We start from the raw sequence: 144,179 nt of genomic DNA, 5'->3' as shown, positions 1-144,179 counted from the left end.
GCCCACTCCAAATTTCAAAAGACCCATGAAAATAGGAAGATGACAACAGAATCCAGGAGATGCATAGGTTAAGGCAGCTTGTGTGTCATTTGTATTTGAAAGAAAGGAAGAAAAAGAGAACTTCCAATTAGGCTCCCCAAATTCAATAAACAAGGACATGGTAGGTGATGTAAATGGCATAGGCAAGCCTGGTGCAAGAGGTGGGTACAATTAGGTACTGGGGAAGGCATTCTCAGTAAAACGTCATTTCTTTTTTTTTTTTAATATTTATTTATTTATGAGAGAGAGAGAGAGAGGCAGAGACACAGGCAGAGGGAGAAGCAGGCTCCATGCCAGGAGCCTGACGTGGGACTCGATCCCGGGACTCCAGGATCGCGCCCTGGGCCAAAGGCAGGCGTTAAACCGCTGAGCCACCCAGGGATCCCTAAAACGTCATTTCTGTCTGCAGCAACAATTGTGGCTGGTAGTAATCCATTGTGGGTAGATATTTGGAGTTTTAAAGAGAATCTGAAATTTCAATTTTCATAGGAAATACAACTCTTTTTTTCAAAAAATTATTAATTTGAGAGAGAGAGAGAGTAGGTGAGGGAAGGGGCAGAAGTAAAAGGAAAGAGGATCTCAGGCAGATTCCCTACTGAATGCAGAGCCCAATGTGAGGCTCCATCCCAGGACCCTGAGATCATGACCTGAGCCAAAATCAAGAGTCAGAGTCAAACACTCAACCAGCTGAACCACCTAGGTACCCTGGAAATCTAACTTTTAAACACCTTAAAGGTTGTGTGTGTTTGTGCATGCATTCGTGTATAAATATTAATAAATGCAATGGGGGGCCATCATTATGTGATCTCTACTTGAAAGCAGCCTTGGGCACAGGTTTAAGAAGTTAGCTTTCGACACAAGCATTACAAAAAATAAAGGTAAGGCATGAGTGGTGAATAAAAGAAAAATAAAGGTGGGGGAAGAAATGCAACCAACATTGTTTTTGTAATCCCAGAGTCTCCTGAGACCACTAGACTTTAAGGACCAGTAAGGTGACAGGTGGCAGGGCCCACCACCATAATCGTACAACTCCAGCCAGGCCTCCCCTTTTCTGGTTCTTTCTGGGAGCTGTTAGAGAAAGATCCCAGGTAGGGGAACACATCAACCCCTGTTTCCCTCACTCCAGCCTAACTCATGTCTGTACAGAAAAGCCACCTAAGGGAGATACTTGGCCATTTCCCTTGCTTTGGAAGCTTTACCAGAGATACCTTGCCACCTCCACCAGTTAGCTCTCTGCGAATAGCAGAAAAGTGGAAAATATCCTATTTCCTACTCTGTATCTTACATTATCACAGGCCTGACCTATCAAAATGGCCCATTTGGGTTTTGCCATCACCTTACTCTCTCCTGAGGGTCAGGTTCAGCTATGCTATTACACTGACATTGCAGAAAGTCCCAGCTGAGCCCAACCAGAGCTGCATCTATTGGCACATGAAATATTTGCTTTGCACAAAAGGGGGAAGGGAGCTGGTCCTTGGGTACGTGGGAGGGATGGAGAGAGGAGGAGTCTCCATCCGACCCTCACAGGGTAGGAAGTGTTAGCAATGACATCTGTTAGCACATACTAAGCGTGAAACACACTCGGCATTTTGCATCTATTTTCTTGCTCAATCCTCATATCAACTCAACTGATACCGTAATCTTTATTACTCAGATGAGACTCGGGGAGCTTGATGAATTCAGATAATTTATGTGCTGGAGGTGGAGCTGGGATCCTGGCTAGACACCACCATATGCTGCGCCTCCAGAAGAAAAAGGTCAAGGATTGATTTACCTTGAGCAGGTGAGACATCAGACTAGATCCTCATAAATTTTTAGTAATCATATTGCAAGAGGAATACTAACATGTCATAGGGTCTACAGAGAAGAGAAACCAAGAGACTCTAAGTTTTCTGAGGACTGGCCAAAGTAAATGAAGACTTTAAACCTGAGAGTCAGGGGTCACCTGGGTGGCTCAGTGGTTGAGCGTCTGCCTTCGGCTCAGAGTGTGATCCCAGGGTCCTGGGATCAAGTCCCGCATCTGGCTCCTCGCAGGGAGTCTGCTTCTCTCTCTGCCTCTGTCTGTGCCTCTCTCTGTGTGTCTCTCATGAATAAATAAATAAAATCATTTTTTAAAAATAAAAAATAAAAATAAATAAACCTGAGAGTCAGAAGACTTAATAGAAAAAAGAAGACTGATATTTTTCTCCAAGCACTTGCAGGGGGGGTTGCATTGCCAACATGGTTGTAGAGTACACATGAATGGTGGTTAGAGGGAAACCTTGTAGTTTTGTCTTTTTCTTTAATGAAGGGAGTTTCCTGCAAGAGCAGTGAGTCCCACATCCTAAATTACATCCTAAAATACATTCAAGAGAGTCTGGTGAATTACTTTTCAGGAAGGTTTTGAAACAATTTCTTAAAATGGGGTCCCCGGGCCAGCATTGTCACCACCATCACCTGCGACTTAGTTAGAAATGTGGATTCTCAGGCCCCTCCCCAGATCTGCTGAATCTGAAATTCTGGGGTTGGACCCAGCTGTCTGCATTTTAGTGCATTTTTATTGAAACTGATTTGTACTGAGTTTTGAGAACTGCCACAGCAGTGTGTCTATCCTGCCCTCCCTCCAGATGCTACATTTCTCATCTCATCAATGTTTATCACAGCTCGGAAACATGATAAGTACACCCTTCTTCATCGTTTGATAAACAAATGACTTATCCCTGAAGGAGAACAATTCTGGAGATACGATTCCCAAGTGTGGTCCCTAAAGTACAACCATCAAGATGGAATCCTTGATAAAAAAGCAAATTTAGGGGCACCTGGGTGGCTCAGTGGTTGAGCCTTGGGCTCAACCTTGGGCTCAGGTTGTGATCCCGGGGTCCTGGGATCGTGTCCCATATCGGGCTCCCCACAGGGAACCTGCTTCTCCCTCTGCCTCTCTCTGTGTGTCTCTCATGAATAGATAAAAATATCTTTTAAAAAATGCAAATTTATAGGTCCCCACCCTATCCTACTACTAAACATACACCTATGGCATCCAAATCTCTGGAACAGCCCCAGGAACATGTATTTTAATTACTTAAATAATTATACATATGCCACCCTTATTAAAAATTGGCATCCTTCTGGAGTAGGCAATAAATGCACCCATACGCCAAATATTCAAAACGTACAAATGGAGATTCAAAGACTGCCTTTCTAGTACCCTATACACACCCACCAGGTCTCCTTCCACAACACAATCATGGGAAGTGGGGCTTGTTTTGTTTGTTTTTCATGAATCCTTTCAGGGATTTTATACTTAATACAAGCACTCACATACACATATACACATCCACACACTAAAAAAAAAAAATCATATTTCTTCTTCAGTCCCTTGCTTTATTCTCTCGACCATTTATCTAGAATCTACAATTACACAAATTCACCAAGTGATGCTGTTTACTCCTGGTGGGAATATATGTTGGTGCAACCACTATGGAAAACATATGGCAGATCCTGCAAACATTCAATGCAGAACTACCATAAGATCCAGTAATTCTACTTCTGGGTATATATTTAAAGGAAACAAAAACAACAATTCAAAAAGACATCAGTGGCCCAGCCCCATGTCCCACATCAGTTATAATAGCTAAGACATGGAAGCAACCCAAGCACAAGCACACTTTCCGGAATTAATTTCTTGGATTTTTGGACAGAATGTGAAAACTATGTTCCTGTGAGTTGTATATACTTCAGACACTTCTGAGTTAATTACTTCATCCCATATCTGGGACCTCACAAGTCGTGAAGCAATAGGATATGAATGAATGACATAGTTTTTAATTTATGTTTATTCTAAGATTTCTTTTTTTTAAATTTTTATTTATTTATGATAGTCACAGAGAGAGAAAGAGAGAGAGGCAGAGACACAGGCAGAGGGAGAAGCAGGCTCCATGCACCGGGAGCCCGATGTGGGATTCGATCCCGGGTCTCCAGGATCATGCCCTGGGCCAAAGGCAGGCGCCAAACCGCTGCGCCACCCAGGGATCCCTCTAAGATTTCTTTTTTTAAAAGATTTTACTTATTTATTCATGAGAGACACACAAAGAGAGGCAGAGACACAGGTAGAGGGAGAAGCGGGCTCCCTGCGGGAAGCCTGATGCGGGACTCAATCCCAGGACCCCTGGATTTTGCCCTGAGTTAAAGGCAGACGCTTAGCCACTGAGCCACCCAGGTGCCCCTTAATCTGAGATTCTTATTCTGCATCTCTGACATGTATCTCCCTTGAGTGGAGTAAAATCCACTACTGGAAAGAGACTGGGTCTTTGCTCTCTGTTCATACATATCCGACACTTCGGGGAGTTGCGCCTGGCACATGGTTGACATTCATTATATAACTGTCAGGGGAATGAGTTAGTGTTCAGTTTATGTGGCTGGACGTAAGCAGGACTGCCTGAGTTGTATGGGCCTTTTGGTCTAGCATCATCCCAAGTACTAAAGTTCAGGGCTTGTGCATGAAATAGAAAATTTAAGCCTCTGTGCCTTGCTTCACACCTTCTCTCTTTCTAGGTGTGAAGAGCCCTAGTGCAGTGTCGTTGATAGGAGTTGAGGCCAAGAAGTCCACAAATGCATGTTGATGGGCTACTTCTAGTCCAAAGGTAGGCTGCTTGTTTGATAAAGGAGCTGTCGCAGCCAAACAGGGCAAGCAAGCAAACAAAATCCATAAAACCAGCAAACAAAACCATCCTCCGGCCAACCAGTCCCTCAGGGCAAACACCAGCTCCAATTCCTGCAGGACTTCCTGGCTTCACAGCTTGGATCCACAGCTCCCTGATCTCCAGAATGATGATTAAAATAAGACAAACATCTAATATTTCTAAATGAAGGCAGGTGATTTTTTTTTACTATTAATTCGAATCAAAAAAAGAAAGCAAATGGAACTTATGAAAAATATTTTTTCCCTGTGATTTAGCCTCCCTAAAAGGCAGAGATTGAACTGAAAAGATCCTCTGTGATGCTTGAGAATACCAACAAGGTCCTCCCAGGGCTTTTTAAAGACGGAAAAACAAGCCGTGGTTATTAAAGAGTAGAGCCTCGAGCTGTAGCCTAAGACAAGGGTGTGTTAGGAATAGAAGTAAATGACCCTGGAACTGTTGGAATCTGGAAGACAAGGAGGTATATAAATAGCTGAATCAAAGGATGCCTATTCTAAGTTGTCCTTTTTGCTGGGCATTCCGAGGGAGAGCTGCGCCTGGGGCAGCCCCACTGGATCTGAGGGCGGGAACCAAGAGTGGACGAAGCAGGCACCATGCTCTCCGCTGTCTGATTTTCTGCTTTGAGGGCATCTTGCATCCATTCTAGTGCCTCTGCCTGCAGGGATGGACTAGAGATGGAATGCAGACAGAGTATCCCTGAGGGGCGGGAGGACCCAGAGGCTTAGAGACAATGTGGACACAAAAGGACTCCGATGGATAAAACCAAGTAAACCTCTGTGAAAATCAAAGTTCCAAGACTAAGAGTTGAAATGATAGTGTGTGTTAAAAAAAAAAAAAAAAAAAAAAAATTCTCCAGGGCGTCTGTGTGGCTCAGCTGGTTGAGCATCTGATTCCTTTTTTGTTTTGTCTTGCTTTTAAGCTTTTATTTATTGACTTGAGAGAGAGACAGTGAGCAAGAGCAAGAGCACAAGCAGGGCGAGGGGCAGAGGGAGAGCTGGATATTTGGGGCGTGTGTGTGGTTCAGTGGATTAAACATGTGCCTTTGGCTCAAGTCATGATCTCAGGGTCCTAGGATCGAGTCCCGCATCAGGCACTCTGCTCAGAACAGTCTGCTTGAGATTCTCTCTCCCTCTCCCTCTGCCCTTCCCCCAGCTCATGCATGTGGGCACTCTCTCTCAAATAAATAAATCTTAAAAAAAAAAAAACTCTAAAAATATTCCATGGATGACTTTTATGCCTCCACAATGTCTCTTTTATGGAGTGGAAAAGTATTGACTTTCTTTTGATGGATTCCTCAAATTCTGCCTCTGTGCCTCAAAGTTAACTTTCTGACATTCCATTCCATTCCATTCCATTCCATTCCATTCCATTCCATTCCATTCCATTCCATTCCATTCCATTCAACAGATATTCAGTCATCACCTAGTATAGCCAAGACACCTTAAAGATGCATAAATGAACAAGATGAGAGACATAAGTATTAGTGATATAAAGGGTCTCAGAAGTCATTCATTAATTCATTCACGTAAATACTGAATCACCACTATGCACCTAGTCTTGTGTCCCCTAGAACACTTAGCAGTAAGCCACAACAGGCCAATCTCTGGTTCCCATGATCTGAGAGTACATTCTAGCATCACCTGATGAGCTGGTAAGATGTCTGTCCCAAGGTGCTGTACCACCCTAAAAATTTCGATTCAGTCAGCTTTCATGGCAATGAAAAGGTATTGCCATCATGGCAATGTGGGTATTTCTGATGTACGCTCTGGCTTGAGACCAGTAATGGAGTACTGTAGCACCACTTTGTCATTAGGTTGAGGACACCAGGGATCAGAAAGAAGTCATGGTGATCCCAAGGTGATCCCATGATATGCCGGGGCATGCTGGGAAATTGAATGTCATACTACACTACACCATGACCTGGTAAGTAATAAATAAGATACGTACAAAATGACCATTAAAACAGGTAAAACATGACGAGGACTCTAAGAAAGGTACAAGTTCATAAGGCTATGGAGGGAGAGCCCACTTCTAGGGAGGTGTTCAAAGATGCTAGATCAAAGGACCTTGGAGCGACAAGGATTATGTAAGTGTTTAAATATTAAAGTGTGGGGTTTCCAACTTTGTTCTTCTTTCTTAAGACTGCTTTGACTAGTTAGGGTCCCTAATGATTCTTTATGAGTTTTATGATGGACTCTTCCATTTACAGGAACTGCATCCAATCTATAGGTTGCTTTGGAGCACACTGCCATCTGGACAGGATGAAGTGTTGCAACCCATCAACAGGGATATTTTCCAATTATTCAGGTCTTACTTCATGCCAACAATCCTTTTAATTATTTTCAGTGTGTATGTCTTACCCCATTGGTTACATTCATTTCTAAGCATTTTACTCTTTTTGATGCTATTGTAAATAGAATTGTTTTTTTCTTAATTTCTTTTTGGGATAGTTTGTTGCTAGTTCATTGCTGGATAATTCCTGCCGATTTTTGCATGTTAATCGTATATCCTGCAACCTTGCTCTATTCCTTTACTAGCACTAATGGATTTTTTTAAGAAATAGACTCTCTAGGATTTTCTGTGTATAAGATCATGTCATCTGTGAATAGTTTTACTTTTTCTCCCAATTCAGGTGCTTTTATTTCTTTTTCAACCTGAATTGCTCTGACTAGACCATCTACTATTATGTTCAATGAAGTGGCAAGAGTGGGTGTCCTTGTCTTATTTCTGATCTTAGAGGAAAAGCTTTCAGTCCTTCACCATTAAGTATGATGCTAAATGTGGTTTTTTTTTTTCATAAATTCCTTTACCAGGTGGAGGAAATGTTCTTCTATTCTTATTTCTGAGTGGAAACATGGAAAGATGTTGGATTTTGTCAATGGCATTTCTTCATTAGCTGAGAAAACCATTTGGCTTCTTCCTCTTTTCTATTAATGTACATATTGTATTGGCTGATTTTGATATGTTAAGCCATCTTTGCATTCCTGGAATCAATCCCACTTGGTCACAGTATATAATCCTTTTAATAGGTTGCTGGATTTGGAGGGATTCTTTCTTAAGTAATTAAATTAATCTAGTACATAAAGGGGCTCCTAGTTGGATTCCTGGGGCTGGAAGGCGCACCATGTAAGGAGAAGGATGGCAATCCTATGTGGGTGTAGGAATAGCAAGCAGAGATATTAAAAAGGAATACACAGACTTTCCTCTTGTTGGCTTAAAGAAGTCTCAGGAAAAATTCTGGAAAGCCCTTAAGTTGCTGCAAAGGAAGAACGGTTGATAATAAAAACCCTGACACATGGTGAAGTTTCAAAATCCCAGGTGAGGACCCTGGTTCATACACTCATGGTGTGGATACCCTGAACAGGAACTGGGCAGTAGATTATAATGAAGTGAAAATAAGCAGAATAATTTCCATGGCTCTAATGATAATTTTGTGATCAACTCCTATTACTTATTGATGCCTAACAAACCACTCTGAAATGTAGTGGCTTAATTAAAGGCAATCGTGTTATTATCTCTGGCAGTTTCTGAGGGTTAGGAATTTAGAGGGAGTTCAGACAGGCAGTCTGGGGTTGAGGTCTTTCATTTCAGTCAAACAGGCATCTGGATATCTCTTGTTCTCTCTCTCTCTCCTCATCTAGTCTCAGGGCTAGTCTATGTGCTTTTTCCACACTGGCCACCTTGGGTGTCATCAGAATGGGAAGACTTTGTACATGACTTACCTCTAGCTTGACTGCCTCAGGGCCCCAGGCTAAGGGCTTGTATCTCTTATGCCCAGCCAACCAGAGCCATCTAGCCTCACTTTTCCCACACCCTATGGGGTGACCCAGCACTAAGGCTGGCCAGATTCAAGAAAGATGTGGGATGTAGCTCCCACCTCGCTATGCCAGGTGAGTCAAGAAAGAGGTGGGATGGGATGCCTGGGTGGCTCAGCAATTGAGCATCTGCCTTCAGCTCAGGGCATAATCCTGAAGACCCAGGATCGAGTCCCACATCAGGTTCCCTGCATGGAGCCTGCTTCTCCCTCTGCCTGTGTCTCTGCCTCTCTCTCTGTGTCTCTCATGAATAAATACATAAAATATTTTTTTTAGAGGTGGGATGTAGCTCCAACTCGCCATGGCAGGCAAGTCAAGAAAGAGGTGGAATGTGCTCCCACCTTGCCACACCAGGTGAGTCAAACACTTGCAGAGAGGTTTTCAGCCTGCCACAATTTCCTTTATTGATTAATTGTATTGTATTTCATTGATAAGAAAAATGGAATCCCCCGATACTGCAGCACACACTTTGTCATCTGGCCCACAGAGCTCACAGCAAAGCAAACGTGTTCAGTCGGTGGCAAGAAGAATGTTCGAGAGCAAGTGATCAGCTTCTCCAGTCCTGCCTTGGCCATGCATATCTAAATTGAGAGTTTCACAAAATATCACGACTCTCGATACCAAAATATAAAAGCCATCTTCCAGAGAACCAAGTTTCATTTTTCTTTGTGTGAAGTGTAAGGAAATATCATCAAATGCCATAAAATCAAGGCCCTCACATACCTGTGGGAGACACTTACTGTTTCCATTTGCATGAACCATTTCCCCTACGCCACAGAGCACAGAGCAAACAGCTGGTGAGCCCTTACGCGAACTTGGTGGTACAGGAATGATGGTGTGTGTGTGTGCAAGGGAAGCCTCGCTTATAAATAAAAGGTTGCTCATTTATTTATGATGCAAAATCCATTGTGCATTCAGCAGAAAGAAGCACCCATGACTTATTCAGAACACCTTGCCTCCAACTGCAGCTTTTTTGCACATGAAGCATGTCTGCTTTGACTACTTTAAAACATGTCATTTGCTTTTTGATTGTGGTGGATGTTCTCTCTCAAAGTGGGTGGCATTGTGGTAACCTGTACCTTTGATAGAAGACTTCTAGTTGATGATACCATGTTTACCTGAGCCCTCTGTCACCCAGGATTTAGGGTAGGTGGATCTTGGGGTTCCCTTCATTCACTGCTATACCCAGTACCACTCCTCCATCACCACCCCCACTGCCTGCCAGCAGGTGGAATTACTACATCACAAAGTCATTAACTCTGCTCCAGGAGCAAACGTCTTCTCAGGCATCACTGACTTTTTTTTTTTTTTAAGATTTTATTTATTTGAGAGAGAGAGAGTGAGAGAGAGCATGAGCAGGAGAAAGGGAGAGGAAGAAGCAGACTCCCCGCTGAGCAGGGAGGCTGATCCCAAGCTCATTCCCAGGACCCCAGGATCATGACCACAGTTGAAGGCAGACGCTTAACCGACTCAGCCACCCAGGTGTCCCTCACTGACTTCTCCTAACTCTAGTGAGGACATGATTGGGGTGATGATGTTATTTCTCGGATGTGTTTTAGGCCCTATAAACTGACATTCATTCCCATGAATTCTGGATCCATCACACCACATGGCCAGATTGGCCCATCTGGTTTCTACCGCTGCGTGCAAACTGTAAACACTGTAAAAAGAGATGTCCACAGCCCTCGATGCAGGTCCCCCAGGGGGCTCATTGGCCTGCCGAGCCGTGTGCAACAGCCCCTCTGCTGCCACACACGGCGAGGTTGTGACCAAGGGAAGATCGGTGGTGTCACCAGGAATCCCTTCTCCTCCGGCCAGCCATCCGTGGCTTCCTTGGTGCAGATAGTGTGAAGGTCCTTTCATTTAAGGACCTGGGTGGCCGGCTGGCAAAGATTCTGAGCCAACACAGCTTTGAGGCACTTGAGTAGGGCCAGGTAGCAAAGGGCAGCCCTTGGGTTCCTTACCCACCCTGTTCTGGTTTGAGGCGTGCCAGGTGTAGTCTCCTTAAACGTGCATGGCTCCCATCTCCCTTTGGGTGAACCTACTGAGTGGAGAATGGTCGACTAATAGCCATGATCTGCCACCCTTTTGGATGCACAGCAGCATGCACGCTGGGGCCGTGCTCTCTCCAGGCTGCCTGTGGCAGATGACTGGGTATAATGACCAGAGAGGAAGGTGGCTGGAGGAGGGTCATTTTGTCCTGAAGTGGAGTTCCCTGATGGCCAGTCTCTGTCTAGGGCTTTCCATCAGAGAGACTTTCTTTCTTTCTTTCTTTCTTTCTTTCTTTCTTTCTTTCTTTCTTTCTTTTTTAAGATTTTATTTATTTATTCATGAGAGACACAGGCAGAGGGAGAAGCAGGCTCCCTGCGGGGAACCTGATGTGGGACTTAACCCCAGGACCCTGGGATCACGACCTGAGTCAAGAGCAGACGCTCAAACACTGAGCCACCCAGGTGCCCCTAGAGAGGCTTTCTTGGGGTACAATGCAGTGTGAGGCTCTTCCTACCAAGTCTTCTTTGACAAAGGTCTCCCCTTCCCTGAAAGATGAATAGGCATTCCCCCCAACCCCCACCCCGTACCTTCCCTCCCAGAAAATCTCTCCACTGTTCCCTTTAGGATCTGTTTTCCAAAGAACCTGAACTGACAGACTGGGTTTCCAAATTTCCTCTTCCTCCTTGCTCTCATCCTTCATTCTCCTCCAGGCTCCTGGCCACACATCCTACATCTGCCCACACAACTGCCCTATTTTCTTATTTTCTTTTCTGGTGACAGATCAGAAAGAAATACATATCCCACCTAGCTAAGCCTAAATCATTAACACATGCAAAACAGCCGGTTTGTTTTCTGGGTCTCTACTCCATGCAAAGGAGGTCTTGGGACTCCTTCCTCCACCCCCTCATAGGACAGAGGGACCCTTCTAATGAAGCAAAGAAAACAGTAAAGATCCAGTTGAACTTTGCAAAAATAGGTGAACCCCTCATGTGCTGCTGCATCTAAATATCAGCTGATCATATTTTATTCATCTTTATATTAACGATTACCAGTACGTGGAGTAGTTCTAACACTGTAGTCTGTAGTGAATGAAGACCCCATGAAATTTATGTCTGCTCTTCCCCTCTTGCCACAGACACACACAGACACACACACACACACACACACACACGTGCGCTCCTCTTTACATAACCCCTCAGGCACCTCCTGGTATCCAGTGGCTTCCAGCTTCCTTCTGGCATTTTCTAAGACCTTGACGACTATGCACAAATCATAACTCTCACCACCCGAGTGTTTTCTTGGTTCTCATCTAAAATCCACATTAAAATCCTTATTCTATGAGTGCCCATTAGTTCCAGTTGCCAAAAATCTGATTAAACTCAAAGTGGGAAAAGAATTTTTCAAAAGCAATCAGGATGCCACCTTTAACTAGCTGAAGATTTGGGGTAAGCTGTTTCATTTCTCTCGGCTTCAGATTTCTCACCTGCTACCTAGTTTATAATGTCTAGTGTAAATTGGAAGCATTTTCTGAGAAATGAATTCATACAACAATATGAATGGTTGAAATTTTGCTTTACATTTTCTGTGATATATATATACACACATATATATTTATTAAAACATGGAAATACAGAAAATTTGTATATTTATATATATTTTCCTTTTTTTCTTTTTAAAGTAGGCTCCACAACCACCATGGAGCCTAATCCAGAGCTTGAATTTACAACCCTGAGATCAAAAATTGAGCTGAAATCAAGAGTCAGAAGCTTAACCAACTATCAAGAGTAAATAATTATATATATTTTAGGATTTATTTATTTATTTTAGAGAGAATGTGCAGTGAAGCTGGGAGTGGGGAGCACAGAGAGAGAGAGAGAGAGAGAGAGAAAGAGAGAGAGAGAGAATCTCAAGCAGACTTCCTGCTCAGTAGGGAGCCCGATGCAGGGCTTACTTCCATGACCCTGAGATCATGATCTGAGCCTAAATCAAGAGTCAGATGCTTAATCGACTGAGCCACACAGGGGGTCCCTATTTATATATATTTTAAAAGATACCTGCTAAATCCTATAAGTCAGTTGCAATCAGCCCTTCTGTTGATGGGAGTGATGGGTGTCAACTGGTGTTGAGGCCGTACTGGAAGGATTGAAAAAGTTATTTTCCTGGCACCAAAGTATATCCATCGCTGCCTCACCACACACATTCATGCACACTACCCTTCCCAATCACCCACATGTACATCTCTTGAGACTCCCGTCCTCACTTGCTCTGGAATGGGCAATGGTCTTGTTGACACACTTGAGTAAGTTTGCTAACTCCTTAGATGTCAGTCCTTTGGTTGTCCATCAAGGTTCACAAAGGATGTCTTGACAATGAAAGACAGAAATGCTAGCATGTAAGGGGGTTGAAATACAGGGCTACACCTTGGTTATTTATGCTTAACAATTCCAGAGTTCTAAGAGAAAGGAAAGCTGGCATAAACCTCCATATTTCTTTTCCCCACCAGTGGGAGGAGACCCTGAAATCCACACACCTTGGAGAAACAGATCTTGCCCCCTCCCCATCAGCTATAAGTACTATAATTTACTAGGATGACAGATAGCCTGAGACACTTTAAATGTTCCTCAATAAAATGTGCTGGAGGAAGACTGCCACCACCCCACCCCCCATTCTGAGAGACTGCATGAAGAAGGCAGAGCCTATTTCTCTCTTGTCCAAACTTTTTGACAGGATCCTTATTCTTCAGGTTCTTTTTAATCTCAGAGTATAGGCAATACATGTCAGACCATTCCCCTAAATATTCCTGAGGGCCCCTTGGAGTAACAGAGGTGGCAGTCTCAGGACAGGCAATGAAATGTGAGAAGCTTATTGCATCCCACTGATCAAGAGAACATATAATATGGATAATATTTTGAGGTATTGACCAAAGGTTTTCCCTCACTTTTCTTTACTCTGTGATACTTCTTATAATCTGAACAGATAGAACATTCCACTTTCATGTCTTAGGAAGGGAATATTTCAGCAGCTATGTCAAGAGGAAAAAAATGGAGTCATCTTCAGACCAAAATTGATTTTGAAACTCCTGGCAGGAACAGTGGTCTTCAGAAGAAAAAAAAAGGAATTTTAAGTCACAAGGACCTCAAAATAATGAGTTTCAGAGACGTGCATGGTATAGCAAATGTCCTCATAAACATCTCTGAAGGGAAAGACTAGATGAAGAGTCAGTTATCCTGCACATACACTGGGCAGATTCCACAGGCTAGGAGGAGAGAGGGAACTAGAGGTGAGGAAGAAGTTATAGACCAATTAGGAGTTGACCTGCCTCACTCCTTACCCACCTGATCTTCAGGCTAAATCAGTGTGACAACACCTTCAGGTGTGCTGGGAGAAGGCAGTGCTGTTTTGACTCCCTTCCCTATGGAGCTTGGGGAGATAACAACCCTGTTCTCTGGCACCTAGCACAGCAATGGGGCAATCTGTAGTGTGTGTCCCAAGTACTTAGAGTCCTTGAGGCTTAAGAATGGCACCAGAGAATGGCTGGATGTTTGCCTTGAATCCTCTAGTGAACCACAGCAAATTCTGAAGAGGATCCACATGGGTGTGGTAAGAAGAGGCCTTTTAGCTGGGACAAGAAGGATGAAGCAATAAGTTAAATATTCAAGTAACTGCAGGAATGGTGAGAACAAGTTCAGCTCAATGAATCCCGGAACTTATGGACAACCTTGGGCCAGATGTTCCACCCCCAAAACCCCCATTCACGCGCACACTGCCACACACACTCACAGGCATGCACACACACCTACCTTGCCATTTGGCAAGAAACTGAGTTACAACCACACAGGGCCTACTGGAGCCCTAAAATCAACACATTCAAAAACTTACTTCTTGCATTCTACACATCATTTCAGCATTCTGGGACTTCAGAAGTGTATAAAATATTTAGTTTCTACACCCCATGGCATAGGATGCTCAAAGAGAAAGCAGGATTAGCCACTGAAAATAAAGTCACATTTCTGGCAGAGGTGAGTCTGTGGCCTGAAATTAGTATTCATTCCTTGAGAATCTCAAAGGTGTGGTGGGACTCAGGAGGCAGAATGGGAGGCACTGACGCTTTGCTCTGGCTTCCCTAGCTTGAGGGCCTTCTCATGCCAGTCTGATGTACGGTATGCTTCAGTTCTCCTGGTGGGGCATCTGCAGTAACTCTCTGGTAGTTTAACCTCAGAGCAAGAAAGAAGAATCATCTTGGTAGGTGGCTCAGAATAGAAGCAGAAGCTCTGGGAACTAAATTAGATCTCTTACCCCTAGACTCTTGATCTTGCCACTTTGGCCAATGCTCACCCTCATGTAGTTTGTATATCGGCTTTTCCAGAAAGACTTGTCTTCTGGCCCAGATGGTGTTATTCCAAGTGCCCAGCCTCTAGCTATTAAGCTACCAGCTACCCTGGTTAATAAGTCCCTAGCTCCCCAAGGCTGATGGAATACCGCCAACTCTGTTTTGATGGAAACCATATGTTTGTAACTTCATGTCAGTGTCAGATGGCAAGACATGGAGTAGAAGCTATGGTTTCTTGTTCCAAAGAGTGTTTGCTTGCCTTAGGCTCATAAAGATTGGTCTTACCGGCTGCTGGGATAACTCAGAATTCCCAACTCCATACAAAAACCCTTTTGCTAGACTTGCATTTGCTTTTGGTACTTCCAGACAGGGAGTCAGAACAGTCAGCTCAAAACTGAAGCAGTTCACGCATCATGTCACCCACCCCGACATTGCTGCCTACAGGAAAACAGTTCCCCTAGAAGGCAGTGAGGAGAGATCCGGGCTTTGTTCATTACGATGGTGGAAAATACTAGTCACAAAACTCCAAAGCCACCCCAAGTGCCTGTGGTTGATTATAAACAAAGGGGAGGGCCTGAAATGGGCAGAGGCTAGGGTCAGGACCACCATCTTGGGCCTGAGCATAGGAGGCCATAAAGACTCTTATTGTTTACACTAGGCCTCTCTGATGCCCAGTCAGGAAGCCCTCTTCACCAACAGTCGCCTCTGCCAGCCCTGGGGGACCTGGGGAATACATTCACCCGGCCTTTGGTCTGTGTTTAGACTCATGCCACACCGAATTTCATCTGGGAGGAAAAGCTGTTTCAGATGACCGTGAATAGAAGCTTTCATCAGCTGTCACTTCCCATTACAGCCAGCATGACATGGAAGTGTACCGGGAGCTGCTAGAGACCTGGAGCAGGAGCAGCTCTTTCTATCACAAACATTGATTGACTTCATTTATCCTTTGAAAAAAGTTAATTAGTCCATTTGGCTTTTTCTTCCCTCTCTCGCTTAGGTTCTTCTGACTCTTTGGGGCAGAAAAACTTGGTACTTTAGGCTGGCTCTGGGCAGAACTAAGATGCCAACCCGTAGCTGATCTAGATGATTTCTAGGGCTCCATTCCATGTTCTTTCCCTGGGAGCAATCAGTTGTGTCCCACCATCCTCATAGGGGCTTGGCCTCAAAGAAACAGTATGAATTTTCTGTTTGGAGACATGGGATAATGCTTTGGTGGCATGTGTTCTATCTTATATGTGTTGTTAGAAGTAGTCATTTGGCCTTACTTCAGTGGCATTTGATAAAACGGCTCTCTTGAAAGAGAGAGAGAGAGAAAGAAAGAAAGAAGAAAGAAAGAAAGAAAGAAAGAAAGAAAGAAAGAAAGAAAGAAAGAAAGAAAGAAAAGAAGGAGGGAAGAAGGAAGGGAAGGAAGGAAGAAAAGAAGAGAAAGAAGAAGAAGGAGAAGGAGAAGGAGAAGAAGAAGAAACAAAGAAAGAAAGGCCATGTTTGTAGTGTTTGCCAATTTCCACAGTGTAATACTCCTATCGTGGTTGATTTCAAGCTACCAGCATGACATCACTGAATGCAGAGTCCATGAAGGTGGGAAGAGCTGCAAAGAATGACTTTCAGTGAGCCAACAGGAATCAGCTCCAGCACAGCGTATGAGCCTGTTGGTTGGTTATACAAAATTCTGTGATGGGTACAGGCAAAAGAGCTTCTTTTTGGCCTGTATTCTTCAAGCCACCACAGCTAAAAAAAAAGCTCGTAATCCAAGTGATGAAAGGGGCAGAAATGGGTTTTACTCTAGCCTGAGACCAAACAATAAGAGGAACCATTAATTGGCCATTCACAACATTGACCTAGGCAATGGGGGTAGGCCAAGCTCTCCTATCTCTACCCTCAAACTCCTGCTTAGGTTTGGTCACACCACGAAGATACACAGAATTGGGAATCAACCTTTATTTATCCAGCCTTGAAAAAAAATCAACAGATTGTATTGTGCTGGGCAGGCAGGAGAATGAATCCAACTGCCTTTGAAGAAAAACAATCCTCACTAGTAACTTTCTACATAAGCTCATGTGGCCAAAGTAAACTCACATGAAGCACCTGAACATCCCTTCTCACTGCTGATTAGCTTAAGGATTAGTGCTTGATTCAAAGCAACTGTATAAGGGGCAGGGCCAATGGAACTCAGTTGCCTCTGGGGTGATCCGAGACAAACACCGCCCAGCGGGGGGCACTTAATACAGCATGATGGCAAAATGACCCAATTGGGCCCTTTTGGGGAGAACATACACATGTAAAGTAAACACCAAAGATCTGAATCATTTGCCCTCAGTCATTCCTCTGTGAAGTGTGAGAAGCTGCTCTTCTGGTTCTTTGTGAAATGTAGTCAGGGCCACAGCTGGGCTCTCCTTCCCCCATGTCCTTCATCATAGTTACCGTGTCTGTCTCCCAGAGTGCAGCCAGTCCTGTGCTTAAGGAAACTGCCATCTAGGAATATAAGTTTATATATAACTAGTATGTAAGTTGGCAACATAGAACTCATCTCCAAAGTGTCTGCTGAAGGCTGTGGAAACAGGAGAGAAGAGCTCAAAATGTGGAATGATTGGGGGATGAGATTATAGAAGACACAGCACTGCAACCTGACCTAGAAGATTCACAGAAGATGCAGAGAAGTTAGGAGGTGGGGAACACCGGAGAACATTCTGAAAAGCACGAGCCACTGGATAGAGTCAGGCATTCATGGACAGTAAGACGAGGTGCAGGGAAAGAAGAAAGGAATCATAAAAAGTAATATAAAAAAATAATAACCCCGACTGGATCATGGGAAGACAAATAATGAGCTAATGAAAATTTCTGAGCAGGAGAGAGTCCCCCTAAGAATGTCTGGAAGATGACTGTGGTGATAGTGTGAAGCCAGGAACATAAAAGAAACAAGATCCTATTTCACCCAGAAACAATCTGACGCTGAAACTTGTTCTGATCAGGATGCCGTGTGTATTAAAAGATGATTACAGATATGATATCTGGCATCGATGAAAAGGATCTGAGAGATGTGGAATGCGAGGTCTGAAGGTAAGTTAACCCAGCCTGGACATCTTGCCAGGGCTTGGGTAATTGCCATGGGGGAAGAGTAGTCCCTCCAGCAGTATGAATGAGGTATGGGTAATCAGGAAGTGGAGATAATAGGATTCACTCATTAAATTGTTCTTTTGAGTTTTCTTTATAAAAGCACAGTCTCCAGAGGAAACAATATCACTTCTATTATAAACCTACTCTCCCAAGAACACGATTTCGAAGAAATGCAATAGATTCATCACAGGCTTGCTGTAAAAAGTAATATAAAACCATCTAGCACGGTAACTATAGGGACTGCTTAGAAATGCTTTCCAAATATGACTCATTTGACTTTGAAACTCCCGAGTACAAAGTCCTCTGTGATGAGGTACCTGTCATATACCAGAGGTGGTGGAGCAGTGGGCTATGAGTGCAGGCTCTGGAGCCGGATTGTCTAGTTTGCTATCACTTGAGTCCTTTGGAAGCCTAAACAAGTATTGAGCTGCACAATGACTCAGTTTCCTCTTCTGTAATTGACTGTTGAGGTGCTCAGAATACTAAGTGGATCCCCATGTGAAGTTAGAATGGAACCTAACACATAATAATCACTTAATAAATATTAGCCAGTGATACCTATCAACTTCTCTTTACTGAATATTTACCTTTGTTGTTTATTCAGATGGACATTTGTTAATGTCCTGTAACATCTAGAATGGAGGCAGGGCATGTTCACACCTCCAGATTCTACCTGTAGCAGTACATCCCCTATGCTTGTAAGATAAATTGTCTTAATGATGCCCATGTTAGTCTGTGGAAAATAAGGGCTTTTAGTTGTTCTCTGTCAGAGTCATCCTTGGATGTTTTTCTGGAACCTTTAGACTCCCATAAGGTCTTATGAATTTTTTAAGACCACCAAGCATGCCCTTTCTTCCCTTATACTGTGCAAGGTCAAATTTCTCCCTCTAGGGGATGGGAAGAGGGAATGGGAATGCATTTGGAAGCACATTATTTAACAAGAGCATAAAGAATTTCTGAGTCTTTACTTCTTTCCTCCAAGAACATGTCTCCTTTATTGTCTAGATGGGCCTTTAAAAGCAATGAGATCCATTCTTTCCTTCCTTCCTTCCTTCCTTCCTTCCTTCCTTCCTTCCTCCCTCCCTCCGTTCCTTCCTTCCTTCCTTCCTTCCTTCCTTCCTTCCTTCCTTCCTCCTTCCTTTTCTTCTTCTCCTTCTTCCTCTCCTTCTCCTCTTCCTCCTCCTCCTTCTTTTACATTTTTAGGTCACCTCCAACATCTATAATAGGGTCTTCAACAAAACTTTAAAGATGCTTCATTTTGTGGTGGCGTGCATTACTGAGCATGAGAAACAAGAGTAGATTTACAGAGATCAGAGTTCCCAGCTCCATGGCTACCTTCTGGCCCAATGATAAGAAATTATGGAAGAAATTTGGGTCACTTTTTTCATCCCCGATTCACAGTACTTTCTATTCTGGAGCTGATTTTACTCCAGGATAATATATTTGCCTTTACCCACCCCCTTCTCTTTTAAACCAATGTGCATATGCAATTCATGAGAAGACTTCATTTTATCTACTGTTCCTTACTCAAAATTTGCTCTCTCACTTGTCCTCAAAACCTCCCAACTTAGCCCAGCTTTCTTCAAAAATGCCTACCATTCTCCCATTTTAATAAAATAAATCATGGGGATATAATGCACAGCATGGTGACTATAGTTAACAATAGTGTATAGATCCTGAAAGTTCTTATCACAGGAAAGGAAAACAAATTGTAACTATGTAGCTTGATGAGTGTTAACTAGATTTACTGTGGTGATTTCTTCACAGCATACACACTTATTGAATCATTATGTTGTACACCTTAAACTAATACAAAGGTATGTGTCCATTATGTATCACTAAAATTGGGGGAAAAAATAAACACTTTTCTCCAATTATAGGGAGAATGAGCATAGGAGTATTGTCTTCCAGAAATTTCCCATAGTCCAAAGCAAGTATTTTGGAGAAAACAATAACTAATCCTTTTTTTTTCATATGGTTTCCTAAATATGTTTTTCAAAAAGACCAAATCAATAGGTGTGCCATGGTTAATTCACAAGGGTGGGAGGCAGGCTTGCATATGTGGAATGCAAAATGGAACAGGAGCAAAAACAATGGGTTATAGGGTTCTCCCCACCCCTAACCCCTGCCCCATGCAGATAGGATTTCTGAAGATTATAGAACTTAGGGACACTCCTCATATTTTCTCTGACTTCATTTGGCAATTTTTCCTGGCAATGCGTAGTAATGTGGACTATTGTGAAGGCCAACTCTCAGCAGGTTGTTAGGACACCGCTGGAAATTTGCTCTGGTCATTCACACCTCTCCCACTGCCCCTCTCCTAGGTTAGAATGCCTTTCTGAGTTCCATTACCTTCTGAAACTCTAGCAGGGGCAGGATGATCCTCAGAAGCATGGGATCCATGGAGATAAGCCAAACAGTTTGATGAAGATGTGGAGTTGAGAGAAAGGAGAGGATCTTCACCAAATCAGATTGAAGTTTTTCTGGATTGAGACAGACAGGAAAGAGAGAGAGGAGTCTTGAATTTTCTTCTCAGTTGTTCCTCTCATTGAGGAATAAATTCAAGTTCACCTGTTTCTCTCACTGCAACAGGTCTGAACAGTCCATGTGTTTTTCTACTTTTTTGCACATATTTTGTACAGTATTATCTTGCTCCTGGAAGATCATTTTTGTATCAATAAAATTCATGAGCCAAAACAGAAACAAAAACAACACCAAAAGAGAAGTTACTAGACAAGCATCCCAGGATTCCACAGCATATCCAAAGAGATGCTCAGGAAAGGAGAGACCCCTTTGCTAGGGGGAGAAGACCAGGTGAGGACCACCAGGGACATTTCCCCCCAAGAGCAGAGGTGTGTTGGGAACTGAATCAAAATTGAAGCAGTGTTGAGCAATGTTGAGCAGTGTTCCCTTTCCCTGATGCAGGGCACATGCAGTATGTGCAAATTGAAATAGCGTATGCAGCCATGACTGCTATAGTTTCACATTATTTGAAAAAAAAATGAATTGAAAAGCCAAACGTCTAAAAATCTCAGGAAAAATCGAGTAATGAACCACATCACTTTGAATGACCAAATTTATCATCAGCCTACCAGCAAGCACCCCTGTTTCATCTGCAAACAGACATTCTGGGCACTTTCTATCCATGTCCTTTGTGCTATGCTGTCATTTCTGTGCCTGGAAACTTCTGAAGGTATACTGGTAAGTAATGTGCCTCCGTTTTAGCATGCATTGTAAGTATAACCCCAAATCCTTTTTAATCTTATGACAACATCATCTGAACATTCATTAAGTGGTAGTACTAACGCTATACCAAAAATCACACTTGAAAATCAGTATGTTTGGTGTGGCATTTAAATGGTACACATTGCTATGAAAAAGGCCACATAGGTCCTATGATAGGTCATGCTGTTATTTAGAAAAAAATCCCTACCGAATATTTGATAGTGCTAGAGTAGGACGGGAAGCATGAGATCAAACTGTTTTCAGTGATTGTAGATTTGTTCAGTCCAAGGATATATTCCCCCTGCCTTATAGATATTTTTAAAGCATTCGGGTCTTCCAAGAATGCATCCATTGCACCAAACTTGGCATCCTTGGCCACTGATGAGACTCTAATTTTCTCATGTTGTGATTGCTCACCATGAGGGACATGTATCTAGGTTCTGAGACCTTCTCCCAGTCCTTGTCTCTTCTTTGCCCATGCAATGCCCCACAATGACCACCAGCCCAGATAACAGGGGAATATCAATTGCTGGAGGGGATGGAGGGTAATAGGAGTTGGGTAAACCTCTCCCATGTGTCCTTTGGTGGCTAAGAGCATTGACATGAACCATTTCAGAAACCCATGAGCTGGGGTGTCTGGGTGGCTCAGTGGTTGGGTGTCTGTCTTCGGCTCAGGTTGTGATCCTAGGGTCCCTAGGATTGAGTCGCGCATCAGACTCCCTGTCTGCTTCTCCCTCTGCCTATGTCTATGCCTCCCTCTCTCATGAATAAATAAATAAAGTCCCATGAGCTGTCATTAATAGCACCTTTCATTTCACTGATGATATAAAGGAATCAGCCCAGTCTCTCCCTTCGGAGACACTGTGATTGGGCTAATTGAAGTGAGAATTTATAGTTCAACATTAAGAAAATCTTGGACCTAAATGAATAATGAGAATGTAGATCAAGGTACCACACCAGAGAAATGTAGGTTCTGATATGTGGGAAAGCAAACGGCAGAAATCAGATATTGTGTCATCTCCCGAAAGGCTTGCTGGTGGTTGATAGTTTTCTGCGGCACAATAGCTTGGCACTAAAGGCTTACAGAAGGCACTGTGGGCGGGCACATTTCCTAGAATTGGGGCATGGCCTCCAGGAACTGTGTCTGGGATGATAGTGGTCACAACTGAAGAGTAATATCCTTTAGGATAGGCATCTGTTAGGGTGTCATGAGTAGAGTGTAGACTAAAGCCAGAAATAAACCACAGGGGACCCATAGAAGAACTAGCACACATCCACAAGGGTCCAAACTTTGGAGTATTAATGATCATTCTAGAGGTCAGTAAAGTGTTAAAAATAAGGCCAGCCACCCATCTATCTACCAGGGATTACTACTACAACTGGTTGCAACACTTGGCGTAGATAGATTGGTAAGAAACTATCTATGCCAATATAGATATATATTGCAATTTCCTAATTTACTCAGTTGGGCAGTATACTTAGTTCTTCCATGGATGAGTCTTTGCAGAGAGACCTTAGTATTCCATCTGCCAGGAACTTCTGGGATTATTTGAGTGATGTCCTTTGGCTGGAAAGATTATCCTTCTGGAATAAGCCAGGAGTTAAGGAGTAGAGCCCTACTGATAAAATCAATCCACATGTCACAACCCTGAGCTTCTCATCTCTTCCCGAGTCTCTTTGGACAATGCTCTGTTCACACTGCCTCATCTTCATTTGTTCTTGACTTTCTCTCACGTGACTCATGTCACCCCCTCCATCAGAGTGAGTTTGGCATGCGGTAACTTCCTTCAATCTTTAAGCCTTCTGACTGCTCTAACTAGCACTTTATTTGTACTAGGTCTGGCTCTGTGAATTGAACCAAACCTCTCTCTGTTCCCAAGCCACATGTGGTTTGCATTAATATCAGGAAGAATGTCTCATGCCAACCCCTGAGCTGAACCCAGTATGCTATACAATGCAATGGTATTCATTTCTTCCCTCCAACTCTGAAGCTCCAGTTTTTGCAGGTGAATGCCCTGATGCTTTCTGGATTCAGTCCCAAGATAAGTCAGAAGGAACCTAGAACTGAGCAGATGGCTTAAATAACTTGTGGGCTACAGACATTGTGTCTAGGAGCATAGCATGCCAGGAAAAGGGGCAAGGAGCTACATGGTGATTAGCAAGAAAGTCAGGCCAAATTGGCATTACTTGGACAACTTATAGAGCCCACAAAGGCAGGTGGTGACTGAAGGGTGGAACTGTTAGTGGTAACCAGCAACTTCTAGTGGAAGTATTGGGTTCTGCCCTCCCCACCCTCCCTAATCTAAACAAATATTTCTAACTGCTACTGGATGCAGTTCGAAGTTGCAAAACTACAGTTAAAAGCTCCTGTTTTGTCATGGAGGGCCCATCTAAGATCTCTCTTTACTTCTGAACAGTTAATAGAGTAAGAGAGGCTGAAAGGGTCTCTTCCCCCGTTCTCTTAGAAGGTCAGAAAATCAGGATGTGACTACTGGAGAAAAAGTGGGGGAAGCTTTGTATAGGTCTTAACAAAGACCTTTGGGGATGGTTAACCCCAAAGATCTCTTTGAATTCCAAGACTAAAGTGAATTGAATATTAACAAAGATTTTCTGCACTGCAGTTGACATCTTATTGACAGTTTCTGTGCATTTGTTTATGGCCCTGGCCAATCATATTGAATTCTTGGATTTGGGTCCAGGGGGTTGGGAAAAAGATCAGATTGCTCTTCTGTCTTCAAAATTCTAGGTTGTTGGAAAACTTAAAAAATCAACACATCTTCTGTTTTTCATGAAAAAGGTAGTAGAGGTGTGGATATAATTAAGATTGAAGCAGAACCTTCTTTAGTGGCAATAATTGGAAACACTAAGTTCACTGAGTTTTTTTTTTTTCATCACTTTCAAATACTCTTTCTTTAGAGCACAGGTGCACACACACAAAAACACTGTGATTTTCCAAATTCTTTAACATCAACCCACTTTCCCTTCAGAGTGGCCCACAGGAACAAGGAGGAGGAAATGATATACCTTCCAAGGCTGGAATGGAAGTTGAAATCTCAGAACACTCCATAAGTCTGTGGGGAAGAGGCTCCTTTATGCCTGTTGTCAACACTTAGCCTCCCATCCCTAGGCCAGGGTGAATAGCACCTTGCCTCCACGCCTCTGGGACCTGAAGCATGACTCCATTCTGCCATAAAAGTCCCTGCGGGCCAACTGGAACCAATTTTATTTTTCAAAAAAATATTTTATTTATCTATTCATGAAAGACACACAGAGAGAGGCAGAGACATAGGCAGAGGGAGAAGCAGGCTCCCTGCAGGGAGCCCGATGCGGGACTTGCCACCCAGTGCCCTGGAACGAACTTTCATTTCTCTGTTGAAAGGGGGTAAGGGTGTTCATCCATTCTTTTTATTTTTAGACAGTGAAGTAGAGACAAAGGTAAGCAAAGAGGTTGAGACAATGACCACCATCAGCTTCAACCTGAAAATATGATAGAAACCCAGATCCATTTTTGCTTCAAGGCTATAGCGAAGCCCACTGAAACTGCCATGCCTTGCCAAGAGAGCGATGACAAAATGACTTTTCTTAATTGCTCTCAGATGTAATGAAGCAGAAAAGGGAAGGCAGGTCTTTCGATTCTTAGCCTCATCAGTAGCTAATGAATGAAGCATTCCATCCCTGGCTACCATGGTTTTTAACCAGCCCTAGGTGCAGGATTTATTGGGGCAGATGGTCATGACATGGGATGCCACTATGAAAAGTTCCCTCCCTTGGAGTTGGAGAGCTGTGTACCCACTGGGGCAACCCAGTGCTGCGGAACAGATGTATTTCCTGCCCTAGTTCCTTCGCTTGGGCCCTGTAACTGAAGAGGTCCCTCATGACAAATTCCTCCAACACTTTTAAAACCACATTTCCCACAGAGGTCTTTCTGAGGTGAAGTAAAAGTTAACGGGAAGCACAGTGAGGGGCCAGGGTCAGGTTGCATTTGGGAAGTTTATTATGATTCACACAACACTATGGGCCTGGCAGATAAATCCACTCTGCTGTGACATGGTAAATGTAGAGGTAAGCAAGTTTGTCCATTCCTTCCATGGCTTGTCCCTGGAGCAGACACAGAATTCCTCCCAGCCCACACAAGGAAGGCTGTGTTGGTGGGAAAAAAATTCTTCCCAAGCCTCATCCAGAGGGTAACTTCTTGGAAATCCTAATATTAGGATCAATGTATATAGCTAGTATATAACAAGTACCTATGCACACCAAGCACTACTCTAAGAACCTGATGTACATAGCTTTGTTGGATACTTAAAACAGTTCTACAGGCTTGAAGCCATTGCTACTCTTATTGTACAAGTGAAAATGAAGCAAAACACCATTATCCGGCTCTGTGATCTCAGTGAACTCCGCTGTCTTCTGGGTACCAGTATTTCAGGTATAGGACTGCGAAGCTGAAGTGTGGTAAAAGTTAATCACACTATAAAAAAAGTAAGCTGTCATTGGAGATCCCTGTAATCCTGTCCATTTTTCCTTTATAAGCCTCTTTCTGCATTTTATCCCTTTATATACCCTGAGCTCTAGAGCAGGGATGACTAAGAGATTTCATCGCACACCTCAACTTTCAGCAATTGGTAGTAGCTTCCCAAAGCATGTGGTTGCGGAGGCTTTTCTGGGCAAATCAAAGTTCAATATGTCAAAGTATTATGATCAATTATTGATGTCTTCTGTGGGCATGGAGGGAGCATATGAGGCAGATGATGCAGGTAATCTGCATGCCTATAGTGGTGCCATTTTACCTCTGTTGATACTTCACTAGTGACCTGAGACAATAAACTCACTCATTATCTTATGTATTCTGAGAAGCTTCACTGGGGTGGCATTATGCCGTCTCTTGCCCTCACATCAACAAAAGTAAGCCCATCCAGGGGTGTCAGGGTGGCTCAGCAGTTAAGCCTCCAAGGCTTGACTTCAGCTCAGGTCACGATCTCAGGGTCATGAGATCAAGCCCCAAGTCGGGCTCCACACTCAGAAGGGAATCTGCTTGAGATCCTTTCCCCCACCCCATCCCTCTCTCCTGCTCTCTTTCTCTCTCTAAAATAAATAAATAAATATTTAAAAAGAAAATCTTCCCATCCATGCTCTGAAGGTAGACTTAAATACTACTGTACTGAGGAATGGGTTGTAAGCTGGGGATTCAAAGAAGAGTTTCAACAGATATTGACCACCCCCCAGTTGGAAGTATCTAACCGAAATCCCAATGTAAAACCGATGTAGCTCTGTACTGTTGTATCTCAGGTTTGAGAATATCTTTCTTTCACCGGGGGGGGGGGGTGGGATGGCAAGAGGTGGGGTGGAGGTAAGCATGGAGTGTAAAGCAGGCTGAGGAGGAGAGAAGATGTTATTAGGGCTTCAGGAACTGCTCTGCCAACTTAGCCCAGGAGTTAAAGAAGAACCTAGTGTCCTGAGTGGGAGTAGGGATGGCGAGGAAGGGGAGGAAGAAGACTGCCCAAGTGTATGGGCAGTGACCAGAGTGGCAGCTCCGCAGGAAACTTGAGGTAGGGATATATAAGTTCTGAGCTTTTCTCTCCCAGAGAAAATGAGAAATGTTATCGTAAAAAGGAGGGTGAGTGTAGAACTAAGTAGATCAGTGCTGGGACAGGATGAGGAAGGAGGGCACCCAAAGGGATCTGAAAGAAGATGAGAAAAAGGCAACAGGTACTTCAGGGTCATGTGTGTGTGTACGTGTGTGTGTCTGTGTGTGTGTGTGATTTTGCTACTGTTTTTATTTGAATGCTGCAGCTTTGGCAAGGCTGGGTTGGCTGTCACTGGAGAGGAGAGAAGACAGGAGGAAAGGAAAGGTCGCAGAGTAAGCAAAGGGAATCCTGTAGGCAAGTGACAGGAGGAGGATTAAGAGTCAAGCCTTCTAAGCAACACTCATGTGGAGACTGGGTGTCTGATAAAAGCAGGTCAGGGAGGAGGGGAAAATAATATGATAGGGACCTTCTCAGTAATCAATAAATTATATCCAAAAGTCATAGTTCTGTAATTCATCTTTTTAGAAGCAAGGGATTTGATGATAACTTCATATCAGCAAAGAAAGTATTCTTATTCTTCAAGAGACTATGCAAGAGAACAGATTAAAAAATAAACAAGTTGAGTGCTATAAATTCAAGTTATTCTATTCAGTCAGAGGAAAGGGAGAGCCTTGTGTATGTGTTTTTAAAGATTTTATTTATTTGTTCATGAGAGACACAGGCAGAGGGAGAAGCAGGCTCCCTGCAGGGAGTCTGATGTGGAACTCAATCCCAGGACCCCTGGATCACACCCTGAGCCCAAGACAGATGCTCAACCACTGAGCCATCCAGGTGCCCCTGAAAACCTTGTTTATGCAGGAATTAAAAGCCACCTTATGTTGGTTGAAGAAGCCTTTCTATAAATGGATACCTACTTAGCGAATGTAGCTGGTAAGTCTGGGTCTCCTACGGACAAAAACACAGATTCAGTTATAAATGGCTGTATGCTTAGAAGTCAAAAGCAAGACATGACGAATGGAGGAAGAGGTTACCCACAGATGCAAACTTAGGGGTGAAGGAGCTCCCTGGACATTTAAATACAAGAACTGAAGGAAACCTTAACACCAACTTTAGTTCCTTCATTCATCAGGCGAGGAAACATATGGCAGGCAGATTCTGAGGTGTCCCCCAAGATCCCCACTTCTTTGTGTACATGCCTCTGGGTAATCCCCTCCCCTTGAGTGTGGTCAGGATTTGCTTCTAGCCAACAAAATAGGACAAAAGTTATGGATCTCGTTCCTGTGATTATGTTACATGATATAAGATTTCACCTTGCTAGCTGACTCACTCTCGAGACTCTCCTTGCTGGCTTGATGAAGTAAGCAGACCTGTTGCGGAGATATACATGGCAAGAAACTGTGGTGGCCTCTAAGAACTGAGTGGCTTCCAGCTGACAATAAGCAAGAATTGAGTCCTTGGTTCTCCTAAGAAGAATTCTGACAGCAACTTGTATGAGTTTGGAAACAGATTCTTTCTCAGACTAGCCTCCAGATAAGAAGGCAGCCTGCCTGATTGCAATTTTGTGAGACCCCAATCAGAAGACCCAACTAAGCTGTGCCTGGACTTCTGACCTGCAGAAACTATGAGATAATAAGCTTGTCACAATTTATTCTGCAGCAATAGATAACACACAACACACACACACATACACACACCACGTGCATGTGCACACACACACACAACCCAAAAAGAATAAATTATCAGTCTATGGTGAATTCAGTGTAACTCGGTAAACATTTATTTTAAGTCCTCTGAATTTATGGTGCTGCTTGGAATTGAATTATGCCTCCCCAACGAGATTTGTTGAAATCTTAATCCCAGTTACCTGTGAATATGGTTCTATTTGGTCTTTGAGAATATAATCAAGTTAAGATGAGGTCATCCTATTTTTAAATGACTAAAGTTTTAAATAGAACTACCAAATGATAACAGCAGTTCCAATGCTGGGTATTTATCTGAAGAAAATGAAACACAATAAGCACATCTCCATGTTCATTGCAACATTGTTTACAATAGCCAAGATATGGAAACAACCTGAGTGTCCATCAATAGATGAATGGATAAAACAAATGTGGAATATATACACAATGTAATGCTATTCAGCCATAAAACAGAATGAAAGCAAGACGCCTGGGTAGCTCAGAGGTTGAGTGTCTGCCTTTGGCTCAGGGCATGATCCCAGGATCCTGGGATCGAGTTCCGCATAGGACTCCCTGTGGGGAACTTGCTTCTCCCTCTGCCTGTGTCTCTGCCTCTGTTTCTGTGTCTCTCATGAATAAATACATATTAAAAAAAAAAAAGAATGAAATCTTGCCACTTCTGACCATAAGGATGGACCTAGAGGGTATTATCAAATAAGTTAGATAGGGAAAGACAGACACCATATAATTTCACCTATATTTGGAATACAAACAAACAAAAAATAAGCTCATAAATACAGAGACTAGTTTGGTGGTTGCCAAGGGTGGGAGCGGGGTGTGGGGAATAAGTGATGTGGGTGAAGGTGGTCAAAATCTACAAACTTCTGGTTATAAAATCAATTAGTTATGGGGATGTAATATACAGTATGGTGGCTATAACTGTATTATATATTTAAAAGTTTGCTGGGAGAGTATATCTTGAAAATTCTTATCATAAGAAACATTGTAACTATGTATGATGAAGGTTGTTAACTAGATTAACTATTAATAGATGAATGTGAACTGATTGTGGTGATCATTTCACAATGTATACAATGATTGAATAATTGTATTGTATACCTGAAACTAATATAATGCTACATGTCAATTATACTTCAATGAAAAGGAGAAAAGCTGAGGGCATACTAGATTAGGGAGGGCCCTGAATCTAATGACTGCTGTTTTTATAAGGACAAGACAATTTATAAGGACAGAGGGGATACAGACACAGAGAGAGGGAAGATGGCTATATGAAGACAGAAGCAGAAATTTCAGTTATACACCAAGGAATGACAAGGATTCTGGAAACCACCAGAAGCTAAGAGAGGCATGGAACAGATTCTCCTTCAAGAGTCTACAGAAGGAAACAATTCTGCCAACATGTTGATTTCAGACTTCTGGCCTCCTTAACTGTAAGAGAATAAATTTTTGTTGTTTTAAGCCACTCAGTTTCTGGTATTTTGTTAGACTCAAATTCTCAAGCTTCCTAAATCTGAGTTCTTTAAAGTAATGAGATCCCAGAACAGAGTTGGAGATATATAAGACCAAAGGAGAGTAGTGGAGAAATAAAGTGTATGTGTGTATGTACACATGTTCCTTAAATCACATGTGATCATAATGAGCAGATGGAAGGTAGGATTTAACACTAGATGTTACATGGAAGAAACATAATTCTTTCGTTTTTGTTATGAAACTATAAAGACTAGACAACGTGACAATTCCACTTTTCTTGGACACCTCACATACGAATAAAACTCATCATGTTAAATAACCCACTCCAAAAGCCAACAGAGACCAGATGGCATCCTAAAAAAAATAGTAAGTTAATCCAAAGGAAGCTATAAATACATAAAGAAAGGAACAAAGAAGAGATGAGTCAGATAGTAAACAAATATGAAGAGGATAGATTTAAACCTAACTATATCAATAATCACATTAAATGTAAATGGTCTAAGTACCTCAATTAAGTTGCAGAGACTGTCATATGGCTAAAAAAGGAAAACCTAACTATGTGATGCCTACAAGACAAATCTTTCAAATATTTTGGCACAAATGGATTAAAAAGAAAAAGATGGGGAAAAAAGACTTGTCATGCTTACGCTAGTCAAAATAAAGCCTGAATGACCATTAATTCTAGACAAAGTATATTTCCAAGAAAAGAATATTACCAGGGATAAAGAAGCCTACTTCATAATGTAAAGAGGTCAATTCATTAAAGGTACATAATAATCCTAAATGTGTGTATACTCAATAACAGAACTTCAAAATGTGTAAAGAAAAATCTGATAGAATTATGAGAAGAAATAGAAAACTTTCTGGAATGTTGGGTATATTTGTTATTTTGAATATGGTGATAGTTTCATGGGTTTTTACAAATCAAAATATATCAGGCCATGTACTTTAAGTATGTATAGCTTATTATGTTCAATTGTATTTCAGTAGAGCTGTTAAAAAGTATTTTTGAAATCTGAAAGAATAAGATGAGCAAAAAATAGATAAACTAACATTAAGGTTTGCTTTATAAAAACCCCCAAGCCTTCTCATGTCCTACTTTTGGATCAAAAGATAGCTAGACATAGTTGATTTTAAGCAAGGAGAAGAATATATACAAGTTTAAAGTTTTGATAATTTTCATTTTGAAGAACATAAGACTAACTTTACTGTTGAAATAATTTCACCCCATAAGTAATATTGGGATCCTGAAGCATTATGTTCTATAAATAGGCATAAATAGATGAGAGTGACTAACCTGTGTTGTGTGAAATGGGTGCCTCTTTTTAAGTAAAATAAAAGCACAAACAAACTGTATTTTTTTAAACAGAAATAACACCGAAGGGAGAATGTCTAACAGAAGGTTATGTGAAGACAGATGTTTTAAACTCTTTAAACTTTTATCACAGAAAACAAACATATTTGTGGTTACATAAGAGGAGACAGAAAACCTGGTGTCATGATGCAATTTAATAAATACATTTAAAATAGGATTTTCCAATTTTAAGTTTAAAATTGTAATTTGTTTACAAATTTTTTTGTCTATATTTTCCCTGGTAGTTTTGTCACAGTGAATTTACATTTAATACATGAAACAGTTTCCAGTTTAAATTACTAGAGAAGCAAAGTCACAGAATTAAGAAAATTCTCAGAGAAGCATTTTGAATAAAAGAACTTTGCAACTTTTGTAAGAAATAATCAAGAATGATGTACATAAAACAGGAGAAGAAATGATATTTCTTCAGAGAAAGAAACTGGTGAGTTCTCTCAGATGGGGTAAAATTTGCTATACTAAAAAAAAAAGAAAAAATCAAAGACTTGAAGCACATAAAAGCTACCTTTTTGATGACTTAGTCATAGAAAAATATTTTAAAGGAGCTTTGAAAGGAGCTTTTTTTTTAAATGTTAATAATCATCAAATATGGTCAAACAACTTGGAACTTCAAATAGAGTGCCTCCTTAATATAGCATATGCATAAATATAATTACTACTTCAACAAATATGAGAAAACAAATTGCATCAAATCACCATCCACCACCACAAAGGATCTTTCAGTTCCCTTACCACTACAGGGGGAAGAAAATAAACAAAAATGTACAATTGGCTTAACTGAACCAAACCATTAAGGGAAACTATTAATTTGCTTGTTTTTTATGAACCTTAATATATTTGCAAAAATCCCTGGGAAGCACGCATTTGCCTTTGGAAAGCAACAACTTTTAATTTAAGAAAAGGCAGGAAAGCTAAAACTGTTTAACCAACTTGATAGATATATAAAATGCTAATCGCCCTAGTCTATAAAGCTGGGAGACTTGTAAAATTTTATTTCACAGCATAGAAGTACTACTTCATGGTAAATATCTTCATCTTAGGAAACCACTGCCAAAGACCATTTTCATCATGTCAAAGTTGTGCAACTATAAGCATAAATTAGTTCCGTGACCTCAAAACATCCTAATAAACAGAGCGTCCTTGTTTGATTAACCTAGTTTTGAAAGATTTTATTTATTTATTGGAGAGAGAGAGCAAGCACGAGCAGGAGGAGGGGCAATGGGAGAAACAGACTCCCCATTGTGGGTGGAGCCCAAAGCAGGGCTGTATCCCAGGACCCTGAGATCATAACCTGAGCTGAAATCAAGAGTCCCACACTTAACAGACTGAGTAACACAGATGCCCCGATTAACCTAGTTTTTATAGCTAGCGTTGAACAGAACCCTTTTCAGGGTACGAATCACCTCCCATCAAGCTTTTGTCCCTAAAGCTTATCACTTGAAAAATCAACACATGCTTAACTTCAGTATCACCATCTTTCTTCCTCTGCTAACAAAAATATAAAATCTGCATTTAAGTTGTTTCTAGACTAGATGATTGTGGAAGTGGGATGTGGCATAGATGATTTAATCTACCTTGATCCAGTGCCCATGAAATGATTTTTTAAATAAAGAAAATCCTCAGCCCTGCTGTTGCCAAGGCATTACTAAGGAAGTGTCGCTGAATTTAGGTGGTTTAGGAGTGTACAGTGATTAAGATGGAAATATGTCACCTTTTAAGGACACTGACTACAAAAGAAAAAAAATAAGGGCACTTGGGTGGCTCAGGGGGTTAGGTGTCTGCCTTCAGCTCGGGTCATGATCCTTGGATCCTGCTCATTGGGGACTCTACTTCTCCCTCTCCCTGTGCCCCTAATCCTCTGTTTGTGTTCTCTCTCTCTCTCTCTCTCTCTCAAATAAATAAATAAAATCTTTAAAGTGTAGTCTGTGCTATTAAAAGACTAACCCTCAAGTGTTCTACACGTGAAATGTGTCATCGCTACAATTCCCCAAGCAAACAGTTTGATGAAACTTGCATTTATGTTTGCTCACAGCTGGTAGGGACCTTCAAAACCATTTAATTTACTCCCTGATGAGCAAAAGGAAACTCTAAGGGCCCCTAAGGATTTATGTAAAGTCACAGGAGAGTGCCAGACAGAGCAAAACTCCTAGCCTGTCAGGAGTTCCTGCTTACAGAACCTCACAACTTTGCAGTGGGGAAACCCATGGGTCACTCCACCAAGCAACCCCAAGTATTTATCTTCTTTTTTACAAAAATATTTTAAGTAAGTTCTACCCCTACGGTAGGGCTCAAACTCACAACTCTGAGATCAAGAGTGGCATGCTCTCCTGACTGAGCCAGTCAGGTGACCCAGGTGCTCACTTTCTGGTGGATAACTTGATGGGGAAGCCTCCCTGGTGTCCTTCCTGCCCATGACTTATTTCTGCAAAATATGGGGTGTAACTATGGAATGACAAACATGAACTCCATCATGGAGTTTAAATGATTCCTTGCTCCTTTGTTTTCTCTTTTTTTCCCCCCTCCTTCTTCCTTTTGATTTCTACTTAGTTATTAGACAGATTTAAGATTTGGAACCTCTAGGTGTGTATCTGAGCAGTCTCTAATTCAAGGGAAAATAATATTAAAGTGTAACACAGTGATCCCAAGTTGCATAATCTCAGTGCAGAGGCCTGGAAGTGCAGAGGGAGATAGAACGCATGTGTATATAAACACATTTATGTAAACTATAGCCATTTTCTAGAACCCACAGAGTGACTCCATAAATCTTCTAAATAAAAGCTGAAACCCATATCCTATTTACTATGTACTAAGCACTGATACAAGAACTTCTCATAATATTTCAATCCTCCTAACAACTTTATGCTGTGTTACTATCATCATCCCTTCTTTACAGGTTGGAAAACTGAGGGTCAGAGAGATTAAGTATGCTTCCCAGAGTCACACAGCTAAAAACCCACACATTTAGAATTCAAATCAAACATTGCACTCTTTTTTTTTTTTAAGATTTATTTATTTATTTGAGAGTGAGAGAGATCACAGAGGGAGAGGGAGAAGCAGACTCCCTGCTGAACAGAGAGCCCTACATGGGGCTGGATCCCACAGCCCTGAGATCATGACCTGAGCCGAAGGCAATGCTTAACTGACTGAGCCGCCCAGATGCCTTCAAACACCCACACTCTTTTTTTTTTTTTTTAATATTTTTAATTTTGTTTTTCAAATTATTTATTTATGATAGTCACAGAGAGGGAGAGAGAGAGAGAGGCAGAGACACAGGCAGAGGGAGAAGCAGGCTCCATGCACCGGGAGCCCGACGTGGGATTTGATCCAGGGTCTCCAGGATTGCGCCCTGGGCCAAAGGCAGGCGCCAAACCACTACGCCACCCAGGGATCCCCAAACACCCACACTCTTAACTAAAAATCTACACTAACTCTCAGCAATAAAGATTCATGTTAGAAAAAAATGGGTTCAGAAGGGCCTAAGAAGGCTGCAAGGTGATTTTTTTTCCCATTATATTGACATGTCTAGTGTCCCTGGTCCCCGTGGGTTCAGGCCGGTGCTGATCAATTTTATCTAGCACTACCACTTACAATTAAAATGCGTCATTACTGTTCCTTTCAAGTGTTGGTGAGAGAATGCTCTTTCATTGCACTGGCTTATCATTGTTTCTGACATTGGATCCATAGGCATCTCTGTAAGTTAGAGCTACAGGCAGGTGCCAATGGTGAGAATGAAGAAGAGGATCAGGACAATATAACTGAGAAGTTGAGGGAGGGTGGAATTTGGGATGCGCTACCCAGAAGGGGATAAAAGGGGAAAAAATCACATCCAGCTGATGTGGCAAGTTTATCTTCCCCAAGAATCACACAGGTAGAGGTGGAGACCAGTGTCATGGGGCCTGAAACTCAGATTATTTTAGGTGTTCCTTCAAGCAAGGAATACAAAACTGGAGATCTAAAATTTGCTAAAGACTCTTTAAAGATCTTACCACGAGTGAAGAATCCAGAGTTTGAGCTTATTTCCTTCACAGGAAGGAAGTTTACCTCCTCAAGAATAAAGGCAGGAGAGGACAGAAAACACTACTGTCTGTGTGCGCAGGTAGACGGAGCTTTCTTCAAGAACACCATTCAAGAGAATCAACAGCCACCCAGGGAATATCTGTTAAATTTGGAGGAGCTACAGCCACATTAGCTACCCTTCAAACTCCTATGAGAAACACATTCCATTTGAGAGAGAAAACCTCATTTGTCTTGGAAAATGTATGAAAAAGAAAATCTGCCATAGTCATGGAAACATGTTCTTTCGAATTAGGCTTCCCTTGGCTTTAGCATAGGGCAACAATAACATCACTAAGATAATAAAATAAATAGAGAGTACTAAAGGCACAGGTCAGGTGTTCAGGCAAACTTAAGTGGAAATTGGCTGTCCTATCTTCTGACCTGCCCAGGTAGATAAAGCAAGGGAGGTTTGGCAGCAGACATCAGGAAGGTGGTCAAGGAGACAGCCTTGGACTCACCTCCTGGGCCTGGAGTAACTGGAGGAAAAAGGTAGAAATGCAGACAGCCAGGTATAAAGGTAGGAGATAACACTTAGGTACAGGGTGGAATTTTGAGATTAGAAACTTGATTACAGAAAAGCAAAATGAGCCTAATGTTAGAATTTGAGCAAAATGTCAAGGCAGGTGGAATCACTGTGGGTGTCGTTGCCTACTTAAGATTTAGGCATCTATTCCCATCTGAAGACAGGATTGGGCTGTGAACTGGAGTGTCTCTGAATTTGTTCCTAGTAGCATTTTTTCTGATATGCATTTTTTTAAGAGACAGCAGCAAGAATTCATGCAGATTCTTTATTCATGGTAACACTTACTTGTTTTTCTTTTTAAGTGAAAACAGTGAATCACTTTGATCCATAGTGATCCTACTAAGTAGGCTTAAAGTTAAATTTTGTTTATCCCTTCAGAATAAGGAGAAAACGTGACCAAGTAGAGAAGCACTGGACGTGTTTACAACTCTGGTAAGGTCGACAAGCAGCCCTGAGATTGTAATGATAAATATATTATGTGGGAAAGGAATGTGGCAGTAAGAAAATCGTGTCTGCTCTCTGGAACTTGCTTGGTCATGCCTGGGAGCCAAAGACCTGGACCACTCATTCAAGTCTAGAGGAGGTTGAAGGGATCTCTTGAGTGTTTCATAGCAACAAGACAGCGTTTCCAATGTCCAATGCTCAAAACAAGAATCTGACAATTCTTGGAGTAAAGTTGAGATTCAATGTGATCCTTAGGGGAAGGCTGTCTGTGAGTGTGAGCATATGGGTTCATGAATGTGGGTGCCCTTACTACATGCTTACTGTGACAAGTAGGATAAAAATACAGGTTGGTCAGCATCAAGAGTCCAGAATGAAAAGAACAGCAGACATGTGGGGCAAATCAGGGTCCATCCAGATGAAGCTGCCATATGTTTTTTTTTTTCCCAGAAAGCTTATTCCTGCATTTTATTATGGATGATGGTGGGTATCACATGGTATTTGATTTTCATTAGATAAATTTAAAAATGAGTGTAACAATTATTTTTCAAACAAACTTAAAAATACTACTCACTTACTTACATTGTGTAAACATAAAATACATAAATATGACTTTACAATTATTTTAATGGGAACAAAGCAACACGGGTTTGAAAACCAATGCTCTAGAGTATATTTCTAGACACAGAATTGCTGGGTCAGTTATGATTAATTTTTACTTTACTATATGTTGCCAAATTTTTCTCCAAAGTGGGTATACTCAGATACCTTCCTTTTTTTTTTTTTTTTGCCATATGCTTTAATGGTAGACAATAGGGGGAGGTTTCCAAGGCGTGGGAAGTCTGAAAGAAAGCAGAGGAAGCACTTGAAGAAAGTAGCGGAGCTGCAATTCCCTGCTGTGGAAAGAAAAGTGAGGAAGCTAATTTCATCTGAGGGCCAGGGAAGAGGAAGGAGGACACAAACGGGGAAGGAAAATGAGAAGCAAGTTCGGATGTTATTATTTTTTAAACGTCCCCTAGAGGGATTATCAGAAGAAGAAGGAAAGAGGCAGCCAAAGATTTCAAGTCAGGGAATAAGAACAGAAAAAAAAAAAAAAAATATATATATATATATATATATATATATATATATATATATACAACCTTTTTCCTTCACAGCTACTAGGATAACTATTATTTAAAAAGAAAAAAAAAAGGAAGGGAGGTAGGGAAAAAGGGAGAGAAAAAAGAAAGAAGAAAGAAAGAAAGAAAGAAAGAAAGAAAGAAAGAGAGAAAAAAGAAGGCAAGAAAGAAAGAGAAGGAAGGAAGGAAGGAAGGAAGGCAAGAAAATCAAAGAAAGAAGGAAAGAGAGGTATCAGAGAGGATGCAGAGAAATCAGAAACTTCATGCCTTGCCACTGTGGAAAACAACTTGGTTGGTTGCTCAAAAAGTCAAGCATGGATTACTATACAGAAATTCCAGAAACTTACATCCAGAAATTCCATTTCATGCTAGGTACCCAAGAAGACAGAGACCAGCACGTGTTCATACACCCATGGTCATAGCAGCATTATTCCCCATAGCTAAAAAGTGGAAACAACCCAAGTGTCCACTGACAGATGAAGAGATAAACAAAATGTGGACTATACATACGAAATATTACTGAGCCTTAGAGGTGGGCATTCAGACCCATACCACGATGTGGATGATCCTGAGCAACACTGTAAGTGAAATAACTCAAGCACAAAATGACAAATGTTGCATGATTCCTCTTACATGAGGTATCTAGAAGGGTCAAAATCATAGACAGAAAAAAAATAGATTACCTGGGGCTGAGAGCATTGACATGGGGAATCATTGTCCAATGGGTACAAAATTTCTGTTAAGTATGATAAATAAGTTCTGGAGATGGATGGTGGTGACAGTTACAGAACGACATTGCAAATGTACTTGACGTCACTGAATTATTCACTTAATGGTTAAGATGATAAATTTTATGTGATGTGGATTTTGCCAAATCTTTTCTTAAGTAACCCTCCCTTTCCATAAAAGGGAGATCAAAAGACACCTTGGGACCTAATTCCCACAAAGTAAAAAAGCTGACTAGATTTAATTGTAAGGGCCATAGAGGCAAGGACCCAAAGTAACAGATATTGCCTTTTCTGGTCACTCGATGACACTCTGTGCACACCCTAGACTCAGGAGGCATTTCTTTAAAAAGATTTTATTTATTTATTCGTAAGAGACACACAGAGAGAGGCAGAGACACAGGCAGAAGGAGAAGGAGGCTCCCTTCAGGGAGCCCAACATGGGACTCGATCCCAGGACCCCGGGATCACGACCTGAGCCATAAGCAGATGCTCAACCACTGAGCTAGATGCCCCTCAGGAGGCATTTTTATAGTTGACCAGGAGGCAAGAAGCATTGTCTCCAATTTTAAATGGTTATAAAGGATTCATTCTCTCAATAGTCTAGGATTCAAAGAGAAATATTCCTACCTCCTTTTGCAAAAGCAAGGAACGAGACAGGAGGTGGTTAGACACCTTTTTTTTTCTTCCTAGTCAACTACAGAATCTGTGGTTGGGGCCCAGCACAAGACTGGCCCCTCCAAGGGAGCCCAGAGCTTTGTTAGGGAAATTGGGGGGTGGGGGTGGGGACCACAATGAAGCCTATTGTCCCCTGTCCCCTTTTACAGGAAACAAAAGGCTCCCAGTCTCTGGGGAGCCCTAGCCCATGCCCATCCCCTGCCCAACCCCCAATGCCTAGCACACAGGGAGGAGCCAGGGCCACTGGAGACAGGAGGTTTTATTGATGCTGGTGGGGGTAGCAAAGGCCCCCAGGAGCCTGGGGAAGGGGGGGGGGGCTGAGTCAGTCAGCGAATGCATAAGGCCTGGGGATAGGTTAGGGCACATTTCATCTTCTCAGGATTCTGTGGCTCCTTTGGAGGGAATGGGGAGAGCATCTTGAGGGAGGAGCAATTCAAAGAGCAGCGAGGAAGAAGTCAGGGACAGCTGAGAGCTCCTAACCTGAAAGAAGGCACCACAATAGGCAGCAACATCTGTGTGGAAAGCTGGATCAGTAGGGAAAATGGGGGAGGGGCACTTAGGTTGGCTTCTTGGAGAGGGGTCATCCACTCTTGGCCTGGGTGAGCTCTCGGGGATACCTGGTACTCCCAAGCAGAGTGGGGCAGGGCCCAAAGCCCCCTTCCCTGTGGGCTTCAGTAGGGAGAATTAGGCATTCAGAGAAAAGGGCATTCAGGGAGCCCCCTGGCAAGGGAAGGAACCCTACAGGTGACCTCACAGATCCTGCAGAAGAACACAGATGTGGTGGCCACATTGAAGAAGATCCGCCGTTACAAGGCCAACAAGGAGGTGATGGAGAAGGCCGCGGAAGTCTACACCCGGCTCAAATCTCGGGTCCTGGGACCAAAGATTGAGGCCCTCCAGAAGGCGACCAGAGCTGGGGTGGATGGAGAAGGAAAGGGCCGAGGTGGAGAAGGCCGAGGAGGCGCTGGCTGGAGAGGAGGCTCCCATGGAGAGGGTAGAGGACGAGGCGAATGCTGATCTCTCGGCCCCGGTGAACGGTGAGGCCACATCCCAGAAAGGGGAGAGCATGGAAGACAAGGAGCAGGAGGGAGGACAGAACTCCGAGGAGGGGCTGGGCTGTGGCTCCTCTGAAGAGCCGTTACACAATGACAATGCGCGGGAGGGCTCCGAGCTGGATGCACCCGGGAAGGAGCGGCAGGAGCGTGCAAGGGTGAGGATGGACTCGGAGTCCCTGGACGAGGAGGACAGCTGAGCCCTGGCGGCCAGGCCCACCTGTCACGCGTAGATGCCCCAGGCCGGCCCCGGCCCCCACCCGCCACCTGCGGAGCAGAGACCTGTTGGGGAAACGCCATGCTGTCCCTTTGTATCTGTCCCCTGGGTTGTGTTTCTGCCTAACTTCTGTGATTTCCAACCGACATGAAATGACTATAAAGGGTTTTTTTAATGAAAGTCAAAAAAAAAAAAAAAAAAAAACCACAGTATGGAACTTTGCAGAAAATGTCCAGGGAAAGACAGACTCTATCTGGACCAGATCAAAGTGATTGATGGAAGCAATGGTTAACACAAGAATGACTGAGTTTCTTTATATTTTACTGTTCAAGGTGGAGGGTGGTCTGTAAATTAAAGGGGCTAACTAAAGTAGATGGATGAAGATAGGCCCAATTCAGAAACTGTGATTAAGGATTTTTTTTTTTTTCCCCAACAGAACTTTTTAGGAATCTGAAAAAGATACAGCCTCAGAGTCGAGGAGGAATGATAATGCCTGGGCTTCAAGGAAAATAGGAAGAAATTCACAATTCAAATGTCACCACTCCTCCAGTATTGACAAATGGGACCAAGTGATAGAGGGAAGAAAGTTTCAGTGGCCAGCTAGCACTAATTCTTACTAACAAAACACATTTTGGTTATAGTTTTCAGGGGCCTATGGCAAATAAGTAAAGGGATTGATCTACCGGTAACCATTTTAAGAGACGGAAGAAAAATAATTATTCATGATAGCCCCTGCCATAAAATGTTTCCAGACATTTCGATTGCAATGAACACAATTTATTCTCTGCATTTTTTTTTTAGTAAAACAAAACAAAACAAAACAAAAAACCACTGAGGTTCAGCAATACTGAATGATTCATGCAAGACTTCCTTATTTGTGGTCAAATCAAGACTATTCTCCAAATTATCCACCGGACATAGGATTACATCATTAAGGCACAGGAAGAGCTGATAGATTAAAAGAACATCATTAAAAAAAAAAAAAAAGAAAGTAGGATCAAGAAAATGGGTGGCTTCCCTATATCGAGGTGTGATGTGCCAGGGAGGTGTAATAAATACATAATCACATGACTTATCATGTGACTCTATCCTAGGACTCAAACCGCCCACTGATGGACATTTGAAATCAAGTAGCTGATGACAGAGATCTTCCTGAAGATGCAAGAGCATGAGAGTTGTGAACAGACTCCACAGTTGTAGACACCTAGAAAGCATCATAGTGGTGATAGGAGAAATAAAAAGATGATAGTGAAATTGATGACCATCAGGCTGGAGAAATTAGAGCTAGACTAAATTTAGTGAAAACGTGGCAGGAATTAATGGGCATGGAAAAGCAGAGAACAGGCTGGTTGAGAAATCTCGGGACACACACTGAAGGAATGTGAAAAACAGACACTGAGCATCGTTACCATGTGGAAGATTTGCAATTCCACTTAGAAGATGGGATGTGGCTGGTAGAAACAGATCTGCTTCCAATTTTTCTGGGTATTCATTATATATGGCTTGGGCTAGTAGAGTTTATCATTCTGTTGATACAGAACTTTTTATTGATGGCCTCATCAAATATCCAGGGCCAAAGAGTCTGAAAAAAAAGAGCTCTTTATTTATGGCTTGATAGAAGAGCGAGAGGGTGTTCAATACGGAAATCATTTTACAGTTGGAAGCCAGTGCTGTTTGCTTCTTCTGTACTTTACAGGGTAAGGAGGGGATAATGCAGCTCCAGTCCCAGAAAGTTTTAAATGCTATATGCTGGAAGGCTGGTGGAAAGGGGATGTTTCTCTAAAGAGAACTTTTCTTAGAATGGAGAGGTGCCATCTAAGAAAAGGTAAATGGGATCAATGAAGGTAGAATAAAGGCCAACTTTTGAAATGAAAAATAAGGTAAAATTCTGGGGCCAGAGGGTTACCAAAAATGTGGGGGAGGGTAGGCCCAATTACGAGTGTCACTGAAAGGCAAGAAGGATGGGCACCTGGGTGACTCAGTGGTTGAGTGTCTGCCTTTGGCTCAGGTCATGATCCCAGGGTCCTGGGATTGATCCTGCATCGGGCTCCCCACAGGGAGCCTGCTTCTCCCTCTGCTGTGTCTCTGCCTCCCTCTCTGTGTCTCTCATGAATCAGTAAATAAAATCTTCAATAAAAATGTTTGAACTCAGTTGATGGGGGGAATCGAGAACTCTCATCCATGCTGAAAAACGGCACTGAATGTCTTCTCGTTTCCTTTTGTTCTCTGGTTGACCAGCTGTTCCAGGCCCAAAATAAAGAAATATGAGCTTAGAGAAGACTTTCTGGGAAAACAGGTGGGAGGAAAATGTGACTGCCCAGATCAGAGGCAGACAGCCTTCAGAAGTGGAATGCCAAGTTGCTGACCCTGAAATTCAGGTGCGTGGTGAGGGTTGTCCTTCCAAGTGTCACCTCCATCTCCTTGTCAAAAAAATGTGCCCTGGTACTTACATGTTTGGCTTCATCTGTCTTCCTTTGGGGCCCCTTTTTCTCCTAACATAAACGCTCTTGGGGTAAGTTCAACCCATCTGGCCTCCACTCATCCTGAAGTCTACATTATGTACATTTAGAGCTGCTGAAGCTGAGAGAAATTCCCCCCAGAAATCTGAAAGGTAGGAGGTAGACACCATTGAGCTTGGTGCATTTGTTTTTTGTGTTGTTTTGTTTTGTTTTTAAGATTTTACTTATTTATTCATGAGAGACACACAGAGAGAGGCAGGGATACAGGCAGAGGGTGAAGCAGGCTCCCTGCGGGGGAGCCCGATGTGGGACTTGATCCCAGGACCCCGAGATCACAACCTGCGCTGAAGGTAGATGCTCAACCACTGAGCTACCCAGGTGCCCCTGAGCTTGGTGCATTTGAAGAGAGGGAAGAGCTTACGTCAGGAGAGGCTGGGATAGGAGGAATCACAGGACAAAGGCAGGACCTGGAAAATGCGAGAAGCATGGAGAGGAGGTAAGAAGGGAGAAGGTGTATTAGTCCTGTTTGCCATGACAACAACCCCCCAGGGGTGGTAAACACTCTGGGCTTACTAGAAAGTGACTCTGGGAGGGATGTGAAGCAAAGAGACTGTACTTTGTCCCCTTGTGGACCAGACGGGGACCTACAAGCTGTCTTCTGAGTCACCAACTAGCACCACGCTAAAAATCCCACCTTAGCACACACCAGCCAGGCAGAGCTAATAAAGGGTAGTATTTCTCATCAGCTCCGATCCTTCAGATGCACCCAAAACCTCAGACCTAGAATTGAGGGATGGAAAAGGATCCACAGCAGAAAGTATGTTCCCTATTTATTGTTAACTTTTATTTTGATGCAAAACTGGAGACTAGGTTGTTGGCCATATAGCTAGTAATGGGACCACAATGGATAGTTAAAATGAACTGAAAACCGAGTAAGGTTGTACCTGGGTGGCTCAGTGGTTAAGTGTCTTTCTTTGGCTCATGTCATGATCCTGGGGTTCTGGGGTCGAGCCCCGCATTGAACTCCCTGCTTGATGGGAGTCCTGCTTCTCCCTCTCCCTCTGCTGCTCTCCCTTCCCTGCTCATGCTGTCTCTCTTGCCTTGTCAAATAAATAAATACAATCTTTAAAAAAAAGAACTGAGTCTGAGACATACTAACATTTCCTAACAACCCACAATGGGTTCCATATATTAGAAGCAATTTCTATTTTCAGTTTTCTTTCCTCTTGGCATAACTAAAATCCGCTCTTTTATGACTGTGTATAAAGTTGCACTGCCTCATAGTATCTCCAAATCCACCCTTTCTTCAAGCTTTATTTTTTTAAGACTTTTTTGGCAAAGATTTTTTTCTTTATTTATTCCTGAAAGACACACACACACACACACAGAGAGAGAGAGAGAGAGAGAGAGACAGAGAGAGAGAGAGAGAGAGGAGAGACATAAGCAGAGGGAGAAGTAGGCTCCCTGTGAGGACCCCCATGCAGGACTCAATCCCAGGACTCTGGGCTCACAACCTGAGCCGAAGGCAGATGTTCAACCACTGAGTCACCCAGGTGCCCCTAAATATTTTATTTATTTATTTGAGAGAGAATGAGAGCATGTGTGCATGAGCAGGGAGAGGGGCGGAGGGAGAGGAAGAAGCAGGCTCCTCATTGAGCATGAAGCCCGATGCAGCACTCGATCCCAGGACCCCGAGATCATGACCTGAGCCAAAGATAGATGCTTCACCAACTGAGCCACCCAGGCACCCCTTCCTTCACACTTTAAAGGAAAGACAGATCTGCCATTATTCCAACATTCTGTGATGGGACAAACAGATTTATACATTTTCCCATCTATGTTTTTCATCCATATAATTGAGACTCTGAACACAAATCCGTTTGCACACTGAAGATGTTTCAAGGACCAGACTTAGGCTACATTAATGGGGATGTTTCCCTAACAGGGCTTGAGATTTGGGTTTGAAAAGTCATTCTTCTTCAGTAATTACAGGGTATAGCAGGACAATAGGCAGGGTGTTCTATTTCTACAAGAAGAATTGTATTGGACTGAATCCCAGCCACACTTCCCCACATTTAGCCATCACAAGCTCCTCTCTTCCATGATTCTATGGAGAGGAGACACAATGCCCTGGGGTTTCTAGAAAATTCGGCAGAAATCATCTGCCTTCCTATGCTATTACTCAGCAGCTCAGGGCCCTCTGTACACCCCAGCATATCCATCTGAATTCTGCTGTTTAACACAAGTGGGGCCATTTACTTCTATCTCTCGACACTTCAGTTGTGTCAGGTAACAAGAAATACTGCCATGGCCCCGTCACGGAGGCAAATTGAATCTGCAAGACTTGAACTTGAAAAAACCTTTAGAAACGTCTTATTGGGGTGTTATTCTTCCACTCGAAGTTGACGGATTCCACTTCACAGAAATGCAATTATCCATTTGTTGTAAGCGGCTCCTGGATCTCAACTATTAAAAAAAAAAAAAAAACAGTTCAGTGATGTTTCTCGTTAGCACTCCTCTTGGCAGAGCATGACGTTAAACATTGATCTGCTTACTATAATGGAATCATTTGCTGAGAGAGAGAGAGAGAAGGAAAGGTTTGCAAGAGAAAAACTCCGAGTGATGAGGGAAAGAATTTCCAGCCAAGCATTCATTAGAACCTGTTTTTTAGACCTGTGTCCGATGTGCACCAGCCGTATAGGTTTTACTTCTTAAACCAGGAATCTCGGCACTGCTGACATTTTTGGGTAGGAGGATTTGTTGTTATGGGGGCTTTGCTGTGCATCACACGGTGTCTAGCAGTGTCCCTGGCATCTGCCCACCAGAAGCCCCCTCGGGACAACCCAAGTGTCTCCAGAGATGCCCCTGAGAGGCAAAAATTGTCTTTTGGGGAGAACCACTGTTCTCATAAGTGTTCACCTGCTTGTCTGGAAAGTAAAACTCATGAGAGTGGAGAGTGCTGTTGGTTCAGGGGGTAGTTAGTGAAAGGGTAATCTGCTAGTGAACATACTGTACTATTATGACATACACACCTTTATGTATTGCCACATCAAATTTTAAGTATCTTCACATGTAACGGATTTGGCAGATATTAGCTGACAGAACTGGATGAAGGCATTTAGGAGAAGCTGATCCTCAAGGTGCCTGGGTGGCTCAGTGGTCGAGCATTCGCTTCAGCTCAGGGCATGATCCTGGGGTCCTGGGATCGAGTCCCACATGGGAGTCCCTGCAGGGAGCCTGCTTCTCCCTCTGCCTATGTCTCTGCCTCTCTCTCTATGTTTCTCACAAATAAATAAATAAAATCTTAAAAAAAAATAGCTGATCCTCTTTCCAACCATAGCAAACTCAAGAGTAGAGAATTTCCAGACACATTATGTTTAAACCCCCACATAACTAGTTAGAGAGGATTTAAGTGCCAAATGGCGATTTGATCCATTACATTTTACTCTGACTTTGAAGATCTTGGAAATTAAGAAAAGTACAGTGGGATTAATACTCCATGAGTAATACACATCCATTGTGTGGAAGCTTATTAACCTCCAGTCATCAGAATAAATGAATTTCCCCTAAAAAATCACTAAGTGACCTACAGAATTGTAACACCGTAGATGGGGCCTCAAAAGTAAACTGTTCAGGGTGAAACTCTCGACCTCTGGTTGCTCTTCTGGAGAGAGAATTCTCCACCTCTAAGAAGAGTTCAGGAGGTCAGTAGACATAGCCATGGAGCAGACAGCTTAGAGGAAGCATCGCTAAGATGTTCAAATCAAGAACAAACCCACTAACTGTTATAGCTAAACGGATAAAAGATATCTGAAGCCACACACAGCAGGAGTAAATACAATTTCTCTTCTGGAAGAAACTTTGAGTATATGGATTCTAGATCTGTATATGTTTTGTCGGGATCCATTAACTTCTGACACTCTTCTGAAACTTTAGAAGCTAGAAAGGTTTCCTGGAAGGCTTCGTAGTCATTCATTATTTAAATAATATGAATTTCAAAAAAAAAAAAAAAACAAAACTCTACATGCAAGAAGAGGTGCTTTGAACTCAATTCTGTTCTTTTATTATTTCTTAACACAAAAAGAGGAGGATTGCCCAATACAACTGTTAGATGCACGTGTTTCCTTGTGCAAGCTACGTTTGCATATTGCCAAGCAAATGCTTATAAAAGGATCAGAGACACAAACAAAACAAGTTAAAAGATGCAAAGAGTTTGAGGTGAGTATCTTGTTTCTAAAAGTGATGATTTAAGTACAACAAAACCAGGGTGTTGCATTGGAAAATTAAGGACACCAGAAGGGAAGGAAACCAACTGGGCAAAGGAGACCCGGAATTGGTTTGTTTGGTTTATTTTTTTATAATTCTCATAAATGGGAATCCATAACAGAAATTCAAAGGTCTGGAGCAATGCTGGAATACCTAGAAACTTAATAATTTTTTCTCTGCATTTTAATCCTGTGTTAGGCTCCTCAGGAATGCCTTTCTTCCCCTGATGCAGGCCATTTATGGTTGTTGCACATTTGCACTGTGTATTTTCCAGCAACTTTAGTTTCTTTGGACTCACAACACTGAAGAAAAAAAGAGTATTTTGGAATACCGTAGTGTCTGGTCCTTTAAATTTTTGGCAGACATGGAAAACTTAACACGAGATAGGAGACATTCTCCTCTTGGGTTTAAACCTGTAATAAAATGTTGCTGACAGACTAATTATAAACGTTTTATGTATTTCGTGCATATGTGCTTCTCTCTAAACCAATTTAATTCCCATTAATGCTAATCTTGTTAATGCCCACTTGGAGAGGAAAGGAATACTCTTCATAAAACTATTGATTTATTTGAGCTATTTAAAGGAGGGATGAGAGAAATAGGAGAAGAAAAAAAAAACCTCCGTTTTACCCACATCTGTATTTCTTAGAATATTTTCCAAGCATTAACGAACATTCGGTTAAACATGGTACAAACAGGGAAGTGGGGAAAAATAAAGTGACGAAGTGGCGGTCCTCCAGCCATGCAAAAAAAAAAAAAAATAGTGACATTTATTCATTATTTTAGTGTTAACTCCAAGATTAGAAAGGAGATATTACAAAGAGAAGCAGATTTTCTTTGTTAAAAAAGAGGTAAAGCAAAAAGAGCTTCATACTCCTAAGCTCTTACTGAAGTGCGGTTTTCCTTAAAAAAAAAAAAAAGATGATCAAAACCACAACTAGGTAAGTTATGCTCCTACCCTTTTTATCCTTCTCCTAGTGTGACTGTCCATCTTGTTCTCCAGCTAAGACTCTGATAATTTCTCTCAACCTCAGCCAAGCCGAGAATTCCGCATCTCGGGGCACTTCAAGGAGCCCAGACTGGCTCTTAAAAGATCCTGTGTCCTGGTCCGAGTGGTGTCCTTGACCACTGGTGACTCCTCGTGATGGAGTGTCATAAGGCTACCCTGAGGCCTCAGAGAACAGTAGGAAACCCTCTCTGTCCTATATCAGACCATCCCCACCCCAGCTAACCGCTTCTAAGAGTATACACCGCTGACTTCTCATTCTCTCTGGAAGAAGTGGCATGAAAAAGGGAACAAGTGAGAGATGGGGTTCGGCCTGAGGCCAACCATCTGACCTTATTAGGATAAGTCATGTAAAACCTCCCTGAGACTCAGTTTCCTTATCTGTAAAACGGGGATCCTAATCCCTATGTGCTACGTTCTTACACCACATAGCAGAAAGACGGAAGAAGGTTAAGTTTTATTGAAAGCACTGTGGTTAGCGTGCCGTGTTATTAATCAGGAAACGGTTTTGAAGAGGTGGCACGGGAAAAAAAATTAAAAGGGAGGAAATGTAAGGAGAGAGAGAGTTTTATCTGGGACCCGAGAGAAGAGAGAGAGAGAGAGAGAGAGAGAGAGAGAGAGATGGAGACAGAAACAGAGAGAGGACTGATTAACCCTTAGGATTTTCTTAAAAGTTTTCATGGCGACCGATGCTCTTAGTTTAGGACTATGTATATAAAACATTAAAACGACACCAAAAAAAAAAAAATCAAAAAATGCAAAAAGTATTTTTTGCTTGTTTGTGTATCCAAATATTGGGTGCTGGTGATGCCATGAAGATGGGGGCGGAAGCCAGAATTCTCTTAACATTCCCTGGGCGGGGGGGGGGGGGGGCGGGGGGGGTAAAAAAAATACCAAAACAAACATTTTCAGCACAAATAGTAAACTGCCATTTCTCTACCGATCGGTAAAAAAATATATTATATTTTGATATTTTTTTTTCTTTTTAAATTACACTGTCACCCATCCCAGCCGAAGTCCTGGCCGGTCATCTGGTAAAACTTCAAGTTGAAGGGCCTGTAGAAGTCGCGCAGCCTGCGCACCACGTCGCGGTCGATGTCGGGGTGGGTCCTGCCCTTGGTCTTGCCCAGGCAGTGGGGCTTGCTGCTGCCCTCGGCCTTCTTGAGGCACGGGAAGCCCTTGGTCTTGTTGAAGTAGAAGTGCTTGTCGGTGATGATCCTCTTGAGGCCCAGGAAGTCCTGCACGCGGCCCAGCTCGCCGGCCGGGTCGCTGATGAGCCGCTCCCCGCTCACGAAGAGCATCTGGCCGAGGGGAAAGTGGCGCAGCCAGTGCTCCAGGTGCTTGGCGTAGATGCCGATCTGGATGGCGCTCCACGACGTGTCGATGAGGCCCGTCGAGCGGTTCTTGAACGTCAGGCTCTCGAAGGTGGGGATGTCGGGCCGCTTGGACAGCGTCTGCGTGTAGTCCGAGATGGCCCTGGTCACCGGGTCCCGCACCACCACGATGAGCTTGGTGTCCTTGGACATGGCCGAGATGCGCGCGGGCGCCTCGCGGGTGACAAAGTAACTGGGCGTCTTCTCCATGGTGATCTGCCCGTCCAGGGTCCTCGGCATCAGGTCCCTGGGGGAGGGTGGGGGGGGAGCGAAAAGGGGAATGAGTGTGACAGCCTCCAAAGGGGGTGACTTGCCCTGCGGTGCGGAGGCAGGGAGGGCTCATTCCAAGCAGGGGAGCATCCTCTAGACTCCGGAGCTGGGTGTGCATCCACCCTCCCACGTTCTGGTCCAGCTTCCACCAGCTTCTCCAGGGCCTTGTGTATTTAAATGGGGGAACAATACTACCCATTACCTACATTGTTGTGATGATTAAGCGAGTTAATATAATATACTTCAATACTTTAGGAGACTGCCTGACACAGAATTAAGTGCTCCGTAGTTTTTTTTTTTAATTTTATTATTATTAGGAACACACGATGCTGTGTAAGAAAGCAAGAAAGAACCTCCATCAAAGAAAGAAAGCAACCTCCATCAAATTCTTTAGGTAAATTGAACTATCATCATAAACACAATCATACCATTATGCTATTAAAATAGCCTGGGCCCTTTCTGCAGTTTTCTTACAAACGATTCTATTTAACACAATGCCACTGCCTGGTACACAACACACTTCTCTTTAAAATTTCCGAATTTGGGACAGCCTGGGTGGCTCTGTGCTTGAGCACCTGCCTTCAGCTCAGGGTGTGATCCCGGGATCCTGGGATCGAATCCCACATCGGGGTCCCCGCAGGGAGCCTGCTTCTCCCTCCCCCTATATCTCTGTGTGTCTCATGAATAAATAATCTTTTTAAAAAAATTCTTTAGGTAAATTAGACTATCACCATAAACATGATCCTACCACTATGAGATGGTACCCCGAGCCCTTTCTGCAGTTTCCTTGTAAACAATTCTATTTACTATAATGCCACTGCCTGGTACACAACACACTTCTCTTGAAAATTTCTGAATTTTCCTGTAACAAACAAGACTTAAATCCATCTTTTATTGAATAATTCGAAATGCCATCACTGCAACACTCTACAGATCTTGGTTCCTCTCAACACGTTCAGCCATGGTGATCTGCCTGTCCAGGGTCCTCGGCATCAGGTCCCTGGGGGAGGATGCGGTGGGGGGGGGGGAGCAAAAAGGGGAATGAGTGTGACAGCTCTCACACACTGTTACTATGTTATCTTTTCACAACACCAAAGTGAATTCTGGTTCTTTGTTGTTCAAAACGTTCTCAATTCTCATCTGCTTACTCTTCCTGATGGCGTTAGGATCACTTCGCCACTTTGAAAGAAAAATATGCCACTGGGGTCTTCATGGAGCAGATGTTGCTGCCTTGATCAGTCTCAGGGCCTGTCAAAAGTATGAGCAGAGAGATGAAACCTATTTGCTCTCCCAATTTATTTTTTAAATCTTTTAAAGATTTTATTTATTTACTTGAGAGACACAGAGAGTGAAGCAGAGACGCAGGCAGAGGGAGAAGCAGGCTCCCTGCAGGGACCCCGATGTGGGACTCGATCCCAAGACCCTGGGGTCACAACCTGAGCCAAAGGCAGACGCTCAACTGCTGAGCCACTCAGGCATCCCTTACTCTTCCAATTTGAATGTACTACCATTACCGCCACTGTTTGATATTAAGGCACTGTCTTTCTAATTCCAAGTTTTACAAGAAATAGCTCTGGCTCAAATCAATATTAGAAAAAATGTATTTTGGAGATTTCATTTCAATGACTAAACGAAATTTGTCCTTTGATCCATTGTGGGAAGAATCAAACATCTAAATGTTCTTATACTGGATTCACTATTATTCCTGGAATACAATCCGTTTGATTCGGATACATTATTCTTCTAACAGAGTCCTACATTTGGTTCATCATTATTTTGCTCTGGGTTTTTCATTCATATTCATTAATGGGATGTTTCTGTATTTTTCTTTTGATCAATAGCTTAATCAATTGCTAGAATATGAATTATTCCACCAATAAAATGAGTTGAGAAATGTTTCACATTTTTCTTTAGCTTAGAGAAGTTTAAGTAGCAAAATAGTTTTTTTAAAGAATTTTAAATATTATTTACTTGAAAGAGAGAGAGAGAACATGCGAGTGGGGGAAGAGGCAGAGGGAAGTGAAGAGAGGGAGAGAAATGGACTCTGTGCTGAGCATAGAGCCCGACGTGTGACTCGATCTCACAACTCTGAGAGATCATGACTTGAGGCGAAATCAAGTGTCAGACACTTAATTAACTAAGCCACTCAGGCACCCAGCAAAATAATCTTCTGTTCCTTAAATCTGGTGAGCATTACCTACAAAGCTATCTTATACTGATGCTTTGTGGGTAAGGATAGGAAAGAAACAAGAGTTTTCAAGTATCTTTTTGGTTTCTTCCATAGTTATTGGTTTCTTATAAATTTTCTGATTTGTGTCAATTTTGGCAATTAACATGTTTCTAAAAGTCACCCAATTGAGCAGTTACATCCACACTCTGGACTGTAATTTTATAATCCCTAGGAATTTGGTCTTTTCTGCCTTTCTTTCTGCTTTCTAGATTCTGTCATTTTTTATTTATTTATTTTTATTTTTATTTATTTTTATTTTTAAAAAGATTTTATTTATTCATTCATGACAGAGAGAAAGAGGCAGCTACACAGGCAGAGGAAGAAGCAGGCTTCATACGGGGAGCCCGATGTGGGACTTGATCCCGGGTCCCCAGGATCACACCCCGGGCTGAAGGTGGCGCTAAACCTCTGAGCCACCGGGGCTGCCTGATTCTGTTATCTTTTTAAGTTATTTTATTTGCATTTTAGCTTTTTAATGATCCCTTTGTTCTTTTTCTATTTCTGCTCTGCTGTTCTTCTAATTTATTTAAGAGGATACTTCATTTATTTCCAATCCCTCTTCACAAGTCATGATAGCATTTGAGGCTATTATTTCCCCTCTACACACAAACTTGGTCGAATTTCACATGTACTGTTGTCATTTTCATAAATACTTAGTTAATTGAATTTTGTACTTTTAATTTCCTTTTTAGTGTAGGTGTTATCTAAGATTGTTTTTATCTTTTACTTTTAATTCTAATAGTTGGTTTACCGCATTTTTACCATAACTTGGTTATGAGTTTCTATTTTGCCTTTGTGGTAAAAAAACATACTTTGTGTTATGTGAATTTGCCTCTGTTAACGTCCTGTAATTTCATCCCACCTATACTATTTGCCAACTTTATATTAAGAAAAATTTCAAACACACCCCAAAGTAGAGAGAATGCTAACGTAAATCTTGTGTACCTTTTATCCAACTTCAAAAAATAGCAACTGTTGGCCAATTTCATTTCATTGTCAACCCCCTCTGTTTCTGCTCCCTCCTCCACAAATGAATTACTTTCAAGTCTGTCTCAGACATCACTCAACTGGTTCATAAACATTCTAGTTCCCCAACGGGTATTGGCGAGGATGTGGAGAAAGGGGAACCCTCTTGCACTGCTGGTAGGAATGCAAACTGGTACAGCCACTGTGGAAAAGAGTATGGAGAGCCATCAAGAATCTAAAAATAGAACTACCCTAAGACCCAGTAAATTGCACTACTAGGTATTTACCCAAAGAATACAAAAACACTAATTCAAAGGATACAGGTGCACCAATGCTTACAGCAACATTATGTACAATAGCTGCTTATGGAAGCAACCCAAGTGTCCACTGTCTGCTGAATGAATAAAGAAGATAAGAGATCCATTATATACAATGGAATATTACTCAGGCATCAAAAAGAATGAAATCTTGTCACTTGCAACTATGTGGACAGAGCTAGAGAGTATTATGTTAAGCAAAATAAGACAAATATCATATATTTCACTCATATGTGGAATTTAAGAAACAAATGAGCAAAGGGAAAGAAGAGGAGAGAGACCAACCAAGAAACTGACTCTTAACTGTAAAGAACTGATGGTCACCAGAGGGGAAGGGGTCGGAGGATGGGGGAAATAGGTGATGGGGATTAAGGGCACTTGTCATGATGTATGGAAGTGTCCAATCACTTGTTGTGATTGTACACCTGAAACTAATATCACGCTATATGTTTTACTAACTGGAATTTAAATAAAAGTTTAAGAAAAAAACCTATTCTGCTTCCCATTGTCATTATTTTTGGCACAAATTTCTGAACATCTGTGGCAATAAGCCACTAACCCTAGGTTAATTCAGTGATGTCGTTATTCTCAGATTTTTGCTGTCTTTGATATTTTAGTCTGGTTTTGTTTACTTTTTTCCTTGGAGAAGGACATGATAATTAGCTATCTGATTTCTGTTGCCTTTTGCTGTTGTTTTAAGAAATCTGTGATTCCTTTTGCAAAAGAACCTTTAAAGTCATCCATTCCCCCACCCCGCCCCCCGCCAGATAGACCCTAAGGTTTGGGGAGGACTAAGGAGCAACCAGAGTTCATTGTCATCACCAAGCAGACACAAGTTGCTGTTACTGAACATGTGACATTAGCGTCACTGCATGACATGAATTCATGGGCTTGTCACTGCCCATCTCCCCATAGAAAACTAAGAAAGTGGCAAGGCCAACCCATTCTGGAAGCCTATGTTATGCTTTTACAAGATGAGCCAGGAGATCCATCCAGACATTGTTGGAATAATTCAGGGAATGGAATTTGATCAACTGCATGAAAAAAGTCTGGAATAGCAGAAGCAAACATGAAGTATCAGGGAAGTGATGATAAAGAGTATTTGGTGATTAAAAAAAAATTCTGAATTCTTGCCTCCTTTCCTCGGATTTCTGACTTTTAACTACTAGGCTTCCTTTTTTTGACCAGTAATATAGAGAGAACATACTTCATTCAGAAGCTACTGGTTGGTGGTGCATCTTAGCATTCAGAAGCTAAGGAGGCTTGGTTAAGTGTCTGCCTTCAGCTCAGGTCATGATCCTGGGGTCCCGGGATCAAGTCCCACATCTAGCTTCCTGCTCAGCGGGAAGTCTTTTTTTCCCTTTCTTCCTCTGTCTTTCCCCTTGCTTGTGTTTGCATTCTCTCTTTCAAATAAATAAAGTCTTAAAAAAGAAGAAGCTACTGGTTGAGGATCTCAATCTCCCTCTCCCCTGTCTCAGGGGAACACACAGATCTCCAGCAGCCCTTTAGCACAGATTCTGGCTATAGATTGTGCAGCACAAGAGAAAATCCTACTGAGGTCTCCAAGGAAAAAAAAAGAAACCATATTTTAAATTTTCTTAATAGAGTAGGTCAATAGGCGTTTGAAGAGGAAACAGCTAAAATAGGATTTCAGAAGAAAAACACATTACTTACTGTCATCTACAGGGTGAGGAAAACAGGCTGGTTGGGCATGGGGGTTACAGTGTGGGTAGGGAGTCTAGTTAACTGGAAACCACCTGCAAGCCACTTTTTTTCAAAAAAGAAGAAGTGATAGTCTAAATAAATCCTTAATGAAACTAACATTGCAAAAGGACTCACAAAGGGATTCTTTAAATAGCAATCTCCCTTTTAATTTCTTTATTCATTTTCTTACTGCAATTTGAATTTTAATGTTCAAAACAGAGCTCATCTATCACACAGAATGCAATACATGTGTAATTTGGAATACCATATTTCAAAGTGTTCAGGAGAACCTGCAAATCATCCTTCCTTACCTGAGTGAGACTTCCAATGTGACTCTACTCTGTGCCAGGACTTGGGCCTGAAGGGGGAGGGAAAAAGCCATCCCAGTACAGGAAAGCGTTGGAGAGATCCCATACAGGCTAAGGGAGAAAAAAGGTGTACGCAGTAAACCTGTCAAGTTTCCCTACATACGGAACAAGCTGGGGATGAATTGGATGATGGGAGGTGTAGGTGCTAGGAGGCCTTAACTTCCCGACTAAGTGTGTAAGGCTTTCCCAACGTCACCTCTAAATAACGATGAGGATTTGGAGACATTAATAGTAGGTATGGGGATGGGGAAGTGGGTAGAAACCAGAATTGTGAGGAGAAACTAGAAAAGGTTTATTTGTTTGTTTTGTTTGTTTGTTTGTTTTTTTCCCCCTGAGGAAGGCAAGAGTAAGAGGGGATCTCACAAGCAAATTAAGGATTATTACAAAATGGGCTGCTAGTCAACGTGGAAGTGTCACCAAAATGTTTCCCTCTAGGAATAATTGTGCCAGTTGGCATGGGAATAAATTGATTCCCCTTAAAAACAGCTCATCTCTCTCTCCCACCATAACAGGCAAATAACCAGCTTTTCCAGTTCATGGCTTTCCAACCAGGCACTGTCATTGCCTGAATGTCACACATATAAGGCCTTCAGTGGACAGGTGTGTGGATGTCCCAGGAACATGTCAGAAGGGCTGTGACCTTCTCTGGATCCTTGTGATCTCGACTAGATGGGGTTCTCCTGGCAGCCGGAAATTCTAAACACTGGGTGTCATCTTCTTAAGAACAGTTCTTGGGGGATCCCGGGGTGGCGCAGTGGTTTGGTGCCTGCCTTTGGCCCAGGGCGCGATCCTGGAGACCCGGGATCGAATCCCACGTCGGGCTCCCGGTGCATGGAGCCTGCTTCTCCCTCTGCCTATGTCTCTGCCTCTCTCTCTCTCTCACTGTGTGCCTATCATAAATAAATGAAATTTTAAAAAAAATTTAAAAAAAAAGAACAGTTCTTGGTATGTTCCTTGCCATAATGGTCATGTCAATGCTGCTTATGATCCAGATTCCCCAGCCCTTTGGCTTGATTCTTCAGGTGAGGTGAGTAAGCTGAGACTGGAGAGCTTGAATGACTAGCTCATGGTTGAAAGAATAGCTCCCTGTTGGAACAGAACACGTGTCAAAATTCCTTTTCTTTTATAGTTGCACAATATTCCATTGTATGTAGGGAGCATATCGTGTGTACCCATTCATCCTCTGATGGACCTTTGGGTACTTCTACTTTTTGGATATTGTAATTCTTGTTGTGTTCTTTGGGGAGAAAGAGCAAATGTGTGCAACCCACTTTGTAATAATCCTTAATTTGCTTGATGTCTCGCCATATAGAAAAACCAATTCCAGATGGCTGGTACATATAAATATGAATGATAAAATAATAAATCATTTGGAAAAAAACCTTAGGAGAGAATTTTAACGATTGAGAGGGGCAGATATTCCTTAAGTTTCTTTTTTTTTTTTTAAGATTTTATTTATTCATGAGAGAGACACAGAAAGAAGCAGAGACACAGGCAGAGGGAGAAGCAGGCTCTGGGTGGGGAGCCTGATGAGGGACTTGATCCTAGGACCCTGGGATCACAACCTGAGCTGAAGGCAGCCCTCAACCACTGAGCTACCCAGATGCCCCAAGTTAGCCCTTCTGCCAGATGAATAGCATGTTTTTCATTTCCAGCTGCTTTTCCTCCTCCCACCCCCACCCCCAACCTCTCTAGGCTTCTCTTCCCCCACTGCTTTGTCCCCAGGCACTTAGGCTGCTTCTGCCCTAGGGGCCCTCAAGTGCACAGAGGGGGCCCCTTGCTGGCCCTGATACTCTGGCTCATTTCTCTGTCTCTCCCTCTGTTGGATACCACTTCCCACAGGCCTCAGGTAGCAGGGGAGGGTAGGACAGGGCATCTGTATGGGGCTAACCAGTCTAGTGCCAGGACTCTTGCGTTTGGGAGGAGGGTCCACTGGCCTGTGAAGGGGACCCAGCACAGGGGAAGCCTTGCAAGGACCTGGCCCCAGGCTGGATCATTCACCACTCCCTGCTCTCCCCACCAGTAAATTGAGCATTAAATAGAATACCTGGTGCTTCAGGGCATGCGGAGACTTGAAAGGGACAGTCCTGCTCAGTCACAAGCCATTGTCAGGTGCTGAGCCTCAGGGCTGAGAGCTCCTTGCTCCCTCTTCACTATCCCCTCTGAGCTCCCCACTGTCACTCATCTCCATCTCCTCTGAGCTCCTCTTCCTCTTCCCTATTTCCTGCAAACTCTTCCTCCTCCTCCCCATCCCCTCTGAGCTCCCTCCCCCTCATCCCTCTATTGCTTAAGTTTCTTAAAGGAAGAATCACAAAGAAAAAAAAAAAGATGAATTGGACTCTATTAAAAATAAGAATTTCTGTTCATCAAATGATACCAATGAGAGTAAAAAGGCAACCATTAGAATGATAGAAAATATTTAAAATACATATACCTGACAAAAGATTTCTAGCCATAATACATAGAGTTCCTACAAATCAAGGAGTTAAAATGAACTAAACATCATAGAAGAAAAATGGGCAAATGTCTTAAATAGGCACTGCATACAAAAAGCAGTATCAAAATAGTCAATAAATGTATGAAAAGGTACTGCACTTCATTAGTCATCAAGGGAATGCAAATTAAAACACAACAGCATACACCCACCTGAATGGCTAGAACAAAAAGCACAAAGAATTCCTGGTGTGGACGAAGATGTGGACAACTGGCTCTCTACTGCTCTGAGTATAAAGACCTATAATGACTTTAGAAAACTATTTGGATCTATCGAGCAGAGCTGAACCTATGCATACAGTCTGGCCCAGCAATTCCGGTCGGAGGACAATGCAATAGAAATCATACATACGTTCATCAAAAGACATGTTCATGAACATTCATAATTAATCATAACAGCCCCAAAGGTAAGTTCCCTAAACATCCATCAAAAATAAAAGACTGAATATATATATATATATATATATGTGTGTGTGTGTGTCTATAGAGAAATAAAATATATATAAAATAATATATAGAATTGGCATGAATGACTCAGCATTTGTGAGTGAATCCCATAAACACAATGTTGACAAACACAGCAAGTCACAAAAATGTATGTACCATATTATTTCTCTTGTAAAAAGTCCAAAAACAGGCAAGACCCACCTAGAGTGTTAGATGTTGGGGACAGATGTTACCCTTGGGGGGATGAGTGATTGGAAGGCGGTTCTAGAGAGATGGGAATATCCCACTCCATAATGCAGAATTTCTGTCCTTTTCTGAATTTGGTTATACTTCAATAAAAAATTTGTAAGACATAAAAAATAAATGGACCAATCTCCATAATTCTCCAAGAAAAACAGGTACTTCAAAATAGTGCATTTAATAAGTCAATTACGTTTCCAACTCATAGAAAGATTATAAAGGAAAAGGAGCTGACCTCCCATCCGTAGGAATCAGGGGCTCTCTCAATGACCTTCTCCCCTTTGCACAAGTCAAGTTTTAGAGCAGCAGCCACATAATCTCTGTCGCACACCTGGGCCACTGATTTCTCACAGCGCTATGTGCACAGTGGTATTCACAGCATCATAGTGGATGTGTCTCTGGGAGTGTGGACAGGGGTACAGAAATATCTGAAGAATGCATTATGTTTGCAAAACATTTTAGCAATTGTTTCCTCATTTAATTTTTACATCGCTCCAGGTGAGATAAGATAGGCATTGTGTCCCCCAATTTTTCTGATAAGCAAGCTGAGATTCAGAGAGGCTAAGCTGCATGCACAGGTTCCCACTGTCTGGATATGGAAGGTGACAGATGGACACCCCAATGCCTAGTGCAAGGTCACTTTGCTGCAACAGATGAGAGAAAGTCAGCAGACAAAAGGGATAGGACAGGAATATACCCAAGATGGACAACTTGAGAATCTGAGAAAGCTGTCCAGAGGGCGGCTGTGAAGATCCTGGCAGAACCCAAATTCTTACCTGAATACAGATAGAGAGAATCTGTCTGTCTGCATTAGGGCAGCTGACAGTGAAGATGATGAGATGAGGATGGTAAGATTAATGTCAGTGATATGATGATATTATGTGATAAGATGATATTAATGTCAGCAATAAAGGAAACTGGACACAGAGCACAAGCTGGAATGGATGAAGGAAAGCATGCAGGTTGTTGGGTGCGGCGGAGGGCTCTTCCAATAGGATCCAAGCTTGAGGAGCTAGAGATCTGTTGCAGGATAGACAGCACCGTTCTGAAGAGGCTGGGCAGCTGAATTATGATGGGAACCAAGCAGTTTTTAAAGAAAATCCTTAATTTTTACACATCCTAAAATGATAGGAATTTTACTAAAAGAAACAGACAAGCTCTGCCCCAAAACTGTTGTTTTGGAGAAAGAAGTAAGCTCCCGTTCCTCTAAAAAAGGGGGGAAAAATGTTTCTCTTTAAGTAGAGTTGGGACTAATTTTTCTTTTTATTTATTTTTTAAATATTTATTTCAGAAGGAGGAGAAAGAGAGAGCACGAGCAGGGGCTGCGGCAGAGGGGGAAGCAGACTCCCTACGAGCAAGGATCCTGAGAACCCGAGAACCTGGGATCATGATCTGAGCTGAAGGCAGATGCTTCACCAACTGAGCCACTCAGGCGCCCCAAGGCTAGTTTTTAAAAGTTAGGGTTTCTGCCTAAGAATGATGATGAGGACTAAACATTATTGACTTTATCACAAAATATGGCACCGATGGATCACATGTCTCCATGAAGACAATGTAGTTTTATGGGAAACTCAAAACTGGGCATAGGAATGTGGATCCATTTTGGTTCTGCAGCTCCTAAAATGTGTGATCTTAGCAAATCGTTTGGTTCTCTGGGCCTTGGCTTCTTCGTAAGCAAAACAGTACAACTAGTATTGTCCTCCAAGTCTCTAGGACCATCCCACCTCCAAGACTCCTGGAAGGTGCGGGATTTAAATTCATTATTAACTTGTCAGGCTTAGAACTTTGCACGGCCTCACTACCGCTCTGTTCTGAAGTGTGACTCCACCAATCACTTACACCAAAAAAAAAAAAAAAAAAGATTTGTATAAATCATAAGGCAGGGCAAACTTGCATCAAGAGAATTCATTTCTAAATCAATGAGGTCTGAAAGAACACAGTTCAAATCAATGACGCTGAGGTTAGTCCAAATAAAGGCTCCCTTGGTGTTCCCCTAGCCCTTGGAGGCAGGAGAAAGACCAGGAAGCCCAGGAGATGAGTGGTGAGATGGGTTCAGAGAGGTATTGCTACTTGTCAGAAGACACACAGTAATGAGTGAGAGTGACAGAATGAAAATCTAGGGTTGTTCAGCTCCAAAGTGTGTATTCTTTGAACCTCCCCAGACGTGTAGGCAGCATCAGGAGGACTCTTGTGGTCGATGTTATTGGTCATCTCCAATATTTTGTCAAAACCTACGAGCATTCAATGCACAAACTTCCCTATTCATGGCAGGGTGCAAATCATTCTGCTTGGAATCTTGCAAACAGGCGGAAGATACATGTTTTTCTAGGGCTTTCTTCCATAAGGCAAGGACAGGCTGCCAGGAAAAGTCTGGAGAGTTGGAACACAAAGGTAATTTACCTTGAGGAGTCAATAAATCTGGCCCTTGCACAGCACATATTTTCTTCTTCGGCTACACAACCAAACAGAAACAATGCGTCTGTTTTTGGAAGCTTCTGGCAGCAGAAAATTCTAGGAAAAACACGCTCTCTGCATGGCCCTGGCCTGAAGGTAGTTCCCAGGGGTCCCCAATGGCGTGAGCCTGGAGCAGAGAAAGCTGCCAGAGACTCCCAGCGCTGTCAGCCCACCATCCCTCGGGCCCAGGTCCAACCACATCAGTATTTCTTTTCCTGCTGTTGTTCTGTTGGACTCCACTCCAAACGTGACTTGTAAGGCTGGAAAGAAAACTCTCTTTAGTTACTGTTTGAGTTGGCTTCTGTGGGAGGGGAAGACTTATGTTTTGGAACCGGCTCCCATGCTGACCCAATCTAGATGCACGATTCTAATCACCCAACCCTCGTCAAGGTATGTCATCGTCAAGCATGAAGGCTGTGGTTAGGAAACTCTTTCTGAAACTGGGAGCGATCAACCAAAGAAAGAGAGAGCTTTCTAACTCTCCCCAGGCCTTATGTCAAAGGGAGAAAGGGTATTTAAAAAATCAACCAACCGACCGAACAAACAAAAGCCACATTATGTTCCTTGGTGCTCTCAGGGGAGGTTCTAGAGAAAAGTCAAGGATTCTCGGTTGATAATTTGGGGGAACTTCATAAAAGGGCAGAAAATACATCTGCATCCCAATCAGAGAAGAGAATAACACTGAAAGGGAAGGAGCAAGATCTTAGATCATAAATTCAAGGGCGAATCCTTATGTTTGCACAGGACCTTAGTTTTCCCAAGCAATGCCACCAAGTATCTCATTCATTGAGTCAGCACATACAGAAATAGGCCAATATTTTACAAGGCTCCGAGCCTCCCCCTCTGCTTTTCTCCTTCCAAGTTTATTCCACTGGGGGCTGTGTCAGATTTAAAATACAATTTTTAACTCTGTATCCATGAATCCCAAAGTCTTTTCTTAAAAAGGGATCTGACTCTGGGCACCTGGGTGGCTCAGTTGGTTCAGTGTCTGCCTTCAGCTCAGGTCATGACTCCTGCTCAGCAGAGAGTCTGCTTCTCCCTCTCCCTCTGTGCTCTTGCTTTCTTTCTCTCTCAAATACATAAATAAAATCTTTAAAAAAATGAAGGTGTCTGGCTCTTGGGAACTCATGTGCTTCTACCAACATCCTACCAAGATGTCAAAAAATATCCAGAGGGAAAAAAAACCCTAACATTAAAAACTGAAATTCACATACAACCTAATAATGATGTTTAAATATTTAAATGATCAGAATCTAAGAAATCACCTGGAGAAAGACGGTAACACGTCATGCCTCTCCATAATGGGGTTCTCTCTGAATTTTAGACATTTAAAAATATATTTTTTTAAAGATTTGTTTATTTACTCATTTATTTGAGGGGAAAGGGCAGAGGTTAGAGGTGAGAAATAATCCCAAGTAGAGCCGCACCGAGCATGGAGCCTAACACAGAGCTCAATCCCACCACTCATGAAATCATGACCCGAGTCAAAATCACTAGTTGGATGCTCAACCGACTGAGCCACCCAGGAGCCCCTGAACTTTAGACATTCTTGATGCACCAACCAAAAAAGTAACAATAATTCTTCCACCCTGTCCTGGGTAGAACTGAACACTTGCATCACCCGAAAGCAAGCACCTCCTCAAATCTGTACTTCTCGTTCCTGCCCTTGTAGAGAACCACGCTCTGAAAAATATTTGCAAAATTTGGGGTGCTTGAGCATAAAGCAAGCATTTCATAGTCAGTCATACAGAAAGGCTAACACAGTAACACTGCAACTAACTTCTTGACAAACAAGGTTGAGAGGTGGGAGGGTTGACATTACACTTTCTTAGTAAGTGCCCACAGGTTGTTCAAGTTTGAAAAGAGAAAAGACGCTTATCCTGAGCTAAGCTGTATTTCATTTGAAGTCTTATCAAAGTGATGTTTTCAGGGGACATCTGGGTGGCTCAGTGGTTGAGCGTCTGCCTTCGGTTCAGGGAGTGATCTTAGGGTCCTGGGATCAAGTCCCGCATTGGGGTCCCTGCATGGAGCCTGCTTCTCTCTCTGCCTAGGTCTTGGCCTCTCTCGCTGTGTCTCTCGTGAATAAATAAATAGAATCCTAAAAAAATAGTAACGTTCTCAGATATGCAATGATTCTGGAAACCTTTGCATAGAGGTATTTGGAAAAATCTCCTAAATTGGATTTCAGTTGAACAACAGATACAGTGAAATGAAAAGCTCAAGAATGAAGAAGTCAGTGTATAAGAAACTGAGGGGATGTCTACCATGAGTTAGAATGGAAATAAATCTTCATGAATGAGTCTACAACTAGTTGTTTTAAAAATGACTATAAATAGCAGAGATGAAGTATAATTTAGTCGGGGTTTAAAGTCTGATAAATATTTACGAACCCTCCGAAGTGTGTGTGTGTGTGAGAGAGAGAGAGAGAGTGAGAGAGAGAGAGAGAGAGAGTGGGGGGGAGAAGGAAGTTGGGGGTGGGTAGGGGAAGAAAAGAAAGTGGGATTAAAAAGAGAAGAATGTTCTAGACAAAGACAAGTGGGAGGACTGCTCTGCTAGGCAGCAGCAGCACTGAATGCCAAAATGGGAGGAGTCGCAGAAATCCCCTAATCCAGCCCCTTCATTTCAGATGCAGGAAGGTCTGAGAAGTCAGGCTGCAGAAGGGACACAAAGGTTATCTTAGATTCTGGTTCACTGACACCCCCCCACCCTCCGGCCTCTGGTTCCCTCTCTTTCTGTGATAGAGCATTCTTCCTTAATTCTAGAAATACAACACACACAGGGAGGGTCCAACCACCTTGAAGCGTTTCAAATTCCTGGAAAATAAAGTTCCCTCATGGAGGGTAAATCCCCTTCCAGTGCTTTCTGAGGCTGGAAAGTTAATGTTGACCATGAGCTCTGATGAGAAGCAGAATGGGTTTTCCTCTGTCCTACCTGTTACTCTAACCGGCATTAGAGGCTGAACAATCCAGAAGGGGAAGAAAGGGTTCCTAGCCCAAGTGGGCAGGTGGGGGCCAAAGGTGGGCACCTCTCCTGGCTCTGTGCTGGCCACCACCACAAAGCCCCATCAAGGCTCACCGAGGCTATGACAGGAGTTTTATAAATGATTCATTGGAGAGGCCTGCTATCAGCTGTGTGCTACTGTGGACAGCTGCCTCAGAGCAGGGCTCCCTCAGAGGGCCTGGAATTATCAGCTCTTTGCATATGTGTTGCTGGAGATAAGGGAAGAAACGTGCTCTCCTTGCCTGGGGATGGACAAACTGAGGACAGCGGGGAGGCCAAGAGGGATGCGCAGAGGGCACGATGGCAGAGAAACCCCAAGGAGGGTCCTTTGTTATGTTTTGGCAACAGTGGGGCATTCGTTTCTTTAGGTTTCCTTGATTTCTTCTTTTCTCTTCTGTTTGTTAGGTTCTGGCCACAGAGTAGGTGCTAAGTCAACATATCTTTTAAGTTTCAAACAGGAAAAGTGACATAAACGTGGTTTTTATAGGGTCCAGGGCATTGCATTGCCTGGATGTTCTTTCAAAAATTGCCAGCAGGAGACGGGGCCCCCAGCTTCCCTGGTTTTGAACAGGAGAAAAGGATACACATTCTATCACAGGAACAGAACCTCCAAGATAATCTCACTTCAATGCTACAAAGAAAACCTCCAAGATAGGACAGCACTGTGAAATGAGGCGAGCAGAAAAAGAAAGAAAGAAAGAAAGAAAGAAAGAAAGAAAGAAAGAAAAGAAAAGAGAAAGAAAAGAAAAAAGAAAGAAAAAAGAAAAGAAGAAAAAAGAAAAAGAAAGAAATGAGGTGTGCAGACAAAACCTCGGGAAAGCCATTCAGGAGTGTCCATTAGGCGCAGTCCCTGGGCGTGGCTGTGCCACCTGCTGCTCAGAAGGACAAAGCCATTGCTCTGCCAAGGACCCCCGTGGAGAGCATAACCACAGCCCTTGGACAAGATGCATCCTTGCTCAGAGCCTCCACCATTTAGAAAGTCTTCATCTTACACACACAGATTTACCATTCCCATTTATGAAACCCATGACCCCAAACATCCACTCTCATGACTAAGGCTGAGAAGCATCCCCAGGGAAGCTTCTCCAAAATCATGGCCCTCCCTGTGTCTTCGCAAACGTCTGAATGCTGACAATGGCCATGCGTTTGGGTTGCTGCTGACACAGAAGGTGGACATGGATCTGGTTTGGGGAAGATCTGAGTGAGGAAGCGGTTAGCGGAGAGAAAGGATAAGTCACTTATCCCATAGCGCAGATGACAGAGCATGAAATATCTTCCTGATATGAAAATATCATTGGTTAGTATTATTGAGCGCTCCTTTCTTTGCGTCACCTCCCGTGGAAATTCCCGGTCCTGGAGGTACTTACTGGTCAGCCCGGTGTTCACAACAGTTGTACCCGGATGTCGAGGGACACTTTGTACAATTAAGCAAGTAGTGCTACACAAAGCCTTTAAATATGTAGGTCAAAGGGCGCCTGGGTGGCTCAGTGGTTAAGCCTCTGCTTTTGGCTCAGGGGGTGATCCCAGGGTCCTGGGATCGAGTCTCACATCGAGTTCCCCGCAGGGAACCTACTTCTCCCTCTGCCTATGTCTCTGCCTCTCTCTCTGTGTCTCTCACGAATAAATACATAAAATCTTTTTTAAAAATATGTGGGTCAAGGTGAAACAGACTAAGTAGGACACTTGGGTCTTTTCAAGGGCAGACAGTTGCACATTGAAAGCTAGACTTCAAAATAGTTCTAATTTTTGGAAAACATTTAGTAAGATTTAATCACCATTTTAAAAATTAATTAAAAGAATCAACTTTAGTTTTTTGGTTTCAAATTTTCATATTTACTCATTATAGCCAATATTTTACCTTTGGATTTCGATTGATAACTTGGAATACTCACAAAGAAAAATCACTTATGAAAACTAAAGAAGATCATTTTAATTTTTACACTTCCTCTATTTTACAATTTGGATCAAAAGATGTCCAAATTTGTCCTTTACACTTTAAAAATCCCTTAGGCAAAGGGTTGCCAAACTCTGGCCCTCAAATTCAATTATTTTTATAATAAAGTGTTTTTTTTTAAATAAGAATTTATTTATTCATCAGAGACGCAGAGAGAGAGAGGCAGAGACAGAGGCAGAGGGAGAAGCAGGCTTTGGGGAGCCCAATCCAGGACCCCATCCCAGGACCCCGGGGTCATGCCCTGAGCTGAAGGCAGACCCTCAACCACTGAGCCACCCAGGCGCCCCTATAGTAAAGTCTTAGGAACACAGAGCCATGTCCATTGTCCATGGCTGCTTCTGAACACTGACAGCAGAGCTGAGCAAGCTGTGACAGAGACCATATGCCCACAAGGTCTAAAACATTCTCTTGACCTTTCCAAAAAATGTTTGCCGATCCCTACGTTGGACCATTACTGCCAATAGAACAACATTAATATAAAGTCTTTTGTAGCGTAATTAGCATTTTTCTAAAATTAAATGTAAAAATCAGTGGTCCTGCCTAAATATATAATAGCTCATGATTTGTGTTATGTCCTGATTTTATGACTCATCTAAAAATTGCTGGTCCATCAACAGAATACTCAGCTGAGCAGTAATAACTAAATCTAGTCATCTTTGGTATTTTGCCAAAACTCTCAGGCATGTAAAAACAATAAAGTATATTTTTCCTTTTTTAAAGATTATTTATTTACCTATTCATGAAAGACACAGAGAGAGGCAGAGACACAGGCAGAGGGAGAAGCAGGCTCCCTGCGGGGAGCCCAATGCAGGACTCGATCCCAGAACCCCGGGATCACGCCCTGAGCTGAGGGCAAATGTTCGACCACTGAGCCACCCAGGTGCCCTGAAAGAGATTCTTAAGCAGGCTCCACGCCCAGTGAAGAACCTGACACGGGGCTTGATCTCAGGACCCTGAGATGATGACCTGAGCCACAATCAAGAGTCAGACACTTAACCCACTGAGCCACCCAGGCACCCCTAACTATATTTTTCTGTTCTGTCATTAGGAAGGAATATTCGTCAACACAGGAGAAGAGAATATATTTCATTTAACAGTTTATGACGTTAAAATATCACTCTTTAACTGTGGACACATGGATGTGGGGCTTCCATTTGTACTCTTGTTTGGAGTCCTGACAGCGAGGAGATTGGGGTTGAGGGAAGTCACAGGGTTCAGAAAAATCCTCATAAAAGAGCAGAAGGCAGACAGAGGAGGCTCTGGTTCCAATCAGGCCCAAGAGCCCTCAGGAGTTGGACTTTCCAAATGAAGCAGTTCAGTTGACTCAGTGGTTCTACCATCACAGACACGTCCCAGACCTGCTCTCACTGTATCTGAGGGACTGCACAGAAAGGAGCCTATCTTCTTTCAGCACAGAGGGTTAAAAAAAAAAAAATCACAGGATGGAGGATGAGATCATGAAGAAAAAAGCTGTATTCCAAATGTATTTCAAATTAAATTTATACCATACTAATACAAATTTTAATATAAACATATAAAGTGAAATTTGCACACATGAAAAAGGCTCGCTGCAGAAAAATTAGAAAAATCAGAGAGGCACAAAACCCTCAAAAAGGAAAAACCACCAACCATCAGTCAGACGCAGCATTTTAAAATATATCCGTCTAGACTCTGCAGTTCTTCGTAACTGAATCATAAAATGGAATCATTTTGTGTGTACACCATTCTAAACTGCTTTTTGCACTTATGAATAAATGGAAAGCATCATTCTCTCTTTTTTTTAAGATTTTATTTATTTAACAGAGAGAGAGAACACAAGCAGGGGGAGATGCAGAGGAAGAGGGAGAAGCAGACTCCCCACTGAGCAGGGAGCCTGATGCGGGGCTTGATCCCAGGATCCCGGAATCATCACTTGAGACAAAAGCAGACGCTTAACCAACTGAGCCACCCAGGCACCCCAAGAAACATCATTCTTGATATTAAATACACATCAACTTCATTTTAAATGGATGCACAGTATTCCACTCTATGAATCACCATAAAGTATTTAAGTGAATCCCTTATTGTTGGAGATCTAGGTTGTTTCCAATGTTAGAAATTCTAGTATTTCATCATTTTCTTGATGTGGAGAGGAAGGCATGTGTATTTTAAAGGTTTTTAAAACCGCACTGCAAACTTGCTTTCTATGAAGGCATTTTCACTTTGTCTTTGATTTTTAATATATTATTTTGAACATGTTAGTTCTACTTCAGTAAAGGTTTATGTTTTCTCATGCGCTAATGCTGTGTTACAATATTGCACAATAACTGCCAAAAATACGGGAAATTTTTAATACTTATATTTTAAACTAGCATTTCCCAGATATTTATTGTGTATGACTTCTTTTAAAAGACATTTCCTGCTTATGTTTTTTTTTTTTTTGCCAATTGTTTTCTACTGGGATGCTTTCTTAGACGTTAAGCATTTTCTTTACATTAACAATATTTATACACTTTTATGTAACAAATGTTCTAGTTTATCATTTTACAGTATTTAAAAATTTTTAACATTTTAAAATCTCTCAGATTTTTTCTTTATGACCTTTCCTTTTCCTTTAAGCTGTTTTCTAAGTAAGACTGCCCTTCCATCAATATTGAATAAAGATTCATCTCTGATTTTAATATTATTTTGAAATTCATTTTAAATGCTTGCTAATACAGAATTCTAAATTTTTTCCTTTTTAAAAAATGACTTTTTATCCAGTACTGATATGCCATCCACTCCATATACCAAATTCCTATGAAGCTTTCAAGCTGTGCATGGAGTTTTATATACTTTTTTTAAAGATTTTATTTATTCATAAGAGACACACACAGAGAGAGAGAGAGACAGACAGACAGACAGACAGACATCATCAGAGGGAGAAGCAGGTTCCCTGCGGGAAGCCCGATGTGGGACTCAATCCCAGGACTCTGGGATCACACCCTGAGCCAAAGGCAGATGCTCAACCACTGAGCCACCCAGGTGCCTCCAAGTTTTATATTCTGTTCTGTGTTTATTTTGGCACCAGGAGAACACTTTTTAAATTATTGTAATTTTAGAATATGTCTCAAATCTAACATGAAATTGCCTGTGTATTCTATTAAGTGGGTTTTCTTCCAAAAGAAGAGATCATAAAATATTTTCATCAACTCCCCTTCCCTTTTTCACTTCCTTTGGCATTGAAATGTCATTAGAGGTAAAGATTAATTCAGTTAGAAATGACAGCTTGCTATATTGAGTCTGTCAATCTAGAAGGATGACATATGTTTCATTGATACCGATTTTCTTTCACATTCCTAATAAAACTTTTATTTTATATTTAAATAGACATATAGTAAAACTGACTTTTCTGGAGCATGGTTATATGAAATTCAAGATGTATCTAGGTTTGTTTAGCCATCACCTCAATCAGAATGCAAAACAGATCCATTTCTCTGATACTGTGTTCTCACTTTGTGGTCTTACCCTCTTTCCATTCCCTAACTCCTGGCAAATGTCGATCTGTTCTCCGTCACTATAGTTTTGACTTTTTGAGAATAGAATATAAATGGAATTATGACACAGAATCTTTTTTTTTTTAAGTAGGCTCCATGCCCAGTGTGGAGCCCAACACAGTGCCTGAACTCATGACCCTGAAATCAAGACCTGAGCTGAGATGAAGAATTGGATGCTTAAGAGACTGAGCCACCCAAGGACCCCAGAATTATGACCTATGACCTTTAAAGCCTGGCTTCTTTCACTCAGTATAATGCCTTTGAGATCCATTCAAGCTGCTACATACATCAAGAATTGGTTCCTTTTCACTGTGGAGGAGAATTCCATTGTATGGGCATACCACAGCTTTTTTAATCACTCACACGGAGGTCAGCTGGGTTGGTTCCAGCTGAATAGGACTGCTCTAATAAGCACTGGACACAGGTTTTTGTATGAACGGCACTTTTTCTCTCACGTAGCTAGCCACGAGTTGGATTTCTGGATCATTTAATAAGTGATATATTTAACTGCCAAAGTGTTTTAAAGAGTGGCCCTTCCCTTCACATTCCCAAAGCACTTTGCTCCAATCCTTATCAGCACTTGATATTGTTGGGTTTTTTTTTTTCCTTTCCTTTCCTCTAGATATGCAATGGTATCTCATAGTGGTTTTCACTACATTTTTTCTTTTTATTTTTAAAGATTTTATTTATTTATTCACGAGAGACACAGAAAGAGGCAGAGACACAGGCAGAGGAGAAGCAGGTTCCTTCTGACAAGCCCCATGCAGGACTCAATCCCAGGACCCCGGGATCATAACTTGAACCAAAGGCAGTTGCTCAACCACTGAGCCACCCAGGCACCCCTATCTTTCTTTTAGCAGTGTCTTTGGCTGGACAAAAGTTTTAATTTTTATGAGGTTCAATTTACCCATGCATTTCATGGATTATGCTTTTGGCACCACGTCTATGAACTCTTTGGTCACAAATCCTCAGTAAAGCTTTTATGGGCAAGTTGTATATGCTTCTTATTGTTATTATTCCTAAATAGCTTCTATTTTTGCTATTTTGAGTGGATTATTGATTTTTCATTTTATCTAAATATACCTTAAAATTTTCCTTAAGATGCAAAAATCATTATTTCTTACGTGGAAATGTTTTTGGAAACCCTTTCTCCCCAAAAATTGAATAGATTGTGTGTTTACACAGAATGATGGTTTTGTAATGTCAAAGAAGCCATGAGGCATATTTGGGTTTTTTTTTTAAGATTTTATTTATTTATTCATGAGAGACAGAGAGATGCAGAGATACAGGCAGAGAGAGACGCAGGATCCCTGCAGGGAGCCTGATGTGGGACTCGATCCCAGGAACCCCAGGATCACAACCTGAGCCGAAGGCCGATGCTCAACCACTGAACCACCCAGGCAGCCCCGTGAGGAATATTTGTGATAGATGTTTCCATTCACATGTATCTCATTATCAATAGCCAAAAACAGGGGTGCCTGGGTTGCTCAGTCAGTTGAGTGTCTGCCTTCAGCCTGGGTTGTGATCCTGGGACCCCGGGACTGAGTCCTGTATCATGCTCTCCAATGAGAGCCTGCTTCTCCCTCTCCCTCTGCCTGCCACTCTGCCTTCTTGTGTTCTCTGTCAAATAAATAAATAAATAAAATCTTTTTTAAAAAGAGCCAAATATAACCTGTGAATATCAAGAAATACTTTAGGCAAAGGCAAGGTATCTAAAATTTATATAGAACTATATATATGACAGGATCCATATATTCAGGCCACCTGCACACCTGTCATGAGGCAAGGACAAAGGACCCTGACGGGTGGGACTGTCATGATGATAGTCTGACCTCAAGTCTCCAGACCTGCCCTTTGTGTGGCAAAGTCTGACACAGGACCTACCAATGGAAGGCAGAGGTTTTAACCTAAGCTCCAAGAATTAGTATCAGGAGATAATGAGCCCACTAAGTGTATATAAAAAGTGAACGTGAGCATTATGTGCATTTTCCTGGGAAAAAAAGTCTGAAATTTCATCAGACACTCTAAAATTACCATTCCATTTCAAGAAGACCCACTCATGTTCTCCCCATTCTCTCATTTCAAACATGTCCAACTCACTATACGAATTCAATAAATATCTATTGAATGACTGAACAGATAAATATTTACTGAATTACTATTACATGGTCAAACTTTAGGGCTGACCTCAAGTGTAAGATTTTTATTTAGCAAACATTTATTGAGTGCCACCTTTGGCCAAACACTCTACTAGAATATGCAACTCCATGGACAAAAGGGCAATGCTCCTGTTCTCAAAGAGAAAGACATAATAGCAAATGTATTTCAGCGGGAGAAGTGCCAAAATGGGAGTATTTATGACATTCAGAAAAGGAGCATCTGACCTGCCTATGGACTGTGGAGAAGCTTTCCCAAATACAGTGGTGCTTGAGTGCAGATGAGAATGCTGATGACAGAGGAGCTCTAAGTAGCTCCCAGAACCCTTTTTTTTTTTAAAAAAAAAAAAAGCTGGAACTTGAGGCTATTGCAGAGTGAGTATGATATGGAGCCTGAGAGCCCATCACCAGTTATATACAGTCTCTTTACCATGGGTTTCAGTTTAACAAAGTCAAGCAGGAGAGGCAGGAGGAGTCTAGAAGAAATGGTGTTTGAAGACACAAAGGTTTAAGAGATCGTGGCACTCTCAGAGGACTCCAAGTAGCTCAGTCTTGCAGAAGGATAAACTGTGATGGATCTCACCATCCTATATCTACAAGTTCAGTTTCCAGAAATATCAGTATAACTACACAAGCATTTACATAAATGGGTGTCCACCATAGCACCATCAAAAATGTTAAAATATGTTTTGTGATTGTTAGTTTAATTGTATTGACAGCCCCAATTATCTGCCCCTTGCTCCAATCCTTGCCTTTTGCCATGGATTTTGCAACTTTTTCATCATGAGTGGCATCTCTTTTCCTATTTCGATACTGAGTTCAGCCATATGACTTGCTCCAGCCAATGGACATTAGCAAGTGTATAGTTATTTCAAGAAGTTTGAAAAGCCTCTTGTATTTTCCACTCGTGTTCTTGCGCCTGGCCATTACTGTGAGGGCATGTCTGGACTAGGCTCTGGAGGATGAAACACAAACAGAACAAAGTTGAGTCACCCAAGTCAGCCAAGCAAAGACCACCCTAGATCAGCCTTCAGCCAGCTGATTCCCAGACATGTGAGCAGACCCAGACAAGATCAGAAGAGCCATCTGGTCGGCTCACAGCTGACCACAGACACATGAAAAAGGCCTGCTCAGATCTCAAACCAAGCGTGGAACCCAACAGCCTTCTAAAATAAAGAACTATATGTTTCTGAGGTTTTGTGGTAATGCCATGGAATATTATTTTAGCCATAGATAATGAATACACTGTATTTGTATATAATACAGGCTTACCAAATATCTGGACAGATGCACACCCAACTATTAATAGTGGTTGCCTTTGGGGAGAAGAATTGTTGGTCAACTTATACATCCATACCCTGAAAGCACTGCTGTACTCTCTCAGAAGCAGAATTGCTATTCCACTTTGATTCATCTTCCTTCTTTAACTTGTTCTTTAAATGCCAAAAGTAGAGCAGATATGAAATTATGTCCTGATTCTAGAAGGTGGCTGCCAGAAGAGTAGGAAAGAGTAAGTCTAAAGGGCTAGAGCATTTGCAAAGCTTAGGACAGTTGGCTTTTGCTCCTGTCTGCAACACTAATAGAACAATGGTGAATGTGCCACCAACCTCTACTTTTTTAGCCTATTTTTCTTTTGTAAAGATGCAAGTGGCTCCCTGCTGCAAGTGGGGTCATTGAGATAATCATCATGTCTACTATGAATGGGAGAAGCCATGATGAGAAACTGTTAAAGCTACCCAAAATGCTGTACCAAGGAGCAAATAATCTGAACTCCTTGAGGTTGATCTAGCTTGGACTTTTGGATGATTAAAACAAATGAGATGTTTTACAGGTGGCTGGATACTGATGCATATCATTATTTCATTCATCTTAGACCAACTCTCTGGGAGAAGATATGGTTAACCTTTCTTAACCTTTACCAAGTCTAGAAAAAAAGATGATTTGGTTGGATTGTTCTACCCACATTAAGCTCCAACAAGCACCATTAACTGCCTGCAAGGCATTAAAAGTGACTGTAGAAATCGAAAATCTCAGGGGAGCATCCCTTGGTGAGAAGAACTCAGAGGTAGTAGGATGTGGTAATACCTTGGAAATGGGTCCGATTTGGGGACTAAAAGTATTTGGTCACATTTCCTACTAGGTAGGGGACCCATAAATATCTTAATTTTTCTGTGTCTCAGTTTCCCCGTCCATGTAATGGAAATAACCAAAGTACATGCATTATGAAAATTACATTCAGTCATTTGCCAGTCATAATAACCTCTTCCTACTTCTGCCTTCAAAATAAGTATGGAAAAGGATCAATAAATAACTGATGAGGGGGCAGCCCCAGTGGCTCAGTGGTTTAGCACCGCCTTCAACCCAGGGCGGGATCCTGGAGACCCGGGATCAAGTCCCACGTCAGGTTCCCTGCATGGAGCCTGCTTCTCCCTCTGCCTATGTCTCTGCTTCTCTCTCTTTCTCTCTCTCTCTGTCTCTCATGAATAAATAATTTAAAAAAAAAACAAAAAGGACTGATGCACTGCTGCTATTGACACTCTCCAATTCTCTCTCTCTCTCTCTTTTAAAGATTTATTCTACAGAGAGAGCACATTTTGAATGGGGAGAAAGGGAGAGAGGATCTCCAGAAGATTCCCTGCTGAGCATGGAGCCCACTGGGAGACTCGATCCCAGGACCCTGAGATCATGACCTGAGCTAAAATGAAGAGTCAGGAGCCCAACCGATTGAGCCACCCAAAGGCCCCCTTGCCCTATCTCTTATAACCAAAAAGTACTGATTCGTTATTAACCACCCTTTCCTGGCATGCTCTTATTTTCCAATGTCAACTTGAATGGAGATATGTAAAAGATCTGTTGTAGTCACGAGGGTTCCATTAGGACTCTATCCTCTTAAATCCATAGTATAGTCAAGGGGAAATGCACCTTTATGGATGATACCAGCCCAACCATATTCACTTCTGCATTTAGACGTAAATGTAAATTTATTTATTTTTTAAAGATTTTATTTATTCATGAGAGAGGCAGAGCCACAGGTAGAGGGAGAAGCAGGCTCCCTGCAGGATGCTCGATGTGGGACTTGATCCCAGGTCCCCGGGATCACACCCTGAGTCAAAGGCAGACATTCAACCACTGAGCCACCCAGGTGCCCTGTAAATGTAAATTCATATTTACAAGTGCCTGACTAGAAGACATAAAATAATTTGCCCCACATTACAGGAATCAAATAAGGGCAAAAAAGTCTAGCACTCCACTCTCTAGGCCAGAGCAGCCTCTCCAACATTCCCCAACCACTGTATGTCTGTAGAAGCAATCTATAGCGATGAGAGCTAAGGACACTAAGAAACATGCAAAACATTTCCACTTATTTTTTTTTTAAAGATGTCATTTATTTGAGAGGAGAGAGAGAGCACGCACACATGCGCACACAAGCAGGGGAGGGGGGGAGAGGGAGAAGCAGACTCCCCACTGAGAAGGGAGCTGGATGTGGGGCTCAATCCAGGACCCTAAGATCATGACCTGAGCCGAAGGCAGATGCTTAATGGACTCAGCCACCCAGGCGCCCCAACATTTCCATTTAGATAGATAAAACAGATCGCTTATTCACAGGAAAACTAGAATAATGTCCCTCTACACTGAGCTTGTTGAGACAGCCTCTAACCTCTTAATAAAACCAACTTTGTATGCCTCCTTCCAGATTCTCCACTGTTCACACACATTCTGTTGTCCCTCTTTGTCCATAGTGCAGCTGTCTACGGTGGCAGGGCCCCAAGCCCCGTGCTCCTGACTTGTAGCCACGACGGGCCCCTCAGCCGAGCTGTTCTCCAGACCACATTAGAAGTCCCTCCACCTTGTGTTCCACTTTTAGATTCTTTGCGGATCGCCTATTTCTTTTGAGGGGTGCACACACGCCTCGGCTTCCCCTCCCCAGTGGGCAGGACGTTCTCTGCTTTCAGATGTCTTCCGCACTGCCGGAATAGAGTCTTGACCTTGGGAAAAGAAGTAATTAGCCTGATAGGGAATAAACTGCCCTGTCAGCAATTTTCTCCCTCTTGGGTTTTGAAGAAAACAGAGGCCCAAGCGGGTCAGAAAGAAGTTGACTGCTCTTGGGTCTTAATGCCCCACTAAGCTCCAATACCAACTTCTGGCACCCCGAGCTCATTAGCTCTGACCCAACACTGCTAATCACCCCGAGCGCTGAATCAGCTTTCATGGACACTTAGAGACGCGTTTGTTAACGTTTTAACCTCCAAGTGCCCTGTATGGCCGTGAGGACCTAAGTCTAGCAAGGTGGCATAAACTCTAAGAAAGAGCACACCGAGCACTGTAGTAGGATAAATGGGTCTACTTTGTGGGGTCCCCATAAAGACAAGAATTGTTCTTACTATTCCTCTGGAAAGAATCTTGGCATATTATTATGGGCAACATTACCCCTTTCTTGGTTAACGCTGGCGGAGGAGTGTGTTTAGACTTGTGGGTACAACTCTTTAGATCAGGGTTTCTCAACCTCAACACTATTGACATCTCAGGATGGATAATTCTTTGTTGTGGGGCTGTCTCGTGTAATATAGGGTCTGAGCCGCATCCCCTGCCTCTACCCACTAGATGCCAGTAGCATTCTCCTCCCCCCGTCAGAGCATGACAACAACCCAAAGCGGCCCCAGACATTGCCAGATGCCCTCTGAGAAGCAAAATCGCCCTCTATTCAGAATCGTTGCTTTATAAGATTGTCACCTGCATTAAAAAGAATAGAATAAAATAGGATAGGATAGAAATTATCAGATAGAATGAAGTAAAAATACTCTCTCATGAATGTGTATTCCACACTTGTTTGTTTCAATGTCTATGCACATAAATAATATGCATCACAATTTTCAAAGCTTGAAAAATACAGCTAGAGTATCTTGACTCTCAAAAAATAATTATCAGTGCTACTGCTCAGAGATGGTTATTAGTCCCCCACTTAGAAATCTCTATTTTTTTTCAATAGTTTATTGCATGCTTTTTGAACTGTTTTTAATTTAATATAGTTTTCTATCAAAACTGGTAAAATTTTGTCTTCTATCGTATTAAGGCAATTGTATAATATATCTGTACCGTAGAGACACAACATTACCAAAACAGAACATCACGGATCATCTAGCAAATCAGTTGAGTCTCTGCTACACGCTGAAGAAAAATGTGTGAAGCCAGACCCCTCTGTGTCAGGATTTATTATCTCTTTCAGTATAAAATCTAATACATAGGGACACTTAGGGGCTCAGTGGTTGAGCATCTGCCTTTGGCTCAGGGCATCATCCCGGGGTCCTGGGATCGAGTCCCGTACCAGACCCCTCCGTGGGGAACCTGCTTCTCCCTCTGCCTGTGTCTCTGTGTCTCTGCCTCTCTCTGTGTGTATCTCTCATGGATAAATAAATAAAATCTTTAAAAATAAAAAACATAAAAGTAAAATAAAAATAAAAATCTAGTAAATAACATCTATGCATGTCTCACTTTGCCAACAGATTGCACAGAATTAGTTGGTGAATATTAGACTCATATAAGAAATGGTATTTGTTAGGGACGTATAGCAAAAACCTGTAAAACACTGAAACAGGTATATAATGATCAAATAATGTTTAACAACACCAAAGTTGTTTCAAGCCAAGCTTCACAGACCACACACACACACACACACACACACACACACACAGTGAGTACAGAAGACGATGCTCTTGGTTTGCGCCATATGACCATAGAACCCGGACATGGAGTTTTGTAGGCAGTAGCAGGGCATGTTGTTATGCTGAAATAGACATCTGGAATGAGCTGGAAATGCTGTGTTTGGAAGTGAAAGAGAAATGGGTGGAGATAGGAACCAGAGGCAGAAGGTATGGCCAAAAGCAAGAAGGTATACAATCCACTAGGTCTGTAAAGGAGAGAGGAAGAACTAGATCTCAAGAGTCCAGCGTCTAAAACCTAGGATGGAGCAAAAGATCAAGTGAAGTCTTGTCTGTTCTCTTCTTACGGAGGCTCCCTTCTAGAAAAAAAGTCATTTCAAGATCTGGCTATGTAGTTATTTTTTAAAATGGGTGAAATTAAAAGGAGTAGGTAAAAAAAAAAAAAAAAAAACAAGCTAGTCCCATTATCTGAGAAGGAAATAGGATGGGTTCCTTGAGACAAAGGAGATAACAATTGGTAGGACAGAGACTGGACCTTGGGGGCTCACAGGGTAAACTCAGGAAGAAAAGACAGCATAGGAGGAGGGTGGTGTCTTGGGAAACAAAACAAGAGGGTACATTTTAAAAAGTGGTCCTGATCAAGTGTCAAATACCAAATGCTGCAAAGACATGATAAAGAGGTGAGGAAAGAACAGACTCCCTAGGCTCTGTGCCCCCTACGGTGAGGCAGGCTCTTTAGTGCTGCCTAAAGTTAGTTAGTTTTACATAGACTTTAGTATTGTCTGCTCTTATTTGGTTGTTTTTATTTATTATTTTTTTAAGAAAAGATTTTACTTTATTTATTCATGAGAGGCACAGAGAAAGGGGTAGAGACACAGGCAGAGGGAGAAGCAGGCTCCATGCAGGGAGCCTGACGTGGGACTCGATCCCCGGACTCCAGGATCATGCCCTGGACCGAAAGCAGGCGCTAAACTGCTGAGCCACCCAGGCGTCCCTTATTTGGTTGTTTTTAATTAAATTTGGATTGTCTTTCAATACCTGCTGTCCTCTGTCTCCGGAAGACAGTTCTGGTGACTGGTGTCATTTTGATACATAATTTATTCCTAGTCTATTTCAAATTCATTATTATAAAAGTATATACAGTGTATGTTTTGTAATGTCTTCAGCATTTCTGGCCATATTTATTCTCATTATTTTATTGTATTTTGCTCCTTTTCTAGTTTTGTAGTTTGAATGTTGACTTGGCTCATTTTCATTCCTTCCGAGTGTGATATTACATTATATAGACACGAATTCATTCTACTTACATCACTGACTACACAAGTATGATAGGTATTTAGTTTATCATCTGGCTTTTATGTAAATGACTTTTTTTTTAAGATTTTATTTATTTATTCCTGAGAGACACACAGAGAGAGGCAGAGACACAGGCAGAGGGAGAAGCAGGCTCCCTGCAGGGAGCCCGATGCGGTACTTGATCCCACAACCCCAGTATAACACCCGGAGCTGAAGGCAGACGCTCAACTTCTGGGCCACCCAGGCACCCCTCTAAATGACTTTTAGCCAAAGATTTTATTTCCTCTCTAAATCAAGAATTTTAAAGAAAATAGTTTTTTATCTTGCCATTTTATTAATTTTATTTTCCCTGTTATTATTATTTTTCACGTGGTCAAAGTATGAGTTTACCATTATTTAAACTTTCAAGATACTTACTACACTTTTTATGGCAAGTATATAAACATTTCTATAAATATTTCACAGGCTTTTGAAAAGACCACCTGTTTTCTGTTGGTAGATACACAGCCTTCTGATACCTATTTTTTTTTAATGAAAATTAAGTGTATTTTGGAGAGTTCCATGTGTTTATTCATATTTTCCCAACTTATCTGGCAAAGATTCAAATGAATGGTTGGAGTATTTTACTGGTATTGTGATATTTTAAGCCATCTCTGTTCTGTGAATTGTATCAGTGTCAGTTTCCTGGTTATGGTATTAATCTACAATGTACAAGATGTTTCTATTGAGGGAAGCTGGGTGAAGGGTACACGGGAACTTTCTGTCCATTTATTTGCAATCCTGCAAATCTATAATTATTTTAAAGTAATTTAACAAAAACCCCAAAACACAAAATCTATTTTCATTACTAACAGCTTTCCCTTCATGTATCTTGATGCTACAAGGGTACACCATCTCATACATAAAGGTTCATGAAAATTAAGCTATGGGTTGTACTCTTGATTATTCAAAAGTTTTTTTTGTTTCATGTTAAGTGTTTTATCTTGGATTTTGCGTTGTCTGATGCCAATTTTGTCATGCCAGCTTGCTTGCTTTTATTTCCTTTGAGAGACTGTGTGTGTGTGTGTGTGTGCGTAACTGTGTGTACACGTGTTAATGTGTGCACATGTATATGTGTATGTATGCATGCGCACGTGTGTATTGCATGTGTGGGTGCATGTGTGTGTGCATACATGCACACATGCGCTTGAGTCAGCTTGGCCATTCTTATATTTGTAAACAGTATTTCATATTGTCCTCCTACATCTCTTGCAAACTACAAATAGCCATCACAGATGATTCATTTCCTTTTCTACTATATAATTCCACTTGTTTTTATTGTAAACTTTTTCACATTAGCCATTTGAGGTCATCTTAATGCTTAAAAATTCTTAAGTCACAAACTTTTGGTCCCTCAACACTCTGTAATAGGAGACTAGCACTTTCTAAAAGACAATATTTTGAGGAAAACACCTCATGGAAGCTTCATTTATCTTCTTTTAAGGGAATCTGTTTTTGTTATCTAGATGACCGTAAGATTTTTTTTTTCTACCCCTTCATCCTCTGGGAAACTTTTCTCTTTGGAATCAGGATACATGTAGGGCCACATTTACTACTTTAATGTGGCATTTGGTTGGCCTTTTCAACTGAAGACTAAAATCTTGTTGAGAAAATCAATGATTTTTTTCAAGTTTTCTCCTATTTCACATGGAAGCTCTGTACATCATGAACAGGAAGGGAGATGCTCGTTCCAATTCCTCCAATTGGTTATATCCTCTTAAAAGATTGAGACTTGTATTTGATCATGTGTCTGCCTGCTGGCCCTGTGGGGTACCAGAGATTAACTTGAATTTGTCCACAGTTAGGGCAGAGGTGGCTTTTGCTTCTCTGAGTTCCTGCTGAAATCTGTCACAGCCAGAGGAAGGGAGAAGAGAAATGTCACATATTATCTGGGCTTTACTTTGTCTAATTAGAAGTCAAATTATTCAGCCATAAGACAGGATGAATACCTACCATTTACACAGACATGGCTGGAACTGGAGGGTATTATGCTGAGTGAAATAAGTCAATTGGAGAAAGACAATTATCATATGGCTTCACTCATATGTGGAATATAAGAAATAGTGAAAGGGACCATAAGGGAAGGAGGGAAGACTGAGTGGGGAAAAGTTAGAGAGGAAGACAAACCGTGAGAGACTCTTAACTCTGGGAAACAAACAAAGAGTTGCAGATGGGGAGGTGGGACGGGGGGTAACTGGGTGATGGCATTAAGGAGGCACTTGATGGGATGGGCACTAGGTGTTATACTCTATGCTGGCAAATTGAATTTAAATTTAAAAAGAATATTAAAAAAGGATGTCTAATCAGTGCAAGCCAACACCAGAATTAGTTGTGCTGAGCTCCCTACCTGCTTCTGGGGGCCCAGGTCTGCAGGTATGAGTGCTGTTCCGTCAATCCTGGCACTTGGTGTCTCCCTGGAGTAGACCTGGGTCTGCCCCTGGTCCCTGCATAGCAGCACACGCTCCCTGAGATCCTGACACCTGAGCATATGGGTTTCCAGATGGTCCCTTCTAGCCCCTGCACTGGCTACCCTTCCCACAATCCAAAGTTCCCCGCACTCCCCTTAAAGAAGGTTATGAATTCTTTGGTATATTGATGGTGACCTGCTCTTGCCCCATTGCTGGTACTGCTTGCTCCTTATGGCTACCATTTCTGGCTTTTTCACTGGAGATGTGGGAGAAGGGGAAACTTACACTCATATAATCATATTGAACTAGGACACATCTTCAATTTTCATATTTTCTTATTATCTGCTTGGACGGTGTTTGATTTTCACGTCCTCAAGGTAGGGGGAGAAAATGGATTCTGTGTACCTGAGGACACCAGAGCAATCACAGTGAAATCAAGTGGAAGATCATGAACAGAGGTAATGTTCTATGGATGCCCCATTGGGGCTGCCACACACCATGCTCTGGCTGTATATGTCACTATTCTGGGGGCATGGGGTCCCCTTTCCAGAGACTTCCTGCACAACTGGGTGTGCCAGCCTGCACTACCTTGCCCTCTTTCCACTCCTCCAGCCCTGAGAGCTGGGGTTGGCTAGAAGGGGAGAGTGACAAGTCACAAGAACTAGAACCTAGTAGTCTGGGTCTGCATTTTACCTGCCCTTCCAATGGATTTTTTCCCCCTTTTCTGCCTGGGTTTAAAAACACAGACAGAACAGAGGCCTCCTATGTCCACAAAATGACACTTTAGGGGAAGGGGAGGGAGAGAATGGAGCATGAAAAAGAAAGACACAGAATGCTCAAGGGACTCAGAGTTGATTCTGTCTAATTATACTTTTTAAATTCCCCTAATTGCTCTGTTTAATTATTGATGTGGAAAGTGTTCCCTTTTAGGGAGTTGAGTCATCAAGAGCCCTCAGGACCAAAGCAGACATCACCTGCTTTGGGTTTGGTAATTAAGACATTATGGGTCGCCAGTGGAGGGGCGGGGCAGACCCCTGTGGGAGAGCAGACCCCCCTCCCCACCCCCACCCCACCCCCACCCTGACAAAGAGCAGGAAGAGCCAGTGAGAGTAGAGTCTTGAAAAGCTCACTTAAGACAGCCTCGGAGCCTCAGTGGCTTCTAGCAAAAGCGACTGATAAACAGACAGGAAAACAGACCCTCTGTTGCAATTTGCTCCCACTCTGCTCATTCATTTTCTTCCTTCTAGAACCAAGGGTTTGTTCAGATTCCCAACTACGGCTGCAGTAGATCTGCTCTTGTGAGTTTCAGGTCCCTTCATTATCTGCAATTGTTTGGGGACTTCGAGTCCTAAAAGACCAATATTTAAAGTGTCGATGCTGGTGTGTGTGCGTTTTAACGTGTCATGGAACCACTAGGGCCTACTACAGATATTGCTAAGAATTTCCTCATTTCCTACCTGAAATTCATCAGCATCCATTCCTTTTGGCCCCCAGAAAAGGAGTGCTTCCTGGGTTGCCAGAAAAATGGGTACTTGGATGTTACTGGAATGGGAACAGCTGCACTGACCCACTAGATTCCTATGTGGGATTTGATTCAGGATAGATCATACAGTGAAGGAAATCACAGTCCAGTGGGGACAACAAAGGGTTCTGTTTCCTTGTCTGTAAAATCTAAAGTCTCACCTGCATGACCTCTAAAGCCCCTTGGAGAGCTCACATTCTGGGTATGTGGGTCATGGAATAAAAAGTCTGATAAGACTGTAAAAAAGGTGGACGACACAGATGAGCTACTCTGATCCCCCCTTCACCGAAGGACTTGTAGCCCAGCTGTGGGAAGTATAATGAACTGACAGCTTCCTGCTGTTAGGAGTCCTTCCCTGGGGTCAGTCTCAGCCATTGAACACATACTTTGCTCCGGGCGGCTCTTGGTCAGTGACTGAACAAGATGGTGGCACAGTCTGCCCATGCTGGGACCTCCACTGACCATGCTTGGCTTGACATGGTCACTATCCTGGGGAAACCCACCTATGACAAATCCCATTTGGTTTGTCACAGTGACCCTTAGAAACACAACTATTCAAAGTCCACGGTCAAAAAAAATCCACTCAACAAGAAATTCATTTCCCATTCATACTTGACCACAAAACCCTCCTTCTTTCATGACACCTGCAAACACTACAGAAGTAACATTACAGGGAATGCATTTTTCAGGCTGACTTTGAAGATTTCAAAAGCATTTCATAGCAATATGGGAGAGCAGTAAACAAAAGAACTGAATTTGTGCTGAACTTCATTCTTTAACTTGCAGCCTTTGGATTCAAAGATGAAGCAATTTTTACTCTAGGTCTCCAGGTGGGGCTGGTAGAGACCATCATGTCTACACTGAGTCAATCTGCCCAATTCAGCCTCCTTTCCTTTTCCTGTAGAGGTGATCATCTCCAAGACACTGTTTATACTCTTCACTCCCTCCGAGGATCTGCTTTGTGGAAAACCCAAATGGCGACAAAGTGTTAAGTTATAAACAAAGTGGCATACAACTCCAAAACAGAAGTCCAACCACTAGAACCACACTGGGGCAAGCAAAGTCATGAAGAAAGTGGCATTTGAATTTATCTTTGAAGAATGAGTTGGAGGGGGCGATAGGATGGGTAAATAAGAAAAAAGGCCTTTCAGTAAGAGGGATGGACACATGCATAAAGGCACAATGATATAAAGATGGCGGACCACAGGCAGTGCATGGGAATGGAGTATGGGTATGTATGGTGGTGGGGGCAGGAGGGTGGGCTTGGGACATAAAGCTGAAAAATATGTGGCTCAAGATATACAGCTGCCACAAATGCTTGTGTATAATCTTATGGGTCCAGAGACTCTGATATAGGAAATGGTAACTGTAGGAGAATAATGAGGTACCCAAAGCAATAAATATGGAAAAAATCCATAGCAGAGTACTTTTGACAGCCAAAAAAAAAAAAAAAAGATATTTTACTTCTATGTAGGTGGTTTCCTTGAACGAATAGCACCTGCCATTTGTTAGGGAGAAAATAAATTGCTTGTCCCATGGTACAAAAAAAATCAATCATAGCATAATGCCAATCTATCATGTAAAATTCAGTCAAGAGGCCCATGTTTTCAGGAAAGAAATAGGCAGTTAATATTCCTATCTCTGTCTACTTATTCAGGAGAAGAAAAGGACCAGCATAGGTCCTAAATTAACCTCCTGAAGACTGTGATCAAATTCCAACAACGAACTTCATCCATCCTGTGATTTTATAAATCACAATTTGCTTTAATTTAAAAGGGGGGCAGTCCCCAAACTATGTCCCAAGGAACACACAGTACTATGGATTTTCATGACAAATGTGTGGTTTGGCATGGTCACCGTCCTGGGGAAACACTGCCTATGACAAATCCCATGTGGTTTGTCACAGTGACCCTTACAAACACAACTATTCAAAGTCCATGGTAAAAAAAAAAAAAACATTCAACAAGGAATTCATTTCATTCATACTTGACCACAAAACCCTCCTTCTTTCATGACACCTACAAACACTACAGAAGTAACATTACAGGGAATGCATTTTTCAGGCTGACTTTGAAGATTTCAAAAGCATTTCATATCAAAATGGGAGAGCAGTAAACAAAAGAACTGAATTTATTTTTGAACTTCATTTTTGAACTTGCTGCCTTTAGACTCAAGGATGAAGTTAAAGGCTTTCTCTCTCTAGCTGGGTATGTAGATGGTCCTTCCAACTGGTTGTGCTGTGGTACGTCCCATGAATGGCAAGATGAGAATATTCAATTTACTGTTTCTGTGGTCAAAAGAGGAAAGCTCACACCTGAAGCACACTTTCAAGGTATAAATGATAAGTTCTAGGCCTATGGTTTGCTGAGCTGCTGAACCACCATCTGAGGAAAGGATTTCCTATTCTGCAAAATTAAGGAACATTTTATGACTGCAGTGCAATAATCTTGTGTTCATTTTAGATTTCAGTGATGTGATAAAAATTGCACATTACTAAAACAATGATACAAATCTGTCCAACACAAGTTAGGGAGAATGCAAGTCAGTGAGCTAGGCATTCAAGCCAGGCTGAATAAAGCCCAAGAGGCTCCCTGGAAATGTTTTAGGGAAACCTAAGCAAGAGGGTGGGTAAGCAGGTGGGTTCTAGACATCCTTCATTCAATCAGTACAGATTCTATTATATGGTAAAAGTTGGCAACAGGGTTTGTTTTTAATTTTTGGAATGAGTCCTAGTGGTAGAGACTTTTTTTTTTTAAAAAAGACTTTATTTATTTACTCATGAGACATGGAGAGAGGCAGAGTCATAGGCAGAGGGAGAAGCAGTCTCCCTGCAGGGAGCCCAATATGGGACTCGATCCCAGGACCCCAGGATCACATCCTGAGATGAAGGCAGATGCTCAACTGCTGAGCCACCCAGGTGCCCCTAATCTCTAAGTTTTTAAATTCGACTTTTCGCATGGTTAGTCTACCAAGTGAGTATGAGGGAGGCATTTCCTCTTTTCCACCTGGTGTTTTGACAGCATTGACTCAAATCCTCCTCTTTTTGAAGACCTCAGTGAGGGTCCCGCTCATTCCATTCTGCCCAGGAACCAACCCACCAGCTTTCACATCCCAATAAATAGAATCAAACACTAGTGACTCTTTATTTCCATTTGATCCAGTTAAGCAACTTCTCCAGAGGTCACTTTGGTGTCAGCCGGGTTCAAGAGAATCCATCTACTGCCACAAGCCTGAATTTCTTGATTAATTCAATCAAACACTTAGGGAATAAAGCATACAAAGATGCTCCATGTAATTTTATCATGACTTCCCAACTAAGGGAATTCAGAGCAAAGTGTGGATTGAGACCGTTCAAAGAACGACCAACTTCTCAGACATGCTCATCAGCAAATAGCTCGGGATTCAGAAGCCAGAACCCAGAGTTCTTGGGTTTTATCCATTTTTCCTTCAATTTGCTATAGGTATAATTCCTGAGCGACGAACCACCCTTACATATGGTTTTCCTCTGGTTGGAGCAGGAGTTTGCAAATGGCAGCTGTATTTGTATGTGAGGGGGTGGATCGGGGTGCCGATCCTGACCACATCTCAATATCTGCGATAGAAAAACTAAATGGGTTTTGTCCCTTTTAAAAGGGTTTCAGACAGGAAAGACCTCCTTGAACGTTATAAACTTGAATAGGAAAAATGTTCATTCTCCTTCCCCACCCCCAACCCTGTTCCCAGAATCTTTGTTTGCACGAGGCTCAAAAAAACATGTAAATCTTCGCCCAGACTAAGCAAATCACCTTAAAAAGGAAGGTTAGAGAACTGTTTATTATTTGAAATGTCTCTCCCTAGACCTTATTTTTGATAAATTGGCTTCAGCTTCATTACTTCATGATATATCTCCCTTGACATTTAATTATACTTACTCCATACACATTAAGCGAATCAGTCTGAACAGCTTCTTATTAATATGCAAATTTCTCCTTTGAAAACCCATGAATCTGTGAAAAATCTCTTTAGACTTCCATTAAACCCACTCAGGAAGTTGTATACCTCACACAGACACTTGCTTTATTCACTGACTCAATGATTCAGCATTTACTAATTGTCTGAGTTAACTATTCTGGCCACATCAAGAGGAGGTGGTAGGAAAGAGACAGGGGGGACAGGGAACCAAATGGGATTCAGAAGCTTAAAAGATGAATGATCAGAGGCCCAGGCCTGAATTAGCGGCTGTAATTCGAGTTCAGAATCAAGCCCCTTTGCAAAAAGCACATCCAGCCAGAGGAGTGGAAACAGCCCACGCTGGACTGGAGAAGCCACGAACAGACACGGTTCACCAGTGAGTGACTTCTCTGGCACCAGCTGTGAAGTCTGGAGTAGAGGCGGAGTTGAACTCAGATTCGAGGTGGTCCCCTACAGAAGAGAACTGTCCCATGCACTCACTAGCAAAGGGTCCCTGCACATGCGTGCATTTACCAATCGCATTTGCAAGAGACCTGGTTGTCATGGAAGATGGAAGAAAGACCATGCATAGGCTCTCTAAGTCAGCAGTGGGATAAGGGGAGACCAAGAATGACCACTCCCCGCCGACCGCCCTGGGAAGCTCAGATTTCAAACTGGCAAATAAATGGTCCTCAGGCTGTCATCAGGGGCCAGAAGCAAATTCCAGAAGCACACTGCAGACCTGGCACCGGGGAGATGGAGACGATAAGATGCGCAAGGGGGAAATGAGCTTTCCAGGAGAATCCAAAGGCTGAGGGGTCAGAATGAAAGTGGAAAGGTAGAAATCCACACAGGAAAGGGATCTGGGTATTCAGAGTTTAGCAGAGGATTAAGAAATTCTCCGGTATCTGCAGACAGGATACCCAGGATGGGGAAAGACCACCATGCTCTGGCGTCCTCAAATAAAAGTGTGAAATCTGGGACATCTGGACAGCACAAGATAAGAAGATCAAACAGTAGCATGCCGGAGTCCGGTTCTGGCGGTTTTTATAATCTTGGTCAAGACTTTGAATATTTCCAAGAAACATTTGCAGCAAGTAAGCAATATGGTGACATATATAATTTTAGCTCATAATGAAAATGGAAGAATTATACCGAGTCATTTTCAGTGATGTCTGTGATCTTATCCCGAATAACCTCATCCTCTGTAGATCCCAGCCTCATCATCTTACCTAAAAGAAGACAATGGCACCTGCTGTGTCCTTTTCTTAGGGATGCTCTAAGGATTACATTGAATGAAATACATCTGAGAGTGAGAAGGGGGTTCTGTAAGCTGTAGAGAATTCTATATGTGTAAAGTTATTATATATGGCAATAGCTCTACAGGTTAGGCTTTCTCATTTATACTCTAGCCTTATAAATGACCCCAACTGCGAAAGAGAAATAAACTGCCTAATAAGGGGAATAGAAAAGGAACAAATAAGCAAGGAGCCCTGCTAGAATATAGGTACCACTTCAGGTGATTTTTATAGATTTTTTCATTCTGTCCTCCCAGTGACCTTTGAGGAACATGGAAAAATTGTCATTGTCCTAAGTTCTGTTTGGAAGGAAAAGGTCTGACACCCAGACCCTTCTTTAAAAATTAGAGTCTGCAGACTTTACAAGGAAAGGCAACAACTGTAATCACAACAAAACCCCCCAAATAACTCATAATCTGAAAAATTATTAAACTTTTTTTAATAATAAATTTATTTTTTTATTGGTGTTCAATTTGCTTAAACTTTTTTTAAGTCAAGAAGAAACCCCTATGTATCTGTGGTTTGAGGTTCCTCACATCCATTGCAAGTAGGTTAATTCAAAATAATAAATAAAAAATATATTAAAAAAATAATAATAATAATAAATAACAGGAGGAATTTGTACATGATAAAAAAGGTTACTTTCACAGAAACAACTCCCCAACGCTTTCAGTATAGTCTACACATTGCTCAAACAGAGCAATAATAACCAGAAAACCTCCATTAAATGCTACTTATTATGATAGAGAATCATGGACTCAAGTATAAATTTCTTATTTAAAATTCTGTTTTATATTTATTGCAACAGATCAAAAGAAAAAGGACTTGCATTAAGGACTGTAAATTCTAGAAAAGCTTCTCTGAGAACCTTGTCACAGCTCCCTCAAAGCAAGCCAGAGGTAGAAATTAGGATGGACTTGGTGTTTTTGAGAAAAACCAATTTGGAATATCTATTTTGGTACCTTCCTTTTCTGATCCAAGAGTGACCGCACGTGAGTTGTCCTCTCCTTGACTAGATAAACAGAAGAGTATGTGAGAATGATTTGGGGAGTCAATGAATCGAGTCGGATCCAAATCCTGGCTGTTCCACTTAGGAGCTGTGCCAATTTGAGTCTTTGTTTCTATTGATGGTTTAATGCCCAACTTATGGCATAAGTTGGCATTACTTATAGGCAGATACTATATTCAGGTTCTTGGAATACGTAATCGTCAAGAATGGTCACTACTTCCACTAAACACCATCCTTGATGATGAGATACGTTCTATTGTACTTTAGGCTCTTGAACAAGGTGGGCTTTCGACACATATGGTCTGTTCTTATTATTTGAGGTTACTATGTTCTCTTAAGTCCCTGGGAATGCTGAATTAGTGAATATGGAACCACTGTTCCCAGGGGAAATGTAGGGTTAGGTCCATGAGTCTTTGGTCAAACTTTGGCCAATCAATTCATATAAAACCTAGTTTTATGTGTTTCTGTTGAAAGCTTTCTTATTTATTATGTATTATCGACACATTAACACTGAGCTCACAGCCAGCCACACTGTAACTCATGACTTAACAAAGCTTATCTAATGCAGGTATTTTCTCCATAGAGCACGAGAGCTGTCCTTTACTTAGAAATAGTAGGTGTTTCAGTACTACCTTGAGGAGCCACTCTAAACAGTGAAATCACCACCAACAAAAAAATCCCACAAGAAATGTGAGAAGCATGGCACTCCATAGATGGCAAAAAAGGATTCTTATTTACAGTATGAAGGCTGAAATAGGAAAGCAGAACGTCACATGGTATGACCTCAGCTGAGAACACACATGCAGAGTGACTCAAATTTCTTGTGGCTCTGTTGCATGTCCAAAAAACAACCAGGAAAGCACTGGAAGTATTAATTTGGGAGCTGCAGATAAGTGTTGGCAAGCAACTTATGCACAAACAGAAACCTGTGAGTTAACAAGGGTCAACTGTATTATTAGATGGTTGAATAGAAAAAAAGAAATAAAAGTAGACCAAATGCATATGCTCAGGTTTAGTGATCCTTTTATGGTTAGAGCAACAAAAAGGTTAAACTTATCCGAATCCCATCTGTCATCTCCCCGCAGTTCAGCCTGAGAACCCAGGCTTTACAGAAGGCACTAGAGTTTCAAGGTCTCTTTTCAAATAGATAAACCTGCCAACATTGCCTGCAAAGTCGGTTCTAAGACAGATGAGCTTATGCTTTTTTTTTTTTTCTTCTGTTTGGAGGATGAAAAGAGGTTTGAGTTGTCATAGAAGAAAGGCAAACGGTAATTTCTAAGGCAACCAATGGACTTGCTTTTGTCGTATGAATATGGGAAAATATGCTCTTTTTTTAAACCTAAGTTTTCTTTGCTCTATGAGACATCAGCCACAAACTGTTTCCTGCGTCCTCGGTACCCAAAAGGGTCCACAGGTAATCTCTGCACAGGGCCACATTTTTAAGAACAGAATGAGGGGAGGCTCTTTGGAATGAAGATGTGAATTCCATAAAAGAGAGATCAAACTTAGTAATATTGCTTACTGACATCTCCAAGGTTTCATCACATACACCCCAACCCACTCCATCCCCACCATGCTCAGTTTAACACATGGAAACTGACAACTCCAGATGAGAAGCTTCTTATCACAAAGTCATGGTGCCAGTATGGGCTTTCAAGCCATGAACCCAATGCCATCTCCCAGGCTCCACACTTAGAAGAGCTCAGCCCTCAGTTTTGTGCTCTGCTGTCACAGACAAAAAAAATTCAGGTGTTTTTGTTTTTATTTTTTAACCAGGAGTCCTACACTATCATTGTGCCCTGGGCCTCACAGATTATAAAACTGGTCTTGCATAGAGCTGATCGCTGACTGAGGGAGGACCCCACGAATTCCTGGTTTAGGGCTTCTCCCACCCACACTCAGTGATTCGACATTAGGTCTGCGAGATGGGTCACATACACAGACTTCTGTGTGTGGTGTCAACTTTATGCCTCAAGAGCCCATCCATCTGCCCAGTACGGGCTGTGAGTCAATCTCTCTTGCACCACCAACCTCAAACACCCCGGAATCACAGCCTCCACTCGGCTCTGCCAAGACCCACTTTATCTCTATTAAAGGAATGAGCCAGTGGACTGGCAGGTTAGGAACACAGTTGTTTCCTGGATAAACAGTGTGGCCTTCTGCACTCCTTCTCCATCATGCGGTATATTTTATGCATCTGTATTTTTATAAAGCAGTGAGAAAAATAAAGTAATCTCCTATCATCTAAGAACAACAACTGGACTTTGTGTTTGGCAGGCTGCCCTGTCGCCCTTCATGCTGCTTTCCCGTCTGCAATTCTCCCTCTCTCTCCTGCAGGAGAAAAGGCCTCTGGAATGGTCTCCCTGCAGGTCCCCATAACTTCGCAGAAAGATGAATAAATCAACGTGAAACTCTGATTATCTTATTTTCTCTCTCTGCTCCCTCCTGTTCTGTCCTCCCAATCTTGAATGGCTCGAGAAAAATTAATGCCCGTGTCTCTGGCAAATGTATTACGCCTATAATTCAGTTTTAAAACAAGCATACCAGCAGTGGCCAAAGCCGGGGTAGAATGTTCATTTTTCATCCGAGTAACTGAATCCTTCTCTTCAATTTTCTTTCAAGTATTAAAAGACAACTGGTGCCTCACTAAAAAGTCTTATAAAATTTCCACCAGACACTTGTCAGCTGACAGTAGAGCCACCTCTTGCACCAGATAGGGATGGGGGGGGGCGCGGGGAGTCGGAAGGGGAAGCATTTTTCCTGTACTGCCCAGGCAGGTTACCCCAAAGACACTGAAAAGTAGTAAGAATTATGTATCCCATCAGCCTCCACTTTATGCCATCAATATTTCAGTAAGGTTAAAATCTGGGCGTTGGTGTTTCCTCGGGTGACAACGTGGCTGAATTTGACAGAGTTTTCCACTAACACAATAAACATTCATGAGCAGATTGCTTTGCCCTGCCAAGGTTTTAAGAGGCGTTTTCTATCAAGAAATATCTATTTGGCCTGTAAGTGCTACATTTGTGTATTTTAAGTGACACATCAATTTTAAAGTGTTTTCCTAGCCAACCGAAGTGACACGTCTCCTTAGTTAATCTTTAGACATCTAGCAACTGTGTTTCGTGGAATTGAATTCCCTGTGGCATCGCATGAGTAAGCCATCCTGTGTGTTTACAGATGATGACACCACTTTTTCTTCCCCCAGAAAAATGTATTTTATCATTGGCTGCAATGACCCTACGACATCCAGATTGACCACATAGTAGCCCAGGAGAGGTGGATTCACCATTTTGCAAAAGCCATGACTTCGTTTCTTGATATTTTCATGGTAGCACTGTCTTTTCCTAGAACTTCATTTATCCTTCTTTTCCCTGGAAGTGTCTGATTTCCCACTTCTGATCCTTATCATTGCCTCCTCTTCCCTGAGGATTTTAATCCTTTAGAAAGTAATTGTGTGCCACCTGTCACTGTCTCCCTCTGCTAGGAATTGAAAACCAAGCACCAGTAAAATAATATGGAATGTGAAATTTATGAAACAGTGCCCAGCATTGGTGACCACTCCAACTAAGCTGAGAGCCTCATTGAGACACTGCGGCCGTGTCCTCTGGCTCCATCATGTTTGAGTGGAATGGAAGCTTGTACAGGATATGCCACCGGGAGAAATCCCTCATTTTATTTTGTTTTATGTTTCTTCACTAAAACTCTGGGCAGCATCAGAGGATATAAGAGCAGAAGAGTCTATCTGGAAGAAGTTGAAAACAAAATTGGCCATGAGATTTCTAATAGATGTTGTTTCATAGACTCTTGCCTGCTGTCTCAATGACCTACTGCTGTTTGACAAAGCAGTCAAAACTGACTGCTTAAAACAATGCGAAGCATTCATTTGCTCTTGTTCCCGTACTGTAGGAAGGGCTCCACTAAGTGGTTCTTCTGCTCCATGTGAGGTCAGTGTTATTCATTTAGCTTTATTCATCCTGGAGCTCAACTGGTGCTAGACTCACCAAAATGGCATCTGGGTCCTGAGTTGGGAGGCTGAAGAGCTGGGGGCTGGCCAACCTCCCTCTCCAATACGGTGATTGGCCTCTACTTATGGTGTCTCAGGGCTCCAAGGGAGCAAAAAGTGAAAGCCAGGAGGCCTCCACATGGCTAAGTGTAGAACCAGTACAGCATTGCTTCTACCTCATTCTACAACTGGACACTGCAAGGCACAGGCCATCTCAGATTCAAGGAGGAGGAGATAATTCAATTCTACCTCTCAATGGGAGAAGTGGAATGCATGAAATGTGGATGAGAGGAATTGTTGGCGGTCATCGTTGGAGATATGCCTATAGCCATTTCCAGTGCTCTTCTAAATCCAGTTCTAGCTCAGAGGAGAGTACTAAGGTCCAGTTTGGGGAAGTCAGGAGTGGGGAGTCTTGGTGATTCTACCTAATTTTACTTCACAGGTTAGAAACACCACCAAAGAACACTTCCTTCCTTAAACATCACTGTGTATTTGTTATTATGTCCTCATTTCAATAACTATCACCATCAACCAACCTATGGCTAAAGCAGAAAATCTGTACAGTAGAATCAGATCATGTGCAATCCCCTCCACATTTCAACCAGTGAAGGTCACAAAGAACAAAACATAAAACATATTTATGCTACCTTGTATGGTTCAGGAGACCTTGGCTTTCAACGTCACAGGAAAAAAAAATCTCAGCCAAATTTCCAGAGATAAAAGTAACAGATGATAGGTCTTTGAGCTTCTAACAGTCCAAAGGATTCTCAGAGATAATTTTGATTTTGTATGATCTTTACTGTTTATACTGATTTTATTATTTTTTCAGGATTTTTCTTTTAAGTAGGGTCCACACCCAACGTGGGGCTTGAACTCACAACCCCGAGATCAAGAGCCGTAAGCTCCACCCAGAGAACCAGCACCTGTATTGATGTTATTTTTACTTTTTGGTACTGATTTTAGAAACCTAACTCCAACTATGTAAGACAATAGTCCACCTGATATTTTCCAAATGTATCACTGAAGAACTATAAATAGAAAGTATCCTCTGCTCCCAAGTTTGGGCTTAGGTAAATAAGCCTTCAATCCTTCCATGAACATGTTTTAAACTTATAGGTCCAGACTGATACTTCTCTTTTGTGTTTCAACAAGTAGATCCTTGGGATCCATCTTAGGTATAGATGACATGCATTTTTTTTAAGATTTTACTTATTTATTTGAGAGATAGAGATAGAGAGAGAGAGAAGAAATAGAGAGAAAAGCAGAGGGAGAGGGAGAAGCAGACTCCACTGAGCAGGGAGCCCAATGTAGGATTCAATGCCAGGACCACCAGATCATGACCCAAGCCAAAGGCAAATACTTAACCAACTAAGCCACCAACATGTATTTTTATATAAGAGAAAGTGTGGTGCTTTCTGATGGGCCTCTGATTACTATGCTTTTATGACTTGATCTAAGTGCCCTCAAGCAACAATCTATGTCATAGCATTATCTCTGTCACTGACTAGCTGCTTAACATCAAGCAAGATATTTTGCCTTTTCTGAGCTCTGAGGGGTTTAGGGGCTACACATCAAAGAAATATTAAAACTCCAGTGAAAAGAAAGGAGGTACACATCATCACCATCAACACTTAAACTCTTGCAAAATGTTTTATAGGTTACAATGCACCTTTATGTAATTATCTCATTTGACTTCCATATGCAGGGTCTCTTCCATCTTTAGTAGTCTACAACTTGATGATCTAAGAAAACACATGCTCAATTGGTAAAATTCACTTTTTTTTTAGCAGTTTGTTTTAAACAGTCCGTGTTTTAAATGTTCCTGCTGTGGGAAAAATTCACCTCCTTTAATCTCTACATTTATGTTGGAAGACCACATCGCTTTCAAAATATTTTTCAAAACTCAAAGAGAGGTGTGACTTACTATTTAATGATCGGCTGTCGTTCCCACATGTTCTGTGGTTCACTGGGAGAAATTCAGTGTAGAGTAAGAATATCCAAGAGAAAAAGCATTCAATCTATCTTCTTGGAAGATCTTGGCACTTGTTCTCATTAAGGGCTACCCCAAAAGAGTGAAACAGAAACACTAGGGTCTCTGAGACCCCCCCATATCCTCATGTGAGCAAACTAACTTCCCTTATGATGGTTTTGTTCCATTTTACTTCAGTGTAAAATTTCATCTGAACCAAAGTTCTAAGGTCATCAAATATTTGAAAACTACTGCTTAAGGGAACACATGTGGATTTGTAAATCCTGCTAAATCTACTTATATATTGTGATATAATTCTCCCTACTGATGCTGTAAAAGAATTTTTTTCTCTTTTTAACTGAAAACTATGATATAAACTATTCAGACTGACCCTACATATCCCCAAAGGCCTCCTTTATAGTTCTACCCTGTGGTTTGAATGAGCTTTGAATGGATGCCAAACATTTTCTATCTCCCTGGCTAAAAAGGCTAAGACTACAAAAGAAGTCAAGCCAGGAAAAAAAAAAATCTCAGGAATAAAGTTTTAAAGAATTTTCAGATGCTAATTCTGACCCGGGTGCCAGAGTGATTCACTGGTGGGTGATGCTGACTAATCTTACTTTGGACTTCTTAATCCATGTTCTATTAATGGATTTTAGCCACAGCTCAAAAGGTTAGGAATTAAAGACCCCATTTCCACCTCTTTTTATTAAATTATTCTAACCTCATCTTGGGTAATTCATCACTGTCTCACTCACTCTTGGTATACACGTTGGGAATGGAAGGGCCAGTTTCTAGAATTGCCCTCACCACCTTCCCAAATAGATTAGATGAAAACAAGGCCTGAGTCCAGTTTCTTTGAGATCTGAGAGGGTGAGACTTTCCATGTTACATCCTGTGCTGCAGAATCACCCGCTCTAAGAGACTCCTGCTCCTTGAGAGAGCAATCTTCCCTTCATGGAGTCATACCCCTTGCCTTAGGCGTGATCATTTTCAACGCTGATTTAGGTGGCATCTTTGGGCACCATGGCCAGCTAGCCATCCGTTGGCTGTATACACCGAACTCATGTAGGGGACATAGATCCTCAAGGTTACTCAAACAACAGACAAGCAGTTCAGCCCCTTCTCCATCTGTGAATGGTGCTGGCTTTCTGCTTCCTGAACAGGTAACAAAACAGAAACGGAAGCCTTGACTTAATCGTACCTATAACGGACTGAGTTGTGGTGCCCCAAATTCACATGATGAACCCTTAAACTCCAATGTGACTATATTCAGAGATAGGGCCTTTAAAAAAGTGATTAAAGTTAAGTTACCTAATAAGACTTAGAGACTCTTCTAATAAGAAGAGAGAGAGACCCCAGTGTGGCATGCACAGAGGCAAGGCCATAGGAGGACACAGCAAGAAGGCAAGGAGAGAGGGCTCAGGAGAAACTAGCCCTGCTTACGTCTTGAACTTCCAGCCTCCGGAACTGGGAGACAATATATGTCTGTTTTTTGGTGTGTTTTTAAAATATTTTTTTTTATTTATTCATTTGAAAGAGAGAAAGAAAGCAAGAGCACAAGTCGGGGAGAGGCAGAGGAAGAGGGAGAAGCAGAATCCCTGCTGAGTGGGAAGCCTGACACGGGACTCTATCCCAGGACCCTGGGATCATGACCTGAGCCAAAGGCAGACGCTTAAACACCTAACCACCCAGGTGCCCCTGAGTCTCTGTGGTTTAAGTCACCTAGTCTGTGGTACTTTGTTAGGCAGCCCTCAAAGACCAAGACAGTATCGCGTCCCTCCATACCTGGAATTAGCCTGAAGGAGAGAACATTCTAGACTCATATGTCTGTCTTTATTTTTTTTTTCTGGGTATACAGAGTTTTTTTTTAATAAATTAATTTTTATTGGTGTTCAGTTTACCAACATACAGAATAACACCCAGTGCTCATCCCGTCAAGTGTCCCCTCAGTGCCCGTCACCCATTCACCCCCACCCCCCCGCCCTCCTCCCCTTCCACCACCCCTAGTTCGTTTCCCAGAGTTAGGAGTCTTTATGTTCTGTCTCCCTTTCTGATATTTCCCACACATTTTTTCTCCCTTCCCTTATATTCCCTTTCACTATTATTCATATTCCCCAAATGAATGAGACCATATAATGTTTGTCCTTCTCCGATTGACTTACTTCACTCAGCATAATACCCTCCAGTTCCATCCACGTTGAAGCAAATGGTGGGTATTTGTCGTTTTTAATGGCTGAGTAATATTCCATTGTATACATAGACCACATCTTCTTTATCCATTCATCTTTCGATGGGCACCAAGGCTCCTTCCACAGTTTGGCTACTGTGGACATGGCTGCTAGAAACATCGGGGTGCAGGTGTCCCGGCGTTTCATTGCATCTGAATCTTTGGGGTAAATCCCTAACAGTGCAATTGCTGGGTCATATGTCTGTCTTTAATGTCTGAGGGGCTATTGCATAGAGAATCAGATTTTTTTTTCTATGTGTACCACAGAGGAAATCTAGAATGAATGGGAAATGATAAAGATTTGGCTTTCTTATAAAAGAAGGGAAAAAAAGAGTACTTAACTCTTAAAATGAGCTATAGACCAAAAAAGAGCGAAACCCAGATACAAGTCACCATTTGCTGGGATTTTGGAACACTGCACTCCCTATGGCTCTATCTATAATGGTGTCAAGGTGGCAAAATAAGACTAAGGAGGCCTCTTGTGAATGGTTATGCCTATGATCTTGGGGCAAGTTGTATAAGGTCTCTTAAGCCCGGGTTCCAACATGTGGTTTTTCTTAAAGCAAGTCCAATTTTTGAGAAAATCCAAAAAGACCATATTGGTGGAGCATCATATAAATGGAAACAGCATCCTCACCACCATCACCATGTTGTTCGTGCCACCAAATAAAACCATTCCAAGGACAGGTATCTACTTATCTGTCTAAGCAGACGGGTAGATGTTTTTTTGCTTGCTTTGTGCTTTCCAGCCTCTTTATTTGCTCTGTTTGGCTCACGCTGACACAGAGAAGTGACTCAGGAGGCTCTGACTCAGGTGAGCAATAAGGAACAGATGGTGTCTCCAGAACCCCCAAGCCTCTCCTCGTGCCCCTCTCCTTGGGGCAAGAGTGATTATTGTGAATGGGCAGTGATAGGATGAGCAAAGGTGCAGGTTTTCCACAGGGATCTGCAAAGCAGCATCCTCTAGCAGGCAGTGCAGCGGCTGCCACAGGCAAGACAAAGGCACCCCGATTGGGTATTGTTTACGAACATGGTGCCCACGCCATGGGTTATTGTCCTAATCTGATTAATGAAATAGTGCTGCTAACAGGGTGTCCAGCTTGCTGCCTCCCATGGCTGACCCACATCGGGCAATCCCCCCCAGAACATCAATTCTCAGCGCCCTTGTCAGATAACCATTTATGAAAAGATGAATGCATGTGGCAATCTCGGGTGAAGGAGGCTGATGTATGTGTTGTTAATGATCGAAATAATCAGTTTGGTAATAACTGGCATGTGGGTTTGTCAAGTGGCAAGCTGAGGAGCATTAGCATTCTCCAGGCACCTGGTCTTTATCTCCAGGCTGGTGTCTGACAACTCCCCAAGATCCCCATGAATAAATACCGAGCCTTACCCAGACATAATTAAACTGCCAATGCAGATATACCTAAATAACATTGATATCTTAATGACACCAGATAGTGTTCAAATAATGAAAGCAGCATGAGAGGGAATCATGCACAATGAATGGAGACATCAATGCTCTGCTCACTTCCATGAATATCTCGAACCGGTGCTTGCTTGTCATCATGGCGGAGATTGCATTTCTTGAATTTTCTCTTCCACTGGTTTGCCTTCACCATCTGAGAAACCTTTTCTCCCTTCTTCCTACCTATACATGGGAGCTAAGCATCTCTGCAGGGAGGAGGTTTTATATCTTCATCACAGTCCACTGGCCTTAGAGGTGGTAGTGCTGTGATCTCTGAAGTAACCCAACTGTGCTTGGGACACGGAAGAGAAGTGGGCATAGATCTAAGGCTGCATTACAACTTCCACAAGGTCATGGAAAAGAGCTCTCTTCCATGGAAAGGACAGGCTCTTCCTCGTGTCTGGGTCACTCAGAGCATCTGGCAACAATAACTCAAAAAGTATCAGGTGAATATTTATCTCCAACCTCTTGCCATTTGGGGATTGCCTGAGAATGGGACTACATATATGTATTTCTCTACTTAATTTCCACTAGTCCTTTTACACTAATGTCATGACACTGTCTACTAGGTAGACCCTCTCCTCATCACTACAATATGTACACTTTTACCCTGTCTTATCCCTGGATCTTCAATGCCACTCCCAGGAAAAAAAAAATGGAGCTGCCCCCCAAATTTTGTTTCAACCAGTTTCATTATCCTCCAGCTGATTTTCCACACTGACTATACCTCTCTCTTTACTGACCATTCATAGACTTAATTTCCTCATCTGAAAGATGTAGAGGTTGGACAAGGTCATCATCTCTCAAACTGCATTCTCTAGAACATCAGCCTTTCATAGCATAGTACCAACTAGGAGATCGTTCACTAATATGTGTTCAATGAATGAAAATACATGTACCATGAAAAAAAATGGATTTCATATACAAGTAAGTTTGGGAGAGTTGAGATAAATGTGTTTAATCTTTACTCTTCGGCTTTGAGACCCTTAACAGGCTAATAAGCAGTATGAGACTCCAAGATCATATGACATGCAACATTTAGCAAACATATTGATCTGGAGTATTCATGTTTCTGCAGGTTTCCTAGAAAGCCCTCACGGAATCCGTATTAGACCCAATGATTCCCAAATTTCTTATTCTATTACATATTCTATGACCTATTTGATTGCATGACTATGTCCCTTACATAGAGGCCCACCCTCCATTCCCATCCATCTCAGGGGAAGGGAAGGAGTCTTCAGCCGGATCTCTCCCCTCAGCATTTAACACTGTGTCTTGATTTTTAAAGTCCCCATTATTTAATTATACTAACAAATCCAAGTCTCATTTTCCTACTCCAATGGTTTCCAATAACCATTTCCACTGTCTTTAATGACTCTGTAACTGTACTGCTTTTATATATTGTCTTCATTGGTTCGGGCTGCTATAACAAAATACCATCGACTGGGTGACTAAAGCAACTAACTCTTATTTCTCACAGTTCTAGAGGCTGGAAGGTCCAAAATCTAGGTGCTGGAAGAGCTGGTATTTAGAGAGTTCTCCTCCTGGTTTGTGGATACCCACCTTCCTACTGTATCCTCATATGGCAGAGGAACAGAGGGCTCAGTTTCTTCCTCTTCTCATAAGGACACTAATACCAACCTTCGTGTTCCCGTCATCACCTCATCTAAACCTAATCACATCCCAAAGGTTCCATCTCCAAATATCATCGCATAAGAATTAGGGGGTAGGGAACGCAGACATTCAGTCCATAGCATATCAGCACCATGTTTCTTAACATCCTAGATAGTACTCAGTTAACTGAACCATCAACAACCTTGACCTTTGGTCTACATCATCTAAGACTTCACTGAGCCTCCACTCCACACCTGCTACCCATCAACAGAGGTGCAAACTCAATGTACAACACCACTGACTTTCCGCCTCTTATGGGGATATTTTCTCCTGCTGTACTCCTTATGCTCACCCACCATTAACAGTCCTCTGACCTCAGGTAAATTTCCCTGACACTGATCCCTCCCCACGAACCAACTCCATTGCTCCTCACTCGGTTGGGCTCTGTAACTGGGCTGATGCACACTACCATACACTAATCCCTTCAACCCCCATGACGACTTAACTATTTGCTCTATCCATTGTCCTTGCTAGCCAGGTCTTTTTCCATTCTAGCTTCTAGGAAATTTACTGCAAAAAATCACAAAACTTGCCTATCTTAAGTCACCATGATTTGAAATTTTTTTTTTATTTTCATTGTTTTTATGTACTCTTCACCCCCAATGTGGGGTTCAAATTCACAACCTCGAGATGAAGAGTCACATGCTCTAGTAACTGAACCAGCTAGGCTCCCCTCCATAAATTCTTGTCAACAAATATAACTGGACTGTTAATGGTTAATTGTACTCAGAGGACTTTCTATTCATTTCTTATTGATTATTGAAAACCTCCCTTTCCCCTAGATACACCATTTCCCAAAATGCCCTCAGGATATTGATAGATATTCTATGAAAAGAAGGTTCCATGGTCATAAATATGTTTGGGAATATTCGGTTATTAAAACAAGCTTCTTTCATTTATTCTCAGAGCTTTAAAATATTAACATGCTTTACGAATCTGCTAAAGGGTGAAGCAGCATGAAACATTTAGAAGTTTATTTGATAATTGATCCTATTTATTAGTAATTTACCAGGTCTACTACCACTACCTAGTGGTAGTAATTTTTTTCTTTTTAATTTAGAACACAAGAACTTTGAATACCATTAGTTGAAATTTTCTTTTCTCTTTTGCTCTTGAATTTTAGTGGTTTTTTTTCCCCAGTTAAATTTTCTTTTCAGAACTTGTGACAGAGAAGCCTCCTAGCTGCTCATCTGGCCAATCCTCTTTCCTTGTGAGAATATGGCTACTCTTCATTTGCCAACCACCCACCCAGTATGGTGTGGCATGTGACTGAGCTCCCACCAAGCAGGAGAGCAAAGATGGTGGGCATCTCCTGGTCTGTGAAAATCTCTCCTCCACTATCCTTCACATTCTCTTCCATTTCTGGCTACTGGAATGAAGATGAGCCCTAGGGCAAGCTGAGAGGCATGTGTCAGAAAACCGGGTCCCTCTGAATCACCACATGGAGCAGAGTCACCTGACCCAAAACACCTGCAATGTCTGTTATCTGAGTGAAAAATAAACCTCTGTTTATGCAGACACTCAAATTTGGGGATTTATTCAAGGCCGGGACCCGGGTAAGATGAATGCAAAATTTTCCATAGGTTCGCAATGTAAGGGGACAACCTAAAATTCAATAATCAAGGTAAGATTTTAATGCAGTATTTTTTAAAAAATCAAAATTGGTGCAAAAAAAAAATCCATCGTGAACAACCTATCAACATTTTCAAAAAAGGCTCACCATTTATTTGCTTCCACAGAGTGTTTCCCAAACTAATAGAGGTTTCTTTCATCATGCACATAGCAGCAGATTACCTGTCCTGTGTAAAGGCCACCCAGGTTAACTCTAAACTGCTTAGCCAGAGTCCTTTGCTCTCAGGCTCTAAATTATTTTTTCCTGCCTAAATATACCTCTCATTATCTGCAAAAAATAAAAAATAAAAAATAAATTTAAGACATTCTATGAATAAATTGCATTTGCTTCCATCTTTACATCATATGTGAACTGCTTCCCATCCTTAGCTTTTCTTTCTTAACCTTCTTCATCGTACAGAACCCTCTTCACTGAAGATCCAACCTCCATGAGACTTTATCTGAATGATCTACCCTGCCTTGTAGCACATCCTATGTTTTCCATATCTCATTTAAGTCAAGAATTACTATTTAGCATCCAACTCAGCTGCATGCTTTGTGAAAGTGGAGAGTCCTGTTTCAATCCTCCTTCTATCCCCACACACAGAGATGCCAATTGACGGGCACTTACTGATTTGATTTAGACTTCAGTTTATGGCTGTCTGACTGGCAATTGCTGTATTTGCTTCTTGAACACTTTAATTTTCCCTTGGCTGACCACAGTACTTATAATCTAAGTGCCAGGTATGTCAGGGCAAAATACGATTGCAGCATTGATCAATCCAGCTTCCCCATGAAAGCCTTCTCAAGGGCAATGTCAAACATTGCACTGGGGGAGGGGCTCTTTCTGTCTCCTCTGAGGTGGCTGGCTTTGGCTCTGTCACTTCATTTGTAAATGTATTTGTATGTATTTTAAAAAGGAAAAAAAAAAAAAAAAGAGTTCCCATCTCTCCTGAAATACGTTTTTCTCCAGAACTCTGCCTACTGGCTGGAGGGGCAGTGTTAAAATCTACCTTCCTGATTTTTCAGCACTGCATTTGTTCAGAACGTTTCAGGCCGGTCTGGGGGACTTTTTCAAATGCAAATGAAGACAAAGAAAAGTATAGCTAAAACTTTTCATCCTCCAGCCTCATCAGCAGCCATTGTACTTGAGAAGAGCAAATCAAAACAGCAGATTAGGGTGAAGGGCTTCCCACGGCTTACCTTTTCACAGCAAGCAAATAATTTGAACCTTGGGTAAACCCAGTCAAGTAGTTCCTCCTTCTGTGGTTCCTGACTCAGGCATAATAATCCTTCCCCTTTATCAGGGAGAACTGCCATCTATGGCCTAGAGAAGTAGCCTTTTAGGATCATTTTGACTTCCAGTTCCCTGAGTCTAAGGCTTCCAGGTCTTTCTATAATCAAGTTAAGGTAGATTTTTTTTTTTATTATTCCCACTGGGCAGAGTCTGCATAATAAGCAAGAATTTTTTTTACTGAACCAAAGGAGCCTAGAAATTCCAGAGCCCTGTTAACAAGTGATGAGACTGGGATGTCTGGGTGGCACATTGCCCCCCCCCACTCCCCCGCAGGGAGCCTGCTTCTCCCTCTGCCTAGGTCTCTGCCTCTCTCTCAGTGTCTCTCATGAATAAATACATAAAAGATTTAAAACACACACACACACACACACACACAACAAAATGATGAGGCTGTCTTTAAGGCTGAGTTGTGGAGCTGGAGCCCCTCGCTTCCAGCCTCTTGCAGGCCCTGAGAGTGCATGTGGGACAGGAGAGTGAGTGGGGGGCACCACAAGCCCCAGGACAAGAACACGCCACTCCCCCCCCACAACAGGTGCAGCCCGGGATGGCCAAAGAGAGCAACTGCACAGAGCCTGTCCATGCAGAGCCCAGCTTTGCAGGAAGGAGCACAGACCACCGCTGCACCTGCTCGTGTGCAAGCTCCCACAAGCCACCACTGTGTTGGTGCTTTTACAACAGCATCCATAAAGATGTCTCGGAGGAGGATACCATGCCTTCTCTCTTAGTTGACCAAACGGATATCCCCTCTCCTGTGCCTGCTGCAGGGTCCTGTCCAGATCAGATTACTTTCTCCAGAAACCATCCCTGGGCAAAATTCTAAACAGTGGTTCAACTGACCCTAAAAATCTCTGAGATGGCATCTCACCAAACAAGTGCCCCATCCACGGCAGCCTTTTGCTTTAAAGACTTTTCTTCTGAGGTGCCCTAGCCAGCTAGATTACTACATTCTCAATGTTCCTACAGAGTTCTTTCTAAGCACATGAAATAGGATTGATTTCTTAAAAAAAAAAAAAAGAAAGAAAAGAAAAGAAAATTTAACTCTTTATCTCTAACCCCTGCTCTTATTCTTTCAAATACTTCCCTTTATTTTTCATTTTTATTTTTTAGAGAGAGAGAGAGAGAAGTGAAGGGGGAGGGGCTAGGGGATAGAGAGAGAAAGAGAATCTCGATCAAGCTCCACGCTGAGCACAGAGCCCGATCTGTGGGGCTTGATCTCACAACCCTAAGATCATGACCTGAGCTGAAACTAAGACTCAGATGCTTAACCAACCAAGCCAGCCAGAAGCTCTAAAGTACTTTCTTTTGAAACTCCTAGTAGACTTTTGGCCTACCTGTGCACATCTTTATCAAACTTCCCTTAGGAGGATAGTCCAGAGGGAATTTTATTCCTTTGGTGCCCTTTATAGATAGGTACCTATCTGTAATGGATGGTCTAATCATTTTCCTATAACTTTAGGTGAGAATGTCAAGGAAAGTGACCCCAAGATACACGAACGATGCCACTGACATGACTGCCCACAAGACTGGGGGCTGGACACTGCAAGGAAAATCAGAGGTTCAAAAGGAAAAACATTCTTGGGGAATTAGCCAGAGCTGGGGATTTCCTGTGTCATAAATAAGACATCTTATCCATCGGATTGTAGGTTTATTTGGTGACGGGGAGAAGGGGTTGCTTGCTTGTTTTGCTTTGTTTCTGAGCATTTTTATTGAGTTGCTAGCCTGTGCTCTAGGAAGCAGGACGGGGGTCCCCGTTTCCACCTGCCCAGCTGCAAAGTTCAGCAGTTTGTGCAGCTCTGAGCCCTCCGCTGATGGCATGGAAAGTCACCGCAGTCAAAGAGGTAATTGCCAGTTATTGCTCTACTGGTTCCAATTTTAGTAGCAAATGAGCAATGTATAATGTATCAAGCCTATTAAAAATAAAAATGAGAAATAAAAGTGCTCACAAGGGGAATGGCAAATCCATGAAGTTTACCCAGTCCACACCACTAGCAGACCTGCCATCCCACGGTGCCAGGCCCTGCTTGGCTCTGAGGTCACCGGGATGCGGCCCCTGATGGAGGCTCAGTGGCCACTGAGCAGCCCTTCCCCGTTATCACTGCCTTCCTTGCTGAGCGCTGGTGACTTACATGTGTCAAGTCCCCAACCCAGGATGCTACTCTAGTTAGAAGCACATTCAGCCTTCCTTCAAAAGACAGCCAGGGTTCTGTTTGCCAAGCAACAAGGGAGAAAGTTCATTCAAGCTTCTCAAAACCTGCCAGGTGGGATAAGATGCCATCCTGGAGGTCCTAACAGATGCCACCTCCCTCACCATCCATCCAACCCCAGGACCACCTTATTATCTTGAAACTAAACGATGGCAATATCTTCCTAAGTTGCTTCCCTACAGGCAGACTGTCCCCCTTTCTGTTCTCTCCTGCATCTGGGTGCTGTCAAATCAGTCTTCCTCAATTCCCCCAAGGATGGGGTTACTTAAAATCACTCAGTGGCACCTGGCTGATGAGTGGATCACGATGGAACACTTCAGTCTGGAATTCACCGTTACCCCCAGAGGAGCCCCAGAGTCCTTACCTCACTTGCCTTATCTCACACCTCTCCCCAGCTCGTGACCCACATTTCCGCTGATCTGGAACATCTATGGCTCCCTGAGCACAGATCAAACTCTCACACCTCTTTGCTAAGCCCTGTGTCTGCCTGGAGCTCACCCTGCCCCCATTCCACCCCGGGAAGCCTGCCCCAGACCCTTGCTCTTCTGAGCCAAAGACAGGCTTCCTGCAGTGTGGGAATGAGAGGGGCAGATGGAGAAGCATCACCCTCCCTTGTTTTAAATGGGCGTCATATTAAACATCCATTTCACCTAGACAGATTCAACTTGGCAGCAAGAGAGCACAAGCGAGGGGTGCCTGGGTGGCTCAGAGGTTGAGCGTCTGCCTTTGGCTCAGGGCGTGATCCCAGAGTCCTGGGATCAAGTTCCCCATTGGGCTCCCCACAGGGAGCCTGCTTTTCTCTCTGCCTGTGTCTCTGCCTCTGTCTCTGTGTCTCTCATGAATGAATAAATAAAATATTAAACACACACACACACACACACACACACAGGGCAGCCCGGATGGCTCAGCAGTTTAGCACCGCCTTTAGTCCAGGGCATGATCCCTGAGATCAGGGATCGAGTCCCACATCGGGCTCCCTGCATGGAGCCTGCTTCTCCCTCTGCCTGTGTCTCTGCCTCTCCCTCTCTCTCTCTCTCTCTCTCTCTCTGTGTGTGTGTGTGTGTGTGTGTGTGTCTCATGAATAAATAAATAAAATCTTAAAAAAAAAAAAACAACCACAGAAAACAGAGATGAATATGCAGGCATTCTTGGCTAAGTTTTTCTAAGTATAAAAGCAGAGAAACAAACCATGAAGGTTAAAGATACCGCTGGCTTCATTAAAACCCCTCCTTCTCTCACATCCTTCACCCATCTTACGCAAAATGACCAAAGGAAAGTCAGAATGTAGGAAACCTCCCTCTGCAATGAAAGCCACACCCAGCGTCCAGATCCTTCTTCAGGGAGGACCCAGATGGCTTCAAGCTAACGGTTGCTCAAGGTACCTTTCCCAAAACAGCATTGTACTGCGACCAGCAGTAAGCAGGGGCTGCCCCAGAAGAAGTGGAATCCCTCCCCAATTTAGGGAGGCTTAGAAAGCCAGGGGTGAGTCCTAGAATAAATAAGAACAACAAAACACTCAGAAACTCAATGGCACCGGTGCTTGCACCCAGCAGAAAATCCTTAGGACAGCAGCAATTTTCCCTGAATTTAAGGCAACAGCCAGCATAAGAAGTTCAGACATTGTCGCATCGTATACCCAGGGTCGGGGCTCAGCCAAGCGGATCAAACAAAACCCACAAACTCCCAATGAACCGAAGCCCATGCAGAAATCGGCCCTCTTGGCCAGCAGATTCACAAAATGGCCAGGGGTCAGGGGGACAGCCCAGAAATGCTTTCCCGGGGGCCGGGGGTGCTCCATGCTGAGGCCCCTCTTCCCCTCCTCATCGTTGCTGAATCACTTAATTAGAATTTTTTTTTTTTGTCAGAAACTGGACCTCCTGTTTATCTGAGGTGAGTGGTGCACCCTGTCTTTTGAGCAAATTACAGGCTCAATATTCAAGCATGAGTCACCCGATAACCACCAACATCAGCTCTAGAAGGAGAAGCCACAGAATTAAGGGAAGGGAACAAAGCCCTAAATAGAAAAGGACAACAAGTGATGGTGATCTCCATGTGGGAGAGGAGGGGGGAAAATACAGCAAACCAACAAAATTCAAATTCAATTTGAAGTGATATGTGCCCAACATGCTCACATGAAATACAGATTCTGTAAAAGCAAAGAGGAGACGTGAAAGGCTAAGACAGGCTCAAGACAGACATGTAAAGGGGTAAGTGAAACAAATTGCTAAAAAGAGACCAAACAAGATTGAAAAGTGAATTGTTGGGCCACCTGGGTGGCTCAGTGGTTGAGTGTCTGCCTTTGGTTCAGGACATGATCCCAGGGTCCTGGGATCGAGTCCCGTGGGGAGCCTGCTTCTCCCTCTGCCTGTGTCTCTCATGAGTAAATAGATAAAATCTTTAAAAAATAAAATAAAAAAAAAAAAAAAAAACAAAGACACCAAGGTTTGGGGAATTAAAGTGGCATTCCTCAAGTTCCCTGCCTGGGGAGATGCTGGAGATATTGCGACTTAAATTCTAGAAGATCATCCAGCAGAGCCCAAAAACTGAAAATGCACAGCGTGGAGGTGGAGGGCGGTATGAGGGTGTAACAGAGTCGCTCCCAGGCCAGGAGCAAACAGCTGCCGTGTCCCTATTCCTGCTCATAACTCATCTACGCGCAGGTGCCCATCCCTCTGCACATGAGACCTGTCCCGGCACCTTGTAAATGACGCCCAGGTCGGGCCGATTCAGCGGGAGTCTCGGGGACAGAGCCAGGGCATCAGGATTCAATTGAGGTCTCCTCGGGGGACCGGACTAAGCAGCCAGTGCGGGGACCCAGGGCCCTGGGAGGATGGGAGCTCGGGCGTGGGCTGCAGCTGTGCATTTCTGTCCGCCCCCTGCCCGCGGGGGCTGTGGTGCCAGGACGTAACACTAGACTGCAGGTGTCCGTGGCCTCGCTGCTCCTGTGCTCGCCGGCAAGGGATCACCCCGAGCGGCTGCGACACGCTGGCCGCAGGCCTCCCAGCAGGCTGGAGGCGCCCGGTGATTCTAGCGGGAGGGACAGGCAGCAGATGGCAGCCTGCTGCGGGGAGGGGGTGCCGAGGGGCCCCGTGCCTTCCGTCAGCGCCAGGGCCCCGATCGCAGGGGTGCGGACGGGAGGACCCAAGGGGCAGGCAGAGGGTACGGTGCGCTGGGCTGTGTGGGGCCAGAGGCCCTTCCCCAGCTAAGCCCCGGCCGCTCGCTCACTGGGCCGCGGGGCTCCGCCACCGGAGGAGTCAGGAGCCCACAAAGGCACCTGGGTGTCCCTCACAGATCCTCAAGCAGAGACCAGCATTGGTGCTGCTGTCTCAAAGGGAAAAACGGGGCGCCGGGGTGGCTCAGCGGTTGAGCATCAGGTGGTGACCCCAGGGTCCTGGGACCGAGTCCCACATCGGGCTCCCCACAGGGAACCTGCTTCTCCCTCTGCCTGTGTCTCTGCCTCTCTCTCTGTGTGTGTCTTATGAATAAATAAATAAAATCTTTAAAAAATACCTAAAAATGAGAACACAAGACAGATCCGACTCTGTCCCCTTCATTCCCTTCTATGCGTGGCCACCGCCACCTCAACATTTTGGGAAGGGCCAAGCTGTAACTTTGGCTCTGCCTCCAGGAAAGGGGAGCCCGGCAACGGGCAAGAGTCCACAGGGCTCCTACAACAGGCCAGAAGATGGGTCAGGCCCAGTCCAGGGCAACCGGCTCTGCGAGAGCGGTGGGGACAACCCCAGGCCACTCCACTCCGGGAGCATCTCACATCCTGTCCCCAGCCAGGCTGCACACGGAGGAACAGCGGGCCAGGACGGTAACCCTATCCGATTCCTGACACGGCAGCCCCCTCCCGCCCCCTCTGATCTCCCTTACATCCTGGGATCGAATGGCCCTATAAAAATGTCCAGCGTGAAAGACAGATTCAAAAACTGAAGAAACATTATCCCGATGGCAGTCCTTCGGACATCCTCTGTCTTCAGCCCTCCCCCGACCCCAGGCCCCGCCACACCTACCCCCTGCTCCCACCCCCACCCCCACCCCTGGCCAGGCAGAGAATTTATGGGCTGTAACTCCTGTTTTTCTACATTGATGGAAATTGCTAGCCAACATTTCTACTGGGCCAAACTCCATCCAAAGAGTCAAATATCAAGGCACCCAGCTGAGGTCCGGGAGTCAGGGTTTATGAAGCCAATCCATGTGCCCTGCGACCGTAAACCATCTTATATTTACTATGACAAGACACTATTTGAGTTCATAAAAAGATGATTTTTGTCTAACTTTAGTTGTCTGGAAGGCTTTTGCTTCTTTTACAAGGAGATTGTTTATCAGGAGCGGATACAAAGCCTGAGGAGTGACGTCAAGGAGCTGTTTGCTCACTTTGGAAAGACTTTTTTTTAAGATTTTATTTATTTATTTATTTATCCTTGAGAGACACAGAGAGAGGCAGAGACATAGGCAGGGGGAGAAGCAGGCTTCCTGTGGCGAGCCCGATGTGGGACTCGATCCCAGGACCCTGGGATCACACCCTGAGCTGAAGGCAGACGCTCAATCACTGAGCCACCTGTTTGCTCACTTTGTGGGGGTAAAGGAGTTGGAGTCTAATCAGATCTAAAAAAGCCCTAAACAAAATCCCACGGATTCTCAGGGGTTGAGCTGAAAAGTGGAAAAACATGTACCTGCCTCATGTGTGCTGCAGATGGAAGGCCGGGGGAAGGGAACCCATTCCCCAAGCTCCCAGACCCTGCTTCCTCCAGAGATGTGTGCACTCCATTTGGAAAGGAAGAAAGTCAGTTGTGAACCTCTGAAACATGTCACCGGAACCCTGGGGCAGGCAAGAGTCACGGTCACTTCTCCAGGGTGGCACGGAAAAAGATCAAAACACAAGATGAGGGGCGCCTGGGTGGCTCAGTGGTTGACGTCTCTGCGTCTCTCTGTGTCTCTCATGAATAAATCAATTAAATCTTTAAAAAAAAATTTAAAAAAAACAGGTAAATCTGAAGATTACAGAGGCACCACCTGCCACAGAAGGGGGGCAGCAAATTCTCTGCTCTTTCAGGAACCTGAAAGGTCTGTCTCTGGGTTGGTCAGTAGCAGTGTCATGATTCGCTCAATCACGATGCATCATTAAAGGACCTTAAGTCACCTAGACCCTGGGAAACTTGAGTAAGATTTTTTTGTAGGTCATCTGCTAGTGGGAATCTGGGCAAACTCAGAAAACATCAGAGATGTCCAGCTATTCTGCTGATCCCATTCAGGGGAGAGGTCCGGGGGGGTGGGGAGCACATACAGTTTTCTTCATCTTCACAGCAGCTGGATGGGTTGGAAATTCAGAAGGTTCTTCTCAGCTCTTGCATGCTCTGCCGCTAGGAATCAGTAGGGGGAGTCCAGAGAGTTGTAGCTCAGCAGAACATGAGGAAATGTCTTCTCTCAAGACATATGTCCGTGACGGTGAACTGAAGACCACTGTTCTCCCTTTTTCTGGGTGTGGACATTTGTCCCTAGAGAACATGGCCGGAGCTCCTTCCTTTCCTGAGCGTGTTTCTGAACTTTCTAAATGCTTTTAATTAACTGCGAGAGGGCAATGCAAAAATCACAAAATTGCAACTATTAGCACCGGTGCCAGAGTCATAATTTTTAATTATCGTTGAACGAATGGCCTGATCTTCTCTGACACAAAGAAACATTTGGACCGAGTCAGTTGACCAAAAAGCTGCATCACCATTGCTCAGTAGGAAGCTAAAAGGTTCAGAATTCGTTTTAGAAAGTTTTTAATGTTAATGTAAGAAAAGCAGTTCTTCCATCAGCAACACTTGAGGACATGTGTTAATGACATTTTCTTCTATGCTGACCTTATATTCTGCTTCTGCACAGCAAGGTGTATTTTTTATTGGTGTAGAAAACACTAGAAGTGGAATGCAATGCCAAAGTTTGAAGGGAGCAAGGATCTTCTCCCAAGACACAGGTTCTTTTGGGCAGAGATCTGTTTTTCTGAGGAAATCACCCAATCCGAGACTCTTTCAGTGTTTGAATTTAACCTATTTACATTTATTTTGATAAGTCATAAATCTGAACTTGTTTCCTACCATTTTATTTGATGCATTCTATTTCCCCATGTCTGTTTTCTTTGTATCTTCCTTAACTTCAGTTGGATTGATCAAGTTTATTTGTATTTTGTTCAATTGTCTCCGGCTTGCAATTATTTTAATTCTTTTAGTGGTTACGTGAAATGTGTATGATGATGGACTTAAGAAAATCAAAAAGTTAATATTGCTAGCATTTTCACAATCATCACAAAGACTTTAAAATGCCCTGACTCTACTCCTCACTTCATCTTTCTTTTATTTTCACTAATAATCCAAACAATTCATTCCCTCTTGTTAATGTTATACTCAATTATTCATTTAGATGTACTACCACACTTAACAATTTCTTGCCTCAACACTGCTTTTACGACACCATGCTTTCCTTCCAGATTCAGTCTTTCTTGCTGAAGTGTGTCATTGAATAGTGGTCTCAATCAGTGGCTGTGTGTAGTTGACTCTGACCAGGTTCTCCGTATTCTGTCCTTTGGAAATCTTATTAAATGGATCTTAGGCCTACGTAGTCTATCTTTCATGCCTCTAAACTGCTCATTTTCAGTTTCTATCTCCTAATCTCTTTGATAATTTCATCAAATCTTTCAATGATTCTTATTTTTCAGCTATCTGGCTCTGCTGTTTGGAAAACGTATCAGGTTGAGCTTTTATTATTGTGTTTTTCTGCCCTTTTAATTTGCAGTTTATCCCATCCATTGGGTTATTCAAGTCTAATTTTTAAAAGATTTTTATTTATCTATTACTGAGCGACATAGAGAGAGAGGCAGAGACACAGGCAGAGGGAGAAGCAGGCTCCCTGTGGGGATCCTGATGTGGGACTCGGTCCCAGGACCCCGGGATCATGACCTGAGCCAAAGGAAGACACTCAACTGCTGAGCCCCCCAGGCTTCCCTCAAGTCTACTTTTTATTTCATATTCTCTCTGGTTCTTTTAGAAATTTTCTTTTCGCTATCATGCTTTTTCATTATGGTTCTTATGTTTTACTTTACTTCTTTAATAATCTGAAATAAACATATTGGTATCTTTCAGAGCATGCGATTTTGAAGTCCACCTTGGTTTGTTAGGGCTACAGCCTCTCCCTCATGGTTGCTTTCTTTCTTCAAGTGACTGAAATTGCTAATGGTGCACTCATCCTCAATAGTGGCTGCTCATTCTGGGGAAGTTACAAAACTTAGGGAACCAAGTTATGAAAATCATCCAGGGTAGTCTCAGTTTTTCATCTGCCAAAGATATGGTGGATTCCATAGTCCTGAGTCCCATCTTTAAGTTGATTTCTCAGTTAGTGGTTCTCATACTTTACAGGAAGTATAAACTCAGACCACATGCAAATATACAACTCATATTAGCTGTGGTTTTATTTCCTTGTGGGTGAATTTTTTTCTTTTGTCCAAAATCCTATAGAGAGGGAAAGCTTCCTCAGCACTTTTGTTTGAGCTGGGAGACCAGCCATGAGGTCAAAGAGCGTGGAGTTTGCCAAAGTATTCGGTTTTATGTGTGGAGCAAAATTTGTATCTCCTGGCAAACCCAGGTCAAATCCCAGAATCCCAGCCTTCCGCCTGCAGCTCCTTTTTCCCGCTTATCCTCTGTGGCTTCCTACAGCTTCTGGCTCTACTTACTGTTCTGGCAGGATTCCCCTTCTTTAAACTGTGACTGCGTGAACTTGTTTTTATTGTGGTGGTTGTTATACTTTATACAACATTCCTATGTGTTTATTGTTAATAGTTGGAGGGAGGCAGGAAATAGACCATATCTTTCCTCAGCTTCATCCTTCTCATTGCAGGAAATGTTGCTGAGATAATTAAAGGTTTTAATTATGAGGTTATATTTGTACCTCATCTCTTGAGTGGAGAGGCTAAGCATGCAGCAGCTATGTGCATTGCTGTAACACAGCAGGTGTGTGCAACAACATGAGCCCTCCAGTGAAGACTGCTACGGAGGGACACCTGGGTGGCTCAGTGACTAAGCATCTGCCTTCAGCTCAGGTCGCGACCCTAGGGTCCTGGGATCAAGTCCCTGCATTGGGCTCCCTACAGGGAGCCTGCTTCTCCCTCTGCCTGTGTCTCTGCCTCTCTCTCTGTGTCTCTCATGAATAAATAAAATCTTAAAAAACAAATTAATTAATTAAAAAAAGAAGACTGTTATGGAAGGTTGCTGTCAAGTATACAAAGCCTGATGTTCTGAGCTGATACAAGGAATGAATCAGATGATTCACTGCTCATGTTCCCAAGCTGTGCCTTGCCAGCTCCTCAATGTCTAGCTCCCTCTATAACCATTAATGATTTTTAAGATGTTTGTTTTTCACAACTCTCAGCTTCTGAAACTTGAATGCAGAAGACTTGACTGGGAGTAAAATCCTGATGTATATTCAATCCCTTGGAAATGGCAGTGGGGGAAAAGGTCAAAATGGAACTTCTGAATCGTACACTTAAAGAATCTCAATGACACCTTCCTTCTGTTCCCTCCCTGGTTTTTGCATTGTGTTCTAAAGATCTAAAATGGATCTTTAGCCATTCCACACTCCTCCCACCTTCCTGCTCACATGAACTGTGTCCTAGATGGGTAGACTGGAAATTCTATTCTGGGAGTCACCACTAATCCTGCTTGGAAAGTAGCACGGAGCAGAAGATAGCAATTAGCAGTTTACCCAATAGTTAACCTCACACCACAAAGTCTTCTTATAGCTCAAAAGTGATAAAAATTTGCTAGAAGTTTTGACATTCAAACACTCTCAACACACCTGAGAGATTCCAGCTCTTTCTCCTTTGCAGGGAATGCTCTTAGGATATGGAAGGCATAAATCAACAGTCACTGCTACTATCAGGCAAAGAAGGTTCCTGTCTATAATATTTCCATTTTTTTCCCAAATGGCTGGTCATTTTCTTCTTCAACTATCTACTACAGAGATCATTTCTTGCTTTTTGTCCCAAAATGATAAGAACAGATGCTTATTCCTACTGCACCATTTTTAAATGATAAAGGTAGGGCAGCCCAGGTGGCTTGGCAGTTTAGCGCTGCATTCAGCCCAGGGCGTGATCCTGGAGATCTGGGATCGAGTCCCACGTTGGGCTCTCTGCATGGAGCCTGCTTCTCCCTTTGCCTGTGTCTCTGCCTCTCTCTCTCTTTCCGTGTCTCTCATGAATAAATAAATAAAAATCTTAAAAAATAAGATAAATAATAAGGGTAGCATCACATTATAAATAATTTTGGAAACAAGGAGAGGAAATAATCACTCCTCCATAATTCTAGCACACTAGCTTCTTAATGTATTCTGCTCACTTTTTGCCTTATGACTTGTATTTCAATATATGTATTTTTCATGTATTTACAAGAGTTTTAGGTTCCTAAATTCCCCTCCCTCTCTTCTTCCCTTTTCTTCCTTCCTTCCCTCATTCTTTTCTTCATTCACAACAACCCTCAAACTATAACAAGGTAAAAATTCTTGGCCATAGATTACAGAGAAGGAAACGGAGAGGCAGGCATGTAATGGATCAGTTGCTCAGCATGAGAGAGAGACAGGATGTGTCCCTTTGTTGTTTAAGCTCTTCTTGGCCAACTGCAAGCCCAGGAAGCTCACATTTGCTACTTCAGCCCACACAAACTCATGGATAGTGAGAGAGCCACCCCAACTAAGGAGAAAGGAGGGGCAGGGGGTGACTTGAGAAGAGTTGATTATGAGTTTAGTCAGCAATGATTAGAGATCAGCAAAGATTATGAGTCTAATCTGCCTGTCCAGAAGCAATTAAGTCTGTTTTCTTGTGAGTAATTAAGCCAGTTTTCTTGTGAGCTGGACAACTGCGAGAAGAAAAACATTCACCTTAATACTCTGCACAATAGCAATACTGGAATAGGTATATATCTCTGCTAGAGGCTGGCTTTGGTGAACTTCGTTCATTTAAAATAACAAATTTTTTTAAATAACAAATTTTTTAAAATTCAGGTCCTTATTTTCACATTACATATTACGCAGCTGATGCATTCCTCTGAAGATTGCAGGAAGACAATCGTCCTCAGAGGACATCCAAGATGGTGCTGGCGACCCATTTGGCAACTCCAATTTGCCTCAGATGTTAACTGGCAAATTTCCCTAACTTTCCATGGCTCTGTGGTGCCTCAGGAAAGATACCTAATTCCTGGAAGAATCATGAAAATGGAAGAGAATTCACACTGGAGAGAGGATAAATAGATGGAAAGACAGACAATATAACAAGTATAGTAAAATGTTAAGGAGAATCTAGGCGATGAATAGGTGCGTTCACACTACAATTCTTTCAGCTTTGTTACATGTTGAAATTTTTTATAATAAAATGCTGTTCAGGGAAACCTGGGTGACTCAGCAGCTGAGCGTCTGCCTTTGGCTCAGGGCGTGATCCCAGGTCCGGGTATCAAGTCCACATCATGCTCCCTTTGAGAAGCCTGCTTCTCCCTCTCCCTATGTCTCTGCCCCTCTCTGTGTGTCTCTCATGAATAAGTAAAATCTTTTAAAAAAATAAAATAAAATGCTGTTCAAAATAAAGAAAACAAAAGAGAGAGCTTCCCAGGAAAATGCTTTCCCACATAACAAAATGCTACTGGCTAGACTTTTGTTTTCATGTGTCTTCAGCTTGTTCACCTCACTCTCTCACCGTGTCCTTTTGACCTCTATGGATTTCTTAGAAACATGTCCCTAAAGATGACCAAACATGATCCAGAAGCATTGAGCCAAACCCATTTTGGGGAGGACAAAAGTGCTTCCTGAAGAGGGGAACTGACTTGTCCCAAGTCAAGTCATCACACAGCAAGTTCAGGAGCAGAACACAGGTGTCCTCTGTTCCAGAACACACAGAGTCCCTGTGCACTTCTTAGGGGATGAACAGTTGGACCTCTTTCTTATAGGACTTTAATCTGAAGGGAACTGGAAAACGAACGTGTTTGGAAACTAAGTTTCCTTAACAAGTCAGGATGCAGAGGGCAGCCCACAAGGCAGCCAAGGGGATGAGAGAGCAGCCTGGTGATTTGATTCTATGACTAATACGGGGGCGCACAAGGGAAGTAGCTGTTACTGAACCTGTGGCTTCTGTTCATAAAGGCTGGGTTCCCTAGAGGAGGTATCCGGGCTGTCCAGAAGCAATTCAGGTCATCTTCATCTGCTAAGGTCCTTTCACCTGCCTGAACTTCAGACCCATCCTTTTACTTCACAGGAATCAGGAGACGGGAAATTCAATGGCTGGTTGTTGACTTTCCACCAGGTGTGAGGCACTGGGCCAGAAACAACCGGGGAATTTCTTAAAAACTGAACAAAGCACAGATTTGAGGAACTAACCATCCTGCTAAGGATATAGGAGACACAAAAGGAGTAATTTAAAAGATTGTATTGAATTGCAGAAACGCCATGACCCTTTTCATAAGACCACGCCTTTGAACAGCCCGATGACAGTGGATAGGAAGGGAATTTTATGTGTGGTCCTGGAGCCCAGGAGGGTCCTGGAGAAACAGGACCACTCACTCCATTACAGGTTTTCCTCTCACATCTGGATTTCAGTCAAAATACTGAATGCCCATCAGATTGCTTACCTTGATCTTCTAACTGCTGGACCCATTTGACCTTTACTGTTCTTCGTTCTTCTAGCTCTTGTCTGTCTGCATTTAAGATGAATGCTGTCCTGGCCTCCCTGGCATTATAGTGAGCCTCCATCTCATCTGACCTCTCTAGATGCATTTAACTTTTTAAACATTTTATTTATTCATTCAAGACTGAGAGATAGAGAGAAAGAACATGAGCAGGGGAAGTAGTAGGCAGAGGGAAAGGGAGAAGCAGTCTCCCCACTGCGCAGGGAGCCCAATGCAGGGCCTGATCTGAGGACCCCAGGATCATGACCTGGGCTGAAGGCAGACATTTAACCCACTCAGCCACCCAAGCGCCCCTCCAGATGAATTTTAAAATACCCTTCTGTAATCCAATGGCTCCACTCAGGCTTCTTAAAAGGCCTCCTGTCTCCCTCTCTTAAAAATGCAGTTCTGCATTTTTAACAAAAATGGGATTTAACAAATCCCTGATTTGTCCTCTGACTTCTAACAGATTACTCAAGTCTGCATTGCAGTATGACCCTTGTCTGATGAAGAATCCATCTGGAACTCTCCCTGCCCCCACCACTTGACCTCTGTGTGCATCTACAGCCACAACTCTTTACCCATGGTCACTCGCCTTCACCCATTGCCATACTACTATGATGAAAATTTGGGCAGAGTCACTTTTAATCCTTTGTTATTCTCCCAAACCAATCAGACAACAAAATGCAATGGTTCACCCTCTTGTAGGTGTCATCTGCTGTGGGTTGCTTCACTATCTCTAGCCCAAATAACAGAAGTGGTCTTTGGGAGGCGTTCTCATCTGTAGGGAGGCTCTATCCCACATCCAACAACCCCCTCAATTAATTCAGTCTATGCTCACGTCCTATCAGTCTTCCTAAGACATTTAAGGCAGGCCATGTATCATTACCCTGCTCAGAAACTCTCCCCATTTCTGTAGGAAAGAATTTCAGAACTTTCCAAGTGACTTTCAAGATCCCCCACCATGAGGTTCTAATCTTGCTTTCTCATCTTACCTCATAATCCTCTTCACAGACAAAACATCAACCCACTTAAATCAATCTTCTTGAGACCACACTGCAACAGCACCTACGTGTACCCCCTCCCTACTTTGCTGTTCCCTCTACCTGGAATTCTTCCCCATGTCTCCCTGCTTATCTAATTTTTACCCAGTTTTAATGACCTCCTCTCCTCCAGGAGGCTTTACCTCAATGCCCCACCACACGGAGATCTCTCCTGCTCTCTCACCTCTGAAATTCTCTACTATGTGCCATCTGCTCCCCTCACCTGGCACTGCACACACTACCCTATACTGCGACTCTTTCTGAGTCCCCCACCGATTTACAAAAACTCCTGCACTAAGAGAGGAGAAAGTATCTTTTGGAGGCTCAAGAACATTAGTAGTGATGCTTGAGGTCAGAAAGGAATGAAATTTCCACACTCCAAGCAAACTCCTTGCTGAGTATGGAGCCTGACAGAGGAGGAGCAAGATCTCATGACCCTGAGGTCATGACCTGAGCCCAAATCAAGAGTCGGAGGCTCAACCCACTGAGCCACCCAGGCACCCGGGAAAACAATTCTTAACCTTCACCTCCCCCTCCAGTGTAGCTTACAGCCTATTCTATGGGGGCATTTAAAGATTTTAGCTCCTTCTGCATTTGTCTAAGTAACAGCACAAGATCAAGCCAAAGGTTAGCAAGGGGTCTGCCAATACAAGGTAAGAAAGGAGAGAAAAATTGGGATCGTACTGACCATCAATAAATACTCACTAAACCTATCCAATGGATTTTCAAGAGCAGGAGTTTAGGAATCCACAGGTGGGGGGTAGGAATTGAGATACATCTGACCTACAATTCTGTGTTAGTCTCAGGTGTATAATGATTTGATATTGTATATATGGCAAAACGATCACCATTATAAATCTATAACATCCTTCATCACACATAGTTACAGACCGTTTATCTCGTAATGAGGACTTTGAAGATTTACTCTCCTACCAACTTTCACATATGTAATACAGTATTATTAACTATAGTTGTCATACTGTAAATTACATCCCCATGGCATTGATTTCATTACTGGAAGTTTGTAAATTTTGTCTCCTTTCACCCATTCTACCTCTCCCAACCCCAAGTCTGGCAACCAGTCTGTTCTCTGCATCTATTCTGTTTTCTGTTTTTAGATCCCAAATCTAAATGGTTATTTCTGTGTCTTTTTCTGACTTCTATCACTTGGCATTATACTCTCAAGATCCATCCATGCTTTCACCAAACAAGGTATTACATTTTATGGCTGGTACATATATCTCTTAAATTGGTGTTTCTGGTTTCTGTGGATAAATAGCCAGAAGTGGAATTGCTGGGCTATGTGATAGTTCTACTTTTAATTTTTTAAAGAACCTCCATATTGTTTTCCATAGTGGCTGCACTAACCTATGACCCTACCAACAATGCACAAGGGTTTTCTTTCCTACACAGCCTCGCCACCATTTGTTATTTCTTATCTTTTTGGTAATAGCCATTCTAACAGGTGTGAGGTGATAGCTCATCGTAGTTTCAATTTACATTTCCCTGATGATTAGTGATGTCGAGCATCTTTCATGTACCCGATGGCCATCTGTATGTCTTCTTTAGAAAAAAAAATGTTTATTGATTGTCTGCCTATTTTTTAATCAAATTGTTTTTCTTGCTACTGAGTTGTATGAGTTCTTTATACACTTAGACACCTTATATACTTGGATAATAACCACTTATCAGACATATGATTTGGATCTTCTTATTCAGTAGGTTCTTTTCATTTTGTTCATGGTTTTCCTTGGCTGTGCAAAAGCTATTTGATGTAGTCCCAACTGTTTATTTTTGTTTTGATTGCCTTTGCTTTGGGGGTCAAAGTATTATCTCTAAGACTGATGTCACGGAGCTTACTGCCTATGTTTTCTTCTAGGAGTGTGAGATGTTACGTCTTACATTCACGGCTTTAATCCATTTTGAGTCAATTTTCGTATGATGTATAAGAACGTGGTCCAGTTTCATTCTTTTGCATGTGGCTGTCCAGTTTTTCCAACACCATTTATTGGAGACACTGTGTTTTATTGGCTTCTCTGTCATAAATTAACTGATAATATAGGCATGAGTTTATTTCTGGGCTCTCTATGCTATTCCATTGATCACGTGTCTGTTTTTATGCTAGTAACACATGGCTTTGGTTATTATAGCTTTGTAACATCGTTTGAAATCAGAGAGCCTGAAGCCTCCAGCTTTGTTCTTCTTTCTCAAGATTGCTTTTACAGTTCAGGGTCTCTTATGGCTACATACAAATTTTAAAATTGTTTCTTCTATTTCTATGAAAAATGTTATTGATAATTGATAAGGGCTGCACTGAATCTGTAGAGTGCTTTGGGTAATATGGACATTTTAAAGATACCAATTCTTCCGACCCATGAACACAAATGATCTTTCTACTCATTTGTGTCTTCTTCAATTTCTTTCATCAAAGGAATCTGTGTTGTAAGGCACTCTCTAGGTAATTCTGATGCGGGCTTGGATTTGAGAAGCACTGGCCTCACAAATAGTGCTGGTGGTTGTATTAGGAACTGCCACATAATGATTAACTCCAGAACTTAGTGACTTAAAAAAACAGATGTTGATTATCTCATGCAATTTCTGAAGGTCAGGAGTCCTGGGGCAGGTTATCTAGGTAATTCTAGCTCAGGGTATCTCTTGAGCATGCAGGCGAGTTATGAGCTGGGGCTATGGTTGGTCATATGAGATTGGACTATGCTGAAAGACCCATTTTAAAGTCATTAATGTGGCTGCTGGCAGGAGGCTTCAGTTCTTTGCCACACGAGCCTCTTTAGAGGGCTATTCCCAAAGCATGGCAGCTAACTTCACCAAGCCAAGTCATCCAAGACAAAGAACATGACCAAGTTGGAAAACACAGTCTCTTGATACATAAACCTGAAGAGTAGCATACTATCAGTTTTGCCATATTCAGTTTAATATAAGTGAGTCAATGGGCCCACCCCTACTCAAGAGGAGGAGGATTAAGCTCCATCTCTTGAAGGAGCATCAAAGAATTTGTGCACCTATGTTCAAAACCCCACAGCAGTGTTGGAGGTATCCAAAACCATTAATAGCACATAGCACCCATTTTAATTAAGATCTCTCTAGCATGTGACATCAAGGGACATTGTAAGAATCAGTTCATTATTCTAAGAACAAGCAACTACTCTAATTTTATTTTCTTGCCATTAAATTTACCAGTGCTACTAACACAATTTCCATATCTAGCACTGGATGCTAGAACAAGCATGTGCTTGGTAGGATGGCCTAACCAGCATGCTGTTAATTACTGGAACTAAGGTATCTTCATCTTGATTCCACCTATCCTGGACTAGACAAGATCCTCTAAGCTATTACCAGCTCTGTTTCCAACAGGTCCATGGGGTTGCTGCCCAGCTGCCTCGCTACAGGGAGCCTGTCTTCCCCAGGGCCTTTCACCGTGAAAAATCCTTTAGATCAGGCTGTGGAGGGAACCAGCAAAGCCAACTGTGCCCTCCTAAGAGAGAGGAAGAATGGGAGCTTGAGAATACTGGTCATGACAGAAAAGCCCAGAAGCTTTCCCTGTATTCATACAGCACAGTACAGTATAGAATGATACAATTTTAGGCCAAGGAAGTGAACAGAAATCAATGAGTTTGACGTTATTTTGCAGGTGAAAAAACTCAGTCCCAGAGAGTCAAGTGCCTTGTGTAAGTTCACTAATCAATGACAAAGCCAGGAGTAGATGCAGGCTTCTCTACTACAAAGTGCTTCTCTACCACGGTCAGCATGAACTGCTATTTGCATCAAGTTCAGGCACAATCTAATTCATTACTTTTATGTCTGATGACTTTTTTAAAGATCCCAAGAGGGACACTTGGATGGCTCAGGGGTTGAGAGTGCTCAGAGAGTGATCCCGGATCCCAGGATCGAGTCCCACATCAGGCTCCCTATAGGGAGCCTGCTTCTCCCTCTCCCTATGTCTCTGCCTCTCTCTGTGTGTCTCTAATGAATAAATAAACAAAATCTTAAAAAAAAAAGAACCATGATCCCAAGAAATACTAATAATAGCTTTTGTATATATCTTTTTTGTATACACATCCACACACACGCACATACACACACACACATATATTTCTCAGAATGGTTATTAATCTAGAACCCAATCAAAGTACTCTCTCACACCACCAGTAGGAGCATTTGGTATAATATTTCCCAAAGGTAATTTTGCAATTATCTCTCAAAACCCTTAAAAAATGGGTAAGTCAGTTTATTACCCAACATTCTTCTTCTGAGAAATTATGCTAAGGAAATAATCATGAGTAAGCACTCAAGATTTAGTTATGTGGAATCCACCGTAGGTTTGTTATAGTAAAATACCAGAGTCAAATTAGACATTGAACAGTGGGGAGTGCTTATGTGACTTATGGCACATCCAGACAACAGAATCCATGCAATATTAACCAAAAAAATCTTTAAACTCTTTAAAAAAAAAAACAAAAACAGGGGCTTCTACAGTGGTATTTAGAGAGTTATGCCTTCCTCACTCAATGCCTTAATTCAATCTAGTCTAGAGTCAGGGCCCCATGGTCACTCCTCATACTTGGATCTAGTACCAATACGGTGCCTAAGATACCATCTCATGAATGAGCATACGAGTGAATGGCAATTAGACTCACAGTGTGACACCAAAAATCCCCTAATAACAAAGTCTCACTTGAGTGAGAGGAATTACAAACACCCTTTCAACATGAATAATTATTTGCAGTATGGTAATCATTTGAATGTGAATGACTTCATGTATTAAAAACAGAATTTGATTTTCCATTGTTATGGTAGTGAAATCTGCCGTTTACATTAAGTATACAAAACGTACGAGCTGTCTGATGTCTAAATACCCAGAAAAAATATTTTAATGTTAGAGATGCTGGAGACTCCTTACCCATACCACACATAACTATACACTTTAAAATATCCCAACGCCTAGCATTGTGTATCTTTTTATAAAAATAGATGAAGACATTTGTATAACTGCACACCTTTTCCCATTTGAATGAAATGCTTCTCTCTGTTGTTTGAGAATCATGTGCACACAGGACTTTGCCACACTTCTCTACCTGTTCAGGACTGGTGGGAATATAAACTCATACAATCACTTTGGGAGTTAATCTAGCAAAATGTATCAAACATTCCAGCCTTTGACCTTTCCATTCTATTTCTGGGAGTAGGTTCTAAACAATTTGTACTCAGTATAACAAATAGCATTATAAACAAAGATAATTATCAGAGGGCTATTTATAGTAGCCCCAAATTAAAAAGTACCCAAAGACTAAATGATAAATTATGATATGTCTTTATTTTATTTATTTATTTATTTGAGAGAGAGAGCAAGTGCAGACAGGGGCAGAGGAAGAGGGAGAGAAAGAATCCAAGCAAACTCTAAACTGAGCATGGAGCCCGAGATACGGTCAATCCCAGGACCCTGAGATCATGACCTGAGCCAAAATCAAGAGTTCAACACCCAGGTGCCCCTATGATATATTCTCAAAGGGGAATTCAGAAGTCATTACAATATTTATAAAAGGACCACCAACATAGTTAGAAAACGTTTACGGGCACCTTGGTACCTCATTGGTTAAGCATCTGCCCTCAACTCAGGTCATATGCCAGGGTCCTGGGATCAAGCCCCACATCGGGCTCCCTGCTCAGTGCAGAGTCGGCTTCTCCCTCTGCCCCTCACCCTGCTCGTGTGCTCTCGCTCTCTCTCAAATAAAATCTTTAAAAAAAAAAAACAAAATGTCTATACTGTACTCCTAAATGATAAAATCATTAAAAATTATACATACACCTTGAACCTAATTAGGTAGACATTTTTTTTAATAGCTGATGAAGACTAAAATGTCTGGGAGTAAATACCTCAGATTGGTTACAAGGATAGCCTTTAGTGAGTTTGCTACATCGTCTGCAATGGGTGAGCACAGAGTCAGTGGTGCTGTTAACTCCAACAGATGTATTCCTAAAATCACCACACTGTATAAAATCACACAGTAAAAACCACAGGGCTTACGGGGATAATGGAGTTAGGGTATTAGACTCCCAACTTTATCAGTGCAATATTTTTTAAAAGATACGAACCTAATAACAGCAGCAGAACAGTTTTACACACCTGAATGGTTAAGAAATTCATACATACTACAATAAATATGGCACCTGACCTTGAAGAAGCCTTAAAGTTTCCTGGTGAAAGTGGGCACTGGAGGGTTGCAGCTGGCCAGTTACTGTGAAGTGGTAGCAGGAAGGTGTTTTAAAATGGGACCTGGAGCTGCACACCAGCCAGGGTGGGTGGGCCTCACAGCTTGCAGTGAGGTAGCTGGTGGATATCTGAGATCTCTGTGTGTACATGCAGGCCTGCCCCTTCTTGCATGGCTGGGTTCAGCTGAGAGCCCTTTTTTCTTCATTCACCTAGTGGTTCTCGAGCACAAATATGTGCATAAGCAAATGTGATTGGCATTAGACAACAACAGGCTCCTAAAATATGAATTCCGTTGCAACACATTCCTGTTTGCAAAATACGCATTACAGCAGAGCTGACTGTATTCTCTTTCCAATAAGTAAATAAAATTTAATATGAGCTAGTAAAATCCTATTTGTAAAAGCTGTCTACACACTCTACACTGTCTCAAAACACCTAGTCACAAGAACAAAGGATAAACAGATGTGAATCTGCTTGGCAGCCAGTATGCAGAAAAGCAGCAATAGATGGACTAAATATTTTGCTCTTCAAATAAGCTGTGTTACATCAATGTTTTGAAGACGTATCTCCAAAGCACTACTTGATGATGAGAAAAGCTATGAAGTGGTTTTAATAAACTTTGGTCTATCAGATAAGTATTGCACTAGATGACCTTGGGGTCATTTCCAATGCTAATGATGAGATTTTATGACAGGATGTTTTTTTCTTAATAACGAGGTATTTATTTAGGGATAAGAATAAACAAGCTCACATCCCAGAGGGCTGAGATTTAGCACAAGCTCTATGAATTCCAAACAGGAATTGAATATAATAACGATAAATCCAGTCACGCCATTCTGAGCCTAAATATTTCAGATTTTTTCCAAAAAAAAATGTTTAAATTACATTTTATGTTTTGTTGGAGTAGCATTTTAAACTGCAAATGTGTGAAGCATCTCTTATCTCTTGTCATTTTTATATGAACATATGCTGTGAAATAGTCCAAATTACTTTCTTTTGATTTTAGAAGACACTAATTTCCTTTAACTACTGTCTTATCATCTCTGTGCCTATAGAATAGAACCCAGAGACTCAAAATCTTTTCACTTCCTAAATGTCACCTGAGAACAATATCGAGTTTTCCTCCGATTTTAAAATTACCTTGACTTAAGCAAACACATAAAAAAGGCCCTTCCTGGGAAACAGTTTGTCCAACTAGACACTTCCTTTTTTTCTGATGGATGTTATAAAAGGGGAAGCGACTCATTTGGCAAAGTATAGTACATCATTACTCAAATCTGAGTTCAACAGTTCAGATTTTTAGAGGCCTTGGGGAGGAAGAAAAAGAACTTTCTGTTTTCAAAGAAAATGAACACTGAGCTAGCATATTCTACAAAAATCTGATAATAGGCGTATGTAAGTCAGATGTCCAAATCAATATGCTGGAATTGCTTACACAGCTAATTACTTTTCAATTTTTAAGAACTTCCTGTTTGGAAGGGCCTCTCAAACGGTGCTGACACGTTATGGTTAACGGGTATACATAATTCACACGTTCAAGCCAATACACTAGGAGTCATTTAAATGACCTATTATTTATTTGAATTTTGTTATAAATGAAGGAGAAGCATGCTTATAAAAGTAAAGCCAAACTACCATTTACTCATCTGATGCAGTTTGCTACACAATCAAGGGGCTGAAAGTGAAACGAGACATTTAATGTCCAGTGGATTTCTTTTTCTTTTTTTTTTTTTTTTGTCCAGTGGATTTCTAAGCATTTCATAACCATCATCTTTTAAATTCGCAGAGCACTGCTCACACATTGTATCATTTGATTAATAATTCTGTTGTTTCTGTCCCTGAGAAATCAATCACCTAATTTTAAGAAACCGTATCTGAAATACCGTCTATCTTTCCGAATGCCTTATTTTTAAACTAGCATCACCATCGAGAGTAGCCCTAGGCACACGCTTTGATAACGTGTACACAGACGGCACAGTTTGTGAGACTCTTGTCATTTGTTAATTTTGTAGAGGCAGATGATTTAAATTCCTAACAAGACAGTATAGCCATTCAGTACCCAGAAACAGGGGGCAACGTTTCTTTTCAAAAAAGATCAAGTGGACAAAGTTGTGGAAACTGAAAATACAGTAAATTTAGGGTCTTGGGAAATTGACTGGAACCGCCTGGCTGTGGAGAAACAGGTGACGAGGGAGACAGTATCAGGAGAACATGAAACGTCTGGTACTCGGTGTGCGCAGGGAAGAAATGGGATGATGTCACTGATGGAAAGACTATCCAGTGGTTGAATCTTAAAAAAAAAAAAAAAAAAATCAGCGTTGATGAGAAAGGAAGAAAACACAAAGCAGTTAAATCTCTTCGTCCTCCCAAGGAACTTTAAGGCAAGTGTTCAGAAGATGAAGGCTCGTAAAAGCCAAATTCATTTTCCTTTCCACGCTTGCAATGGAGTTTAGAATAGGCTGGTGCAGCACTGCCTTGAAAATTTACAAATATTTTCAAGAAAACAGGCATATCAGACACTACTTTTGTTCAACAATTAATGCTGAAAGCTTTAAGCATCCATTAAAAAAAATTCAGGGTGCCTGGGTGGCTCAGCAGTTGAGCATCTGCCTTTGGTTCAGGGAGTGATCCTGGGGTCCTGGGATCGAGTTCCCCATCAGGGTCCCCGCAGGGAGCCTGCTTCTCCCTCTGCCTGTGTCCCTGCCTCTCTCTGTGTATCTCATGAATAAATAAATAAAATCTTTTTAAAAATAAAATAAAAAATAAGAAAAAAGGTCCTAGCTAAGACTCTGATAAAGAGACTTTTGATCAAGTCACCATGTAGTTTTACTACATGAGGATTCATCATAACGGCCATAAAGTCTGTATGAAGACCCCATTGGTTGATTCCAGTCTAAGCAAGAAGAGGGAAACAGACACAGGGGCCAAGTTCATTGCGTTCCTCATGTCTTCTGACACATTTCCATGTACTCACCAACTCACTGCTGGCTGGCATGTGTCACACGACAGCCACCCAACCTGGTCTCAGGATCCCCAATAACTTCCTAACTGCTCAAACAAACACTCCTCCATCTCAAACCTCTATACCCCCTTTTAACAGCATTTGATACCAATGATCTTGAAACTCACCCCCTCTACCACCAACATTTTATTATGAAAATTTTCAACACAGCAAAAATGAGAAGGAATTGTGCAAGAGACACCCTGCGCCTGCCAACAAAAAATTTGTTTTAAGATTTTTAATTTATTTATTCATGAGAGACACAGAGAAAGAGGCAGAGACACAGGCAGAGGGAGAAGCGGTAGGACTCGATCCCAGGACTCCGGGATCATGACCTGAGCCAATGGCAGATGCTCAACCACTGAGCCACCCAGGTGCCCCCCAACTAAATTCTGAATACATATTTTCCTTAAAAATCTGTATTTGTCTTATCCCATGATCTACCCATCTTTCTATCCATGCAAATTCATCTGATCTTTTTTCAATGTGTTTCAAAGTAAACTGCAGACATCCACACCATTTCCTTTATTCACTTCCCCACGCACAGCATCAACTCTAGAAACTATATGCCCTTGGAGTGAAAATATAAACATGTTTTCCTGGTCCTGCTCTCTTTCCAGCTCCTTGCATTCTGCTACACACTCTCACCTGTCGGCTTTGTGACAGCTGGCAAGACCTCAACAATCTCGCCTTACGTGGTTCCCGAGCCTAACCTCCCCCATGAGCTCCAGCTTACCCTGAAGCTCTTTCCACTTCACACCTCAGACAAAGTTGCTTATTCTCATTGGCACCTGTCATTTCTTCCTGGGTTCCTGACCACGGTCACAGTTACTAATAAATATACTAGAGCTAGGAATCTTCAAATATTCTCCAATTTCTCCTCCCTCCCTCATGCCTAGCATCCCATGCAAAGTTTTATAATCCCTACTACCAAAACTTCTAGCAAATCTTTCTCCCCTTTCCCACACCGACTGCCCTGCTCCAATTTAAGCCTCCACCATCTGTCCTCTAGATTCTGATAGCTCAGGCTGCATCTTCTACCCTTCTAATGCCCCCTGGGATGAGGTGTCCACACCAGAACCAGAGGCAATCTGTGGGATCAGTCCTCCACTGAAAGCCCCCACCACCCCATCCCCATCTGTAGAGCTATACTATTCAATGTGGTGGCCACTGGCCTCACCGGGCTATGGAACCCATGATATTGGCTACTCAGAATGGAGACGTGCTACAAGCATCAAACACATAGATTTGGATGATTCACATGAAAAAATGTTAAGATGCCTCATCCAGAATGTTTTGATTTTTGATTACTCATTGAAATGATCATATTTCAGATGTACTGACTTTCAAACAAACTATTACGGAAGTTAATTTCACCTCTTCAGTCTTACTTTGCAGGTGGCTTCTAGAAAATTCAATATGGCCAATGTAATTCCCATTATATATATATATATATATATATATATATATATATATATATATATATATTTAAGTAAGCTCCACACCCAGAATGGAGCCCAATGAGGGGCTTGAACTCGTGACACTGAGATCAAGACCTGAGCTGAGGTCAAGAGTTAGACGCTTAACCGGCTGAACCACCCAGGCGCTCCTCCCACTAGATTTCCATTAGACAGTGATGATCTAGAAGAAAATCCAATCTCCTCAAACACGCCATGTACTAATCCTCAGAACTCTTTCCTCATGTTTGGCTCCAGATGTGATGTCTCACCACCACCCTCCCCCCCTCGCCCCCCATCTGTAAAGACAATGTTGAACTCAACCACATGGCAAGATGGTTTCTCATAACGGAGATCAGGTGAGGAAGTATGACCTCCTATATCCCCAGAACTCCCTCCAAATGCTTTGAAGCATGCCCAGGCATCCAGAAGACAAAAGAGAAACTGAAGACTCAGGGGAAGATCTACAAACCAAAGATGCACTTGAGTACAAAGTCAAGGAAACATCAGAACAGATTCTCAAGCTTTTCATGAAAATGACCAAAGCTGCTTTGATTTGTGTGTATACAATATCTCTTCCAAAATAGAATGTGTGGGATCCCTGGGTGGCTCAGTGGTTTAGCGCCTGTCTTAAGCCCAGGGCATGATCCTGGGGTCCCAGGATCGAGTCCTATGTCAGGCTCCCTGCATGTAGCCTGCTTCTCCCTCTGCCTGTGTCTCTGCCTCTCTCTCTCTCTCTCTCTCTCTCTCTCTCTCTCTCTGTGTGTGTGTGTCTCTCATGAATAAATAAAAATATTTTTTAAAAAATAGAATGTGCATCACTGAGTGTATGATCACCTTTACATGAAATGCCACCATTCTACACAAAATTTCAAAAAGTTCCTACAGGTCACTGTTAAGCAGTTTCTGGGTGAACTATCTTATTCTCACACAACCACAAGGGAGTTCTGCTATTTCCAAGTTGTATCTCAAGTGGGAAGTTATTTCTACATCATGCATTCACGCCTGCTATGCACGTTAGTGGAGGGTACCCACCTGAGAATAAAAAGGTAAGAAAGGGGAATCAACATGTTTGAAGCCTTCAGCCTACCCTAGAAGTCTGCAAACTCTTGGTAGTGAACCAAAGGTCTGTTTTGGTAAATAAAATTTTATTGGAACATAGCCATGCCCGTTCATTGACATATTGACCAAGGCTGATTTTCTGCTACAAAAGCAGAGCTGAAGAGTTGAGACCACAGAGCCCAGAAAGCCTAACATATTTACTCTGGCCCTTTCCAGAAAAAAATTCCTGATCTCTGGCCCCAGGGTCAGTTTCAGTTTTTCATTAAACCAATAGTGAATCTTTTATGTGGCAGGCAGAGCTCATGGCCCTGGAGATATAAGGTTGAAAAAGACTAAAGAGGTGAATCCACAGCATGGAGCATTCCCAATCAGTTTCTCGAAGGGTCCTGAAGCACATTCATTTTGGACTTCTCAAACAAGACTTCTGTTCACATTAGCCAGCGTTTTTCAAAGTTTTCCCATTGAGAGCCACTCTGCACCCACTCATCCATGCATGTGTAGGCACCGGAACCAAGTTTGTCAAGGTAGTAATACTTGTCTTGCTTTCCACATGGGATCAACGCTCCTATTTTATCCTATCAAAGTGCCTCGCATTAAACAAAACAAAACAAAACAAAAACAATGGATTCTATTACAATGTCTTGTGATTCACAGTGTAGAAAACTCTTCGTATAACACCAGCTTTTGTTTGTCTACATCTGGTCCTCACCATAAACCAACCATTGGTTATAAACTAATAGTCATTCACCTTCGGATGACATTGATTTGCTCCACCCATGCAGAATTTTGTTTTTAGTGTCACTTTTGGTTTTTTATTATTATTACATATTATTTCTCAATTTCTCTTTTGAAAAATCCAAGGGCATGGCAATAACAAGTCTATTTTCTCACTTGGTAACAATCAGTCGGAGCTAAGAAGTAATTTCTCCAATGCTTGCTGCCAACTTGCCACCCTTTGCCACAGGGCAAATGCACCTGAAAATCTCAAGAATTTTCATCACAGGCATTAGTTCTCCACGACCTCCCCCCCATGATAAATATAAAACAGATCCAATTTGTTTTGTTTCCATCATTAAACTCTAGCAGGTCATTCTAGTAGACCCTCTGGCTTTGGGGAGAGCTTTTTTAACAGATACTTTCGTAATCCTGAATCCTCCCACACCAAGAAGAAAGAGCGAGACCTCATTAGAAAGAAAAACAAGTAGCTTTTATTTCTTAGAAGAAAAAAAGAAAGAAAGAAAGAAAGAAAACAAAAACCCACAGCATTTGATGAAAGCACTACAAGAATAATTAGAGTCCACCAGGAAATTTAAAAAAAAAATAAAAAAAAAACAGATGCCAGATTTTGTTTACTTAAAACCTTTGTTTGGGAAATGAAATAATTTCATCTCTGCAGCATTTTCCTACAGCCAGAATTTTTTAAGCTATCAAGTTAGAACAAATGAGACTCTGATTTGGAAAGGTGATGAGGCATGCAATTAGCTCCAAGAATGTAACTTTAGTTGCAGCTTAATTCCATTCTTTTTTTTTTTAATATCTGAACTTCGCAAGAATCTACAAAGATTTATGATCATACCAAACAGATCCATCGTTTTTGACTTTGTCCTTTAAACTAGCCTGGTAATTTTGATATTTCTATTGAAAGGAGAGATCTAATCCAAGAAAGAAGCCTGAAAAAAGGAAAAAGAACTTTATTCCCATAATTTGATGGATTACTTCCTACTCTGAACACTCAAGAGAGAAAAAGCAAACTTAAAAAAAAAAAAAAGAAACAGCAAACTTTTTCCTGTCTGTACTCAGATTTCCCCCACTAATCTTTAACAAGCAGGCAATGATCATAAAACACAAATTACTCACAAGGATCCATGGGCCAATCATGTTAGTGGGGTCCCTAAATCTGTACACACCAAAGTATTGGGAAAATGCTCTAAGATGAAAACCAGGCATTTAAAGATGAATTGACCGCTGATTCAAGTCAATGCAATGCTCTAATTTACCCATTCCAGGAGGAGAAAAACATAATGCTCTAACTTGTTCCATCCTCTGGCATATTTTTGTCATTGTTGCAAAACCTCCAAAACTGAATTTTTATCATCTGGAACATGGAATTGTTTCTTAACTGGATTCTTCAGAATGGTGCCCTAGAATTGGAAGCCCTGGATTCCTGTCCTTTATAAGCAAGACGATCTTTATCTCTCAGAGACCTTCTAACTCCAGCAACGTTTAGAGTTTATGATGCTATCTGGCTGGAACCAAAGGAAGTTCACATCAGGAGCCAAGGCCTTTTTTTAAAAAAAAGATTTTTAAAATGTATTTATTCATGAGAGTCACAAGAAAGGCAGAGACACAGGCAAAGGGAGAAGCAGGGGCCCTGCAGGGAGCCCAATGCAGGACTCGATCCCAGGACCCCGGGACCACAACCTGAGCTGAAGGCAGATGTTCAACCGCTGAGCCACCCAGGGGTCCCAGCAGCCATGTCTTATGTGGCAATGACCTGACCGCTACAGTAAAGGGCTTGTGTTGCCACTCATAATGACCAGCTGCCAGGAAAGAAATTAGATGATGGTTATTAATAAAATAATAATGGAGGTAGACAGAAGAGTGCTTTGGGGTAACAACTGGGCTGTGCCCTGGCTGGGAGTATTAGCATACCTCAACGAATAAAAAAAACGGAAAATCAATCAAAAGGTACACACACAGCCTACTTCTCCCTCTGCCTGCATCTCTACCTCTCCGCCTCTCTCCCTCTCATGAATAAATAAGTAATATCTTAAATTTAAAAAAAAAAGGTGCACACACAGAAAAGAGAACTCTGGACATTGGCAGTGACTCAGCCATGTTCAGGAGGAAGAGGCGGTCGGCAGATTCTTACAGGTAAATGGGAGCACAGGATCACATGATGTCACAAGCAACCTGGCACAGCCACCGGCTCGCCTGGCCCCAACTTCCACGAGCAGTAAGCAGCTTTCTGATTGCATTTCTGACAATATTCGGGCTTTCCCATACAGCAGTTTAGGAGGAAACCTGCTCATCTGGGCCACTTAATAGTTAAAAGTTCTTTCATAGTTACTGTTCATATTTAATGGATGGGGGGGAAAATCAAGTAGACCACCCAGATTTCTGATAGGCTCAGTAAGATGGATTCTGGAATCTGATAACTTAAAAAAAAAAAAGAGAGAGAGAGAAATTGAGAAAAAACACAAGTGGTTTAGTTATCTCACAGGCCAACAGACTCATAGGATAGACAACCACTTTTAACAATTCAGGTTTTCAACTCTGTGTTGATACACTACCCAGTTCTCTAATGAAGGGTCCAAGACAGGATGAAATGTGTCCAATCACATGGGGCAGCCTCTCCATGTCCACGATCTCTGAGCCACTAATGGCCTGCTCTTTGGGCAGGAACCACACAGGGGCCATGCTGAGAACACAATGGAATACCCCGGTGGTGAGGTGCTGGCATACCAGAGGTGGGTGGCCCTGGATCCAGCACCAGTCCTACCATTTAACTTGGCTGTATGGCCTTGGACAACTTACTTCATCTTTAGTGATAGGATCTGCCTAATAATAGTCATCATATTAATAAAATATCCAGACTACATGTAGATCATTTGGTAACATCCAGTACAGGGTGAGGCCTCACCAAACATTACTAATTGTTACCTGACATCTAAAATAAGAGATAATCCAGACAGAAAATCAATAAGGGAACATTGACCTTGAAGGAACGATACATTAGACCCGGTGGACCTCACAGACATACACAGACCACTCCATCCATAGCAGCGGAAATACACGTTCATCTCCTGCAGGCGTAGAATGTTCTCCGGGACAGACCACATGCTGGTCTGCAAAACAAATATTAATGAATTTAGGAAGATTGAAACCCTATCAAGTTATCTTTTCAGACCCAATAGTATGAAGCTAGCAATCAATAACAAGGGTGAAACCAGAAATATGACAAATATGTGGAGATTGAACAACCCACTCCTGAAGTAGTTTTAAGAGGGAAGTCACAGACACCTGGGTGGCTCAGTGGTTGGTGCCTGCCTTCAGCTCAGGTCGTGATCCTGGGATCCAGGATCAAGTCCCACATCAGGCTCCCGGCAAGGAGCCTGCTTCTCCCTCTGCCTGTGTCTCTGCCTCTCTCTGTGTGTCTCTCAGGAATAAATAAATCTTAAAAAAAAAAAAAAAGATGGAGGTAAAGACCACCAAGTGCCTACATTAAGAGAAAGATCTCAAATGAACAGCCTAACTTGACATCTCAAGGCATGAGAAAAAGAACAATCTCTGCTCAAAGTCAGGAGAAGAAGAAAGCAAATAACAAAGATCAGAGCAGAATTAAATGAAACAGACTAAGACAAAATATTTCATCAAATGTCCGTTTTAGGGTTCAAATATTTTGCAATTGTTTTTAAGAAGGCTCAAAATGCATGAAGTGTGTAGTAACTAAGATGGAAAGATACAAACAGAGAATGGCATTAAATCAAAGAAATTATCTTCTCTACATAAGCATTAGTAGCCTGTCCTTTGCACAACACATGTTCACAAAACTAAGCCAATCAATGGGGTGCCTGGGTGACTCTGTTGGTTAAGCCGCCAACTCTTGATTTTGGCTCAGGTCATGGTCTCAGAGTTGTGAGATCGAGCAAGCATGGAGTCTGCTTAAGATTCTCTCTCTCTCTCTGTCCCTCCCCATCACTCTCTCTTTGTCTCTAGAAAACAAACAAACAAACAAACAAACAAAAACTAAAACTAAAAAACTGATCCAATAAAGATAAGGGAGTAAGAATTATAAGGAAACACTAAGTTCTTTGCATCTTGAGATGCAGGGCCATGCTGTTTTGTTTTGCTTAAGAGAAAATGTAAAGTGAACAAAACTATTTTTACAGTTGTTGAAAATATCAAAAGAAATGTTTCTAGGGAGATTTTCATGATTCTGGTAAACCAGAGTCTCAGAAGCACAACTCTGTGTTTAAAAACAGAAGCAGAAAATGCCAGCATGTCACCTAGACATGGGGACGTGTGGGTCCCAGCACACTGGCATCCGGACTCAGCACCTCAGTGGGAAGATCCACCCGGGGTGCCCAGGTTCTGGTTCTCCAGCGCACTCGAAGTTGGATTTTCTCTGATCCTTGAATCTGGTGATTGCTCCACATCTGTTTTGCTCCCATGGCTGGTCCTATAAGCCACAGTGTCTAAACCAAAGGAGAAAGCACCAGGTCAAGCAAGCAACCAGGAGCGGTAAGCTGGCTAAGAAAATCTGGACTGGGGGCACCTGGGTGGCTCAGTGGTTGAGCACCTGCCTTTGGCTCAGGGCATGATCCTGGGGTTCTGGGATGGAGTCCTGCATCGGGCTCCCCGCAGGGAGGCTGCTTCTCCCTCTGCCTCTCTCTCTCTGTCTCTCATGAATAAATAAAATCTTTAAAAAAAAAAAAAAAAACAAAAACAACCGGGACCATGCTGGCATCTCAGCCACAAAGAGCAATGGTTCCATCCCATCACCAGCTTCCCAATCCGACAACTGCTCCTCCTGTGTCATAGGAAAAATGCCTGATGCCAACTGATTTTCCCCTGACCCCTACCTCCGTCCTTTCTGTTCTCAAAAACCTGTCATTTACATCAAAGGGATTTGTTTTTGTTTTTTGGGTTTTTTTTTTTAAAGGAATTTGTTTTGTTTTGTTTTGTTTTTACTTTCCAACAAGAGTACAAGTCAATCAGGGGTGGGGGACTTTTTACACCTTCCTCACTTTGCCAGCCACAGAAGAGAGAAGGAAAGCCCAACAGAACGGTCTCTGTGCTTGGTTCGGGGACAGCGAGGCGGAGGAGTCAGCGAAGGGAAGATCAGCAGGTCTGGAAGCCACAGGTGCTTTGGGAGAACAGGGCACAAAAGGGAGCGGGTGTGCAGAGGAGGACCTCCGGATGAGCCCTCATCCCTTGAAGCCGTCGGGCATCTCCTCCCTTCCTTGCAGATGTTACTGTTTTTTTTCTTTTGGTTTTAGAATAATTTCAAATACTAAAATTGTTCCAAAAAAGTAAGAGCGCAGAAACTTTGCAGATACCCCTCCACCCAGACTCCCCTAAGGTTATCATCTCATGTTTCCCTAGCACTGTGATCAAACCCTAGAATTTAATCCTGGTATCGTTCCACCAACAGGCTGCACACACATCGTCTCATTTTTCCAGTTTTTTCCAAGAACGCCCTTTCTCCAGGATCCAATCAAGGATCCACCATTTTTACTCACTAGTGGTTAGTCTCTGGTCTCTGATCTCTGACAGTTTGTCAGTCTTTGTTTTTCGTGATCTTGACATGTTTCAAGGATGCCAGTCGGAGATTTTCTTCGGTAGCTGCCCTGCCATTTGGGTTGATCAGATGTTTTCTCATGATGAGACCGGGCTTGGGCGCATGGGGGAAGGATACCCCACAGGTGAGGTGCGCTCCTCGCTGGCTACACCAGGCAAGCATTAAGCTCGTCACCTGGCTGCAATGGGGTCTCCTGATGTCTCCTCTGTAATGTTCCTATTGTTTCCCCTCCTCCACGGCCTTGCCTTCACCTGACCACCACTCCTCTCCCCCACCCTCCCCAGGCACCGGGCTGCAGTCACAAGAACGGTTCTCCTGTTGGGAGTCCGAAGGCACCTCCTGTGACATCGTCCCTTGGGGGGTGGGGGGATCTTCCTGATGTGTCTCTGTTGGTTTGGGGTTAAACAGGCTTCTGTGCGCTGCCCGTTAGGAAATCAGGGGACCCGCCTCCAGAGCCTTACAACCCCGGGAAGCCACAGGGCTGCATTACTGCTGTCGAAATAAAATCATCTGGAAGTATTTTCATTTGAAGCTGGCTTTCCGAAACAGAGGCAAAGCACACTAAGGAAACTAATCTGGGGCATATGGTGTTCCTTTTCACTCAAGCACATTTCCAATATAAATCTCCTACTCATTTATATCTTGTTTCTCAGGTTTATTGTGAAGGCAGGTCTCTTTTATTTCTCTCCAAAGAATAAACTCCCTGCCTAACAGGAGTGAGCTCAGGCAGACAAGCAAAGCAGAGCTCGGCCACACTGAACAGACAATCCCTGGGCTATTGATGCTACTACCTAAGGCCACCTGCCCCGATTTCCCTAATCCAGACCGCACTTAACTCTCTGATTACAGGTTTTCAAAGTACAGCTGCTTGGGTCCCTTGCTGACTCTCCCTCCCACTAGGTGGCACTACATGTCACCTTCAAAAATGGGCTGCTCTCCACAGTCTGCGAAGGAAGATTTTATTTTTTTCAACGGTGCAAGCATATCACACGCCTCGTGGTCAGTTACTAAATTTCATTCATAATAAACACTTCCTCTTTTCTTTATTTCTTCCTTTTTTTTTTTTTAACATTTACTGTCATCGGACAGCTTCTGGGACAGGTCAAATCTGAACTCTTGGGACACAGTCCTCAAGTGATCACAGGAGACATGTGAATGTTCCAGGCATGGTAGTCATGACCACGTGAGTAATGCAAAAAAAAAAAAAAATCAAGAATTGCATCACTGGAGACCAGCAACTGGGAAGATGCTTCAGGTCACTGAACTCAGCATTTCCTCAATTTCTAAGTTCTGGTTTCACACACGTTTATCTATTAACTGTACCACGATCCCCCATGGAGATTCTTAAACTGTATCAAGTTACATCAAACAGGGCCGTCCAACATTTTAAGACATTCTTATAAATGCGAAGACTAGGGAGTTACAACATTATGTAGTTATGCTATCACTCCGATTCCTCCAATTCCTTATTAAAGGCCTATCTGTAACGGAAAAAAAAATCTCATTTTCGCGACTGTAACTCATTGCCTCGAACAGAAACCAACTTTCAAAAAGCGCGGAGTCCAATATCACTGGGAAACGTACCAAGAGAGGACACTCTTTATCTGCCAAGTTACTATTATGTGGTGGAGAAAGATGACCTTCCTAAAGAAAAGTGCTAAGTGTGTAAAGTTCCCAACGGGACCCTCGTGATTTGAATGATGGTAATTGCAATTTGCAGTTGTTCACATGCACACTTTAGGGATGGGAGGCCCTTTGTTGTTTATATCAAGTAGGTTTGTTTGCTCTGTGACACTCTTCCCCTCCCAATGTGAGCATCTGGTCTATGTAAGGTTAGCCCCCGATGTCATTAATTGCACAGGCTTATTATTTTATTCCCATGACCCCCTCCAAGATACAGATTTGGCACGTATTCTTTCCTGGCCAATCGACAGAGTTATGTATATGAGACAAACATTTTGGCCAGCGGGTTTTTTTTTAATTTTTTTTAAATTTTTATTTATTTATGATAGGCACACAGCGAGAGAGAGAGAGGCAGAGACACAGGCAGAGGGAGAAGCAGGCTCCATGCACCGGGAGCCCGATGTGGGATTCGATCCCGGGTCTCCAGGATCGCGCCCTGGGCCAAAGGCAGGCGCCGAACCACTGCGCCACCCAGGGATCCCGAGGGTTTTCTTTTTTAAGGGGAGGGCAGATCACGGTATCGTGGAGGATTTTTCCACTCTGAGACAGCTATGCATTTCACATAAAACGTATCAGCACACGATAAATCTCATTGTTATAAAGGAATATTGGAGCATGCAAGCTATTCTAGTTCTAGGCTATAACAAATGTGGCTTTTGTTGTTTTTAATGCCCAGACTCACTAGACCCAAAGCCTGTCCCATAACCTCGGTGTCTGATATATCATGCTCAGAAGTTCCGCAGGCACTTAATAACTAGCCTGTTACCAATTCTATCAATTTCCCCACCTACCAAGTGTCTGCTCTTACATGCACGCTTGGGGACACACACACACACACACGACTAAGCTGTCTGACTGGTATTGCTGGAGTCGTCTACTGGGATGCTAAGCCCAGAGTACAGGCATTCAGCTAATAAAATGAAAGCTCTGTGGCTTCTCAAAGGGCCTGTTTGCAGCCTCTCGGTGGATAGAGAATGTACAGTCACTGGGAGCTGATGGGAACTATATGCATAAAAGAAATTACCCCCTCTCCCCCTGTAGACACACACCCTAGACTCGAGGTCCAAAGCAACTTCTTTCCTCTCTCCTCCTACCCCACATGCCTTCCCACTGTTCTTTACTCTAAGGACAGAGGGGCTCTCTTTGGACTTCAGTCCCTATGACCTTGCATGGGTGGCCAGGCTCTGCAGCTCCCTTGGCTCAAATTTCATTTCCACCCCGTCATACAGAAGGGGCTTGTGGCTCAGGAGGGTGGGAAAGTGCACATGGAGGTAGTTTGCAGCTGCTCCCAGCTGCTAAGAAATGCCGTTTCTCCTGATAGGAACCCAGAGTTCCTCTGTCCCGTCTGCCTCTTCGGTAGACTTGGAAAACAAGGCGATGATCATGAGAGGCCACAAAACTTTAAATTTTGATGGAGCTGGGGTGGGGTGGGGGGAACCAACTCTTAAACTCCAAGCTGATTGATCTCTGATCTTCCTGGATGCTAGAAAGTAAAATATTTTAGTCATACTCTTCTCCACTCAAAAGGAAACACATCATAACATAGGGGAGAAGCATGCTAGCCTGAGAGACTAAGTATGGAACAGTTACTATCCTGTCCCAAAATACGAGAGGAGACAAAAATGTTACACCAAATAAAGTGTTATTTATACGTACATATGCGTGTGTACACATGTATGTTTAGTATTTTATAAATAGGGATCTTTGGTCTTACAAAGAAAAGAAATGACCCCCCTTCTGAGTTGGCACAGAAATACCCAGGGACAGAGGGGGGCCTTCTCATTCAATTCTTAGCTCACCTGCTTTTGAAATGACAATAGCAGCATTTGGCTTCCAGAAAAGATCTCAAAGCCTTAGAGCTAATGAAAAAAATTCCCTAACTTTCCTTTATGAACCCACCACCCATACCATGGAAACACACGCAGACTGTTCATTGCAAAGGATTGCTTTCCCATGACATGCAAGCCACAGACATTTGTCGTACTGATATCATGTCTGCTAAATTAAGTAATGTTGGAATGTTTTTTAAAGCCCCCACCAGGGTGGAGTTTCACATCCAGAAGACTCCACCGAAGCACCCTACGTTATCATTAACACATTTCCTGGCATATAAATATCTGTCTTTTTCGTTTGTTCTAGAGGAACATTAGGGCATTTTAAACCAATCAGAGCAGCTTCCCTTTTTAGAGATTTTGAAAAAACTCAACTTTCTTGCCTCTTGCCTTTACTACAAATCTGTTCAGAGGAAGAACTGATTATACTAATCTTGGGATGCAATTTACGCAGTACTTTATGTTTTTTCTCAGTGAGGCAAATGTACCGAAATATCCCAGCCATGGTCGTGGCCACAGTATTCATTCTCAGACTCACTCTCCATGGCATTTTCTTTCAGCTTCCTAACAACACACTTCTCCCTTTGTCAGGACAGTAGGGGGCACTGCCACAACGATCTATTATGGCCAACTGTGAGATTTCATAGGGCAAAAAAACTCACCGCTGGACATATAAGATTGTCCCACGTCAATGAGCATCTAAAAAATATTTTACAGGGTTTTTTTTCTTCTATAATTCACTTTGGGGTGCAAACACGAGCTGTCTTTCTGTTCATGTCGCGGGGGTTGGTGGGGGGAAGGCGGGGTAAATCAGAAGCATGTGGCAGAAATCCCATATAATAAATTTGGGGCTGACTCAGGAAAGTCTCACTGAATCTCTAATTGTACATACTGGCCAAACACCAGCAGTAATGTCCACTTAATATAGGTTAAGTAGTATTCTGTGCAAGAGACTTTTTTTTTTCCAGAGTTAATGTTCAGTCTCTCTCACAAACATCAAACTCCCAAGTTCAGAGCCAAGATGAAAGAGAACTGTGGCAAAATTTCATTAAATGAGCGCATAATCCAGGCTGTATAGGTGGAGGGTTTTTTTTTTAAATAAGAGTTTTATATGTAATTGAGTTAAACTTAAATTTATGCATCCAATAAAAACCATTGCAAATGGTAAAACAAAGACATTGCTACGACACTTAGAAAATTAAATTCACCAAACCATGAAGTCTACCGTGCAGTTATTTTTGTAACCACCATAAATTGCTTTATAGCACTCCTCTGCTGGAATAAACAATCCAAGGAGAGATTTACTTTACAGCGTGCATCTAGTTTCCAAAAGAGAGTGACCTAAAAGTTTATGACTTTTCTTTCTTTTCCCTGTCTCTCTCTCTCTTTTTTTTTTTTTTTTTTTTTTTGTTAATACTTGTGTTTCTAAGTTACCTTGAAACATTCCTTCTCTCTTACATGATCTTAGGAAGGTTCAAGGAAAATAAGATCCAGGTCTGTAGATAGACTGTGCCCTCAAATACTGAATTCTGGAATAAGAAGAAACAATCCTACTTTGTGGAAATAAAGTCTACATGGTAAAACGGAAAGAAAGAGTTTTAGTGCTAAATGTTTCACCGTATTTAATGGCACCTCAGATCCAAACGTTGTCTTTAGACCTTTCGTGAAGTTGGCTTGAAATGTGTTGTGTCACGGCACTGTACGAAGCCCGATTCAATGCAAACCTCTATAGATAAGAGTTTTAGGGGTCTTTAATCACTTCTTTCTTGTGTCCTTGATGGAAAAAACAGAGCTGCCTTTGTGCTAAAAAGAAGGACCTGTTGTTTCCAGATTCAACAGGTCATTTTTATAAGAACTTCCCAGAGGATACAACATAAATGACAGAAACACAAGGGGATTTTTTTTAAGTGGCTGATGATTTTAAATGATATATATTCTGTATTAAGGGAAGGTTGTTTGTTTTTCTTTCCAACAAATGGAAAGTTACTGTTTTAAAAATGTTTAAGGTTTGAACTTGACTTTTAAGACCACATGTTTTCTCCTAAGTTGGGTTACTGTAAATTCGGCTCCCGAAATCAATCTGAGGGTGTGCCTGACTCCTCAAATAAATAAACTTGTCAGATCAAGTTCATTTCTGTTTCGGAGATGAATTATTTAGTTAGTGAGCTTCTGAACTCTATTTAAATTGTGCCAGTAACTTCTGTGATGCTGTGTCAGTTAAAACAACAAAGAGAACACGTACTTCATGAACAAGATATAACGTCATAAAATGAAAATTCTGGCCACATGATTTTTGGTTGTTCTCGGAGGAAAGAAAACAGGCCAATATTTTATGGCAAATAAAATCCAGGTGACACCAGGGTTTATTGGAGTTTGGCTGATTCCATTATTAAAGGTGGTCTAAATTTGAGAAGACTGGCAACTTTAAGACTGAGATCTGAATAGGACTTGTTTCCTAAACTTTATTAGGAGGGTTTTTCACAATGTAACCAGTGTCCTAATTTTTTTTTTCTCCCTTTCTTTTTTTTAAAAAGGAAAAAAAAAAAAAAGTCGCCTCATTTGGAAAGAGAATTGTTGGAAGATCTTTAGAAAAGTTTCAGCCAGGCCAGAAACACGAGACACTATTCTCTTTAAAGTTAGGAAACACTTTTCAAAACTCATTCCTCACCACAAGCACAAGTTATTACACGGGAAGCCCTTCCTTAAAGCAAGCACACAGGCTGGTTGCTGGCAGGAGCGCCAACCTGTATTTCCCAACTACCCAGCCTCTGGTTCTTGACACTTTTACTAAGTCTCGATATTACTAGGGCAGTGATCTGGCAAAGGGGTCAAGGTAAATGAATACCTGATGGCAAAGACTGCAGGAACCACTGGGCACTGTTCAGCAGATAAAGAAGAAATAAAAACATGCTTTCTGGGGGAAAAGCATGGACGAGGCTACACGCCTCCTAATCGAGGAACAGATTTCTAATTTAGGAGGTCCCTTTCCACCCACCCAAGCCCTTAAGCTAACAACAGAGACACATGGACCGAACAGGAGAAAAAGATGGGATTGGCTGCGCGAAGGAAAGGAAATCCCAAGGACGAAAGGAAAAATCGTGAAGGCCAAAATGTTCCACCCCTTGCCTCCCTTAACACCCATTTATTTCCCTGGAGGCACAAGGCACGATGGGGAAGGAGACCCCTGCACTCAGGAGCAACGCCTGAGGCCCCTTTGCGTGGAACCTGGAAGGGGATGAGCTGGGGTGGGGGATCCCTGCACCCCGCGCACCCCGCGCACCCCGCGCACCCCGCGCACCCCGCCCCCGGCTGTGCCCTGCGCCAGCTCACCGGTACCAGGCGAGGCCCTTGTCGTAGCTGCGGTCGAAGAAGTGGGGCTCGGCGCCCACGGCGCGCACGTCGGGGTGCACGCGCAGGAACTCGAGCAGCGCCCGCGTGCCGCCCTTCTTCACGCCGATGATAATGGCCTGCGGCAGCTGCTTGCTGCCTTCGTCCAGCAGCAGGGCCAGCGTCGCCGGCGGGGCCTCGGCGGCGCTGCTGCCGGCCCCCGAGCCGCCGGGACCTCCGGCCAGGCCGGGGGGCTCCTCGTCCCAGGCCGCCTCCTCGCCGTCGTCGCGCGGCACGGCCGGCCTCGGCCACCGCCGCAGCTGCAGGAGGCGCTTCCCGTGCGCCGCCGCGGGCCACCCCGCCGGCTCCCCCGGGCCTCCCGCCAGGGCGCCGCGCCCCGGGGCCCCCGCGCCGCCGCCGCCGCCGCCGCCCGACGGCCGCACCAGCGGGCCCGCCAGGCTCTGGCAGCGCTCGGCCAGGCAATAGAAGACGTAGAGCGACGTGAGCAGCGAGCAGAGCATCAGCAGGAACCTCCGGAAGATGCTGCGGGACAGCGGCTCGGCGGAGGTGGCGGGGGCGCCGGCCGGGCCCGGGGGGGCCATCCTAGCCGGAGGCGACGTCGGGCCGCGCGCGGGCCATGCTAGGCCGGGACCCCGCCGGGTGCCGCGACCTCCGGCTGGGGGCCCCGCATCGCCCGTGCGTCCCTGCGGCCGTGCGCGCTGCCCCGGGGACACGGAGCCGCGGGCGCCCCGCGCGGGATCCCTGCCTCCGGTCGAGGGGGCGGGCGGGGCACGTGCTGCCGTGCTTAAGAGACCATCGTCGTCGACTCGCCCGTCCTGAGCCTGGGGGACGCGCTCGGCGCCCCGGGTCCCCGAGCGCCGCCGGAACGGGGGTCCTGGCGGCGGGGGCGGCGGCGGCGGCGGCGTGCGTCTCAGCCCCGGCCCCGGGCGGCCTCCCGGCGAGGATCCCCGCTCAGCGGTCGTGCATCCCTGGCTCGGTCCCGGGGCGGGCACTCGAGGCTCCGGGGACGCGGAGCTCCGGGCGCTGCAGCCAGCGGCGAGCGACGGCGCCCTCCCTCCTCCGGGCCGGTGGCCGCCGGGGCGCGAGGTGCCCCCGAGTGCGCCTGCCCCGGCGGGAGCCCGAGGCCCGCGGCGGGCCGTGCGCCCCTGCTCCACAGCGCCCGGGGGTCCACCGGGGAGCGGCGCGCCGGAGCCGGGCTGCGCGGGACCTGTCAGCCGCCGCCGCCACTGCGCTCGCAGGCGCTGCCCCGCCGCCCCCGGGCCGCCGCCGCCGCCGCCGCCGCCGCCACACGTGGGGCGCGGAGCGCAGCAAACTTGGCGGTGACGTCAGCGGCCCGGGCAGCACCGGCTCCCGGACGGGCGCGGCGGGCGGACCGGGTGGGATGGAGAAAAGGTGGCGCGGACCCCGCAGAGCGTCCGCCCAATGGCATCCGAGAGGGCGGGGGCGGCCGGGGCGACGCCCCTTCCCCACTCCGCCCCCCCCCCCCCTCGGCGCACCGCCGCAGCCTCGCCCCCTGCCCGGGGTCGTCTGAGCGACAGCTCGGGCCGGCCGGATCCCCGGGGGCCTGATTTGCACCCGAGCCACCTCTCAGCCTCGGCTCAGCCCTGACCCCCTCCGGGTCCCTGCTCCCGC

The 144,179-nt window shown here is 42.8% G+C and overlaps 1 protein-coding gene across 1 annotated transcript; it reads right to left on the bottom strand.

Annotated features, from left to right (window-relative positions):
* Positions 1 to 48,746: 48,746 nt before the first annotated feature.
* On the bottom strand, positions 48,747 to 143,466 carry HS3ST3A1 (heparan sulfate-glucosamine 3-sulfotransferase 3A1). The gene is made up of 2 exons (XM_055306119.1): positions 142,530 to 143,466; positions 48,747 to 49,422 (listed from the first exon to the last, which is right to left on the bottom strand). The coding sequence occupies exons 1-2, from the start codon at positions 143,126 to 143,128 to the stop codon at positions 48,801 to 48,803; spliced, it is 1,221 nt and encodes a 406-aa protein (XP_055162094.1). The 5' UTR covers positions 143,129 to 143,466; the 3' UTR covers positions 48,747 to 48,800.
* Between the last annotated feature and the right edge of the window lie 713 nt (positions 143,467 to 144,179).

The sequence above is a fragment of the Nyctereutes procyonoides genome, unplaced genomic scaffold (assembly GCF_905146905.1).
Source record: "Nyctereutes procyonoides isolate TBG_1078 unplaced genomic scaffold, NYPRO_anot_genome, whole genome shotgun sequence".
NCBI classification, from domain to species: domain Eukaryota; kingdom Metazoa; phylum Chordata; class Mammalia; order Carnivora; family Canidae; genus Nyctereutes; species Nyctereutes procyonoides.
This window is presented reverse-complemented; position numbering and strand designations above follow the sequence as displayed.

Excerpts from the sequence above, each read along its gene's own strand:
- HS3ST3A1 (XM_055306119.1), bottom strand. The coding sequence starts at position 143,128 with ATGGCCCCCCCGGGCCCGGCCGGCGCCCCCGCCACCTCCGCCGAGCCG. Across the intron at positions 49,423-142,529 it reads AAGGGCCTCGCCTGGTACCG|GGACCTGATGCCGAGGACCC; the intron begins GTGAGCTGGCGC and ends ACCCTCCCCCAG.